Source organism: Falco biarmicus, chromosome 6 (assembly GCF_023638135.1).
Source record: "Falco biarmicus isolate bFalBia1 chromosome 6, bFalBia1.pri, whole genome shotgun sequence".
Taxonomy (NCBI): Eukaryota; Metazoa; Chordata; class Aves; order Falconiformes; family Falconidae; genus Falco; species Falco biarmicus.
The window spans coordinates 65,780,199-65,900,889 of NC_079293.1; the positions used below are offsets into that span (position 1 = coordinate 65,780,199).

General features: G+C 41.1%; 2 protein-coding genes across 11 annotated transcripts; one reads left to right on the forward strand and one right to left on the reverse strand.

The window, feature by feature from the left end:
• Window positions 1-7,528: 7,528 nt before the first annotated feature.
• Window positions 7,529-31,644, reverse strand: CEP57L1 (centrosomal protein 57 like 1). 6 transcript variants are annotated; one of them, XM_056344303.1, is made up of 12 exons: window positions 31,508-31,599; window positions 22,559-22,612; window positions 18,427-18,571; window positions 16,587-16,763; window positions 15,886-16,007; window positions 15,353-15,469; window positions 14,986-15,063; window positions 13,101-13,199; window positions 12,306-12,383; window positions 11,965-12,194; window positions 10,135-10,279; window positions 7,529-8,032 (listed from the first exon to the last, which is right to left on the reverse strand). In XM_056344303.1, exons 3-12 carry the CDS (start codon window positions 18,509-18,511, stop codon window positions 7,808-7,810), a joined length of 1,356 nt encoding a protein of 451 aa, XP_056200278.1. In that variant the 5' UTR covers window positions 18,512-18,571; window positions 22,559-22,612; window positions 31,508-31,599; the 3' UTR covers window positions 7,529-7,807. The 6 variants fall into 6 exon arrangements, with proteins under 6 accessions (XP_056200278.1, XP_056200279.1, XP_056200283.1 ...); XM_056344304.1 differs by lacking the exon at window positions 22,559-22,612 and having other exon boundaries at window positions 31,508-31,644; XM_056344308.1 differs by lacking the exon at window positions 14,986-15,063 and having other exon boundaries at window positions 31,508-31,601.
• Window positions 31,645-31,886: 242 nt separating this feature from the next.
• On the forward strand, window positions 31,887-116,996 carry SESN1 (sestrin 1). 5 transcript variants are annotated; one of them, XM_056343700.1, is made up of 10 exons: window positions 31,887-32,599; window positions 105,880-105,945; window positions 106,869-107,069; window positions 107,985-108,167; window positions 111,008-111,250; window positions 112,529-112,676; window positions 113,313-113,425; window positions 113,660-113,850; window positions 114,101-114,245; window positions 115,892-116,996. In XM_056343700.1, the coding sequence occupies exons 1-10, from the start codon at window positions 32,318-32,320 to the stop codon at window positions 115,976-115,978; spliced, it is 1,659 nt and encodes a 552-aa protein (XP_056199675.1). In that variant the 5' UTR covers window positions 31,887-32,317; the 3' UTR covers window positions 115,979-116,996. The 5 variants fall into 5 exon arrangements, with proteins under 5 accessions (XP_056199675.1, XP_056199679.1, XP_056199676.1 ...); XM_056343704.1 differs by lacking the exon at window positions 31,887-32,599 and adding an exon at window positions 71,849-71,903; XM_056343701.1 differs by lacking the exon at window positions 31,887-32,599 and adding an exon at window positions 98,384-98,516.
• The last annotated feature ends 3,695 nt before the right edge of the window (window positions 116,997-120,691 follow it).

Here is a 120,691-nt window from a genome sequence, read left to right on the forward strand (position 1 = left end):
GACATTTTTTGGCAAACTGTTTTCTTCCACCTCTATTTCTTAGTCAAAGCCCTTAAAAAGCCCATCTGGATGCTCGTCAATCCTATGGACACATATTACAACCCACACCTATGCAGTAGAGTGCCTTAACAAACACCCTTCACAATTTGGTCAGCTTCCTAATATGCCTGTATCACAGAAGGAGGGGCTGAGAAATCTTTGGAGGAAAACTATTTTTTAATCCTCATGCATCAACATTGGACATTAGGAAAAGGCTCTTCACTGAAAGGGTGGTTGGTCACTGGAATAGGCTCCCCAGGGAAGTGGTCATGGCACGAAGTCTGTCAGAGTTCAAGGAGCATCTGGACTATGCTCTTGGTCATATGGTTTCTTTTAGGTAGTCCTGTGAGGATCAGGGAGCTGGACTCAATGATTCTCATGAGTCCCTTCCAACTTGAGATATTCTATGGTTCTATGATCAATATACTTGCAGAAAGCATATATTACATATTTGTTACTGTAACTGAATAAAATGAATGCATAAAAATAAAAAACATAAGTGAAAACTGGACCATTAAAAAAAAAGGGCTCCTAAGTTTTGTCCAAAAGCAATACACAGGAAACTCCGCTGAAACACTTAGAGCCCTAAAGAGGTAGGACTGGGAGGGGTTTTGTGATCATCTACCACTTTAACTGCTCTAAGGCTGGAAAAAGTAAATCTGTTCCCTAAAGGTGTTTGCCTGTCCTGTTCTTAAAGATGGATGGTCGTCACGGATGGTCAGCAATGTCCTAGTCTAGATATCAGTGTTCAGCTTACACTGTCTTTGGAAAGCTTGAATTTTAGCCCATTACCTTCTCTCCTGTTCATAAGTGCAAACAGAAGTTTATTCCTTTCATATTTATAGCAATCTCCCACGCATCTGAAGACTTAAAATCCAGAGAAAATGGAGTGGAGACTAAGTCCAGCTCCTTTCCTTTTTGTCTCAAGTGTCCTAATCAAGTGTTCTTCACCTCTATTTTCCTTCACATATTTTCAGGTGGTCTACAGCTTTCCTGAAGCATAATGCCAAACCTGGGTCCATTGTCATAGCTTGCATCTCATCATTGCTGAGGAAAGTAAGACCGCCTCTCTTGTATGCGACCATTCTGTTTATACATCACAGCATTATGTTTGAAGCTACTTCCTCTTCACTGTAAGAGGAAAATACCCGACATGCTGAAATGATTTAAAGTTTTGCTTAAAATATACAACATGAAATCATTTTAGTTTGACATTGATAATGTTTTGACATTCTCTTCCATTTCAACTGTAATTCTGTGGTAGACACACAATGAAAAGCCTGCTGTTCCTTGCTCCCATATATGTATACAGGTCTCAGAACTGAAGTTACACAAACGCATGACTTTTGTATCACGACCAAAAAAAACCAGGAAGAGACATGATGCATTGCTGTAATATCACTCTCTCCTTCATTCCCCAGCAAATTCCTGTTACCTGTATGCCATACTCAGTATTCCCTGGAGTATCCTCTTGCCTTCTGGTTTTGCCTTCAGCTCTGCCAGCTGTGTTGCTAGTTCTTGCTCCAGCTGCTGGACCTTCTCAGTAAAAGAGATCTGGTATACTTTCATCCATTTTGCCTATGTCAGTTTGGCAGACCAAAAGACAAAGCAGTCAAGAAGCTCCTTTCTCAAGAGCAAATCACTTGTGAACCCTGCACCTGGAGAACCATCCATGCAAAAAGCACAAATTCCCACTCCTATATAGACAATATATATGTAGCAACTTCATTAAATAATTGTTTATTCAGCACCTCCTTTAACAAGAAGACTTTTCTTGTAATATCAGGAACAGAACTGGATGAATGTGATTTTTCCCATTTTGATTGCCAGCCTGAGGAAAACAGGAGAAAATTGCTTTGGGCCAAACATTTTCAAGTATCCTCCTATCCTCCATCCCACTAACAAATGCCATTTTCTCCCTCCATTGCCCAGTTTCTTAAGAACACTTCAGAAAGTTTAGGTAGTTCAACATTAAATTTGATGTTCTGAGTAAAACATTTTACTCAAGAAGACTTGAAACTTTTTGCTTTCATTTTTTCCAAAACAAAATACAGTGACATTAAGAATCTATTTTCTCCCCCTTTCTCTCAGCTGAAACTATTCTTTGAAGTTGACCAGAATAAAAGGAATGAAAGAAATGGCAAGAAATGCTTTTTGACAAATGTACTGTCTGCAAATAAGCCACTAATACCAAATTCACTCAGTTCTAATGGGAAACACTTGCTTTGTGAGAACTTCTAAAATAGCTGTGCTCTCTTCCCAACATCTGCAATTACAGTTATCCTATTCACTTGTTAGTGATCAGCATAACCAATTAGAAAGAAGAAAAAAAAAAGAAGAAAAAAAAAAAGAAATTGTCTTTTTAAGGGAAGAAGCAAGCCATTGCAGGTTTCTTTCATGGAAGCAAAGGGAAGAAAAGACTAATTTATTTGCAGTCAATCGCAGAGCAACCATCTGTAGCATCTGTTTCTCAATGGTTTGCAGAATCTCTTTGGATGCTCTGGGCACATAGTTTCTCCTTTTTTCTTTCATGAGAGACCACTGACAGATAGCAGTTCTTGGTCCAGCCACAGGTTTGACTTGACAAACATAGGAGATCATCAAGAGATTGAATAGAGCAGTACCTTTTTGGGGCTCTTCTTAGTTGATGGTATGCCAAGGTCTTGGGCAAATCCTTGTCTCTTGGTATAGGACTGGCCTCACTGATAATAAGAGCTTTAAATTAAGCAGCTGTTGGAGGGAATCAGAAAATTCAGGTCTCTGCACCTGAATTTCACAGCTGAGAGAAGAAGAAATTCAGGTTAAAAGGAGTAAAAAGAAACACTGGGGAACAGGATGACTAAAATGAGGAAGGATTACCTAAAAAATTAGAGTAAAAGATTTTACTGAACCCAGCCAGGGATCTTGGTGAAATCAGTGAGAAGCAGCCAGTATATTCATACACTATAAAGAAGTGCCTATGTGAGAGCTTGAACTAACAGCATAGGACTTGAAATCTGACACTGTAAGTGTGATATAAACAAGGTAGAATAGCAATCACACCTTGGCAGCAGGATACAAGATGCTTTGGAAAGACTGAATTTATGGTAAAGGTAATGACATAGCCTGGTATTTTAATGAATTGACATTTGTGAACCGCTAGCACCATTCAAAGGTCAAAGGCAATCTGTGTGCATTAGATTTACTTACACTGGGAAAAGAAGCATTTTTACTAGATTAGTACTAAAAAGAAAAAAAAAAAAAGTTTGCCATGCTCTATAAATACCTTCAGTTAATCACTGAAGCTAGATGATACTTCAGACAGTTTTGGTAAGTGGTGAGAACATTAGAGAAGCGATCATAACCTGGGTTAGCATGGGAGAACAAAACCAGACCTGAATGTAAAGCGTTAACATCCCTAAGGGTCTAATTTAGAGAAATTAATAAAAGTAATTAGAAAACTCAAATGCAACTAATACCTCAAGGATTTTAACACTGGAGAAGCTAGAGAATCTTTAAATCAATGGTAATAAGCTAATTGGAACTTGCCTTCAAAATAAAAGTAGCGGGAAGAGGTTGGAAGCGAGGATGGTGGAGCCAACTAAAAAGTCATCAAGAGTAGGCAGAAAACCGCAAAGGAAAAAAATTACAATAAAAAAAAATCTAAATTTTAAAAATCAGAGAGGGCCAGGAAGCCCAGAACTGAAGTAAGAAATACCAGCTAAATTAAAAAATGCTAAGGAATATAAAGAAAAGGCAGTTCTTCAGCTATGTAAATAAGAAGGAACCAAGAAAAAAGAAATGATACCACTATGCAGGCAGTGGAGTTCAGATAAAAATAATTCAGATATTGTGCAAAACTAATGGCAATTTGTGAGTTCTGCTTTTTGAGAACAGAGTAAACTTAGGGTAGCAGAGTGATGCAGTGAGGATATAAACTACCATTTGTGGTTATAAAGCAAAACCTGGCATAATACTAAAACTGCCTATAAATAAATTCAGGTTGCAAAAAGAAGTCATCTTAAGTACCAGCAAAATAAAATCCTGCAGTAGCCTGTGTCTTCCTCATCGACACGGCACTGAGATGCTGATTTCCTAATTTCAGATCAGTAAGACAACTCATCATCGGGAAATTAAGGCAAGTGTGTTCTCAGGACAGGCACCCACAATCAGACCAATGCACGAGGGGCTGACACAAAAATAGAAGAATGGTTGAACACAGGGCAATGCACAACATTCACAGGCTGCCAGTACTTACCCAGTACTTCTGAAGATTTTGAAGAGCTAAGCCAGGATCCCCAGAAATCAGAGGAAAAAGCTCCACATTTCATCAGAATTTATCTGGCCAAGCTCTTTGTATGGTATAAATATCTTCATTTAAGTTCACCAATCACCCCAAAATCCCTTTGTATTGAGTAGAGAGAAGCAAGCGTTTGGGATAAGATTCATCTGACCTGTTTCAGCCATTACTTTAGAGTAACACTGGCAGAAACACGTGCTTCTCCCCACTGATGGAAAAGAGACAACAGGACCCACACAGGAGCCCATGGAGACAGACCTTCAGGTAAGCACATGAGCTGCAAACCAAGCAACTTGCAGAAGCTTGAACAGGCCCCAGCAGGGGATACGGCGGAGACAGCCTTGCCCACTTCAGTACAGGCAAGCTGAGGAAAATAGAAAATGCTTCATCAGAAATAAGAGTATATGTTTTATCCCCACTTCCTTGTTTTTTTCCGCTATAAAAATCATTGTGGGTTTGTACAGTATTTTTATTCTGGGAATGTCTTTCAGTCCACATAAACATCTGCACGAAGTTACGTTAGCCAGTATCCAAATCCCAGTGAGATCCTGCCCTGACTATTTTGCTGGAAGTGTTTTTGCCAGCTTCTATTCCCAGAACACACTGGATTTATAGCTATGTCCAACCTCCAGCTTTGCTGGTTAGAAGATTGTAACACACATGCTCAAACTGAACGCCTTTTGTGCTAGGACAAAGTCTTTCCAGCAGGCTTAAGTAACAAGCCATTAATTTGTGCTAGCATATTTCATTAGCAGCAGGAAAGTGAACTATTGTTGGATACAATCTGCTGGTCTGTATTTTCAATTATACTGTTTGACCTACATCTTTTGTCTGATTTCCTTAATGTCTAGCTATAAAATATGACCCTGGATTCAAATACTAATAAAACCCGTTGTGGCAATTCTGCATAACTCAGTGTAAAAGAATCCAGATTTTGAGTAAATAAACCAATTAGTCTTTTTTTGGGATCACTGTGTGTTTTTGTCTGCTGCCCTGTACAGACAGATTCAAAACATTCATTAAAAAAAAAAAGAAATATACAGAATAAACATGCAGGATAAATCAAAACAAGGATCTATAAAAGAGAAGAGCAAGCACTTACTAAGCCAAAACGTATTGCTCTTGTGAAGAAGCCTGCTCTGACCACTGTACTTTCTCCAAATGTACATTTATGGAGTTCCAAGCCAGAACTTTTTTGGAGCACAAGACATGAAGCATTCAGATCCCAGCAAAACCTTCTGCGATCTGCCTGCCTAATTCTCACGGAGCTGAACCTCGCCAATGTTTGTGCACAAGCTTAGTTTCACCACTGCGGTTGTTTCTGCAGAAATATTCATTGCTGTATATTTCTTTGAAGACTTATTTTATATGATTGACAATCGCCTTGAACTGTGAATATGCTAATAACTGAATACATAAGCTGATCTCGCCCAGGAGGGGAGCTGGGGCCCTCCTTCTCCAACTCCAGCTCCAAAATGGCCCCTTCTCCCCAGTTCCTAGAGTCAAGAGAAATATCAGGTCAAGGAACAGGGAGAGCAGGTGACTGATGTGGCGGCTCCCTGCCCAGCCAGGCCCAGGCCCAGCTGCCCCTACGGCAGCCCCGAGCCACGGGAGCTGCCATGGCCTCCCAGCCCCCAGCCACAAGCCCCGGGCACCTCATGCTCTCACTCCTGCCACCACCACCATGCACACTCGTTCCACCCATTTTTGTACATTTAGGGCAAATGACTGGGAATTTTTCTCTCTCAATACAATGCCTGATGTTTCTTTTGTCTAGGGCTGGACCTCTGGATGCAATATAATGCCTTAGGGTCCTTAGAGGTCGGCATGGCCCCTCTCGCCTGCTCTCAAACACGCAGGTGCAGAGCTGCAGATTATTTAACTGCTCTCAGGAATGGCAAAGGCTTACCTCATGGCAGCAGAACACCTACAATCTGAAAATGTTAATAGCAAAAATGCTTACTTTTGTCTGTGGTATCAGTGATTCCAGTGTCTGGAAATGCACAAACCTACCTCAGAAATGCTGTCTATACCAGGAAAATACCATACTTAGAACTGTGTTTGTTTTTAAACGTACAACCTGCTTTTCTAAGCCACATATAATATGTAAGTAAGAAGGATGTCTATACAATTTAACAGAGTGGAGGAAACCCATCCCTTGACTATCAGCCGAACCACCTCGTCTTCCACATTCCTAATAAAGATGTTAAGGGCACATAAACTTCCTCCCCTTCACCCCTAAAAGCTCCTAAACACAGGTCCTGTCAAAGATAGTAACAGGGTATTCTAAATATAAAATAATTGTCTGAAATTTTTCATAATCCTTTGTCTTGAAGGGCGCCAGAGCAAAACTTACTGATCCAAAGACCCAACCTTCCATTAGGAGCACACATTACTAGTCTTTATTCAAAACTCTTGACAATACAGCATGTCTCCAATTTCAATTCCTAACTGCACAGGGGCTTAAGAAAACCACTGCATCCTCTTCATACCAGATACCTGCAGCAGAACTTCACTGATACATCCCTAGGAAGCTATTTTTTTCTGACATACGCAAACACTCAGGAAAATCAGGATCAGTCAGTAACCTCAAGCCAAGAATTTATCGCAACTAAATAACCAGTGTTGATTCAAAGTTACTGTTACATCTTCTACCATATATATGTACATAGTGGGGGATGGAAAAGAGCAGACTCCTTGTTAGCATAAAGACCCACATCGCATTTGTATGAGTATACAAATTCCACAACCCGTCCTGGTACTCGCAGATCAAGGTCTCTCTGACAGCTCAGTTATTTTATACTGTGGTAGAAGGAGGTTCTGTTCATGAGAAGCCAAGCACCCAAGCTTTTGGTAGTGGCCCATTCCATGCACTTATCAAGAACACTGTCACGTTGTCATAGTTTAATAAAGTCATGGGTTGTGCTTGCAGTCTCTAGCTGTCCCTAATACTAAGGGGGCATATTGCCAATACTCTTCATTAAAGCTTACAGAGTAATAATAATAATAATAAAATGAAAATGTATATAAATAAGAGATAATACCGCTTCTTTTGCCTCAGTTGCAATGATCTGAATCTCCACTTATTAGAGAAAAGGAAAAGCACTGTTTTTATTTGAACAGAAGCACTAGCCCAAGTAATTCTGGAAAAGCAAGCTTCAAGTATCTTCTTGGCAGCAGGGGGAACAGAACACCAAAGATTGCATACTATTTTAAATGTTAAAAAGCTATAAAATTTTATTTGACAAGTTAACAAGTAAGCATTTCATTAATCCATCAAAACACTTTATTACAAGTCATTGTAGTTGAATTACAGGTACCCTACATAAAAGTTAATTCTGAGGTGAACAAACTGACCTACTAATGAGTGGGCAGTTTAGAACGTCTATATCTATGCTATACCTATTTTATTTTTTAAAAGTATTTTGTGAAATTAAAAATGTACTAGCTGTCAGACTTCAGAAACTTCTAACACAGTAAACTTTAGAACTATTGTTCCCACATTATATCATCATTTTTCAGTGTTGACTGAAGTTTCCGCACATTTTTTAGCAACTGAAGAGAGCTTCTGCTTTTCTGTCCAGGACAAGATTTAGACATACTTTCCTTTACAGTGACTGCAATCTCCTTTGCTTCCTTTTGGTCACCACACTTTAGTCTGATATGAGCTGCCCCTTGCTTCAATTTCTGAGTTTTTCTCTTTAATTTCTGCACCTAGGAAGAAAGATTACTAATTAAGAATGTTACATACTCGGAAGACCTACAGATGTAGAGCTCACTGGACTTCTACCAAACTCCAAACTAAAGATATCTAACAGATATTAAAAAAAAAAAAAGAAGTTCAGATCTACTAATCTTGCACATAGTTGTCTTGCTGTAACTGAAAGCACTACAGAAAAGTGACCTTGTCAACACAGAAAGCATTACAGAAAACTGACCTCACCCACACTCAATAGGCCGCTGAACCCCATCACACCCTAAGGTAAAACTGTTTACTTGAGAGAGACAGAATATTATCTGTTACCAAATTATATTTACAATGGTCTTTCTCCATTTCAGCTTGTACTACCCTAACAAACAAAAAAATCCCAACAAACCTATAAGATGTATATTGTATATTATCAGCTACTCTATTCACGCAGGTTACTCTGAAGCCTCATAACAAAATTGGAAAACAGATTAAATAGGATTGACTGCTACAGAACAGTTTTTTAAATGTCAGATAATAGGACTTGACTTGCACTTGGCATGAAAAGGTCACTCCCAAAGATAAAATTAGGCTGGAAGCATTCCATATGCCAGTTTAGGCTTTAAGTCCATTTCTAAAAATAATTAACTTTAATTGCATTCTAGAACATATTATTAACTGTGAAACACAGAGATGACTACAGCATTTTTATTATGATAGGTTCTAAAAGCTGAAATATGCATCAGAAATATTAAGACTGATCTGTACAAAATGCACACAGAAATAACTGTGTGCCAGGAAAAAAAACATATAGGCCAACTGTTACAGGAGTGGCCTGTATTGATAACCAGGGCATGATGGACAGTAATCAAACAAACACAAAGAATGTGCTATTTACATCATGACCCTAAGGCGTGTGCTCTGATAAGGCTGTTCCAGAGCACACATGACTTGCCAGCAGATCTGCACCCTGATAATAGGCAAGGATGACAACAAGGTTGCACCACCCCATTGTGTTATTCCTCCTCTCATCATCCCAAAATGAAGGCAGACTGTAGCCATAAAGATATGCAAAAGGAAGGAACAAAGGTGCATTTGTTGTCCCTTGTCTCAAGTTCCTGGAGGATGAAGTCAGCAAGATTCTGAGGCAAGGAATAACATCGTAATTGTTGATGTTGCCAAGAGAGGCAGTGAGGACTCAACAGTCAATGTCCTTTGTCCATATTGCTAACATGTAACTCTGACAATTCTACTTTGACATAACCATCTTTGTGCTTGCAATTACATGGACAATAAAAGCTTTGAGTGAGTAAAATCTATCACAGAATGAACATGAATAAACTATCACCTCCCCCTTCCATAAGGTCTCACATGGAGTTTTGTTTTGTTTCCTGTATAAGCAAGGTTCTTAGGTAAGTCTGTTCATTCTGAAACGTAAGATGGAAGAACAGCAAACTATCAGACAGAACTATGGATTGCATTTTTTATCATATGTTCCAGACCAAATTGCTACAAAAGGGTTAAGCCGTTCATCTTATAAGATCACATAAGAAGAGTGATCTTATATGGGCATGTATGAAAAGCTGTTACCTATGGCTCTAAAACATACTGACACTGAATGTGTATGGGTTTGGGGTTACACAAAACTGAAAGGCTTGTCTGACTGATATTGGAGAAGCTGTGGTCAACAGACTATTTGGCTAATAAAAAGTTTTAATATTTCAGTAACACAAAAGACATTTAATCCAGTCTATACAGGATTTATAGCTTCTATTTTCTCATTCCCCAGAGGGACAGGACACAAAGGAACGAAATCCCAACAGTCTTAACACAGCTAACAGATGTGACAGACTGAGCAACCCAGCTCTGTATTGCAGAACTGCCCCGGGGCAGGAAGCTTCCCTACTAGCGTACATTTCGAGCTACCAGCTGTAAGCACTTTTTCTTGATCAAAAGAAGGAATTGGAGGCAATAACACCGAACTAGCCGCCTAATTATAATCACCTATACTGGAACATCCTGGCTTAAGCAATCCAGTGACATTCTAGTTAATGACAACAGGAGGCAGAGTTGTGGCAGCTTTTCGACTAGTGTGTTACTAGCTAGAGAGTTTTCGTTTTATTCTTACAGTAGCCTGATGCTTTTTCAGCTTGGATATTTGTTCTCCTTTAATCTCCATTTGTTTCACAAGGCAATCCAGGTCCTTTTCTAGGTCTTCACGAACTTTGGAGTCTTGAGTCTCCTCTATCTGTTTCAGAAGTCCTTGCTGCTCACTATTAAAGACAAGAATGGCACACTAAGTATTCATGATCTAGTCTAGGATTTCTTTCAGTACTTTCAGTGTATTGAAGGAGTTGCTAGCCATTTTGTCGAGAGTATAGCAATTTAGCATTATTTACCCTCTCACACAATATGCATTAATCTGTAATATAAACACCCTAGAAAAGGTATGTTTTTCTGGTGGGTCTGATCTCCAAATTTGTAGCTAATGTGCATCTTATTCCTCCCTCTTGCCACAGTCATAACAACTACATGCGTAATAGTGTGCAAAATGAGAATTTGTAAAGCGAACAGCAGCTATGCAGTATGGTATTTTCACTTCCTGCCCAGTTTAGTGCAGACTTTGAAAGCTTAGTGTAATACCGAAAAGTATTGTTTAGACTAGTACCTTTAAATTACAGTTTTTCTGACAGATTATGCAAATTAAAATATTCTACTCAAAAAGATTTGCAGCGAAGTGTGCTGGTTAATTAAATTAACCAGCTTAACCAAAATAAATTGTGTAGATATACTTGATACCTAGATATCTGAACTAGTCAAAAACAGAGACCTTGTTCTATATATATTTAAAAAATATATATACATAAATAATATTTATATGAGATATATATATATAAATAATCTCTTTACAAAGGTTGGCTTCTTTTCTGACTTCTGAGTAACTGCTGCTCCTTGACAGTTTCATTGGAGCAACTGTTTGTTGCTATTAAAAAAAAAATAAAGCCTGTCCTTGAATTGCCATGAGTAAGCCAAACATTGCTTTCTGAAGAAGGCATTGGTTGCCCGTTTAAGTTTTGCCACATCAAGGATTTCAAATCAGTGTCAAAATCCTAACTGGTTTAACCAACACATCCTCCTCTGTTCAAACCACAGCTCATGTCAACATGTCTACTATGACCAGCTACGTAGCTTTGGCCCACAGTTCTACAAGCTTGCATTAATGGGAAGATGCCTGAGAACACAAGTTGTAATTCACATTTACTTGCATGGTTAGAAAGATACATACACTCCCATCTAATGCGTTAGCTTCTTCCACACCCTGCCCCTTTTCTGGCAGGAGACTGTCCCTCTTTCACAACCCCCTTACAGGACTGGCAAGTTCTGCTGTCAACAAGGAAAGGGTATGAACACCAGGCTGTCTCAGCACAAAGACCCATCAGGCATGCATGTAGAGAGAGAACACAGAAAAAATGAGTACAAAGGAATAGGCTAGATGTTGTAACAGGACTATGCCACAGCTGTACTAATGTATTCTACCACCCAGACTGACTGCATGCTGCAGGCCTACTCAGTGCTAACAGCACCTTTGCAGTCTTCCCCAGGAGAACATTCTTGGTCTACTCTGCAGACCTCAGAATATGTTTAAAATTTCTAAAAAGCATAGGCCTAAAAGATTTTTCATTTGCTGCAGCTGTTACTTCAGTAGCAGACCAGTTAAGTAGAGGATGTGGAAGCAGAAAAACCCAGCTGAAATATGTTGCTTGCTCACAAGATCAGTTAAACACCAGGACAGAATTTTTTGAATGAGAAAAATCCTACAAGTCAGACCTGCTCAGGCCATTCTGCCAACAAGTAGTCCTACACTTAAAACAGGCTCGGTTCAACTATAGCACACCTGTAGTTCCACAGGGCTTCACTGAAGTCACTTTTACTCATAACACCAGGGATTAGTACTCACAAGCTCATTTGGCCCAGCTCATCTTGTATGGCCAACAGAACGTCCGAAAGACTTCCGGTGGCAGTAGGTGATGTGGAACAAGAGGATACAGATTTTGAAAGTGCACTGCGTCCTAAAATTCCTGGTGTAGTTCCTCCTTGTCTTCGTGATGAGATATGTGGATTCCGATGCTTCATAATATGCAATACACTTTGTACGTTTGCGCTAACAGAATGGCTGGAGCTGACAGACTTAAAGCAGGATTATTAAATAGTTTACAGAAATGATTAACAATTACAATAAAGAGACTTATTCATGCGACTGTAGATGCCAATTTAGCAAGAACATCTGGTTTCACTCACCTTCCCAGCCACAAAAGGTAGTTCACCAGCCTTTACATGTAATTGTGAAAAGTGGATTTTCTTCATTGTAGGATTTCTCTGCCATAAGACAGAAAAAGTAAGACAAGAAATTCCAATCTGCTGACCCAACAGCACAATCTTAAACTTTTTTTTTTTTTTTTAATAAGTAAAATTCAAATAAAGAAGCAGTGTAATGCATCACCTCAGTTTCCTCAGTGGTTTAAAAAAAAGTTTCTTTCCTGAATGTAGAAGAAGTAGGATTTCCAACAGTCAAGACAAGCAAATTTTATTCCAGCTGCATTTAGCAGATAGCTTGACAATTAGGTTGACATTAAAGAAACTGAACATTGCTTGCTTAAGTCTGAAAAACCACAGTTGCACAATTTTGATTGACCTGTAACATGTGTTGCAAAATGAATTCTCTTGATTTCAACAATCCCCCCAAAACACACTATCTTAAGGTGCCTAAAATTTCTTTGGAAACTAATTTTGACATATAAACTGAAAGACAGCTAAGAGAGGATATGGAGGGGGATATGACAGTAAGACTGTAACAGAGGTTATTGTCATGCTGGTAAGGTTAAGTTTTCCAGTGAGGTGTTACCAGCTCTAGCACCGTTTTAATTACCAAAAACCAAAGAGGTATTCAACACTTTTTGTCACTTTTGAAAATGGAGTAAAGCGCAGCAGACAAACCAAGTGCCTCTTAGATCACCCTTTGTCACAAATTCCAAATGCCTCTGTGCAAGGCAGATGCTATCAGCAACAATATGCTAATAAAAACTTTCATGTTACCTTCTTAGTTTTTTTCTTCTTCCCATTTTCTTTTTTAGGTTCATTTTGAGACATTACTGAAGACATCAAAATTTTGTTTATCTCAAATCCTGTTTGAAGCTGTGGGAATAAGCAAAAAACCCCCAACCATATAATGTAATATTAGAAGTATGAAATTGCATGATTTAATTAATACCCTCTTTCATGCATGGATGAGAACCAGTTAAGGGCACTATCAACTGCCCTGCTTGGAAAGCGTAAGCTACACTTAAAACCGGAACAGATTACTAGGATGCCAGGTTATCAGGCAGATCTTGCAGCTCTGTCTTAGAAGTCCTCATTTTCATATTCAGCTGCAGCAGCTGTATTTTTCCACTGTGACAACCAGCAACTGAGATAAGCCAATCCTGCCGCATGCTGGGGATCTGATCATAAAATCCAAGGAACATGAACATTTGGATCTTACAATCTGGGGCAGAGAGAACTGAGCCTGTCTGTGTAACATTGAGGTCAAACCTACTGGATAATCATCAGATTGCTCTGTAGTTCAAAGCTGATATAAAAGCTCATGATAAACAGGATAATAGCCATTCCCAATTAAACATAGGACAAGGACTTTGTTTTGGCATGCATAACAGTTTCGGCTAAACAATGCTGGAGGTCCATCGCAAAAGTGAGATTATTCTGGCTTTTCTGTCATCAAAGGGAAGTGAACCACCCCACACCCTCTATTTCCCAACCTAGATCCAATAGACCTAAACCCATCCTGCAGTGAACTGAGATGGTATTAATACTAGTTCAGGATTCAGTTTACTACATCCAAGTCCTTTCTTGAGCAACTACCTGCTTTGGGAAAGTCATTCTTACTATGTTTCTCAGAAGAAAGAAATTTTATTTTAGAATAATAATTATTATTTAAATAAATAATATTATTTATAATAATATAATAGATATTCTATTATCTCCCTGCTAGGCTTTCTGCTCTGCAGCAGCAAGCAGTTTAAGCAAGAAACCCAAAAACCTGCCATCGACTGTGTCATTCTGCTGGATTCTGGAGATGATACCTGGCCTACAATCTGCATGTTATTTCAGGCTTCCTGGAATGATGAAAATCCTCATCCTTGGATGAGGTATAAAACCTGACAGCAACGATGAATTAATTTAAGCTGTCAGCTTCACTTATGGTTAGGTTCTTTCAGTATTATTCTTCAGCTCTGCATCCCCTCACCCCACCCCAAGGGGATGCCAGCACAACTGCTCTCTTTCAAAATGACTGCTACTTCTCAGCAAAGCGAAGTTTGGAACACCATTACTCTGCCCCTTTAACAAAAAGGTTTTTTTGATTTTGCTGTCTTTGGAAAACATTCCTCTCTCAGATGGATGGTGGCCCAACAGACTGATTATGGCTTCGCAGAATAATGAATTATTCAAGTTCGCACTTAATGAACAGTGTAACAGTATCACTGATCAAAGACTTTTCCAAGTATAGTCCAATATATTAGATTTCAGTAGATCTTAACAAAAAGAGGAAAACAAACACAAAAACCAACCTTATTTGGGGTACAAGATTTCTTATATAACCACTTTCTAGTTACTGTAATTTATCTGATTTAGTTGCAGATTCTCTAGAAACTCATCTTCTACCCAGACCTCTGATAGCAGCTTTGAGGCTGATGAACTGTATCATTAATACAAAACAAAGTGGAATCTTGATTGAGATAGGCAATATGCCTGGTAAGCTTTCTACTTCTGTAATTTATAACTGGTCTAGGTAGTATTCCAGGAGTTTTCCCTAGGTAATAAACATGTGGAGTTTAAATGTAATTAAGAGAAGGGTATTTTAGACAGAGAGAGTATCTTTCTTCAGTCACAAAAAATAAGATAAAATAAAACCTTTTCAGTCTACCTGAGCAGTTTTGTCTTGCATTAGCTTACGCTGCTGCTCTTCCTTACAAAGCTTTTCTTCTAAGTGTTTGATCTTGTTCTGAATTTGAAGGCAAGAATGATTAGTCACACTTCAGTTTGCCAGGATGGATCAGAACTCTGAATTAGCTTGCAACTGTAATCTGGGATAAAACAGGACTGAAGGAATTTTTAAAGGCCAGACTGAAAAAAAGACATGCAAATGAAGCCAAGGTGACATTCAGTCAGGTATGCTTTATGATCTTAGCTTCAACAGAGGAAACTTTTGCAAAACTTAGTATTACTAACAATATGCCATACAAATAATTTCAAATGAATGACTTTCAGACTGTCATTCCATGTGTGCTTACTTCTGCAGTTCTCTGAGTAGCAGTAAGTTTAAGACACTCTTTTTCTAGCATTTCAAGCTTTTCAAGTTTTGCATGCAGTTCCAACCAGTTCTGATCTTCCCCTTTCTGAAGCTGGGTCTGGAAAAAAGTAAGCAAGAATGGAGTTGGCAGCCGACTGAAGTTATTGCAGACAGCAAAAAACCAAACACACTACAGTAAAGGTGTTTAACTAGTTTAAATTTCATACTTTTTAAATTGCAAAGTGATGAAAAATACCAGGCAGACAAAGAAGACTTAAGTTTCCAGCAGCCTTTTTGTCTACCAAATGTGCAAGTATTAGCATGGGTTTGCTCATTAGAAGTCCCACCTAGGGAGTTTTTTCATACAATTCACTGAACAGTTGTCATCAGCTAGTCAGACAGTAAATTACTTCCATTTGCTACCACCCTGAGCAAGGATGAGGAAAAATAATGGCCATTAAAAAGCTCAGATTTTACACATTTCTATGCTTTTTAACTGTATCACTACTTTGTCAGTATGCTAAAGGGCTTCACCTGTTGTTCTAAAACCATTTTCTTTTCCAGTTCCGCACTGGAAACCATTTTTCTCATGTAATCCAGCTGTTTCTCCAGCAGGGAGCAGCGGGATTGTGCTGCATTTAACTGCACACTTAAATCTACAGAGAGAAACAAAGACATTCAGTATAGCAATGACAGTTACACATTTAGTTATACAATGTCTCCTCATTGAGGAATTCTCTGTCTTCAAAACATGCAAAAAAAGTTTTCTTAGTCTGAACAAGTCATGTGGTAAAAAAATGTTTTATATATGACATGAGAATCAAAATGTTTTTCCAGAGCTAGTCCCTGATTTGAATTCCAAAGGCATGAGCACTGCAGTTGCTCTTGATTTACATCAGCAAATATCTATCCAGAATCTGGTTTCTTCCCCTCACTTTTCTCAAGCTAGTAGTGTTACACACATAAGCTGCTGCTTGCTTATTATAGGAGTTAAAACACACCACCTGAAAACTGCTTATTCTTTAAAATAACTGCATGCGTTATGCAATACTTGCTTAATGTAAGTAAAAAAGATCTCAACTTGATCCACAATTACCAAGCTCCTGCCCCTCCCCAATTCTGAAGCAAAAAAGGAAAGGGGGTGCATTAATTAGCAGTTTGTCAAAACAAACACTCCCTGGATGATGCAACTCTTGGAGTTGCTGTGGCTACACCTTAGCACTCAAGAGAAGTACCTTTCCTCTGTTGCATCAGTTCTTGAAGTGCTGTGTTCTTTTTGTAGGATTCATTCTCCAAGGCCTTATACTGAGCCGCTGCTATGGAGAGGCTGCACAGATGATCTTCAGCCTGTGACCTCTCCAACTCTAGATGGCGGATCTTTTCTTGAAGAGTTTTCAGGGCTGCCACCACAGCTAGCAAACAACGCAACAGTTACACCTTAAGTAATGAATATTCCTATTATTATTATTTTTACAAAGCACTTAAACCAGCAAAATACTACCTAAATTTTTTTCCTAGGACTATTCCCGAAATTAATTATATTCCCCAGCAGTACACAAATACATACCGAACATATCTGGGAGAAAATGAACATGTTTACTGCATAACCAAGGTATAAAGCACAGGTCCTATGAGCAAAATTATTTTCGCTCTAAATGTTAGCAAGCACGAAGATATTGTGGCAAATTGAGCATAAGAAACCCTGAGACTTCTGCTTACACAGAAGCAGGTAACACAGGTATCCGAGTGAGGTCACAAGTTTTCATTAACAAAACTGATGTGGAGAGATTGAAAATAAAAACAAACAAACCAGACTCAGGACAGGGGGGAAATCAGATACAAAGGGACATTTTAGTAGAGAGTGCATTTTAAAAACATTATTGTTTCAAAAGGTGATCACACAGTGTCTAGTTTCTTGTATTTGATGATTCTTTAACCATAGAAACAAGTCTGCAAGATTTTGCTTTTAGCCTCAAATCAGTATGTGTCAAAATTATGACAGAAGTAAAAGCTGCAATTTCAGCTACAAGGAAAAGCCTACTAGCTCTCCAAAAAGTATACACACCCATGGAAGTTTAAGACATGTTTTGTAAGAAGTCAAGCTTATATTCTGACACTTTATAGGCCTTGATAGTTTCCCTATACCAATTCTCTCAGTAAAGGAATGCCCAGCAAATATTGCTAGCTCCATAGCAACTCTCATCAGCTTATCATAGCCCCATTAGAATAAAATAAACAAACAAACAAAGTGGGACCACTTCTTCCATCTTTCTAATGGCATGTCAAACATTTCCTTACTTAAATACTTAGCTGCATAACATTAAACTGCACATTTTAATCAAAGAAGACCAAACTGTATGACAAAAGATTACTATGAAGTCACAGATTCTTCAGGTGAAGAGCAATGATCACATGCACACCCATAGGTTGTGCCTGTGCAATATTGCAAAGTTGTCCACTGTAGTAAATCCAAGTATGGAATCCTTGTGATTCACTGAGCTTTCCAGATATGCTAAGCCACCAAGCAGTTGCCCTGGGAGCTCCACATTAAGGCACACAACGACCACACCGGACCCATATTTCATACAGAGTAACTTTCATTCTGCTCTCTCCTGAGAGTCTGCATTATTCTAAAGCTTTCCCAAGGAATCCTATCACACAAAAAACCTCAGAAGTGATTTTAAGCTAGAGGGAGTTGAACAGCACTATGCAAAGCCAATTCCAACTCAGTGTACCATACCAACGATCTTTTTATACTCTGTATTTAAAGTCATGAACTGCTTCTGCTGAGTTTGAAGCATTCTCCTTTGCTTTTAGAGGAAGTTTGACGATTTTAAGTTAAACAATTTTCAAAGCCGAAGTTTATGAGGATGTTAGAAGAGTTGCAGCAGTTTCCATTCCAGACGTATGACTTCAGGGAGACTACTCCCTCAGGACACATATACATCCTGTCTCAATGTCAGTCTGATAAGCACAGCAAGTCATTGAACTGAGTAAAACAGAATAGGAGTTTGCTCAAGAGATTTCATGTGGAACAATTAAAAAGACCACTTTAAGGAGAAATTTTGGCTTTACCTTGGTTATTGGGGATAGAAGGCCTGTCACCACCAACAGCTGCCAACTTCTTTGATTCTGTATAAGCAAAGGCTGCAGGAAGCATCTTATCTGGTGGCTGAAGAAAGCTTCCTATGAAACTGTTCTTTGATTCAAAATCCACAGCCTACAAAAAAAGAGCTATTTAATGCTATTAGCTCTATAACAGACTATCTAACAGTTTTCAAAGTAAGTAACTAGGCTGTCCCTGGCTCTGTTTATATCAAAACAGATTATGTGCACCAAAATAATAATTAAAAAAACTCCACACACCCCCCAGATGAATCCTGTATTTTAATGCAATGCCAAAACAACTGAAAAGCGTTGTTTTGAAAACAACGTAGTGTTGAAACACTAAACATAGCTCTCTTTGAACACCCAAAATTTTCTAAGATTTTTCTTGGTGCTTTCTAATAATTTATGCTGATTTGTGTACTTTGAAAAGCCAAGGATTGACAATATTTTCTATTATGTAATTTATGGACTTCAGCGTCTGCCTCTCAGTGCTCCTTGCAGAGCAAGCATTCCAAATTTTACAGCCTATTTTCATTTTGCAGCCTCCTTAGTGCTCTCCTGCCTATTTTTTTTACATGTGGCTTTATTACATAATAAAGATATAGTTCTCCATATTTACTGTTGAGATAACAGAAAGTTATTTAATATGTAATAACCCTAGCATTCCTCTTATTATTAAGTATATGTATTAACTCCTGTTTCTCCACTCCCTTTCCACTCTACCCTTTCTTTATTTTACTAGAAGTACATTTGAAGATTACACCTTGTCAAATAATCATTTTCTTGTCCATGATACTCAAGACATGGACAGTGAAGCTTGCAGAAAGTGGTTTAGTCCAACGCAACCTCTAGGAAGTTAAAGCAAGTTTTACATCACACTGTTTTAAAACACATGCAAGTTTTAAATCACCAAGCATTTCACTTGATGCCATGTAAGAATTTAAAAGTATATACAGCTTCAGCTGATAGAAGAACAGCTTATTTGAAAGTTTAACCACATGATGATTATGGTATCACTGGAGTTTAAAATACAAAGCTTGCAACTGGAACAGGCTTCCTGCTTGGGCTGGGCTATTCACAGACCCTAGTTCCCAAGAAAGTCACTCAAAAGAGGTTATCTAGTATCAGGAGGAAGAAACCCAAACCAAGACTGGAACCTGCTGATGAAGCACACCCCAGGAAAAGCCATTCATACCAGGTGGGCGGGGAAGAAAGTTTTCAGTAATGGAAAAAGTTTCCAGGAACAGATCTTCCAGCACCGTTTCAGAAGCCGTATAAAATAAAAAAATCATCATCCATCCACACCTCCTCTTCAAGAGATGCAGTAAACCAAAGGTACGTGGAAATACTTCCTTCCTCCTCCAAGTTGTCATCATGGAGCATGTCAACACCAGCATTTATTCGCCAGGGCTTGCTCGATCAGGGCCTCCCGGACACCGCTGCTTTTGTGTGCTAACACCCCCAGGGCAGATCCCACAGTCCAAGGCAGACCCCCAGCACTGACACGGACCCCCTGGCAGTGGCACAGCTCCCCCAGACCTGCAAAAGGGGACCTGCCAGGCTACCCTTGCTTTTCTGGAGAGTTCCCCATGGCGCCCTGCCACCATTCTGCCTGAGTCCAGGCCACAAGGTCTTGGCACTGAGTTGGAAGCCATGGGCGGCTAGGCATACCACTGTCTCTGGCAAGAGGTTCCACCCGGTGACCGTGCCACATTTATGGCCACACAAGCTGTCTATACGCTTGCACAGCTCCATCCTGGAGCACTGGGAAACACCCTGCAGGGACACCTGACTGCCTGTAGCAGCTGGCCAGTCATATGCACCATTTCCAACAGCACAAGGGGCAGTGGCAGTGAAGGGCAGAAAGCAGGGAGCAGCAGAAAACTCAAGATACGGATGGGAAAGTCCTGTGGCTGCATGGGGGGTCAGGGCCGAGACAAGAGATGGGCCTGGCATGGCATGATGCACCAGCGCAGTATTCCACAACAGAAGAAATAAGCAAGACTTACCAATTTTCCCATTGCTTCTCAACCTCTACATGTTGGTGATGAAAAAGACTAGCAAAAAAGGTCCATAAAAACAGGCATATGCACACACAAAAAGCTTCCCACTACTGCTGTGAACAGAGGAAGGCAACTTTGGAAACTCCAGAGGAAGAAGGTGGGTTTTGCTCACATCATCTAACCTTTTGGCAGGCAGCATAAGCAGAGATTCACTTTTCCGATGTACTCCAGTGGAACATGGCTCCCTCGTATGCCTGCAGCTGCTACACATCGATTAGTTTCCTTATTACTTTCACATAAACAAGTTCTGCTGTTTCCAAGGAGACAGATCTGTGGACAGTTGTAAGGAGGGTGGGGTGATCTGAAGCAAATAATGAACAAGAGGGGGAGGGAATAAAGGTCCAGAATATATGAGAGTTTGTGGTCGAGTTCAGTAACACAAAGCAGGGGGGATGCAGGGGACACAAGTGGAAAGTAAAAGCCCTTTAGTTCTGCAAGTAAAGTCAGGGGAAGGTGAAAGAGGAGAGACCAGCTCACCAGCCCAGTGATGGTGATCCAGCTAATGCAGTGTGGGCTTCAGCATGAAAACCCACAATTTGCCAGCACAGCAGAGGGTAATACACACCCTGCAGCTGGAGGGGGAAGCTCCCCAAGCTGCTCCTAAGAGCACAGGCTCAGCAAGGGGTGTCAGGGAATACAATACCACACAACTGAGACACCTGTGTTTGCAGAACCCCTGCTGTGGACATGGTTACGGATGCCTTCCTTTGCCACAGCTTTCTCAGACGTGGAGGCTGTGTGAAGTAGGCTGAGGGAATGGTTGCTATAGCACTTGAAGGCTCTGTCAGCATAGTTATTCTCGTAGAGGTGCTCTGGTGTAGACAAGTACTTTAGTATCTTCAGAGGTAAATACAGTTTATAACAACTATCCTGTACAGAAGTAATGTCTACGACACTGCAGACCTCAGGCATGGACAAGGGCCAGGGAAAGGACTGAGTCATTCTAGACCAGCAAGACATCACCAAACATCCTGACCACTTTCAGCCCACTAGGACAAGAAACCTACCAGGAAATAATTAAGTAGCTTGACATATGTTTGGACGTCAACCGTCCTATCATCAGCTTTTTCCCCCCACAAGTATTTAAGTTTCTATAAAACCATCACAGACAGGTTCGCTTTTTAAACAGGATTAGAGAGCCCACATCCACTCTTTTATTCCACGGTACCATGGACACCGGTACACAGACCTAGAGAGGTGCTTTAAAGCAGAAATTGCTTCCCAAATGGTGATATTTGTACTAATGTAACTCCACGAGGCCTGGGGGATTTAGCACTTGAACAACACTCGTTAAAGCAGCCAAAACACTGTTGTTTAGACAAGCCTTTCGTTGAGGTTATTAATGCACTCATTTGAGTTTGGGGAACAGCCAAGGGAGAAGTATGCATATTAAACAGAGGCTGACAAAATACCCCAGTTACAGTTGAGAGGAGGGGAGGGTAAGAAGGAAGAAATGCCCCACTCCTGCCCCAGCAGTCTGCACCACTGCAGTGAGTGGGGTGAAGCACTTGCATTGTGCAGGCTGCATCTGGAGTGAGCACTAGCCCTTTGGGTTTTTTAACAAGAACTGACCCAGCCTGTGCCGGTGGACACAGTGGTGATGCTCAGGTGCCCAGTGTTATTTCACACAGAAACCCACAAAGTAGCCGGTTCATACATACCCTGCATCATGCACGAGGCAACTTAGTGCTACACATGGGCTTGCCATTAACCATCAGCCTGGCCAAGCCACCTATGTTCTCTCCAAGCCTGAGCCAAGAGGCTCCCGGAGTGCAATGCCACATGGTTGCAACGCTGTGCACATTGCATGGTGCCAGGCACAGCAAATTAGCTCTGTGACAGCACTGCACTAATGTAATTACACTGCCAGTCTCCTACCTTGCTGCAGCCAGCGTGTTCACCCCTGGGGTGCAAGCATGAGCAGAGCTTTTCCCTTTAGCAGGACCACTTTTGCCTGTTGGCTCACCATCACTTGCAGGCTGGGAGCAAGCTTTTACAGAACCTGTTGGGGAGCAATCCTGTCATCAGGTCCATACCTGTATCTGTGACTTTCATGCTCAGAGGACAGCAATCAAGCTGGAGTTTGGTACCTTAAGACAAACAGAGAATTGCCCATTTCATCATGGTCATGTAAGCACTAACGTGATTTACACTGTTTATTTTTGCTGGATGTGGCCTGCATTGAGTGCCAGAGCACTGGATTGGGTTGCTGTAAAAATCAATCGACATTTTTGTTACTGCTATCTAGCTACAAGTAAGTATGCCAACAGTGCAGATTTACCGAACAACATTGAAATCCTAAATGTTACAGAAAGACCAGTTATGACTTCCTCCTCCTCCCTTCTTTTCCATTCTTCCCCTCCTTTGCTAGCCATGTCATTAAAAAAGTTTCAGAAAATTTATTATGAAGTTAAAAGTCCAAAACTGTTTTGCCACATGCACAATTGTGTCCCATACTGTAAAGCAGCATATGGAAAAGCTTTTTCCACATGTGAACTATAGCAGATTCAGGGAATAATGCTGGCTTAACAGCTTCCTGAAAGATATACGCTAAAGGAATAATGTGATAATGTAAGGGATGCTTACACTAAATTCTCTGATGTTTGTTACCTCACAGAGATCCTGGTTCATTCAAATTACTGTACAGGCAACCTTTTAGAAGCAAAGAAAGAGGTGCTGTCAGAACATCTTCAAAGAGGAAAAAGAAAAAAGAGATCAAAGCACTTTTCAGAAAGAAATACAAAGATATCTATCTTCTGACCTGACCTACTGGGCATGCACAATTTATGGTGGTTTTTTCTTCATGAAATTGAAAACAGTCTCAGATGAATCAAAGAATGATTCACTGTTTATTTGACATAAGAGAAATTTTAAAGAGTCACCCCAACACAGGCTACATCGAGAAACTCCCAGAATGCTGGCTGCTGGCTTGTCTATTTGAGCCAAACCTTGCTGGCAAAAGGTTATGTGAGAGGCCATTTTGGTGACACAATCCAAATTGGTCTATTTTTACTCCTTTCACTTTCCTTCAAGAACCAGGGAAAAAGCTTGGTCAGCTGTACTAGTTGTGCTGCAATGCTCTTTCAGCCTTACTCCCAACAGACAAAGAACAGCCCTTCTACTGACAAGAAGAAATAAATAATGTAGGCAAACTGCATTGTTGTTTTGGGAACACCCAGTCTCTAGCATCCTGACACAACTGCTTTAATCAGCCTGAAACATATGACCTTGCTCAGGACATATCTAAGTAACGGGTACTCACGTCCTTCTTTAATCTAAGTGGGTTAGAAATTAAATGGTAACAGCTGCAAAACTAATAGGAAGTGAAACCTCACTGAATCAATATAGCATTTCAATATGGTTTTAAGTTCTGTTGAGTCCCACTTTACATGAGTTTAGAACAAATGACTAAAATTTGAATTGAATTGAATTGAATGACTGAAATTTGAATAAAATGACTAGAGAAATTAAGGAACTTGGGAGGTTTTTGAAAACTGACACAGAGAAATCCATGGGAGCTGTACAAACTGCGAGATACAAACTGACAGTCTCAGAACTGAATATACAAAGGTTAAGCACTTGGTTTCTTCGTTGATACTACTGTAGCAAAACCTATTCATTCCTGAATTTAAAGTCTTACACAGAACTTTCATACAACAATTTTTTTTTCAGTCTTGGAAGAAAAGGAAATTACATTCTGTGTTTTCCCATGACACTGCATGTACTGTGAAGTATGATGAAAACTGGTATTTTAATGAAAAAAATCCCCACTCCTAAGCTTTTTATTTCATGGTGTCAGACCTTCTGAGCATTCGTACTAATATTTCTCTAGTTCCTATTTGCTGAAGATAAGATAGAGAACAAAAAAGAAAGCAAACGGACTGAGTTACACAACCACTTTGTGAACAAGGCAAAGAAATAACCAGGAGGAGAAAAAACAGATATTTTTTAAAGACTTTTTTTAGTAATTGGTGCTAACCTAACAGCATATCAAGCAAACTTGGGTCATAATGTTAAGAGTTTTGCTGTTTTCCTCAACGAGGACAGCAGACCTAATTCCTCATTAAATTGGGCCTTCATTCGTAAGTGCATGATAAAATCATATTCAATACTTTGTGAGGAAATCAAATTGGTGCAAACTGCTTTAACATGTATGAGCAGATGATAACTGAACTTAGCATTCAAAGAAGTAAGACTGCAAATCCCTACCTACTAACAATTGCTATGTTAGCAAGAAAGCATCTGGCCTGGAATATAGCATTTTTACCTTTCTAAGTCTTTAATCAGTCCAAAGTAATTAAAGATAACCTTCTTGTAAAAAGCAACAAAAACCCCAATACTGTAAGTGGTCACTCATATACCTCCTCGCTTCCCTCGTGGTTCTGTTCCTCTTGTCATCTCCTTTCATCCATCCCCATATTATAGTTGCTTTTTCTCCCTCATCTCCTCTCTTTTCATTGTATTTACATCATCCTATAGCTTTGTTCCTTGCTCTTCTCCCTTTGGTATGCTTCTTCTTCTCCCTCTTCTAGCATAAACAGTTAGGGTTTTGTACAAAGTAAAAAGAGCTATTTCCCCCACACACAGCAACAACTGCCAAGTTTCTTCCCTTCATCCTTAGTTCCAACAGATGCTGTTTGCTCTTAGTATACTGATGTGGAAACTGAAGGTGCTCTCCTCAGTACTCTACATGAAGAATTTTAAAAGTTACTTTTTCTACCCACTTATTTTCTGCTGATGATGCCGTCACACTGTCTTCCATATGTAGTTTGCTTAGCTTCACTACTTCTCTTCACCCTCAAAAATCTGCTTTTGCTCATTAGATTGGAAGCTGCTCTCACAGCTTTCTAAAGTGCAAAGCACAGTGCATGTGTCTCAACAGATTGGAAGGCAGGAGGAAATTACTGGCTCTGGCTATTGACCCTTGATTAAAAAGAAGATGACTTTGCTGTTGTGGAAAGTGAAGGTTTTCAAGGGCAACTGTCTCCAGTATAGAAGACTGTGTATCTGTACACAGGCAGAATAATCAGGGATTAGAAGGGCAAATGCAAAACAGAAAAGACATATTAGGGTAAATGGGGCAAATATAAGAGTGGGTTGAAATGACAATCATTGTGAAGAAATACAATGAGGTAGGGGATAGTTATTGCAGGTACTGACTCATTCACAGTAAACACTTCTACCACATGATAATTTTCACCTTTTATGTCTCAAATATTTAATGGGATCATCGAAAGATGGTTCTGAACGTTGCAACTTGCCCTCTAGGCAGATGAAACACACAGATTGTGTCCCCACCATTGCCTTGGAATTTATTTTCAAAGTAAACTTCTGTTTTTACCAATACTTTCTCAGGGAAAGTGGCAGTCTCTTCATCCAACATTCTTTAACCTAGCATGGAGATGGTGTAGGAGGAGATATTTAGCCAGATAACTGGAAAAGCATGACATGGATGAGCAGAGAAACACAAAGAGGATAATTATTTGTCTCTTTTTACCTACTACCACTCCTGCTTCCCCCCCCCCCCCCCCCCCCCCCCCCCCCCCCCCGCCATTCCTGTGCTGCTGATAACTAGGCACCTGGCAAGGAGCAAGAACTCCATTCTGCATTTGTACATCAGGCAACCTAAGAACAAGAGCGAGAAAAAACCCAAACAACTAACAAGGAAAAGGTAAGTTTCACTCCTGGCAAGAAATGATTCCCAAAGTCATCTTTTGTCAGCAACAGTTGTCTTTAAAGATACAGAAAAATTGCAAGCAGATATAAGTCAGAGCAACCCTTCAATCTTACCTCAGAGACCTTTTTTTGTTGAAGAATAATTTTAAATAGGATAATCTGTTAACATGTCTCAGAATATTCATAGTAACTCTAACACATCCATATTGCATATCCCAAACAGGCACAATATCCTAAGTATTAATGCCAAATAGTTTGTAATTCATAAGGTATAATGAGTATTCAGAAATGCAAAAATGGTCTACCACTACTTATGCCCTGAGTTGTCTGGGAAAATTTACAACATTCAAAACCGTGCAACAGAATACTTGTTTCATGTAATCTGTGTATTTAAACTTGCATGACTTCAGAGATGCAGAAAAAAATCCGAGTAAGATGCTATGAAATCCTGCACAATATTGCATATATTAAACTTCAATTGATTATAAACTATTTAAGAGACATTTCTCCCCTATAAACTAGATGCACATTTTCTGACTGAAAGGTAATTTAGTGGATCTCTAGGGACTTGACTTAAATTCTTGCTATTCTGTGTGACCCTAATAAATCACAGAGGGATGGGACAGTAAGGGACTGATGTTCCAAGATATGTGGGCCTTCCAGCCTCAGGGCTGAATACCAAGTTTGGTAATGACAGGCTTAGATTCCCGGCTTGTAAAAGAAGTGCAGGTATACAGCCAAAACAAGCAGCACGCTCAGTGAGGAGCTAACAAAAGCTGTGTGCATGGGAACTATAAACATAGATGTGTGTGAAGTCCCACCCTGGTGCTTGGCACCTTTGTCCTCTTGGGACTCAGAATCTGGAGTGCTCTTCTGGCAGTGAGTGCCAAAATCTGTTCTTTAAAACAATGAATAGAGTCCCTGTAGCTTCTCTGGTCTGTGACTTCATTTCATGTGGCTGCTGGTCACAGCATTTTTCTTTGTATTATTACTGGAAAACACCAAGGTCTGTGTTAACAGACAGCCTGCCAAAGGTGTTTAAAAGGCCTATTGGTCTGTCAGCAGATAAAAAATTCCCAGTAAGCAATGTTCATTTTCTTTTAGTGTAGCTGGAGGAAATAGTGTCCATCTTCTCTATGCTGTTACCCAGTGGTTAGAGCATTGGCCAGGAAGTGGGAGTTCCTGGGGAGCATTCATGCCGCATCCCTGACCACCATGCTAGACTGGGAGGAGGAAGAGCAGGAAGGAAACAGGGAGTCACCACCTTTTCGTTTGAAGTTAGAACCCTGTTCAGAAAGCTGTGTAAGAGTCTAGGACAGGGAGAAGGCAGCTGAGGCAAAAGACAGAGTAATCCAAGGACGTGTCTGTCTCATCTAGTTTAATCATCAAAAAAGAATCTTGGGTTTTATTTATGTGTTTTTGTGATAAATAGTTCCTGGATGAAAAATAGCACTAGCTTGGGAATAGCTACCAGAAAACAGGAGTAAGCACCTACAGCTCCTTGTGTCTCCCTCCTTCTCGCTCACACCACTGTCACCGATTTGCCATCCTTTCCAATAGGGATACAACTTCAACAGATGAGGTGATGAATGTTTCCCTTCCACTTGGTAGTCCCTCTGAACACCTGGGACACTCTTCTGGGAGTTACAAGATGTTGACCTGAGGTAAAAGTCAATTCTGTCATCAGTGGGTCACTGCACTGAAGGTGAGCACTCTACCAAATGCAACTGGGCACTGAAGCCAGCTGTGGCTATAACAGAAGAACATGACTTGTGGAGCTCAGAAAGGTTCTCCTCAGCTCGACCTGTCCTGGAGCTGTGCTGCCTACCTCCTAGACTGCAAGTGAGGACAACGGGGAGAGAGGTGCCAAGATGCCCAGCTTGGGGCAATTCAGGACATTTCTATCCAGAAACAGACTAACAGAGTTCAAGTGGCTGCTCAGTGGAGTTTTTTGGATCTGAATTTTCAGTTTAACCGTAGTTTCTTTCCAGGGTCTAGCCTTTAGTCTTTCAGGCTACATTTACACAGTTAAATAGAGTATAGTCAGAGAGTTGGCAAAGTGCAGCAGGACTTTAAGTGGCCTGTGGTTCTGGTACATCACAGCCCAGCTCTTCTCAAAGCAACGCACCCTTCAGCGTAAAACTATTCCATAGTCTTTCTGTGAGAAACACTTGGTCTCCGAAGAAGCACCTCCACGGCTAATTTACCCATCCCTCCTGCATTTGTGACCTCTAAGAAGGCAGGGTGGCAGAGTTTGGTGCAAATGTACACATGCAACCCACAGTAGGCCAGAACACATGGTAGATGTACAAACATGCTCAGAAATAAACCAGCACATTTTCTCCCACACCTTACACTGCAGCTTGCTCAGTCATTGAGACCAGTCTGTTGGGACGATACATGAGTCTCGCTGTAACACCAGCCTTGTGCCTGGGTTCAAAGACCATAGAGGAGTAGCCTCTGAACTTCTAGAAGAGAGTGATCCCATCCTAGGTATTTACTAGTTGGAATGAAATAAGCTTCAACAAATCCAGATGTAAATAGAAGCAGTTGAAAGAATTGATTTAAAAAGCAGTTCGTCCCAAATTGCACAAGTTTTACTGTGTTATTACTAGTTCTCCAGTAACTAAGTGTATTCTGCAGTAAAGTGCTCTGTTGTGATATACAGAAACTGGAAAACACTTTAAAAAGTAAATATAATATAATTTAGATCTTATATCTTAGAAAGGACATGAATACAATGACGATGTATTGTATTTTCAAGAAGTAATTCTGCTGTTGGATATAATTTGCATATGGCTATAGAAGTCCTTATCTAGTTAAAAAAAGAAGGAAGTTGATAAATCATCAAGGAAGGAAATACTGAGGTTTAAAAAAGCCACAAATTTGTTTTTCTTCAGCTTATCATTTTAAAAACTCAAATGCTGTAATTCTGGATGAGTTGCCAGATTGTTTCCTTCATAATTCTGCCTTTCTCTTATCCATTCTTTAGGGATCAAAAACAAGCATATTAACTTCAGTCAGTGGACACGCAAATCAAACAAACACATTTCCCTAACTTCAGGCTCTGATTAATTCCACTGGTAGCCTTTGACCTTGATTTCCACAATGTCTTGCAGTACATACAGAAGCTTGACCTGGTATCGGAAAACTGCAGAGATTTGGTTTGGAAAAAATAAAGCCACCTTCATCTCCATTACCAAAGTACTACATTAAAATCTATTAAACACAGGGCTGAAATCTAAAGTTTAGGCCTTGGAGCCAGTTTCACAATCTGTTTCCTGTAGCCAGGGTTCATTTGCAGCCAGTGGAAAAAACAACTTCTAAAAGATAAAAGGCAGTGCTGTGACTTTCAATCAATCTTAGCATTCGGTGTGGGGAATATAGCTGTACCAAAGTCTAATACCAACACTTCAGTCCTGACTCTGGTTCACTTCATTGATCTCAGATGTATGTAGCCACTGCCAGAGACACCCAGCAAGCACAAGCCTATCATAGGAACAATGAGATCTATCCAACTTCTGAAGATCAAAATTTAGATAGAAATAAAGCAAGCATATGTGACATGCCTACTCACAGGAAAACTGGGAGATCATAATGAGTGATGACAGAATGGGATGGGAAGCTGAAGTGGTAGCTAATGTAAAAAACAACAACAACAAACCAACATAAAAGGCACTGGCAGAATTACTTTCTTTGAACCCATCAGTTATGATGGGTGGAGGCCTTGAGTGCTTAGGGAAGTCAAGACTCACATTTATTACAGGTAGTGATGGTATCAGTAGATATATTGTTCATGAGGGTGCCAAAGGCCTAGAGGAAGCAGCTGCACGAAGCAGTCCAGGCCTGTCCATGCTGCCGAACAATGGCTATGCAGACTCCTTGTAGAATGGATTTTATGGAAAAAAAAAAAAAAAACAACCAAAAAAAAAAACCAGAGAGAGATTGGTCTTCCTTAAAAGGTACAGGTAATGACAGAATGACACTTATTGTGCAAGCCTTAGATAAACAGTGCCAGAAAACAAAAGGAATGTCAGATGATGAAACCAGATTCTTTAAGAAATAAAAACTGTTGATGGCTGTTGTTGGTGAGCCAGCCCAAACTCTGTTTCTGGGCTCAGAAGCGGTTTGTGTCGTTCTGTGGTATGCAAGTAGCTTGTTCTGCATTTAATTTCAGTTTTGAGGTCTGAATTTTAGAGTGGGAAATGTGAACATAAGAAACATAAAATAATTATGCAAGACCCTATACGCAGACCCTAATTATGCAGGACCCTCTCTGTCCTGTCTCTGAGTTACTTGCAAGCGTTCTTTTGCCTTTCAGCATACTCGGAATTGTAGTTTTATGATTGCTTTAATGTGACAGCTGCAAATGGGTGGTTCTGCCCTTGTTTCCCTCTCCTCTTCTCTGCCAAGGGGTGAATTGGATCAAGGAGCTGACTTGGCTGAAAATTAACTTTCCCAAGAAGGTGCCTTTTTTTCCCCTGCAGAAAAAGCAAGAGAAACAGCATGACCAGCCCATTTGGCAGCAGATCACACTTAATCACAGAACGTTTGAGGTTGGAAGGGACCTCTGATAGTCACCTGGTCCAACCCCCCAGCTCAAGCAGGGCCACCTACAGACAGCTGCCCAGGACCATGACCATGTGGCTTTTGAGTATCCTTGAGGATGGAGACTTCGTAAGCCCCCCGGCCAGCTGTGCCAGGGCTTGGTCACCCTTACAAGTGAAGAACTGTTTCCTGATGTTTGGAGTGAACCGTCTGCGTTTTGGTCTGTGCCCACTGCCTCTGGGCACCACTGCAGAGCCTGGCTGCGTCCCCTTCGCACGCTCTCTTCAGGTTTTTATATACACGGGTAAGAATCCCCCCTGAGCCTTCCCTTCTCCAGGCTTATAGGCTCCAGCAGAATTTAGATTTAAAAAAAAAACAAACGGATTAATTTGGATAAAAAGACTGTGAAACTGTTGCCCAATTTGCATGTTCTAGGGGTTCCCCCCCGGCCTTAATTTCAAGCGTCGAGGGCTGCATTTCACTTGCATCGACTGTTTTTTCCTTTCTGCTGCTGTGTTTACTTAGGCTACATCAAAGGCTTCTGTTGAAGCGTGTATCTGACAAGCCTTTGCAGCTGCTCAAAACACACGCGTGCTTCATTTCGCGGCAATCCACATTTCTGAAGTAAACCCCCACCGGAATGGCTGCGTTCCCGGCTCTGCCCGCCACCTGCTTTTGACACAACCTGTTGGGGCGTGACACAAAGAAACCAACGTCCCGGCAAAACCCAGCGCAGAAACGGCAGCAGCGCTCTCGCTTACCCTTCCCCGGCAGCATCCCGCGGCGGGGCGGGGCGGGGCGGGGGCCCGCGGGCAGTGCCGGTGCCGGTGCCGGTGCCGGTGCCGGTGCCAGAGGCGGCCCCTGCGCGCGGGCGCACCATGGCCCGGCCCGGCCGTGCCGCGCGCTGCCTGCCGGGATACGTAGTTCTCCCCCGCGCGCGCAGCGCCGCCCTTCGGCCAGGCTACACTTCCTAACACCCCCTCCGGGCGCCGCCGCTCCCCGTCACGATTGGGCTGCTGGCGCCGAGTTCTAAGAAGCGATTGGCTCGTGGGCGCGCCCGTCATGCGGGCTCCCCGTTTTGGGCGGGTCTAGTTCCTGCCCATTCCTCCCCCTGCCTCCTCCCCCCCCCCGCCCGGCTGAGGGGATCGTCGAGGGTCTGTGGCGGCGCGGCCCGGCCCGGCCCCGGCGGGGAGGGCTGAGGGGGCCGCTCCGCGCCGTGGCGGAGAGGCAGGGCGGGGGCCGTCCCCTTCCCTCCATGCCTGGGGTGGGGAGGAGGAGCCGCTGGCGCCGTGGGGTGGTGGCTGCCCCGATCCCCGCCGGGAGAGGCGAAGCCCCAGCAGCGTTGCTCGCTCGGCAGCCCCGGCGTCGGTGGGCGGCGGTTGGCGGGGGCGCCCGCCGGGGGTGAGGGAGTTCCCGCCCGCCCTGCCCCCCATGCGGCGCAGGCAGCGGTCTCTCCGCCCGCCGCCGCGTTTGTCGTCTTTGTGGGCGGGTTGGCGGCTGCCGGGAGCCCGCCATGGGGCAGCCGCGCCGGGGCTCCTGAGGCGGCGGTGGGGAAGCAGGCGGACGGCCCCATGGAGGAGCGGGAAGGCGAGGTGCGCTGGGACGGGCTGTGCAGCCGCGACGCTGCCACCCGCGCCGCCGCCTTGGATACCATCGGGCAAGCCGTTCTGCGCCGCAGCGAGACCATCGCTCCCGTGGCGGCGGTGCCGCCTGCCCGTGCCGCCGACGGGCTCCTGGTTCCCGCCGCCCGCGACGGGCTGAGCGAGGTGCTGGCCCGCCTGCTCATGCTCTCCAAGCGCTGCCCTTTCCCCGACGTGAGGGAGAAGAGCGAGGCGATCCTCAGCGGGGTGCAGGTAAGCGGGGCAGCCCCACCTTTCGCTGCGGGACGGGGCCGAGAGCCGCAGGGCCGGTCCCACGCAGGGCACCCTCGGCGAAGAAACATTTGGGAAAGCGTTATTAAAAGGTGGGGGAAAAGCGCCAAGTTTCGGAGCGCAATCCGGCAGCGAGGTTTAGCGATGAATGGCTGGAAAAGTGGCTGATCGTCGGGGCATCCCGAAGGAAGTGCTAAAACGACAAACTGTAATGCTCTAGTTTTAGTCTGTATGACCAGTGCTGTGATACTGCCAGTCGGCTTTAATGCAGAAGCGGGAAGGATTTGGGTATTAACGTTTTCGAGGCTGTCAATTAAAAATATAAATCGGTATGGGAAGTTTTTCAGCTTTTAAAAGATATATGAGCTTCAAGGCTATTAAAGCAGAGCCTGTCAAAGTTCCCTTTTTGTTGTTTATTGGTAAACAGTTTCTCAGTTGGAATCTGAGATTCATATTATTTTCTATAGCTCATAGGCAGTCTAACCAGTAGAGGATTGCATTTGCTGACCTTTTATGCTAACAGAAATAAATGTTTCTTTGTACTCTTCCACTGTTACAGTCTAATTATAGTTATTGCGTTGCAGTTCTTTTGCTCACCTAAAGTTTTTGCACAGGTCTTGAAATTCTGATACAGGGCTTGTATCAACGGGCTGAGCAGCACTGTTAAAAATACTACTTGCTGCAGAGTAGGAAAAGGAAATTCAGATTATTCTTTTAATCACAAGTGCATACATAAAACTGCTTGGAGTTAGCTGCCTGATTGCCATTATTATGCTTTTTCTCTCTAAAGTTTAACAGGTTTAATAATTTAATATAGGGGAACCGGGGGGTGGTGGTGTAAAAATACATAAACATTTTATATGTGCACTCAATACACATATATGTATCATATATAAACATTATATTTTATAATAGATATTAAAAATACACATATGTAAGTGTTTTAAAGGAACTTGCATATCGATCTGTTTTTGCTCTGTCCTACTTTGAAGTCGCTCAGATAAATTCTGGGTTCGGATTATTGAACCTGAGAGAGGCTCTGTTTATTTTGTCTAACTCATCAATAGTGTGCAATGTGGTAAATATGGTATTTTATATTTTATACAGTTTGGGCTGTATAAGGCATTTTTCTCTAAGCAGATTTTGTCAGTAGAAGCTATCAATACAACAAATAATCTGTATCAAAGGTTTGACAGTTACTGCTTTTCATTAAAAGCCCAAACCAACAAAATGACGACAAAAAAAACCCAATTTGAATATTCGAGTTGGAAACTTAATCTGGCACCTCTGCATCGGCATCTTCCCTGTTAAAAGTGAGCCCGTTACCAGTGAGAATGATGAGTCACTGAACAGACGGCTAAGGGAAGACTTGCTTTCATCAGGCTCAAGTTATTGGGCTATTCAAAGGCCAAACAGGTGGTAATCATTCACATAAGTCTCTGGAGGACTCCCTTTTAGGTTTTTATGTATGAAGTTACTGCATGTGGAACTATGAGTCGTCTTCAGAAACTTTGTTACTTGCTTTTTTTAAATAGGCCAAAACGATCCGGTGGAAATTAAGTCTGTCTTGATAGAGTGAGTGCAGGTTCACATCCTATGGTTGTAGCTGGCTTGATTAATAAAAAAAATCTGAAAGATATAACAAATGTGAGACCAGTTGTTTACACACAAGCTGCAGTAAAGGTTTAACAACAAACTAAGCAAAATAAAATCAAATACATTAAGCAAATCTTTAAAAGCTGCTTTTGTAACTTTTCTTTTTAGGGAGTAGATCTGAGAGAAAAGTATTCTATATTCTATGACTGTAGAGTGGCAAGTCTAAGTTCTTATGGCTGTACTCATAAATGAAAATTTTTGTTGTAATCTTTGGATCAGCATTTGTGGAAGAAATAATCCAATCCAAGTTTTCGATTTTGGATGCTGCAGACTATTGTCAGGCATGAAATGGTTTTCTGTTGACTTCATGGCCAGGAGGAATTTTATTTAAATATCTGCAATGAAGATGGCAGATAAAGCATAAAGTAAACTATTAAATTAAATATAATTATCCCATAGAACTCATGGCTTTCAGCAGTGATTCTATATGTAGTTTAGTAATATCATAAGAATGTGAAATTCTGTTCAGAACAGTGTCAATACTAAAAGGCTCGTTTGTATTACTTCAGCTCCCTATCTTGGGATATGAAACAATCTTTGAGTCCACAGCAATATGTACTGTTACGCTGTCTTAAGCCTTATTCCCTGTCAAGTTATTAAATGACATAGAGCCAAGGCCAGGAGAGGCAACTGAACTCAAAAGTTCTCCTGGAAACTGGTGCTGCCCTCCTCCTCTCTCTTGTGGGACGGTCTGACTTGGACTAGTAGTCTGCGCCTGGACTGATACTTTTTTCTCCCCTTCCCATGAAATGGAGAATTGTAAAATGTGTTTTCTTCATCTTTCTGCCCTGCATACAGGATAGTCAGTGAGAAAATCAAATATTTGAATTTTCCCTGTGGCCTGATAGCTGTTTCTTTCTTGGGCTAGTGCCCTCTTGTGTGTTGGGGTGATCAACAGATACTTCGGCATGAGCCATCTATACTGCTGGTGTTTTTGCAGCTTTGTGTTTGGAGTGAATTGGTGTAATGCATTATATGGCAGTTGTAAGCTGCAGGCTTGGCAGCAGCCTGTGTGCCAGCATGGCATGCCTCTAAGCCCATTTTTTGTTGTCATCTATTTTTTTTTTTTCCTCTTTCTGGAGAAAAATTTCTCTGAAATATGGTGGAATCCTAAATATGTAACTTTCTTCTTTGCTATTAATAAATAGTATTATTAATGCTATTATTAATAAATAGTATCACCTGTATCAGGATCTATAAAAGTAAATTATTGCTCAATGTAAATTCCTGTTGATTTGACTTATATTCAGGATGAGTTTTTTATTGTAGGCTTTATATATTTCTATGTATAATAATATATATATTTTTGGCCTAAGAATATATCTAATTCTCATTTAGATTAGACAAGGTTTTTTTGGTAGGAATTATTACAAAGACAGTATCTGCAGACCAGCCCCCGTTTTTCTAATTAATACTCTCTTGATTTCGTTAATAAAAGCAAGGTCACTAAAGTAACTTTGACCAAATATATGTATTTTTAAGTATTTTAATGGTATTTCAATTGCAGTGCTTTAACAAAGTGAAAAGAGTTTGAATGTTTGCATATGAAAATATTTTGAGTGGGTTTTGAGATAAAACCCCAAATATATCATAGTTTTTTGATAACTTCTTGCATATGCAGTATTTTGCACATAAGCGTATTGCTTATGACCTAGTAGAACAGCAGGTCATTCCACCTAGTATGCTAGGTGTCTGCACACTGACACAAATATATGGGAAGTGAAAAGCAGTGGAAGGTCTTTAACACATGATTGCTGAAAGTATTCTGCCCAGCCTTAATTAGATCAATCAGATGTATGTGCCTGGACTATAAATAAAAGGTGTATGTCAGTAGCTGGAGAGGAATCATTGGAAGTATGAGATTTGCTAGTTAAAACTCATAACAGTCTAGTATCTTTTGGAAGAGACTGAGCAGAACATATTGCTTTGTATGTAATTTCACAAAAACAGTCTTTTAGATTAACAAAGAGAATACATAGATGGGAGGCAGGTTCTGTAGGAGTGGCAAGATGTTAACCTCTGTAGCATAAAGGATGACAGAACAGCAGAATAAAACCCACAAATGTCAAAAAGTTTAGAATTTGACATGTAAAGCTTGATTGGGAGGGCAAATATAAGGAAGAAAGAAACTGTTCAATCTCTTTGAGATGTAGTGGTAGGAAACACTTTCATTGAAGGGGAAAATTCATAACAAAAAAAGAGCTTTGTTCTCTGTTGATCTCTTCATTGATGTAAGCACAAGAAACATACAGAAAATGGGTATCTGTATGCTGAAGATGCACGTGAAATGCACGAAGATATGTGAACAAAACTGGGACATAATGAGAGTAGCTAAAAGGGCTATTGGAAGAAAGCAAGAAATAAAAGATTCAGAGAGTAATGGATTAAATATAATGGTGAGGTGATTGAAATGTTCTCTGAAATGGTGAATCCAGCCTGTGTAGTTATATAGTGATAAAAGTGTAAATAGTACTCTCCTAGGCCTGGGAGGAGGAGGGTGCCAAAACTGTAGGTTACTTGGATAAGCAACATATTTTCAGTCTGGTAGGGCCTGATGAAATTCAGTCTGAGGTGCTTAAAAAAACCAAATAAACAAGCTGAAGCCATCTCATATAGTGGATAGCAATCTCAAGACAGTGAAGTAGTAGATTAAAAAAGAATAATGGTGTATACCTCTTCAGTATGGGCTAAGAGGAAACCAGTGAATTTTAACTTTAGCTCAAAGAATAAATACTGGAGCAGTGACGAAACACATTTTTAGTGCCTAGAAAAGAAGTTGAGCAACAGCTAAAACAGACTTATCCAGGATAAATAGTTTAAATCCAGTACTGATTTCTGCTTCTGTGATGGAGTAACAGGCCTTGTGGTGCTGTAATGTTAGTATGTTGATGTACTGGCGTCCTCAATATTCACATAATATTTTCATTAATAAGCTAGGGAATTATGATCTAGAAACTGCTGTGCAGTGAGTAAAATTAGCTGGAAAATCATCCCCAGAAGGTAAGCAATGTCAGGTAGCAAGTGCTGGTACAGATTCTACAAGGTCCTGTACAGCATGATCTTGATTAATCAAGTTTTGCACTTTATGAATTGCAGATTACAAGCTGGGAAGGAGGGTAAGAATACTAGAGAGAAGCCATAGAATTTAAAATTATGTTAATGGTTAATGGGAGCTTGTATGATATCTTCTAGACCTCTGATTTTTTGTGAAGAAAGTTTGAAGAAATTGGTGGTGGTATGATCAGCTAAGAAGGAGGCTAAGACAGTATGTTCCCAAATAAATGGGGATGGAGGGGATGAAAAGACTGCTGCAAAAAGAAGGGAAACATGAGCTAGTATGAAACATCAGTTGATCTAAATTCCAGCAAGACTTGAGTTAGACGTTCAGGGGAAAATTTCAAGGATTAGGATAGCAAAGCAGTGGCATAGACTGTTTGGTCACGTTCATCACTAAAATCTTTTCTAAACTGTTCTTAAAGATCAGGCAGGAGTTACATGCTTATTTGATCTCACCCTGGGAAAGGCAGAACATTACTAACTGACGATTTTTCCTTCCAGCCTCTCTTTCTGTGTTTTGTGTTGGTAACTGCTTGGGGGGACACACACTCTCTTAAGTGCTTTCCCTTTGATCTCCAAGACCATATTTACCAGTTACATAGCACTGGAATTTGTGGTCTGGAAAGCAGCAGGTGGGCTTGCAAGGACTTGGAACACCTCCTTGTTTTCTTAGGTCTGTTGTTCTAGTGGATAAATCTAACAGAACCCCGTAGTTTGCAGAGGGCTCTATGGCATCTAACAAGAGGGGTCACGGCAGCAACATACTATCTATATCCTCTTGTATTATAACCTTCAGGCACTGTCTGTGACCTAGGCTTGTGCGGCAGTGGATATGGAAGGGAGTACCCTTACCTTTCCAAATCCTGGCAAAATACTTGTATGGATTTAAATTAAATGAGCATCCAGAAAGGATGGGAAGACTTCCAGTCACAGCCAGAGCAGGCATCCTGTCCTCTTCCTCCGCCACAGCGTGTGGGACAAAAAGCCTCTGCCAGGAGAGGAGGTAGTAGTTCCCCTGTGTATGTCCATAAAGGATAAAGTAAGAGTTACTTTTCTGTTTCATTGCTAAATTTTTCTCACAGTAGAGTTCACTATCTCTTTGCTTTGTGTATGTGCCACGTCTGAGTTCTGTGGTGCCTGCTTGTTAAGAGTAATAGGAGTGAAACTCAAATATGCTCCTTGCTCTCAAATGGTTTATCCTGATGACTGGTGTTACAGGAGACTGGCTAACTTTCCAAATCTTTAATCTGCGTTTGGTGTAATCTTTGATAAATGATTTCATAACTTTGTCTTCAGTCTTTAGCCTTTCTGCACAACAGAAGTAACTTTAGTGAACTTTGAAGTCTCTAGCTAGGCACGTCTGTTAGGTTGTGGGATATTTTTTTTTTTCTTGTTCAAGTTAATTTGACTGTGGCCTATTGCATGATAGTGATGTTGTCCTGTGATGCTTACTGTTGGTCAGTCACCATGGAAAGGTGTCTCAGATGAAACTTGCAGTCTGTTCAAGTCTACGAATTTAAATATAGTATCCTTACTGCTGGTGGTGAATCTAATCCTTCTGGAAGCTGACTAGTCTCCTTGTAAATGCCAGTTTCCAAATGGCTTTGTTTCCCATAGTACTCTTATGTACAGTGAATGAAAACATAGTTTTTTGTGAGTTCAGAGCAGAAGTATGTTGTGACTCTTCCAGCCATTAGGTGGAATGGGTTTAATTATGTATTGTAGGGTGCTGCCTTCAGAAGTCACGTCACTGCGAGATTGCTAGTTTAGGAAACACTTGTCTGTTAGGGTTACTTTTATGGTGTTCAGATACTCTTGCTCTTCTCAATATCGGGAGAGATACTGAAGTAATGACATGCTGTACTTAAATGATTAGGCTTATTTACAGCTTCTGCTAGCCTGCAAAAAGAACTGTACCTCTGCAGTATTTACTGTAAACATGTTCTGATGATGAGTCTGTATCATATGTATGTGGCGAGGTTGGCTGGAGAAGTTAAGGGAGAAGACTTAATCTTGACGTGCCAGGGAATGTTCTAAGCAGGAGTGTGAACATATTTTTTTAAAAACTTAAATTGTCAATAGTCCTTAGATTGCCTTATCTGACTCCTCCCTCCTTCAGCCTACTTGCCTCCTTTCTAAAGGCTTCAGTCTGTTTTAGGAGAGACAAAGGAAAATTTTCTTTTGTTGAACTTGTCAACTACAGAATTGACTGACCCTGAGAATGTCTTTGGTTGGAATAAAGAACTGCTTGAAAACAGTGGAGGTTCTCAAAGTGATGTAAAATAGGGTATCTGGGTCACTTCTAATGCTGTTTCTATGTTTGGAGCCTTTCCATAGTTTTCCATGCTAGCTGTATGCCATTCTTCTTGTATGGAAATGAGCTTTGCTTAGTCAACTTTTTCTTATAATTGTTTGGGATAACTTGATCTGTAAACTTATGGGTTTATGTGGTTCTGCTGAATTGATTTTCAGGACATTGTAACTAGACTTTTTATTTTCAAAAGAAGTCAAGAGTGAAGCACACATTTGATAATATTGGCTTGGTTGCTTTTTTTTTTTTGGCTGCTTTGACATGCTTTAAGCTGAAGAAATCAAACACTAACATTTCCTCATCTCTTATTTACTAATGTGGTAAGCAACTGTAGGGTGTGCATTGGTGGCTTATATATATATATATATATAAAGACTCATTTCCTGATTTTTTTTTTTTTCATGGAAGTTAGTATCTAGAGATCTATAGAAACCAGAAATGCTTCAACTTGAATGCATTTTGTAAATAACAGCATCTGTTGTTCTGATCTAGCAGTTGCTAAGTCATGAGCTCTGTTCTAGAATTACCTCTAGAAACAGGTAATTCTAAAAGTTGGCCATTCTTTTAACTCATAGCTGGAGACTGTTCTTTCCAGTCTACAGTCATGTATTCTAGTGTCAACTTAGTCCTTTATCTTAAATTATTTTTTTCACTCTGATACTAATGGTGTATGGGTAGCAGTGATCCTCTCTACACTGATTTTGCTAAAATTCTGCTCTACTTTCAGTTGCCAAAAATCTACTTCTGTGTTCTTTTTTAAAAAAAAAAATCTTGGTTTTCCCATTTAGTATGTAAATAACTGTCTTCGTTTTGGGATGTTGGTATGTATCTGGATGCTTTTTGCTTACATACAGAGAAATTTTATGCATCTTGATGAGGTGTTCAAATGAAGTGAAAAGCACAGAATTTGGAAGGTTTTAGAAATCAGCGTATGATATGCAAGGTATTAAGTAAAAAAATAATGTATGGACTCCTAGGTTATGTAAAATAATATATCTTCCATTAGCTTGACCAAAGTACATTGTTTAAAAGAAAATTACATTGTCTCACTGTAACAAGCGCAAAGTGAATGTTGAAGAAATGCTTGCTGTTTTGTCATCTTACACTTTTTCTTCAGGTCAGGGTTTCTCCTTTTAAAATAAACATAGTGGAAAAGTACTGAATATACCATTGTGGGACAGAAAAATTGTTTTGAAAGCTTGAGTATATTTTCCTGTGGATACTGAGTGTTTAAATTTCCAAAAATATGGTTTGCTGTCAGTATGGTTTTCTATTCTGGTAAGTTGTTTACAGTTTAAGGGGGTGGGGACGCTTAGCTCTCCCTCCAGAAATCAAGTGAAACATGGAAATCTTCACTTGGATCTACATACATGAATTAAATCCAAACAGTTAAGTGGTGGCTTTTCTCTTGTTTATGACTTTCTTGATGTTTCCAATTACTTTGACTTTTTTTTTTCTTTGTTTTCTTCCAGAAAGCTTAGGTCAGATTGCTGCCAAGAGTTGGGTTGGAAGGGTGAACTGGTTTAGTTCTATTTAAACCTAGTAAACCATTAACCATTTTCCTTACTCCAGCTTTATGTAGAAACCAAACTTGTTCTTTCAAGTCATTTTGGGTCAAAAGTGTCACCCAGGGTTGTGTACTAGTGCTGAATATTACCCCAGAATACATTGGGCTAGTATTATTTTTAAAATAGAGGTGTTGCTAGAATGCATGCTGCTACTTACGTCATGTAATCTGATATAAGCCGCCTATGCAACTACAAGAACCTACTTTCAATCAAGGCATTGTGCTAAAGGAAAGCACAGTGCTTCTGAAAACGTGGTTGTTTTTTACTGTAAATTGATTAGAAATTGTACCTTTTCTTCACTTTTCCATGCTTTCTGGTCAGTAATAAGATTTTTCTCAGTTGCAGGTCTTCTCTGGCACGTCCGTTTTCTACCTAAATATGTGACTGGCTCTGTGAGCCTGAGTTTTGAGCCTTGAGGTGTAACAACCTCTTAGTTAATTTTTTTTTCCCTTGGATATTCTTGCTTGCTATTGAATTGGTTTAAAAGTTATTATTGTGGAATAGGTATTTTAGTTAAGAATTCCTTAACTCCTAGAGAATAAACATGGAATAGTATGATAGTTGTTCAAAGGAGGAACAAACTTGAAAATGGAAACTTATTTAAAGCTCTGAAGCCTTTCCTGTGTGCTTTTTGGATTTTTTTTGAAGGAGGGAGAGTAACCTTTTTTCTGAAGATTGTTTTGTGTTACAGCTTGTTGCTGAGCCTCTTCTGTTCCTGGTGTTTTGGTGCAACAAAACTTTTAGCTTTAAAATGCAGCCTGTTTGCCAACAGTGCATTCCATTGAGATTAAACTGTTTGTTTGGATTTTCCATTTATTTAAATTTTAGTTCTAATCTACATTTGCACTGATTTCCATGTAGAAGTAAGACTGAAATGAGGAAATTTTTTTTCTCAAACTTTCTATTTCTCTGAATTTTAAGTTAATGCTGAGTGCAGATATGCCCATTTAACAGTACTAAATAATTGGCAGCTGTCATGCATGTAACTTTCTGGAGCCCATCATGTTACGAAGGTAAGTCTTTACTAGGACAAAACTGCTTTTAGTATTTGCCCTAACTTCATATGTGTCCATTCTGTCCTTCCAGCTTGTGTTGCAGAAAAGGTTTTGGAAGCATTTTAACTTCACTGAGATTACTTTTTTTTTAAAGAGGTATGTTTATAACAGCAGCATGTATTTACCTAGCAATTAATGGATAAATAGCATTCTATAAAAGAAGTTTAATTCTGACATTTTTGTTGCTACTATTCTGTTTCAGGATGTAGGAAAAGAAGCCAAATGGAAATGTTTTTGTCTGGCTTTTAGAAGACATTGTTATCTTGGCTTCTGGTGTTCTGCTTTTCTAGCTTCAGAACGTGGCAACTCTGCTTGGCTGAAATTGTGTGGAATCTGTTGGAAGAAGAGTATGTGTAAATTGGGAAGGTCAAATGTTGCTTCTCTTTCTTTCATTACTTGGTGTTAGGCCTTTCTGTTAAGGATTCAAGTTTTTGGGTAAGATTTCACTAGGAATGAAAGCTGTGTTTACTGTTTGTGTTGCACAATGTAAAATATCTTGAAATTTTAGATTCTAAAGGTTGACTCTTTATAGTTCATGCATTAAGTGAATAGCTGATACTGAAGCATAGACTATTTGTGGGTTTTCTACTTTTTCATTAACTAGTATGTTTGCTCACACTGGTGAAAGTGTTGGGGGAAATGCAGTTGTCATACACTCTGAATTCAGTGTGCAAATCATTACTCCTAAGGGCAGTGGAAAATATGGCTGCTTCATAGGGCTTTGAGTGAAAAATTATTTTTATAGTAATAGGCTGTGGTGTGCTTCCCATGTATGTGGTTTGCACCTATGTTTGTCCTCTCTGAGCCAGAGGCCTGCATTAGAGGGTTCAGCAGTGCAGTATGTCTCACAGATTTGCAGGTTTTGGGGGGAAGTACAGTTCCTATATCCTCTGGGGTAGGGTAGCCACATGGCTCAAAAGGAGTTCCTGGTAGTAATAAATCTTCATGCATGTGCTTAAAAACATGCTATGACAATTGAGATTCTTCTAAACATTTCACGTGGAAGCTGAATGACTTGCTGTTCCCTCAAAAAAATAGTTGCTAAAAAATACTTGGGAAGATGTCCTGAGGTTAAAAAAACTGAAGCACTTAACATCTGAATTTATTCTTTGTAAATATCATCTTTTAAACCTGTTCTTGATAGGGTTGAGAAACAGGATTTTTCTAGATGTACACCCACTAATTGTCTGTTTAACGATGACTTCAGAATTAAACATGTCTTCTGAGATATAATACCAGATTTTATGTAGGGGGCAGACCAGTTGGAAGAATTGTTGAGTCTTAAGAAGTAACTTACATATGAAGCAAGGCAAGAAGTCCTTTCTTCTGGTCAGTGTGTTCACTCAAGAAGGAAAGATTCTTGGACTTCAATTTTTAATATTGATAGATTTCTAAATGGATCTGTAGTGACATGTAAGTCAGTAACAGTGTTGTTTAATTAAACAGAAATGGCATTAAGGTCAAATACTGGTCAAAAATACAATTTTTTTTCCTCAGAAAACTTAAAGTAAATTTTTCATTTACAGTTAATATTAACTGTAGAGTCACATGACTATGGAGGAAAAATTGGGGACAAAATAGACCTTTGAAGTGGACTGTTCAGTCTGTATCCCAGAAAGAAGACTTGGAACTTTTTTGTGTCAGTTCAAATAGTCATTTCATCTCAGTTCAGCTAATCAGAAATTTCTGAGAGACCTTGCAAATGCTTACTATACAGCCTGAGAAGCTTTCTCTGAAGGTTCTGTCCTGTGTGATGAAGTCTGGTCTGTATGTGGAGATTCTATAGCAGTAATACTTTGCATTGCTTATTTCCTATTTGCGCACTGAAGTTGGCAGGAAGATGCCTCAGTTGGGAGATCAAGTGGGCCATATGCCAGAGTGGTAATCTGATGGTGACCTTCACTGTGTGTTTTCCCAGTCTCTTGTGCAGTAGCAGTCCAGCCAAAGCAGAAATCTGGCCATTGCTGGTACTTGGCATTGTCTGGAATGGCTTAAAATTTGTCTTGGTACAGTTGCTAAATAGCTTGTTATTGTGAAGGGATGGGCTAGAGAGAAAGATACTCTTTCTTCTGGGTTACTACAAAATATTTTCTAGATTTGCCAAGTAAATATGCTGTGAGTTAGCCCCTTGGATGTAACAGTCTCACCTTGGCTGCGCTAGTGCTGAACTGACTGGAATTATGTAGGGTTGGACATAGGATTTCATAGTGGTCTTTCTTTTACCTTTCTGTTTACAGCTGGACGAATTTGCAACAGAGACAGATCCTCTGTCACTTGCTGATGGTGAAAGTAGTTAATCTGATGCCAGTTCTGTTAGGACGCTAAATGGGTATGCTATCATTTTTCCAAAATACTATGTGCTTAAATTATATTACAAAAAACTTTTTTCTTTATACGTAGTTGATCTAGGCAGCTGTAAGGAGATACCTTCTTGATTCTGTAACAGAAAAACATATAAATCTGTATCATCTTGAGTGTTACTATAAATTCAGCAGAAAAATTAATACTAATCTTTAAATATTTGCTGTATATGATTCTTGAATATTTGTTTACAAATAACAGAGTAGACAATTCAACTAGGTAGGACTTGTAAAAAAACGCAGAGTTCCTTTGTTGTCCAATATTTCCAAGAAACGTAAATGGAAATCAAACTGGAAAGAGCATATGCTGTAAGTTGTTATTAAGTATATACAATATAGTAAGAGGCAGGCAATTTAATGAAGAACTAACTATGTTCTTAAGGCAAGCATTATTTATTTAATTTTGAAATAGCATGGAGGGATTTTTACGAGGGATAAAATCATGCAGAATAACTTCTTCTGTAAGTAACAGAAGGCATGGATAGTATCATTTAATGGCCCCATTTGAGACATGATTCCTTTATCTGGTACAACAGTAGATTCTGATGTTCACTGAAATCAAGGACTCAGTCTCTTAGAGATTAAGACAGTCTTAATGTGGGTAATAGAATTTGTAAGCTATCTTATGTTTAAAATGAGTGATTCCTCTTATGTAGTTTGTGCTTTTGAATACTGAGCTCTGTTTGGGAAGTATTGAACCCTGAGACTTTGAGATGGCAAGGGGAAGCTTGTTCCTAAGAAGTTACTGGAATTCTTAACGATTCTGAAGGTTAGAATGAATGAGGAATTGAACCAGCATGCTGTATAATATTCTGCTGCAACAATCTGATTATTTTAAGCAAACAGAGAAGAGAAATGGCTATTATGTCTGGCAGTTGGTTTCCTTCACTTAATTAGATAGGATAATGACTCTGTCTTTACAAGAGTATGGTCTGAGTTGGAAATCCAGAGCCATTTGCAGGAGAGAATCCTATATAGGATATTGAAGCAAATTATAAAGCTTTAGAAATGTCTTATAACAATCTTTTTTGTTTCTCTTGTAGTAGAAATAAGTCTAGGAAATATGTGGGACAGGTTATTTAACAAAACATGGATAAAAAATGGGTTGTGTCCGTCCCCTGTCCGTCCATTCACTCCCCCTTGGCTCTGTATTTGTATTGGTTTTCCATGGCAAGGTTTTGGTAACAGGGGGTTACAGGGGTGGCTTCTGTGAGAAGCTGCTAGAAGCTTCCCCCATGTATGACAGGGCCAATGACAGCTGGCTCTGAGATGGACCCGCTGCTGGCCGAGGCCATCAGCAGCAGTGATAGCACCTCTAGGACAGTGTATTTAATGACAGTATGTATTAAAAAGACAGTATGTAGTACTGGGCAACACTAGCAGCAGTCAGAAGAGAGGAGTGAGAATATGTGAGAGCAGCAACAGGGTCAGTGAAGGAGGAGGTGCTCCAGGCACCAGCCCATGGTGAAGCCTGAGGCAGGCAGGCTGTCCCCCTGCAGCCCATGGAGTGGAACGCTGGAGCAGATCTCCACCTGCAGCCTGTAAAGAACCCCATGATGGAGCAGGTGGATGCCCAAAGGAGGGTGTGACCCGGTGGGGGACTCATGCTGGAGCAGTCTGTACCTGAAGGACTGAATCCCCTGGAAGGGACTCATGCTGGAACAGTTTGTGAAGAACTGCAGCCCATGAGAAGGACTCACACTGGAGAAATTAATGGAGAACTGCCTCTCGATGGAGGGACCCCACACTGGAGCAGAGGAAGAGTGTGAGGAGCCTCCCCCTGAGAGGGAAATAATGGCAGAGACAGCTGTGATGAACTGACCACAGCCCCTGTTCCCCACCCCCCTGTGATGCTCTGGAGAAGGAAGAGAATTCAGGAGTGAAGTTGAGCCTGGGAAGAAGGGAGGAGTGGGGGGAAGGTGTTTTAAGATTTAGGTTTTATTTATCATTATCCTACTCTGCTTTGAATGGTAAGAAATTAAGTTCTGCAAATTGAGTCTGTTTTGCCCATGACAGTAATTGGTGAGTGGTCTCCCTGTCCTTATCTTGACCCATGAGCCTTTCATTATATTTTCTCTCCCCTGTCCTGCTGAGGAGGGGAGTGATGGAGCGGCTTTAGTGGGCATCTAGTGTCAAGCCACCACCATATTTCTACTAGTTTGGTGTGTTTTTAGAAAGTGAAGTTTAGAGTTTGCTTGGTTGTTTTGAAGATGACTGGTGTATCCAAATAAAAATTTTTTTGTGCAAGTGTACTGCTTTTGACAAAGTGCTTTCAAGAGGAAGGCTTCTTCAGTAACAAGTGAAAATCCCATGAAGAGTAGAAAGAAAAATAGGCTTAGAATAGCCAAAAACTATGTGCATGAGGGTCTCTCATCTCAGTCTGTGCTTTGCCCCTCTCAGATCAGTGACTTGAGAGGGCAGTTTGAAGAGACAAAGTAGATCTTTTCAAGCAGTAGAAATTGTGCATTTTCTTTAAAGAACTAAGTATCTTAGAACACTTGCCTTGGATGTATGAGTATCCCATTCAAGCATGAGTGGGATCTGGACTGAACTAGAATTTGAAACCTGGTCTGACTCATCTCAAATAAGAGACCTGACTTGGTCCCTGGAGGTTTTGTTTACTGACAGGATGTCAGATGGAGAAATAAGTACCCGAGGCCTTAAAACTTCCTCAAGTTAGGAAAAAATAGCAGTTGTCCAGCTGCTGTGAAATTAATTTGTCTCAGTGCAAAAGTGCTTATATTACAGCCAAAGTGGTGACGAAATTTCTAGGGCCCTCTGAGGTAGGGTGAAGGATTTTACCCAACTAAGTAGTTGTAATACAGTTTTTGGATTAATGAGGTGAGCTGAGCAAGGATTTTGATGAAGATTTGAACACGCTAAAATTAATTTTGCCAATCAAGATGTTTACTATTTATCTCCTGTGTCTTTTTAGAACACTTCTAAATATGTTAAATTCAGAAACCTAGGATGAAGTACATACAAATATGGTTTGTTTATAAAGTTCAGCTACTGGGATCTTTTTTTGGAGAGGGGAAAATAATAAATTATATTGTGCTACAGAAATAGGTCAGAATTTTTTTTATACCACAAGGGCAAAAAGATTTTTCTTTATTCAGATGAGGTTTGTATCCCTATATCCCTTATTATCCTTATTATGATTTTAAACAAATCTGTTTAATTAAAGATTGTTGTGGATGGCTTCTCCTCCCCCCCCCCCCCCCCCCAAGAACTGGAGTATTTTTTGTCTTAGCAATAGTGTTTTGGCCATTTACTGTCACATTTGCAGTGTTTATGAGGGTAGTTACGTTATTGCCATCTGATGATCAAAGAATTATGGATGAAAAATAATTGGCAGGTATTTAATCAAAAATGTGTACAACAGCCAATTTTGACATTATCCTGAAAAAAATTCACAACTGCTTAATGAATTAACAAGACTGCTCATGTGTGGTACAGTGAAGCATACATGTGTTTGCGGGACTGAAGCTGTGTGCTGATTGGTCTGTCCAAAAGCATCTTGATACCTTGCTGCAGGATTCTATTTCAAAGCAGCATTAGTACTTCCTTTTATAATGAACAATTTTGTATTTCCTCCTACAGGTTTCAGGTTTCCTGGACCTTGTGTGGCCTTAAGGTTTGTGATCACTGTGCCAAGCTGACAGTCACAGTCGTCTCTTAATCTGAGAAGTTACATCGTGAATAGAGAGGTGTAGGAAGAGATTTTGGATATGCCAGATCAAGCCCAGAAGAACACTATATTTGTGTGGTGGTGTACCTTTTAGCAGGTCCTAGGATGTTAAGTGTAATATATAAATGCAGCTGCAGTGTTTTTAGGATCAAATTGGCTCACTGATTGTGGGCTACCAGGTGTGCCAGTTACCATAGCAATAAATAGATAAAGCCTGTGCCAGTGCTTACAGTTATATTAGGTTAAGGATATTCTTGCTCACTTGAGCATGCTTCATAGCATTCTACATGGGAAGGGTTTAATAGCAGGTAGCAGTCTTGAGACGACAAGCAGTTCAGCTCTGCTAGGCTTCTTGGAGACAGGAATAGTAGTTTTTTAGATCTCTAGCTGTACTGGAGCAAACAGTCTTCTTTGGATAGTACCCATATCGTTTTGTTTCTTACACAGGTTTGTTTTAATGTGTAGGTCATCTAAATTAACTGAAGGTGATGCACCCACTGCAGAAAAGTTGTAATGAATTTGAAGGAACACTTGGGGGAGACTTCATGTCTCATGTTTTATTTCCATTTGTTGATTTGTTTGAAGTAACATCACTGCAAATTGAAATGTATAATTCTAAAACTCCTGAAAAATGAAACTTTTGTCCTTAACTTACTGTCCTGAAACTTACTATTTTTGGTTACAGAATAGTAACCTGAAAGCTTCTTGAGATGGGGCATGTTTTTAGGTATTTTTTGTTGGTGATGATATCTTACTAGTTTTCTTCAAAAATTAGTAACTGAGTGACTTTTCTACCTAGGTATGAAAGTTGTGGGGAAGGGAGAAGAGGCATATGCATGAATAAGTTTGTAGGTGGACCAGAGCACTGTAGCACTTCATGTATTAGTTATGAATGCTTACCACTATACTCAAGTTGCATGCCTATTTCTATTTTAATTACTGATTTTTCAGTATCTCAGTTTTATAAGGAATTTATCTTCAACTGAAGCTTCCCAGATTTGATCTCTGCGGTGTTAATCAAGACTTTGCACAGATATGTCTTTAAAAAACAAAAATGAAAGTATGCACATACAGCAAGAATTCATCCCTTCTAAACACTGGATTATGCATTCCCACCTATTAGGAAAAAAACCCAACAAACCAGCAACAAAAAACCCTACCAAACTATAGTGATGTTTTAACAATTGAGACAAGTGGGGTCAAAAAGCCAAGGTTTGTGAAGGAAAGTAGTCTTCTGCAGTATGTATGATGATGTCTTCTGTTGCTGACCATGGTGTAGACTTTGCCCAGTCTTATCAGAAAATACTGAAATAGGTACTAGCAGAAAATAACAGCCATAATCAGTCTGTTTTCTTTTTCTGAAGGATCTAGCAAAACAGGGAAATGAAATTGTCAGAGAACTTCGGTGAATAACTGCTAACTTTATTTATGAGCTTAACAATAAAGAATTTTAAATTAGCATATGGCAGCTAACTAATCTTCTAAGTTGAAGATCACAAAAGAGTAGATTCTAGCTGGGAGGAGAGGGCTGTGACATTTCATGTTTTGGAATTTTTTAGCTCATATTAAACAAAATCAGTGAATGTGTTTAAGCTACCTCTAGAATAAAATCAATTTTTCTGCTGAACTGTATTATCTGTAAAGCAAAATCACGTGTTGCTGTTAGCTACTTTTTTGCTTTATTACAAACAGAGTAAAACTACTGCATTTTCCAGGCTGAAAAAATCTATTTAAATACTGTTAATTGTACGCCATTACGATAGTGGAAAAGATAATTCTTTGTCACTGGCAGCCCATGCTTGCTAGAAGAAACTAGATTATTTGCTCTGTGGCTGTGACCCATGACAAAGGACTTGCTCAGGCGTGCTAAAAGGGACCCTGCATGGTGAAACTTTGTGGCTGCTGCGTTGCATTTTAGCTTCTCTCCTGCTGTATGACTTGATGGCAGGGCCTTCTCCAGCTGAAAGGGCGCTCTCCTTCCTTACCTCTGGCTGTAGCAAGGACCCAGCAGAGTGTATCCCCAAAGTTTTACTAGCAGGCTAGAATGCATCAGGACATAGGTGGTCTATCTAATTAAAGACGAAGGGGAGGGGGGCGGGCGGGGAAGTCTTGGAGCTTGTAGCCTCTTAGATGAAAATACTCATCAAATTGTTTCAATTCAGACCAGATATTAGGAATAAATTCTTTCTGTGAAGGTGGTGAGACACTGGAACAAGTTTCCCAGAGAAGCTGTGGATGCCCCATCCCTGGAAGTGTTCAAGGCCGGGCTGGATGGGGCTGTGAGCAACCTGGTCTGGTGGAGGGTGTCCTTGCCCATGGCAGGGGGGTTAGAGCCAGATGATATTTAAGGTCCCTTCCAACCCATTCTATGTTTCTAACTCACTTGTGATATGTGTGCAACTGAAAGAGTTACTCGGCTTATATCTTTTGAGACATTTTCACATGCAATACTATACTACTACTTACAGCTCTGGGTATGCATTGGATAGCCTCCTGCAGATGATTTAAATAGTAATTCTGACACTTGGTGTACATTTAGATCATGATTGTGACCAGTTGGTCCCTGCTTTCTTTGTGATACATGCCTCAGTAACAATGAAAAGAGGAGTTTCTGCAACAGGTGGCACAGTAGGAAGAGGTAACCCAAACAGAAGAAGTTTTCCCTATAATAGAAAAGTTGGAATCATCTAGGTAGACTGTCATCAGAATGCTTTGCTTTGCAAACTTGATATTTTTATAGTGCAGGGTTATGGATTTGGGTGGGGTTTTTTTGGTGTTGTGTTTTTTTTTTTAATTTAAATGCAATAAAGTATCTTAAGATTTGTGGCACTTACAGTTAGTGACATGGGGTTTGCTCTGTCCTGTATGATAATTATACAGCAAGACAAAGCTCCTGGTTTTCACTGATTCACTGAAAGGCAATTCTGCAGCCCAAAGACTTTAACTGAGTTCAGAAAGCTCGTATTTATGCCCAAACTCATGGCTTCAGAACTCGGGATCCTTCAGACACTGTAAGGTAAAGTCAGTGAACATCTAGGCAGAACCTCATCAGTGTTGCAGTTTTGAAAGTGGGCAATAGTTCCACACCTATGCTCAAGCTCACTCTGGATCCAGAGATTAAATGTTTTCTTCTCCATCTCCTCTCAGAACTTGCAGAACATGGTGTTCTCAGAGTGTGTTTATTGAAGACCTATCAGATGAGCTTTGCACAAAACAAACCAGAGCTACCCCTCCCACTCCTGAGTAATAGCTTAGTGGTTAGAGCATTCTCAAAGAGTTGAGGACTCCAGGTTCAGCACCTTTTCTGCCTGAGGTGATTCAAAGTCATGTGTCTTACATGCCTAGGCTCACGAGTTTAGAAAATTGAACTAGCTTTTGCTCTTGTTTCTGAGCCAGTGAACATCCTACAGACTGCAGGTAAAGCAGGACTAGAGCAGTTGGAGGTGCTGACAGTGTTGTGATCATTAAATAGCTTAACTTTGTTTAGGGAGGAGAAGATGAAATCACCTCAGGCTTAATAATGACTTGAACTTGGCCTGTATCTTGTTTAAGTGATCTAACCGTGGAGCCAGTCTCTGGGCTTGAGGTTGTGGTCTTGAGTAGATAGATGCAGGTGCATTTTGGTGGTGAGCAGAAAGCTCTAGCACAATGACACATGAGACTGAAGGTCTACTGTTGGCCAGTTTAGGTGGCTTCCAACTTTTGCACATTTCTGTGAATGCTAGTGAAGGTGTTACCCTCTTCAATTTTTGTATAAGTATAATAAATGTAACTTTTGTGTTCCTTGGTGATAGACTACTGTGATCTTTGCTAAGACATTCTGGTGCTGAGGAAGTGGTGTTGTCTAGAGCATCATTGGACTTGTCTCAGTGTAAAATTTGATGTTCCACTAAAGGACTTTTTCCTTTAAATGCCATTTAAAGGCTTCTACATTAGATAACAAAACTGCCTTTGTTGTGTTCCTGTGGTGAGAATGAACATGAAACTTGCAGCTCACAAGCATTTGGACAGGCAGTTGAAAGTGGAAATGTTTTGTCATTTGTTTCTTGCACCTGTTTATAGCACATAGTCTGCTCATCATGCATAAGGGCAATTTTTTTTTTTTTTACCATGGTACAAGTAAGCATGTTTTTCTTCAGTGAGGGTCCTTTCTGAAGGCTCGAGAGCTTTTCCTCTTCCCAGTAGATCTCCAGACTTCTTCCACTTCACACCCCCTCACACCTGAGGGCACTGTAGGTTCATTCTTCCTTCATACTTGAATGGCTCTACAAGCTCTTAGTCGAAGTTGACAAAGAACTGGATGTCTCTTGAATATTTTTTGTGAGTTTTCTCTTTATTTATCTCTAATTTTGGAGAAAAATGTTCAGCTCTAGAAGTTTCCATTAAAGGAAAAAAGAACAGTTCTTTAAAATATTGCTGTTATTTGCATTAAGACTTTGTAGTACAGTTTGGCACCTGGAAAGGAAATAATTGGTGTCAGGTGGACTTGCAATTTGGTTTCAAAACCTGAGTGCAACAAGATGAGTGTAACCTGCACTACTGCAGCTAAGTGGTTGAAATAGGGTTACAGAATCAGCAAGACAGTCTGGAGAAAGAGGAAAACAGTATCAACAAGTAGTGTACACTGTGCTGAGTTTAATACACGGTGAAGCTTAAATTCTTCTTGAAGAGAAATGTATACTGTTGTTGCTATTTAAGTTTTCCCATGCCAAGCTTTTTCACTTGACTGTATTATACAGGAACTAGATAATTGCCATTAAAAGAACCTGAAGTTCTTCCAAGTTTATATTCAGGCCAAATGAAGTCAGCCTTTAGCAAACATGCAACTAGATGACATAATAGCATATATTGCATGCGCAGAGGCCTTTTTGTTCCCCCATCCCCTAATTATATTAAACAATAAGAGATTAAATACATGCTTCTAGCAACACTGTGCTTCAACTCTGTTTAACAGAACTTAATGCAAACATAGATCTATGTGCAGCTGAACCTTGCTCATAGTGGATGGCGGTAAAGCATCCTGACATGCCAGAGGTTCTGTGAACAGTACTGTGAAAATCTACAACCTGAAGAGCAACTGAGTCTTTGTCTGTGGCTGAACTCACAGGGTGTGCTGCAACACTTTCCTTCAAACTCTGGCCTTCTGATTTTAGGGTAACTTCACATGACTGCATGTGAAATAAATTACTGTGAACTTCTGAGAAGCTCATCTGTAAAAACTGACTTGTCTGATTTGCCATGTAAAGCATGTCAAGCAGGGAATGTGCTGTCAGTTGCTGTGGTTGAAGTGACAAGGTTTAACTCACAAGACTGGTAAATTGATTGTTTGTGGTTGTGTGAACTCATTCTGGTAACAGCTCTTACTGATGTTTACTTTGCCTTCTGTGTTAAAGCATGCTTGCATGCTAAGGCATATTCCATCATCTTCAAAACTTTTTCTTAAAAGATTTTGGAAAGGAAGGAAGTGTAGCAAATGCAAAACATCAAGTGGTGCTGTAGACAATTATTGGTTTAATCTGTTGGCAGTAGATTAAAGATGATGGTCATCTGCCCCATTTTCCCACAAGACTGGGCTAGTAGTTTTCCCCCCACCTCCTCCAAGTGACATGAATTAGTTACACAACTGCTGGGGTGATTATTTAGTGACCTCCTAGTTGTAAAAGCCTTTATGAATGCCGAAGCCTTTTTTAAATATGGAACTTCAAAATGGTGTGGGTTGGTTGGTTGGTTTGTTTCTGGAATAGCTAGCTTAAAACTGAAGTGTGGCCCATTGTCAGGTTAGCAGGCTTCCTTCGTGGTGATTCCTTCCCTCTTCTGTGGAGTTTTAATCTTCAAAATATCAAATGGAGAAACAAGCAACAAAAAGGAAAAAAAAACCAAAACAAACCAAACCTAGACCTAGCTTTCTTTTTAAGATTGTTACCGGTGTCCTTGGAAGGAGGGAGAGACTCCTTTCAGTCCTTTACAGTGGATTATTACACCTAGCGTATGGAACCAGGGAAAGCAGCAGTGTTTGCAAAGTGGAGTCTAGTGAGACTGTGCTTGTGTAATGATCCACTGCTAGTGCTTGATTTCTCCCTGTTGGAAATCTGGGAATCTTCCCAGCCTAAAAATGTATGTTTATTAATCCATCACACAGTGATTTGCTCCATTAAAGGGCTTAAGATCTTTCTCAGCCAGACCTTCTGGGTTATTAGACCCAGTTGGCTGGGAAAGGGGGGATTTATAGAGATTTAAGTGAGTATAGTTAGACCTGTGCCGGGACCAGAGTTCAGGAATGGCAGACATATAAAGAAAAAGTAAGAAGCTCTTTGGGCTCCTACAGTACCCATTGTCCAAGTGCTGGTTTGTGCGTTCAGCTTTTAGAAAGAGTTACATTATAAGCTGACAGGGGGGAAAAAAAGACTCTGGTATTAGGCTCTCATGGAATAACAATATGGTCCAAGCTCTAACAATTTTAGTAATTTCTTTTCTTACTACTTAGGGTAGAACTGGAGATGTGGTTTTCAGTTCATGACAGTCTAGAAGTTGGCTCAATATCCAGCCTCTTGGAGGAGACACAGGCTTTTGAGCTTGCTGCTTCAGAAGGGTTTAGAGCCAGACAGAGCCTTGTCCGTTGGTTCTGGTGGAGCAGTGCTTGGAGCTGAGCAGAAGTTGTAATGTATGCTACTTGCTTTCTTCTATGAAAATTGAGCTGGAGCAAGAGATGAAGTCTACTTACTGTTCTTGTAGTGGGAAAGCAAAAGGTTTAGGTTGGTGAGGGGAATGAACACAGTAGCTTGTGAAGCTAGGAAGATTTTCTGAAGGTTGTTCAGTGTTATCTCCTTTCACTGGTACACTTGGGGAAAGGAAAATTCAATACTCCATAAAGGCTGTAGGGACAGAAAGGTTTAAGGATATGTTTAAAACTAAAGCAGTATTTTTCAGTAAGTTAGAGCTTTGTTATGGGTGTCTTTATTGGGCATTAGGGAAAGATACAAGGAAAAATTATAACTTATAGTAAATGTAATAAATACCACTTTACACTTTGGGCACCTCTGGCTGATTGCTTGGTGTTCTTGGCCTTGAAAAGCACCCTGTGGAATATGGATATTTCTGCAGAAAAAGTTTTTGAAACCTTCTTGCCTGTTTTAGCCTTTTAATAGTCTGATTACCAAATGGCAGGGAGAAAGAAGGTCATTCCAAGTTAGATTGTTGAGACAACCAAGTAGTGAATCATAACACTAATGCCTATTTTGTGTCAACTGCCAAATCAGATTGTGTTATTGGAATGAAGTAGCATATATCTTGCTAAGGCGCAGGAATATTGGCAGTTAGGATCATTTTGCGAAGCTCTACAGCCAGTGAACAGAAGGGGAAAGTGGAACCTGCAAATACTAGAGTGGCAGGTACTGGAAATGAAAGCAATATGAATGGTAAAATCCATTCAGTAAGTGTCTTTATGCCTAGATGAACTGCAGATTAACTGTAGCATTTTTGTTCGAATCCATTGTCAGTGTTAATTAAACTTGCAGGGTATTACTGTTGTAGCCTTTTTAATGCTTACTGTACACCATTGAACTCATCATTGTTTTCCCTATTAATTTTCTTTGAGATAGACAATCTCTGGTGTCTTGATTTGCAGATTCTACTGTCTCAGCTGTCTGTGCATAGATCAAATTAATGTCTACATCTGATGACAACCATAGTATATCCTAAACTGAACTCCATTCACCCTTTCTCTTCTTTAGTCTGTCATCAGGTCTTCTCATTGCTCTTGCTTACAGCTTTGCCATTATCTTACTATTTTCCTATAGTATCTTACACTGTCAACTGATGTGTCAGGAAATCAACATGTTGTTTAAACATCTGTTCAGTTCCACTGGTACTTACTACATTAAATTACTGATTTCTGCATTGACAGTACAGACAGGATCTAACTCTTTGTGCCTATAAAGCATATACCATACCGGGCCTATATCAATAGCAGTCTTTTCAGATTGTACATAGCTGCATTATGCAGGATGTGGGGCTGTAGCAATGCATCCCTCTGCACACGGCATAATAGAAGAAGGTACTGCTAAGGCAGGGCATGAAGGTGGGCGAGGGTGAGGAAATAAAGCAAACAATGTTTAACTGTCTGAAATCCCAAAAGAAAAACTGTCAGCCTGTGGGATGTCACAATGTAGTGTTGCAGTTCCTTGACAGAGTATAACAACTTAGTAGCATCTGCATAAATCTAAGATACGTCTCTAAGAGCTGAAAGCAGATAAGTGTACTAGTATGGAGGTTTTTGGCGTGTGTGTGTGTCCCAAGTTTTGATAAGTCTTTTTCAAGATGCTTGTGCAGAGGCTTTTGACACTGTTTTTCTAGTGCTTACTGGTGAAGCAAAAGAGAACACCTTGGTAGCATGAGTTAACTGTTGCCATTTCACTTCACTTTTAATTTTGCTTTAATTCAGAAGTGGCTAAACATATTCAAACTTCCAAAGAAACTGAATTTAAGACAGGGGAGAGAAATAGAAGGAGGTGAAAATAACCATATTACAGTCTTTTTCACATGTGCTTGCATTTTCCTTTCTTAGAATCCTAAAACATTTGAATTTGGGGGTAGGGTAGATGTTCTCATCAAGACACTGAGCTTTTTTTTTTTTTTTTTTTTTCTGGCCATCAAAACGTTAGCTAGCTTTCTGAAGTGAGGAAGCTGTTCAGCAGAACACAGCAGTGCTGTGCCATATGTCAGGATACAAAGAACAACATACTGAAAGTATCAGGGAAATCGGGATTTGGCCATACTAGGATCTGGCCAGAAAACATGAACTTGACTAAGTCAAGAATGACAGCAAAACAAAACAAAAAAACCCAAACAACCAAACCCATTGCTTGTCTCAGTATATTTACTAGTCTCTTCAGCTAGAAATCGATAATGGGCTTTATTGTAAAGCATTCCTTTAAAATGGTGACCTTTGGGGCCAGGCTCGATTGGCAGACATTATGCTAGCACAACGGCAAGTTAGGCCTTTTTGAAGGGCATAGTCTAATAAACATACTCTGATTACATATTACTTCTGCCATCTTACAAGTCATGTTGCAAAGTGGGGCTAGCAGGAGGAAGAAAGGTGGAGAATGCCATCATCTTGACATCTGGTATGACTGCAAAGATGACCTTCTCAAAGGTGTAAAATCAAGCTCTGTGTTTTGCGGAAGGTAGATACAAAGTAACAGTCAATTTCTGCAGCTCCTCGCTGAAGTTCCCACTGTTCAGTTTGGGAACGAAGGACAAATCTAAGCCATGTTTTCACTTACATAAATGTTTTGTCTTATGAAATTCACGTGTACTTGATGTCGGGTGCCAGGCTGATCACGGCAGCTGTTTAAAATAGCACAGCAGATGGAACAAATAGAACGATTTACCGCACGGCTCGGCCGCCTCCCCGGGAGCAGCCGTGCACCGCCGGCACCGCCGAGACCCGCGGCCGGGCCGGTTTCCCGTCGGGGCGCTGATTGGGCGCGGAGGGCGGCAGCGCTGCGCGACAGCGCTGTGATTGGCCGGCCGGGAGCGCCCCGGGGCGGTGCGCTGCCTGCGGAGGAGATGCGGGCTTTGGTGTTTCACATAGAGATCTTTTATCTCGCGTTTAATATCCAAATAAACTTGAGCAAACACAGCTAACCTCTTTGGAACAGCTTTCGTACGTGTCCCAAATGAGTGGAATGAATTCAGGTTTTTGTGGGTTTGTGTGGTTGGGGTTTTTTTGTGGTTTTGTTGTTGTGGGTTTTTTTTGTTGTTGTTCCCCAGAGCACAGCGAAGTCTGTGAGTTGTCTAGATCTGTTGTTTCTATTTTTATGGGCATTTTTCTTGGATCTTAACTGGAGCTGAACGTTGTTTTCCAGCTTTTATGATGTACCGATTTCAGCTTCTACTGAAAGCAGTTATTTTAAAGCTGGTTTTATGTCTGCTCTGTAAAATATTATTTACACTTGCAATAATGCTTTTCATTGTTTTTGTAAATATCAAGATAGTATTTCTGATCATGTTTTAGTTATGGCTTTTTTTCATTTAAATAAATTTAAATAGGTCTGGAACTTGCTTGGATTTTTTTTTTTTTTTTGAAAGTTAAGGGTTTAAAACATTCTGAAGTCCTATGTAAAATAACTTCAGGCCATAACTGAATGAGAGATTTGCTGGAGAATGTTCCAGCTGAGTAAGTGTCTGGCATAACTGAATACATCAGAACTCATTAACCTACTTCCTCTCAAAAAAAAAAAATTAAGGGAAGAAAATTATATGGAAAATACATACAACTTTTGTTGTGGTTCAGATGAGATGCATACAGAACCAGAAGGTTGTGACAAGCTAGTTTGTGAAGCAGGAACTTGTGGTTTTTATCAAGTAACAAGGGTTTGGACAAGCACTAAATACAGGAGTATTGACTATAGGAGTTATTGCCTTCAGGAAGAAGAGGCAAAGATACATAGGAGAATGAGAATGGAAATAGATCAGAGGGAGGATTAAAGGCAAGGGAAGCTGACTACCAGAAGGCTTTTTAAACTCAAGTTCAGCTTTTTCCCCACCCTGAATAATTGTTTTTGCTTCTGTTAAATTTAAATATGGCTAAAGGCAATAATTGGTAACAGTTAAATTGCCAATCAGCTTTAGAATAAGCACCTTTATTTTCTTTATATAGAATTAGCATTTCAAGATTTTCAAAAGACTAGCCTTGCTACATCATTAGTGTTGCTTAACCAATATTAAAAATTCCATTCTTAAATCTTTGCACTGTCAGTGATGGTATTATAAGCTTCCACATTATCCCATTAAAATTCCTTGCTCTTTGGAGTGAAGTGATGAGGAAATAACACCTGCACTTACAGAGGAATTACCAGCAAAGGATATTTTAAATTCTCTGATGCATTTTGTGTGTTTAAATTCTTAACCCAGAAAAGTGACTAAGAAAAAGCCTGCCTCAGAAGCTTGAAAAGTAAATACGTCATTCAACAGTTGCAGATGGAGGAATGGAATTGTTGATTTCTCACACACCCCCACACCCCCACCCCCCCAGTTATAAGCTATGTAACAAGCAGAAGTGACTTTTGCCATAAAGGAAACCTCTTTCCTGTTGGATAGGAATGGGAGAGCTAGCAACCTCATTTCTTTTATGCTCACTTTAATAACTGGTGACCGGAACATTTTAAAATTAGTGAGATGAGGGATAGCTGTGTGAAGGAGGGAAGCTTGTTCACTGATGCAGAGATTCCTGAAGACCTGCTTAAAGAAATGGGCTTCTTTGGCTGTTTTTCCCACCCCTACTTTTCTTTTGTAAGATGTAGGAAGTCCTGAGAAGAATCTTTTGTATCTATGCCTTAGGGCTGATAAAACAGTTGAGGGCTTCCTTGGTTTACCAGCATTATATTTGCATAACCTGAAATTTAGTAAGCCTAAACTGTGAATCTAGGCTTTAAAACCTGAATTTGAAAGGCAGCTATCACTGTCTTCTAAACTGTATGAAAATGTTGAACTGTGGAGGCCTTAGCACAAAGTTCTCCTCTTCATGTAAATTTTGCTGCTGTTTAGCCCCTTTTGTGGAACAAAGGATGTATCTCTTCCCTTTCTCCAGGGGGGAAAAAAAGCTAATGAGGAAATTCTGAGAGAGGTTATTTTGTTATCCTGAGTGACATTCTCTTAACTTCCTAAAATATTTGCTGAAACTAATGTGGTTAGTAAAACTGGAAGCTGGTAGCAGAGAGTTTCAAAAAGTGTGGTTGAATAGCTAGATGGTGGTCCATACTGACAACTGCAAGATGTGCATGTAAGGAGAAACAAGTTCTTGTTTTACTTGCTGTGGTGCGCTGTGCTCTGTTTACTACTCAGAAAACAGGGAAATTACAATAGATTTGTCTGTTCTATGCTTGGTCAAATAGAAGACAAAGAATGAAATAAAGAAACCTCATAACAGTTAATCTAAGTTGTATTCTAGTTTAAAAAAAAAATAGTCGAAGAATAACAAGAAGAGCAAATGGAGAAGTGAGGCAAGGGTGACCAGAAGGGTGGAAAATATTTAAATGAAACAGACTGAGAGGCAGGTTGGAATAGAATTGTGAAGGAGTGGTACGGCACAGTATTAAAGTACATAGTACTTTAGTAAGTAGTAGTGTAGAGAATGAGAAGTGTATTTCTGTGTTTCTCCCTATATGAAAGAATAAGAGCTTTCAGTATCATTATTGGGTGGTAGGTTGCAAGCAAAATGAGATGTTTTTGGGTTTTGTTTTTTGTTGTTTGTTTTTTTTTTTAAAGAAGGCACAACTAAACTTTGGAACTTTTTTTCTGTGGGCTAATATGACTGCCAGTAGCTTATACTGCTTCAGACAACTAGAGGCAGATTGGGAGAGGTTTTGGAAGGGTGTTAAGTGCACTGCACCATCTCTGGCTCAGTCTGAGTAGTGGATTGCTGGAGGCAAGCAAGGTGTGTGTTAGTAAGGCAAGTGAGCTGTGGAACTTCTACTTTATGCTCTTCTCTGGGCCTTCGGTATTGGTTGCTGTTCATCTTAGCACTATGACTGTGCCTTTGTCCCAAACACACAAGTAGCCCTCCCTCAAAAAACATTAAAAACTGTAGTGAGCCAGACTGCTGGGGCAGGGGAGGATTGCACTTGCAAGTAGAAAGAAAAATGACAAGGGTCAAAAATGTAAATGAGGGGACACAGAGTAAAAGAACCTATTAACAGGATTTACCTTGTTGAAGGTGTCCCAAGGAGGGTTGTTAGTGGCCATATGTTATTTTTCAGTGTTCTGCTTACATATGTGAACTGAGAAGTGAGGAACAAAAAGCAAACCCCATAGTTGCTGGGATACCCGTATAGCTGACTGTTCAACAGAACCTTTTCCCCAGTGTTTTGGGTCCTCAGGTGGGGAGAGATATAAGTAAAAAGAGGAGGGGACAAGTGCAACCAAAATGTCAAAATGATATTTTAAGGAGCTGATGCTTCTGGCTTGAGTGAGAGACTGTGTCCTTTCTGTAAAAGGACCCAGTGAAGAGCCATGAACCCACCTGTATCCACAGCCCCCAGGAAGAACTTCCCAGCTCATGTGCCCTGCATGCTTTATATTACCTCCCAGTAAAAGCAACCAGCACTGTTAAAGCTTTAATTCTCCTCTGTAACTTAACTTAAAATCTTTTTGAGATTTAAGACTTTTGTAGTGTTTCTTATGGAGAAATTAAACAGTCTTGTATACTTGATTAAATACTGTATGTTCATGTTAGCTGCTGTAGTGACAAGGTATATGCAAAAGGAACAGGGCAAGAAAATATTGATAGATGATGCTTTAGATTGAAACATTTATTTTAGTGGGTCTTATCATCCACTAAAAAGGAATAGTGCTTGTTGGAGAATTTGTTGACTCTTATCTCTGCACTGTTGTGGGTTTTACTGTTTGAAGGTGATGCAATTTCCTTAAATTTGGCCTAAGTGCAACATTGTCCCATAAAACTCCAGCCAGCTCCAAGTCATTACTTTGGTATCAGAGAAATTATGCCATTTTTAAAGGTAGAAGTGGAAAACTGTGTTAAATTTCTTGGCTTTGTTTACTTCTGGCAAGATTTTTAAGAAATTGAATTGCTAGGAGATTTGGTTTCTGTTCTTATCTCAACTGCAAAAAACCTGGACCAGTTTTCATCTTCAGAGCTGAATATGTTACTAAAACAATATTTTACAAGTCTGAGAAGAAGCTTTTAATAGTGGGTGATAGGTATCTAGAGATGCTGATAGGAAATAGCTTAGTGTTGGTTTGTTTGTTTGTTTCCCCAGGGAGGCTGTCACCTCACATTTGACTTGGTGTAACATCTGTGTCTCATTAACAAGTAAATGTAATATTTTTTTCTTTTTGATTTGTAGAGCAGTCCTGGATTTTATCACCTCACCAGTTATTTCCAATGCTTAAAAGGTGCGCAAGGCTTAGCATTGTAGGAGTCCTTAGACTGCAGAAAGCTCAAAACCAAAGACTGTGATTGAAAACTGTGTTCCTGAGGCATGGGGGAGGGGACTTTGGAAGCAGTTATTCTTTATGCCGGTGAGTGTTTCTAGATTAGGAATTAAATGCCCGTGAGGAGACAAGTATGTTCAAGGAGATTTCCATCTGTTCTTTTTCCCCTCTGAGTGTAAAAAAGAGCATATCAAAGTTGCTACTTCTAATTTAAAAAATAAATTAAAAGTTATATGGGAAGAAAATATTACACGTACAGTCCTCTTCCTAGGAGAAGGGTTAGAGAGGAACATGGAGTACTAGTAGCTAAATTTCATGATACTTTACATACTGCTGTAGGCACTGATGTGCTGGTAATGGTAAAAGAAGATCCTACACAAAGCAGAACTGAGTGTCTCTGTAAAAATGGTTTAATGCCCTTGTTTGAGTCAGGTCGATCTGGAATTAGCCATTGTTATGAGTTTTATAGTTCCATTTCTATACACACCATTCAAATAATAAAAAATTACTGAGAAATAAATTTCAAACTTTGGCCATGTCCATTAGATTCAAGGAAACCAGGGATTATTTAGATTTGTTTTACTATAGACTAAGAAAATTCATTTAAGCCTTACATTTGATATTGATATGATAATGTAGTAGGGTGGTTGGTTTTGAAGCTGTTGAGTCTGATGTAGGGAAAGTTCTGTTCCTCAGTCTGATCTGTTGGTCCATTCTTGGCTCCCAGTAATCTTGCAGAACAGCAAGACTTACAGAAGGAAGTTGTAGGTTTTATTTGTTGCCTTCTGGTTCTTCAGCCTGTAGGCTCCACGTACTACAGATTGGTTTTAATTTTCATTTGAGATTCATACATTTAGAAGTTTTTATAATGAGGGCAGTGTGTATATACACACAACTAAAATGTCATCACATTTACTTGATTAAATAGAATGGAAGTTGCCAGTTGGGTAACACTGCACACAGGCAAAACCAAGTAAATGTTTAACAGTGGTTACAGTGGTTTGTAGGTATGTGTTTGTGTTACTTCTGAATGGCCTTCTCCCTAGTCTGCTTTAGAGCAAATGTAATGTGTATTTATATATATATATATATATTTGGGAGTCCTTGCTCTTGGCTTGTCTTTGCAATTGTCTTATATTTTTTTTTAATACCTTAATGTTGATCTGGAAAAACTAGCATGTATGAGTTACCCAGAATGAAACAAAAGAGATTTCTCCTTTTCAGCAGAGGAGACAAGCCTCTGCTTGTTGTGTTTCATCTTATCACCTCACTTTAGTGAAGGGGAAGAGATGGAGTGATAGAAAGGTGGAAGGCATCCTCAGGAAAGCTCCAATCTATTGTCTAGTGAAAATGAAAAGGAAGTTGCAGCAATTGAGATGGTAAACTAACTCAACAATAAGACAACAGATGGGGGTTCAGCAAGTACAGATGTTTGGCTGGGAAAATGGAAAGTGGATTGGTTGGGTAGCTCAGAGAAGAACTGATTAATTTCTTATTCTCAGAGGATGCAGTAGTTTACAAAAATAAATCTAAATTTAAGAGGAAAGAAAAAGTGTGAAGTCCTCTTGTGTGTAAGTTTCTTCTTTTAAATCTTTAAGGAAATGGTGAAGTTTTTAAAAAATGTTTGGATTTCTTTTAAAAGATAGAGGCCAGAATTTTATCCTTGAATGAGGGAAATGTTTAGCTTCAATTATGCTTACTTGTCCAGGATCTTTTGTCATGCAGCCCAGGGAATAGGCAGAGCACAAACATTTAATAAATTCTGGATTTTAATTACATGTCTCCTGGAGGAAGTAGGAACATATCTGTTGAGTCGGCAACTAAAAACTAAATAAAGAATTAGATTTTTATCAAATCTGTAGTGACTTCAAAGTAAGTTAATGTGAACTTAGTACCAATTTCAAACCTCAGCCAAAGTATTAGTTTCATCAGCTGTTTCATACAATGAAGAATCTTAATCTGGAAATGGAGGTGGAAGCCATACAGAAGTTAATTGCTTCAGGCTGGTTTTTGGAACAGCGTGTACACACCTGTCAGAAAGTGAGACCTGACAGAAGAAATCCAGAGTTCTAGTAACATGGTGTGGAGTGTTTGTACATGTGCGCGTATGTGTGCATATAAAACTGTTAGTTATCTCTGTGGGGTTAGATGTAACTTGTTCATAATACTGTGAACAGTCTAATTGATGACAATGGGGAGAGGATAGTAATTCCTGAATATACTAGCAGTCTGTACAGTCTGTGGCTAAACATGCATTAACACTTCTTGCTTCGGTACAGTATTCAGAGTTGGAACCCTGTCTTGGTGGCTATTTGAATTATGTTCCACGTACTGTGGGGCATTATGTGTTCTGTGAAACCCTTTAATCTTGTGTTTCTTGTTAAAATAAATCATAAGCCTGCTGTGATAAATGGCTGAGCAGGAAACACCTTGGTACCCTCAGTGCCTTAAAATAAGAGGTGAAAGAAATCTTTGCCAAAAGGAAGCTGATAAATAATTGCCTCTTACACAGAGGGACTGGGCTGAGTTACATCGTTCTGCTTCAAGTGGAAACAGCCAAAAATATGTAAACTGTTTGTTTGATCACTGTAGAAGTGCCAGTACTGTAGCTTAAAACTCCACGTCTCTATCTTTACTTAGAGAGGTGGCTGTAACCTCTCTGTATTGAAAAACTGAAAGAAAAGTATGAACCCCCTCAAAGTAAACATACTTAAGAGTAAAGAAAGACTTGAAACAAAAGATAGATGACAAGTGACTAATCTAATGTTTGAGGTCACTAAATCAGAGCTGGAGAAAACACTGAATATGGTTTGATTTGGGGGAAGTGCATGATTCAATAATTTGGATTGGGTGTTTGGCTTATAGGTCAAATAGAGCATGGAAATCACCATGTGTCAGGATATGGTTCGGTATTTTTGCACGTTCTAGGGCTCTTCTTTTTTCTATTTTATAATGCTACTGCTCAGAAATGTTTCTGTCAGTCTAAAATTTCCACACTACAAATTCTCCTCCATTTTATCCAGACTGTAGAAGTACTTTTGTCTTGTCATTACTGTGTCTTCATTTAGGAGTTGTAGCTACACCCATATTTCTTTCTAAGTTAGTATTGCTTTGTATTACTGAGGCAATATTATGTGCCAAACCTGCATAGATATGCCCTAACTTTTCCTTCGAAAGGATTTTTATGACCTTTTCTTTGAGAGAGTCTATTGATTTTTTGCAGCAGATCTTTTGATATTTGACCGAAGCACTACACAAGGGGCCTTTTATTTTTTCCATGGCTACCACTCAGATTTGTCAGGGGCATAAATTAAAAAGAAGGATTTCCCTTTGTGCAGTTACACACCTCTGAAAAATTTGCAGCAGTTGTGGGCATTGCCTAGGAATAGGGGAGAGCTGTCAGACTGGTTGTGAGAGTAGAGAATACAAGAGGGTAAAACCGGGCTCTTTCCACAAATTGGCAGTCTAGTTACGTAGTTATGGTAGATTTTCCTTTCCCTGGAACAAACACTACCATTGGAACACAGGTATAAATGTTGCTGTTCACTAGAATTTCTGGAGTCTAAGAGTCTGTGATGTGTAAAGAAACTTCTGCTTGGGAAGTTATCCTTGTATCCCAGGGCACCAGCAGCAGCTTTGTGGCACAGTGCCAAAGTTTCCAGGATTGAAGCTTAGTGGGAGTTTATAGAGGGTGCCGTTTGTGTTTGAAATGATTCATGCAACCTAAATTCTGTCCCTTGAGTGTTGACATTCTCTTCAATTATGTAGAAAATGTGATCCTCACCACAGTCAATGTCCAATTTAAATTCTGAGAATATGTACTAAAATTTTAGTCAAGGGCAAGTTTAGCATTTCCTCATGTCCAACTTACATCTTCTAAACTTTTTGATGTAGGATATTATGTAGATCAGGGACCACCAAGAGTTGAAAAAGGGAAGTTCCTGTATTTGCGTACATTGTCTCAGATCTCTGTTTCATTGTTGTAGTCTATTTTTGCCTTCCTGCAAGTTCTGGAAATGCTGAAACTGCAGAAAACAAGAGTGTGGTTTGAGCAACTGTACAGCAAATTCTATTTTAATCACTTTGATCAGCTTTATCCTACAGTGAAAGCTGTGTACCGTATCTCTTCATCATGGGGGGAGAAGGGGGAATTTAAATTGTAATTAAGCCCTATTTAATTTATGATTTACATATGAAAATCATAAATCTAAATATGTTACAACATTTCCTAGGACTGTCAGAGCATTATGAATCAATAAATGGTTGGCTGAACAGTTTTGCACCAGCAGTTAAAATACAGGCCTATCAGTACTGCTTCTGTGTCCGTGGATTCAGAATTAGGAAAAAAGACAGGAAATGTTAGTTTGCTTCCAGAGTGACAGCATTGCAACATGAATTTGATGTTAAGTAGAAAACTCAAACCTGTTCTGGATTCTGGAGGGCTGGGTATTTGATCTCCCGGGAATTTTATTTTGGCTGGTTGAGGTAGTTTGATTAGGAAACAGCTCTGCACTGCTGGTATTGGTACAGATACTGGAGTAAAAATAAAAACAGCCTGTTTGTTTTGTGACATCTAGAGTTGTTCTTCGTAGGTAGGTTGTATATGTTGTTAGCTTCCATGTGAAAATTAAGTATTGACCAAAGCAGACAACTCCTGGCTGGCCTGTTCAACTTTCCTGTAATATGGCTATGTCTAGCTTAGTAAGGAGAAGCTGCTAATACATCACTTGGGTAATAAATTTGCAAGAATTTTTAATTTCACTTCCAACTAAAAAAAAAAGTTTACAACAATTAATTGGAGCTCAGGAAATATGAGCTAATGTTAAATATCTACTTTAAAAGCAATTCTCCAAAGTACTTCCAAAAGTGATGCTTCTGTTGTACTGTCACTCAGGTTTCTGTTTTAGTGATACCACATTGTTCTTCCCTGTAGGAAGCAATGTTTATAAGACATCTGAAGTTCAATTCAAATACCAGGAACATTTAAAATAAGGATTTTAGAAGTGTTGAGAATCTTAGCAGTTTTGAAAGATTGTAATATTAAATTGCCATTTTTTTAAGTGGCTGTAAACTAACCAAAACATTGAAAAGAGGAGCAGAACCTACCTGACAATACTGCAAAAAATCCCCCATCCCCTAAACACTTGATCTCAGTATGCTTAGTGGAGCATTTTATCTCTCAGAATGTTTCCCGTGTTCGTTAGACGGCTCAGCTCCAGCAGTGGTTTAACATAGTCAGCTTGTTCTTTTCTTGTATGCCTTGCTGATAACGTTATCTTTCTCTATATTATTCAGGTCTGTAATGTGTGCCCCATATCATAGTTTCTTCTTCCCTGCACATCCCTGAGAGATATTTCTTCACATATCTAAACTCTTCCATGCTCTGTTGTTTCCATATCACATATAGAATAAGGTTTTATCTGTCTGTCCCATGAACTCAAAATCTCATTCAGGCAGAAATGGGAATTCAGGTTTGAGGTGCTCTAGTACTATTTTTTTTAAAGGGCTCTTTTCCCTATCACCCTCTGCTCCATGGGTGCCTGGACTTGGAGCACTCTTATAGAAACATATAGTAGATATACATAAGATTACAAATCCTAATTATTTTATTACTGAGATTAATGTAAGAAAACCATAGGCCTAGCTGGTATTATGAAATCACATTTCCACTCTGAAGAAATTCAGGATCTTCTGTTATTCTTCTACATGTGACTTCAGCCTCAGATCACTGTGTTCTTTCCATAGCTGGATTCTTGTCTAACATGTACCACACTTAATTAACTCTGTGTGTAGTTGCTTTTGTTCACATGTCCCTCCTGCATTCCCCTGCACCTCTTAGCAGTCTCTGAAAGCTCGATAACCTTGTAATGTAGCATGCTTTCATTCTTCTGTTTGCGGACTTTCCAATCCCCAGGTCATCATCCCTTAGGACTCCTTTTTGAGTGTTCCTGTCCCAGCTCCAGTATGTATCTAATCTAACTGAAATTTAATCTAAGTATATATTTCTTCTAATTTCACTGATATATTTATTCAAGGCTATAAAGTATGAGTGTATTCTTTATCTCTTTTAACTTAACTTACTCATGTCTTCCAAATCAGCAAAAACGTCCTAAGGTTCTCTGTGTTATGAGTACATATGTTGTCTTGGCTACTCTGGAGTCATATATGTTTGCAGCATAATAAATCTTTTTAATTTTTAGATTTTTAGGAATCTTTTGTACAGTAATCTTAATTTAAAAAAACCCAAAACCTAGTTATATTTAAGTTCTGTTTTCCAACCACTTTATAATTTATATTGACATAGGAAATGCCATTCTTACTAATATTTTGTGACAACGTTATGACAAAAATATTGAGACCTATAGCCTGTAAGCTATAAGCTTGTCAAATATGCTATTTTGCTGTCACAGAAAAGATCCAGCTATACTAGCAATCTTAAATTTTCTCCAGCAGACAGGTAGCATGAATTGGTTACATTGCTGAAGTCCTTCTGCTGAGCATCCAGTAAGCAGCCTTGACAGTGTTTTGGAGTACGACTTGATGCATTGCTGGCCAAAGGGAGAATTTGTTCTAGCAGTAGTTATTAGGATGGACTGAAGGGTAACTCATTATGACAATAACCACACATAGAAACATAATCTATTGTTGGAAATTTTTTTCCTGGTTGTTGCTGTAGGGAAGGGAAAGATTCCTTTGGAAACAGCCCATACAGTAATTAAAATGTAAACACTGACTATATGTAATGTACAGGGTGGATTTAGACATGGATTAATCAGTACAGCAATAACAATAAAATGTATGCTTGCTTTTTGTCACATTCCTGAAAGCAAAGTGACTTTGGAACTGCTCTGTCAGGCAAGTCTGAGCCTATGGAGGGACAACAGAAAGCCTCGGGTACAATTAACATGAAACACGTCAGGCAGCCTTTAGGGAAAGTAAAATGTCATTTTTTTCTCCCCAGATGAGTTTCATTTCACTTTGCACATATTTCATGCCCAGAGCCTTTTTCAAGAGGCAACTCGCCATTTCTTCCCTGATAGATAGTTACCATCTTCTGCCTGCTATGTTCATTTTTCTCCTTGTGTTTTTACTCTCCCTATGGCCCCAAGTTTCTACTTGCCAAGTCTTAAAGCTCCTTTCTTACTTTGTGGAATTGAAGGAATGATGGCTATTGCCTTTGAGGTACCTGAAACAGTATTCTTTCTGCCTGTTTCTGCATCAGGTCACTTTTGTATTCAGTCCCTTTGTCGTCTCTCCTGCTGCAAAATGCAGAGACCAGGAAGCATCTAATACAATAGCTGAGGGAAAGAAGTGTTTAGGCTGCTAGGCAAGGTTAGAGAATTGTGATAATCTGATTCAATCTCTTGTGGATGTAGGTCATGGAGTTTTGTTTTTCTCCCTGAAAAATCTCCTAATCTTGCTTAAAAAATTGAAGCAGTGGTCTCCATTTCCTGTAGTAAGAGCTTTCAGAGTTCAATTGTTCTTGCTGCTAGGAAATAGTATCTCTGCAAGATACATATGTGTAAAGTCAAGTTTCCATTCACAGCAGTTTTCTGTGAGTTAATTTATGAATCTGAAAAATCTTGATTTTTTTCAGTCTTTCTCCTTCTCAGACATCTTAGAGATGTGTATGTGGATAAATGTATATGTGTAGGTATGTATATATGCAAAAAATCAACTCACCTCTCAACTTTCTCCTTCATAATTTGCCTAGACCAAGGTTTTTAAGCTGTTTACTGACAGGCCCCTTTATCAAGTCAAACAGGAGCCATAAAGATCCTTCCAGTATTTCCAAATAATTTTTGACACCAGGAAAGTTGTCATATTCTTAAACAGTCAGATCAGCATAAAGTATACAGGAAAGGTTGTTGTCTGTTCTACCTGACACTCCTACTTTTATACATTTTAGATCAAATTAGCCTTTCAGGCAGCTGAACCACACTATAAATGCACAGTGGAGCCTGATCCACAGTTCCCAGTGTTCTTTCTGGAGTTAGTGCTTTCCAGTGTGTACATGTTGATTATTTTCTTTGTCCTTATGTGTGGGATAGCTAGCAATATTAACATATGTTTTCATAGAACCACAGAATAGGGAAGGTAGGGAAGGACCTGAACAGATCTGTTAGATCTATCACGATGCTGCAGGGAAGAACCGATCGTTACATCTAGGCTGCGCACGAAAAGTTTATCTGTTTTAAAGACTACCAGCAGTCAAGACTGCAGAATCTCCTTTCTTTTCTCAGTCTCCTCCTCCTTAGGTCGTATGTCTTTGTAGTGTTTTGGCTTTACTCGTGTTCCCTCCCAGTCTTTTTCTCAGTCATCTTTTTTAGGCATCTGATCACTTTTGTTGGTGAGAATACAGAGGACAGCATTCAGTTCACGTCTTGGATATGCATTGACCAAAACAACGGGGTATTCCTGCAGAGTAGAACAGAGAGGTTTGCTTCCTATGTCTCTTGCAAGCTAAATTACTGTGTATGAATCACATTAAAGTCTTGGTTTTTTTTCATGTCGACCTCATGATACCATAATCCTTTATAACCTCAACTCTTTTCAAGCAGAGTGTCTCTAGTATCTTGTTTCCCTTTCCTGTCTTTGTATAGTTGGTAATTTTTATCAGAGAGTAATAATTTAAATCTCTTCCCTAAGATTTGTGTTCCCTTTAAGTGATTTCAGAACAGTTCTCCAATTTGTCAGGAACCTTTAGAAGTTCAAGTTTGTCGACTCAGGTTCCCTCTGTCCTTGCAGGCTTTGTATTATCGGTTCATTAATGTAAGCGTTCTCTCTATCCCATAATTCAGGTCACCATTCTGTGTAGAATCAGATTTAAGGGGTGCTTGCTGTGGAATCTCATGCACTGCGTCTTTTCTTGCTGGCAGTGAGCCATTTATGGCTGCTCTTTCAGCATAAGACAGTTTTATGTTCATACTGCTGTAGTCTCAAGAAAAAATTTCCTTAGGTTGAAGTCATAATTGTAACATGCACTACAGTCTTCCCTTCTTTAAATCTACTGTTCTGTTGTGGAAGGCAAGTTAGAAAGATCTGGTGAGGATCTCTCCTCAGCATGTACATCAAACTGATTTTTGGCTTTTGCTCTGTTGCATATTATCATCTAGGCACTTACAAACTTTTGCTGAATTTTTCTTTTTTTTTTTTTTTTTTTTCCTGTTCCATGTTTTTTCAGGAATTGAAATTCAGCCGGCTGAACTGGTTCCTTTTTTATTTCTTTCTTTAAATAAAAGCAGTGTTTCTTGTTTCTTTGTTTTTTGGTATTTTCCTCATCCTCCATAAATTCTTGAAAATAACACCAGCCATTTCAGTCAATTCTTTATATATTTAAGGTGAAATTAAAGAAGCCTGGCCAATTTAAAAAAATAGCTTAAATACACTCTGGCCTGACTTTCTGTCTTCTAGTCTGACAATTTGTGTTGATGTTGAGCTCTGAGGGTTAAAAAAGGAAGTTTAGATGGTTTTGTATGAGTATGTTACCTTTTTGTTATTTTTCCATTCCACTTATCTCCAAATTTCAAAATTTTTGCTTTTAATTCCAGGATAGGAGGACAGTAGCTGCTGAAATACTGGACCTTCTGCATTTCTGAGTTTTTGGCAGTCTTTTCACCTTTCAGGGCTATGTAAGTGTGTGTTCTATGATATAGCCATATGTCCATGTGTTACCTATGTCACAACATCTTGTTAGGACCTAATTGCATATGTTAGTGGAAACAGCAGCTGTACCAAATAATTCAAGTTATTTTTGACCATTAACAATATAGATCAAAATATGATAAGCAAGCAGGAATAGTGTTTGGATTATGGACGGAAGATCTAGACAAGGATTTTTATTAAGATAATATCAGGCTAGCTTAGCCTTGATACTTGAACTCTAACTGAATGATAGGTGGTTTATACCAATGTTTTACCGGAGAAGCAGCAATGTGCACTCTATTTGCCTTGACTTACTATTTAGGTCTAATAAAAGAGCAGGAAGTCAGCTATGGCTTTTGTAGCTGAAACCAGTTTCCTTGTCAGGAAAATGCTTTTATTTAAAAAATACATACTGTGTACACACATACTCATGCATTATATTATGGCTAACACAAAAAGTTTTAAACCAGATTTCTGAAAAACAAGCTTTTGATCCATTTTTGTGGAAGAAGGTCTTCTCAATTTGTGAATAGCATTTAAACAGTGCAGTAGTCCCTAGGTTTATCAAATACCAGTGAATTGTTTACCAAAGTCCCAGTAATTTACAATCAGATGAATGACAAGAATCTTTTAAAGATTTGGATTTTTTTTGTTTATGCAGGCATATTTGAAAAGATGACTTTTTTCAGAATCTGAAAAACAGCTAAGTTTTCTTAGCAGTAGACTTTGACAATGTTTGTCTGATTAAGTTGAAAATGAAATGTCTTGTGCCAAGTGAATACAGAAGTTCCCTTATAAAGGAATGGTTGCATCATGCTAATTTAAACTCTGAATAAATCTGCAAATACATTTAATTTTTTTGCAATATAACTGTATATTTTGCCTCAGAAGTTTGTAATATATTTGTATTTATTAAACAAAGTAAAAACAAAATAGCTTTTCCTAAAAGAAGATGAGTGCAGCCTACCAATGATTCTTTTCTCCTTCATTTTCTGCAAATCCCCTTTTGATCTGGAATGAAATCCTTTTGTAGCCACTCTTTATTGCCATTTCTCCTTGTGCTTACCCAGATTAGTATTATTGTCTAGCAGTCAAGTCACGGCCTAAGACCTGGGCCAGAGGACCAAAGAGTCTGGAGCAAAGTGTCTGGTCAACAAGGCTGCCACTTAAACCAGAGACACTTGCGCTTGCAAGCCTGTGTCACGGCTGGACGGAGCTGGTATTGGGAGGCAGGTTCTGTGTTACAGCTCAGGCTTCCCTATCGAAAACAAAGGCTGAAATTCTACTTGTAAACCATTAGGCAGGTGTGCAAAAAAGACAGTATTCCTGGAAACAGGCTGGTTGGCAGGGCCTTTTAGATATTAAAGCACAATGGCAAAATGAGTCATGCCAGGCTTGGTTATACACACTGTAATTTATGACCAGAGTTTTACACTGCAATTTTAAGCAAGTATCTGTACTAGTTCTCTAGTAGCTCCAGTAAACAAGACCTGAATTTCCAAATTGGCAAATAAAACTTCCTTTATTTCTCCCATTTTTTTGAAGGGGGAAGAAGAGCATATCACACAGGCTTTCTAGACCACTTTTAAAGACTGTTGCAGATCCATTTAAACTTTTGTGCTAGTCTTACTGAGTAACACAGCATATGTTTTTGGGGTAATGTAACCCATGTCTTTTTGCCAATTTGTTTAGAAAAATGATATGCATTAAAGTATTTGTATTATACAAGTGTTTATCATAGATAGCATTTCCAAAGATTAATAACAGAATATATCAAAATTTACTGTATCATTTTAAGCTGTTATCACACAGGCTATAGAGCAAGCAGATTTCTTTGTTTTGAGGTTTATGATTTGTCAGCTGTAGAACTTCTTCATTGTGCTGGAAGACACGCAGCAGAGAATGCCAGTTCCCCTTCATGCTTTGCTTGTGCATTCTTTGAAACCATATTATTACAGATCAGGTAATGTGTGGTTTTGGTTTTGAGGGTTTGAGAAATGTTTGAGAAATAGAGGAGGCAGTTTCTTCAGCATGCAAACTTTGTGGATGCCCAGGTAGTGGCTGAGTGATGCCTTGAATTTCTTTTCTGTCCTCCCCCTTTTATACTCATTGTATGAAATCAGCATTTTGACAATAAATTGACATCAGTAAACCAGCAGAATTTTTTGAGTGCAGCTACAGAGCTGATTTTGAATTACAGGTAAACAAAGTGCAGATATTTGGATTATGCATATTTAAATTTGCTGATTTGGGAGCTAAGCTTTTCATAAATAGCTTGTCTGAAGCTGAAAAGGGCCAAAATTTGGAATCTTGCTTGGCTCATCCAGTATTGATAGGCAGTGTGAAGTTCAAAAATTTAAACTTCAGACTTGCAGTTTTCATGTTTAAAGCCCAGAATTGCTTGCACGTATGTCACTCACCCAGAGCTTTTGTTATCCTAGCGAATATGAGGATGAAGAATTGAAACTGGATTTCTGTCTTTATTATAATATACTCCTACAGTGTCTCTTATCAGATCTTAAAGTGCTTACACTTTCACAAGGAAACCACAGCAGTAGCTGTTCCCAAGCTGACTTGACAGTACTGCAAGTACAGCAGCATATGTTTACATATTTTTGTCTGTAGTCTGTTTTGCAAATGTTGTTCCATACATAACCCAGCTAATCAGTAAAATACAAGCTCTTTTGAGTCCTGATGTAAATAAATGTAGGCTGGCTTATAAAAGCTTCTTATTGATTTGGCTTTCTCTTTCTTGTTTAAGCCATTTGTAAACAGAGTTTTAAAAAAGTACACACATAGTTTGTGACAGTTTAACCAAACCCATTTTAAATAATCAATAGCAGTTTAGCTACAAATACTGCATATAGCTAAGGCTATAAAAAGACTGCTTTCTCAATGGATTTCATTTCCTCTCGCAATAGTTACCTGCTGAGCATAGCAACTTGGATGAATGCTCTCTGTTTTTGACTTCTGACAGTCTGATGAATTCTCTAGAGTAAGAATGAATCTGATGGTCATCCAGGATTGAGCACCATCAGCAAAGCTATTTTAGCTGCTTGAATTCTGATACCATTTCTAGTTTTATATGGTTGTTAATGATCTGAAGAGAGTGATATTGCAAATATGTATCTGGGATGTAACTTGACCTTCGTTATGACTGGATGTCTTCCAGGAGGCATAGGGCTGTTTCTTACATTAAGAGGTGGGATTTACTAGCTCTGAAATGGTGAAAACAGTGTCACAGTTACACAGTTCCTGCACTGAAGTTGGCTTGCATTCATACGCCTTCCTGCACTGTGTTCATACGCCTTCTTGCACTGGCACAGCAAGTATAAGCTACACTCTGTAGACATGCACTTCAGACTTTTGGATCCAGATGAATTTGCAAGCCCAGCTGTGCAACTGTATGAAACCTTTTTTAAAAAGCTTTTGTTTATGGACTAAGTATATTTCATATGGAATCACTGAGATATGGTGCAAGGGCAACCAAATAATGCTGCTTGAACACAACTACATTTTAAAGCAGATGTAAAAGAACTTTTTTCAGACACAAACTGCGGAAAAAGAATTGCCTCTTGACGATAAAATGAGCTTTCAGTTTCAGATAAGTACAGTGCTTGGATAAGTAAGATTAACGTATTTAAAGAGGACAATAGTAATATAAATTATGTGAGATCTTTGTAGAATGGGATTTTGTATTGAATTTGATTACATATGTAGGCTTTTCTCCTTCATGGGTTAGTATACTAATTCATATTATAATTTGACCAAAAAACAGATTTCAGTCTTTTTTCCCTAAGTATTCATTTACTGTTACAATGTTATGGTAGTTCTGAGAAGTTAGTCATTGACTGGGTTCCCACTGTGGTAACTGCTCTAGCATGATGTTTTCTTTCTGCTGCCCTCCAGTGAGACCGTAAGCTTCTAAGTAGGTGAAAGACATGTCTTTCTAACTTTCTCTGCATGGGATATTGTTCTGTGTAGATAGAAGTGCCTGATCATTGCTGCAAACTGAGTCATAATGATGAGTAAGCAGCCAATTTAACAGAGAAGAAAATCTAGCACTGATTGAAAAATAAAGGTGGAAATAGGAGTTACATGCATGACTATGGCAGCGCAGGCACAATGTTTTTATGTAAAGAGTTCTTGAAAGGAGGCAGGGAGTCCTAAGTTACTTGTAGGAGAGGAAAGGGCTAATACCATTGGGTGTGGAGAGATCTCCAGTTTTCCAGCAATCTTCTTTCCCTGTCTTTACTGTGTCATTGTACACACATCCTGTCTCTGGCACAAATGGTCACAAATTAGTCTGAGGCTCCAGCGGAGGGAAAGATACTCATCTGAGCCATATCACTGTCTGCCAGAGCTGCACTCAGTATTGTTTCCTCCTCTTTTTGCTGTGGGATTGATTTTTGTTGTCACATACTTTCAAAGGTGAGCAACCATTAGTGTCTTCTAGCTACTGGAGGCAGATGGAGAGCATGCAAGGTGTAGCTAGCTGCTCTATGGCTGGACATGCTGAATGGTAGTCATCTTGGCTTTCCTGAGGCAGCCATGGCATTTTGGAAGATCCATGTAAATGAGCTTACCCACTGTGGTATGTATCAAGTTTCTGCCAATCTGTATTCTTTCTTTGGGAACAGACTAGAGGTACCAGCTAAATTAAATAGAACATGGGACGTTTAAATAAAGGTCTTTCCTTAACGTCACAGCAGAATGTTTTGTAGAGCCACATGGTGAAACAAATTGCAGGGAAGAGAGCTAATGGCCTTTCTGAGAACTTGATGTGCATCTGTTACTTTCCTTTGGATCAGACTGTACCCGTATTGGCTCTTTTTAAGGCAGCACTGGCTGTCTTGATTGACAAGTAGTGCTGCTTCTGTCAAGTTGAATCACCTTCAGTATCATTCCCTTAGGTGACTGTCTTGTCTCTTTCTTTTTGTGCTTACCTTGGCTTTCGTAAGTTCCAGTGCTTGGAATCTTTCACAGATGCTTACATCTAACCATCTGGCTCACCTCTGACTAGAGCCCTTTTTTTCCTTCCCCTTCTCATCCTCCTCTGTCTTTTCATCTAGAAGCTGGTTGGGATTCTCTTCACTGTCCTATTCATTCAAGTTTGATGGAAGCTCTTTCTCCTCTGCTCTGCATTTCCTCTGTAATAGTTAGAAATAACCTTTCACATTGACTAGTTATCCATTCATCACCAACATCTCACCCTAGCTGGGTTCTGTGCTTCCACGTTTCCGTTTCACCTCTACTTATAAAACTTGAACAAAGTTTCCAAGCATTACTTCCCTTAATCAAGTGTGACAAGTTTTTTGAAATCTGAATGTCAGGCACTTGGGTGAAGTCTTGCTTGGATACTCACCAGTCCTGCTTTTGTGCAGATTTTTGTGAGTATATTGAGGGTTCTCAACAAGCCTTTTATTAACAGCTGTGTGTTTTTGTTTCCCTTTGCGTGTGCATTGAGAGGCTTGCTGATAACCATCTCTGTTCTTTGATGCAATGACAGGGCTACTACTGTTGTGTGAGAAAAAAACCTAAATGGGCCTTCCAGGATGTAGGACAGGATTGCTTTCTGTTTGCAGAGTTCCTGTGAGCAGAGAAGAGGGATATAACTGTAGTTAAATTGCCAGCAAAAGAAACAATGGAAGAGTGCATGGGTGACAAGTTCCTTCTGAGCTTCAACTACTGTTAAGGAAGCACAGTTGACTGTTAAGTGTCTGTCACTAGACCTTTCTTGCTGCTGCTCTTCAGTGTGGAAAAGTCTAGTCCTGGCTTGAGAATGGGGAAAAAGATACGAAAAGTTAGGAGCTGATTCTCCAGTGGATAACCTGTGGATTTGTTGGATCAGCTAGAACTGGGCATGCCAAAAAACTACTTGAGAGAGGACTTTCAGCCTCCAGTTGTGCCAGGGTGAGGGGAATGGAATTCCTCCCTCTTTAAAGAGCATGCATCAGCAGTGCATTAGCCACTACTTGTTCTCTTCTTCAGTAGCAGAGAGTTGCACAGAGCAAGTAGAATGTTTTGCCTCCATCTTCTGAGGCAAAGATGAAGTAACGAACTTGCTGTCCAAAGCCATTACCTGTCTGTCTCTGAAGAAGTAACCTCTCCCCCTGTTAGAGTAACTAATAATGGAGCTGCTGGAGAAGAACAAGAAATACTCAAGAATTAGCAAGAGCTGTTGCTAAAGTGGGAGTGTATGGAGATGGCACCTAAGCCTTTGGAAGCACTCTTTCCAGTGGTGTACTGCAACTGATTTTATTAGGGAGAAGGAAGAGCGTGCTCTGCGCATTTTTTTTTTTTTTTTTTTTCCCCTCCTTCTTCCCCTGCCCTTATCCTCTGCAAAATGTTGTTCTCAGGAGCAGTAAGATTGCGTGCTGCTGCTTTTCCTAGTAGCCTTATTCCCCTGCTTGGAAAAAATTATCACAAAGCCATTGTTCTTTAGAAATTTTAAATCACTTGTTTTTTTATCCTTGTCCCCCTGCTTTTCAGTCACAAATCTACTGTGGACCTAAAAGAACTGAGAACAATAATGCTTTGAGCCTCACTGAAGTTGAGACACCTGCTGTCAGCTGTACTTTGTCAGGCACTATATTTGATGCTGTTTTCTCTAGATTTGCATTTGTTTCACTTTATATCTGGATGAAAATACAGTTGTAGACACACAGCAGCAGCATAATAGAAGTCTCTCTTAGTAATATATTCTGTGAGAACTGGTGGAGTGTTGAATTCTTCAGCAGTTAGAAAGAGACAATAATATTTTTTGTTTGTTTAACACTGACGAGTCATTCTGTGAACACAGAATAATTCAGATAATGATACCAGGTAAAATTTAGATTTTAATGATGAGGATATTTGAGCACTCTTTACCTTGGGAGTCATAGTGTGTCTATCATTAGAGGCCTTCAAACAGGTTGGGCAAACATCCATCAGGATGACAAAGCTGTAGCTGAATCTGCTGAAGCAGGAGGTTAGTCTTGATTAGGCTTTCAGGGGTCCCACCTGTCCTTTTTCTTTATGTGGGATAATTTTGTAATTTCCTTGTGACTGTTTCTTAAGTATTCTGCATGGTGAGCTGCACAAATTTTTCAGATGTGTTTCTCTTAGTGGTCATGGAGATTAAATAATTGAAGAATATGTACATTTTTTCTGTCACTTTCCATTAGACATTTCTGTACCCATCAGGTAAGCCAGGCAGAGTTCAATAACTATATATTGAAACTAAACAGCTGCTCACTTCACAAAGTTACCTCAAAATAACAAAGCTGTTGGCTAAACCTCTTTATCACTTGGCTAGCACAGAGTTTTTCTCCGAAATCCCACTTAATCCAGAGCATGTATCTCTAAAATAAGTTGTCTAACCAGTATTTCTTCTCCTGCTCTGGTATTTATAGCAGTGGAGCCTTTAAGAAAAGAATTAATTGCTATTGTGGTAGGGGTAAAAACCCCAACTAAAATCTTTTAGCAAATGTTCTAAGCTTGTTCTTTCTTTTTTGGATAAAAATAGTGTTGCAGCTGTGATAACAGCACATGAGATTTGTGAAGAGAGGTAGTAGCTTTTCTTAATGAGCTCATATAATTGATAAAAGTAGATAAGCTTTTAAGCCTGATCTGAAGTAGAGCTTGCCCCCTGTAGTTTTCCAACTACATTAGTTGATCTAATGAAATACATTATTTAAAAATAAACCTTATTTTTCTTACAGGATTCTTTGGTAGATATTTTGCAAACCAGAAATTTTGTATTCAGTGATCTTCCTATTTTGCTCCTGTGGGATTTCTGTTCTTCAACACTGTTCCACATGAAAGAGATTTCTGCTCTAAGTATTGTTAATGGAAGACATAGTATAGGGGAGACTAAATGCAGGTAAATAGGATTTACCCTCTTCTAATTTGGGCAGAACTGGGATTTAGTTTGTGAGAGCACTAGACAGTTGCATCTACCCATTCTTGGGTTTTTGTGATGTTCTGGTAGACCTTGTGAATAACCAAAGAATTTTCGGTCAGTTTGCCAGCAAGTAAGTAACATCTATTGGTTTAAGGAAGAAGGTACATAAATATTAATAAACTTCTTTCAAAGGGTTGGGAAGTTTTTTGTCTTTCAGAATTTAAATTCACTTTCACTGTAATGTCCAGGGAGCTTTAAATAGTACTTCTCCAAAATCCATTCATGAGGAGATTCTGTCCTGTTCCAACAGTGTACGTTTGTTCAAATAGGGCACTCTGAAGTGCTGTTAGTTCTTGCCTATAGCAGCAGAATACTTCCTAATTGAAATAGGTATTCAGAAAGGAAGATTGCTGGGTTTGGAAATACTGTTTAGAAAAATTATTCTTCAGAGTATGGTATGCTGAATTACCACAATAGCAAACCTCTTCTTTGAAGGAACCCTTGTTCTTTCCATAGATTTTCTTTATGGAAAATAGGGGGGAACCCCTAAAAGCCCTAGTTATGTGTTTCCAGGCAACACAGTAAATATTCTTCATAGAATAACCTTAAGTATGCTCAGAAGCTTGTCATATTTGTGTGGCTGTGCTGTGTTTACACAAGCTGCCTAGGTGAGGTCACTTGCTTTGCAGTGTGATTGGTACATGCCATGCTATTAGCAGCTCTGCTGCATGGAGACCTGGCTATTCATAAATGCCCAACTCACATCATGAGGTTACATTGAGGGAGCCAAACTGCACTTTTTGAGACCATAATCCTCTAGCTACGTGCACTGAAGCAGAGGACCTGTGACTAATACTCTTAAGGAGTTTCAATGAGGCAGATGCCTGGCTGCATTCAGATGCAAGGTGTTTTTTCATTTTTTTAAGGTTCGCCTCATCTTTCGTAGCTCTTAGAGAATGGCAATCCAGTCCTTTTTGTCGTCATATAAACAAGTAGCAGCACTAATAAACAGGGAGATGCAGCTATCTTATCTGTGCTGACTTTGCAGCCCAGACAGAAATAAGTACCAAGAAGCCCTCCTTTTTTAAGCAGTAGAACTGCATAAAAGTGTGATGAGCTTTAAGGAGGAATTGGTTTTGCTACATTTATTTCCATCTCCTTGATATGGATTCCCTGGGTATGACATCCAGAGTAAGGAATGGACCATGAGCAAGTTACTGCAAAATGAATAGTCACAAACGTGTTTTGAATGACAGTATCCTTCTTACCCTGTAGGATATAAAGCCATGCTTAGAAAATGCAAGGAGTAACACTCATGAATACAGAGAGTATACAGTAACCAGATAACAACTGTATGATGAAATCTGTTGGAAGGAGGCATTCGTCAAACAGTATTTGTCCTAGGGCTTTAGCTTCCTCACCTACATGAAGTTAAGGGAGAGTGAGAAGATGGCTGTTATCAAGGTAGTTTCATGCTCTGGCATACCAGTGGAAACAGGGTTGTGTTGACTTACAGTAAAACTGCATTTAAAGGATTAACTTTGCAGCCATAAGAGTAGAAAAGTGTATCACCTACAGAATGGGAGTGTTTCGTGTCGTTTGTACAAATAACAGCAAATAAGCTGATTAGCTATTTGAATTTCCCTGGGGCTATTGTATATTGATATTCTTTAGTTCTACCCGAAATTTGCGTGGAGGCAATGTACTCCCAAATATCTGTGGCTTGTTTGTTTCTTAGATATAACTCAGTTTCCCAGTGGAATAGCTCTCCTCTTCTACAAGTAATATTCTGGTTATGATTATGTAATAGCTTGTGCGATCCCTTGGAAAAAGTGTAGGCTGATAAATATTACAGGTAAGTAATCAGAATACATTCACAACGTGTTTTGTGGTGCTGTTGGACACACCTGAACTAGCTCTGACAGGCTGGTACAGTGCGGTGAAGGACTGTGCCAAGAGGTCTCAGGTCTCAGAAGCCATCCAGCTTTGCTGCCTAGCACTGTGCTACTGTTAGAGCCCTGTGCTGAAATGGCAATACTGCTTCCAGAGCTGGCTCGGTGAGCAGTTCTCTTTGGCACTGTGTGTCATGGCTAAATAGTCCTTGTTCAAATCAATGGCCCAGATTCTTGCAGAGCTTTTTCATAAAGCTCTTATTGTATCCTGGATGAGACCAAAGGAAGCAAATCACATGTTAGGCTATGTTACAGGCTAGGAACACCAAGACAAGACGTAGTATTGTACATTTTCACCTTGAATGCTCTTTAGCTTTGGCTGTCTTACAATAGGCGCATCAGAAATAGGCAACTTCAGTTACCAGAATAGGCTGGATTTTGGATGAGATGAGAAGACGAGAAAGGATAGGGGAGGGATTAATCAATGAAAAGAGCTAGTTGTGTGTTCTTGTCTGTCATCTTATTCTAAGAAGTGATGCATAAATTCAAAGCCATAATAACTTTTGTGTAAAGCAGAATGTTACAGCATACTTTGGAAGCAAGAGGAAAAAACCTTAAAGCCAAGTTCTCATCTCCCACTCACTACTCCTCCTTCCAGAAATCCCCACTTGCCCCTCCCCATTGTCAATATTTACACTAGTTATATTGGAGTTGTACAGTTATAAAAGTCTTAACAGAGAATAGCAAGATCATCAGTTACATAAAGGAGGGAAAACATGTAATCATTATAGCATGCCTGGGCAGCCTGTTGCAATTTACGGCTCTTGGTATCTGCTAGCTGTACCTGGTGGGGATGGTAATGATGATTTTTAGTATACAGCTTTAAAAGAGAGAGAGAGAGGGGCATGAGGGGACAGTATAATTTAAAGCACCATAGAAGTGTTAAATAGCTGTAACACAGACCCCCACTTCATGCATAAGGCAGCCTGTTCTATCTCTGCTGTGTGCCAAGAGACTGAAACAGAGGTAAGGTTAAACAGTATGTACAGAATGCAAGGGCACAGTTTCTTTTTGCTTTCTTATCTGTACAGACTTTTCAATTGACTTTTAATCCTTCTTACACGGGCTGATCTAAAAAATCCCATCAACACTATTTATAAATGGAGATTTTTTTAATAACTCAGCCTTACCCAAGCAGACAGTTTTCAAATTGCTGCTGAGTGCTGCTGTATTCATTAAATCTCTTAGTGTTGCCAGCTGTTTGCTGTTTCTTGCCTACTGAGAGGCTTTGAGTCCCTCTTTACTTTGGGACTTAACTATTTTTGTTAAATTGTTTTAACAGGTACATCTTTTGTCACTGGCCTGTAGTGTTAATTGCAAAGTTGATAATAGTTTGATGTCTCTGAAAAGCTCTGTGATAATTAGATGCTCTTTGTAACCGTGGTTTGTAGTGTTTGTTCTGAAGAGGAGAAATAAAGCGATCTAGATTTTCTTTCTCAGACACTATAGATTTAATAACATATAAGTTTGTCTCTAAATAATGCTGCTGATTTGACAAGGAAATTATAATGAAGTCCATAGAGTTACACTGAAGACTAGTTTTTGTATGTAACTGCTGCTGTATGAACTTCTGACGTAACCAGCTGGAATTGTCCCAAACTTGAGTGAGTGTTTGTCCAAAGAGAGAAGACAAATACAGTTGCTGCAGTGGAAGGAATAGATAGGCTACCATTTTATTTTCACATTGGATTTGGTGTTTCTGTTGGCTAGCGGCTCTGATTAATAATAAAACTTGAAAATTTGATTCCAAGAATTGAACCCATCTGCAGAGGTTATACAATGAAGTTCTCAGGCCATTGGGAAGAATTTAGTTGCAGTTCAGCCACGCTTGGGTAAACCCATGTTTTCCATGAAAATGCCTGCCCTGTCTTAAACTTTCACTGTTTGAAACTTCAGTGAAGTTGAATCACATATCAAACCTCACTCCCTGAAACTGCTTTTAGTCTGAGAGATGCGGTTTCCATTCATTGCTGATGTACTACTCAGCAATTTATGAAGCTGCTGTCCTGGCTGAGTCCCTATAGTAAGGGGTCTGTCCCTAAGCCAGACAACCAGAGGAATGCTTTTCCCTAGGAGTCCTTGGTCCCAGATGCTCTTTCTTACTCTCTGCACCTAAGCCTCTGGTTTGCCATCTTTCATTTCCAGAAACTGCCTTTTCTGGCTCTGTGCTCTCCCCTGTCCTTAATGACCAGTGGATCCAGCTGCCAGGCACAGGGAAGGACTGCAGCCTGTTTTCTTCTGCTTTTATGTGTGTATGATGTACAGGGAGAGTTTTCAACCTCTACCTTCCAAGTTCTTCCAAGGTAGAAGGAAGTTTTGGTGTAATACTAGCTGAAACTCAGCCTGGATATAGCAAACTCATGTAAAGCTTCAGGTTCATAATAACAAGCTCAAACCCAGATAAACTCTGCCAGAATTTGGGTTTCCTAGAGCAGGTCAGACATTTTCAGTCTGCAGGTGGCTTTGAGAATGAGCCATCAGCAAAGCGTTAACCTGCTCCTACAGAGCTGGAGGTCTTTTGGAAATAGCAGCAACCTGATAGTATATCAGAAATCACTCTTGCATACCTTCAAGGGAGGTCTTTGCAGGTGGAGGTTTAGAGGAGAACTGGGGGGCTGCTTTGCTTGCAGGATGTTGTCCTGAAGCTTTGGTGTATCACTCTAACGCCTTTTACAGTTCTAGTTCTCATGTCATGGAAGAGCTGAGCTGTCCTAGTCTGAAGCAGTGGGGGCAGGAGACTGAAAACAGTAAGAGCAGAAAAATGTTATCCTGATTTCTGTCTGTATTACCTGGTTTTGTATGACCCAAGTCATAGTGACTCTTCATATGTGTGCTTGCTGGAACTAGCACATGCTCTAAAGCAGGGGTCCTCAAACTACAGCCCGTGGGCTGGATACAGCCCCCCAGGGTCCTCAGTCCAGCCCCCGGTATTTACAGAACCCCCCCCACCCCCGCCGGGGGTTGCGGGGGGAACCAAGCAGTGGCAGATGACTGCCTGCCACTGCATCCGCGTGCCGGCCCCCTTGTTAAAAAGTTTGAGGATCCCTGCTCTAAAGGGAGGATATCCTCTGTTCTGCCCATGGCACCAGTAAGTAATCCCTAGTGCTCATAGTAGTAGTGTCTAGAGTCAGGTGAGCAGGCAGGGCTGCTGTACCAGAGCACAGTTCAGTTAATTATAGCCCAACCAGGCTAACAGTAAGCAATTCAAAATAGGGTAGTAAGAAAAGGAAAATCAGATTCCTGCTACAGTAATTTCTGATTCTTTGAAGTTAAGTAAAGAATTAACGGTGGGGAAGGTGGAACAATGAGAGGAATGAAGGAGGTATGATGTAGGGAGGAGGGAGCTGGGGCTGGGAAGAGGGAAGTCAGCTTGTGACTGAATTGTGATTAGCGTGCACAGATCTGAATCTGAAAGCCCTGCTGTTCTCTATACATTCTCATCTCTTTTAGGTGTCCTCCTCAGTAACTGGCTTTTGTGTTCTGAATTTTGTGGCTGTATTTGCTGAAGGGGCTTCTTACCAAGGAAGAACTTGGTGTACAAGCATTACTAGTACATGTGTATTAAGGAATACACAGATTCGTGGATATCATCCAAATGTAAAGAGTTCATGTGTCTACATTTGATTCATATTTAAGCAGATTTTCATTACATAAAATAAGTCATGAACCCAGGGTCCTGCTGAAATGTCTTTCAGTGTGTACTCTTCTGAGTCTCCTATCTGCGTTTGGCTGTCCTAGTCAGTTTGTAGTAATACTGGGCAAAGGAAAAAGCTGGAAAATAATTTCACAGTGTGGAACAGACATGCTGGTTCTTAGAAGTGTCACTTAGAAGTTAGTTGAAAACCTTGGAACCTTTCTTTCTGGGTCTTTCCCCGCCCACTTTTCACATAATTGCAACAGTGCTGCAGTAAGTTTTTGGTTTAAGGGCACCTAAGATGGGCTCCTTTGCTTACAGTTTGTAAGCAGCAAGCCATGGAGATTGTGCCCTTCCACTACAGGAACTCTATGTTTTCCAGGGTAACCTACACAATATACTTATGTAATGTTCAAGGTTGTTAACAGACTAAAAATACGTGCTGCTTCTCCAGACAGTTTGCTTAAATCTTCAAATCTAATTTGTTGATTCTAGTTCCCTTCATGTTCCTTTCACAAGGTACTGTTAGTTACAAACTTTCTGAGCAGCTGCCTACTCCCTTTGCCCCTGAGACAACTAGGGGCATGGGCTAAAGGTTGTAGATGTTCTGATCAGGAAGTTCACATTAGCAGTTGCATAGCTTCTCCAACAGTTGGTGGAAGTTTTGTGTGAGGAGAGGAGGAAAACATATTTAGGGAGAGGTTGTATAAAACATATGGGAAAAATGGATGCAGCTGTATTCCTTCAAATCTGATGGTGACCAAAATAGCAGGATGAATGCCATTAACATTTAGTCAATACTTTGCTAGTGTACAGAGAAAACATGAAATAAATTGCTTTTAGAGGTTTTACTATTTGAAAACTATAATGTAAAGTGTTGTTGTCAACAAACTGTTCAGTAAAAAAACCCAACAGTTATTATGTTCTTGCATTTTATATTAATGTTTTAACCACGCATAGCTCAGTTAATAGTTAGTAGCATACTCAAATGCAAAATTCAATTACTTTAAAATAGGCAACTTCCATCAAGAGAGTTTGTTCTAAAAAGGAGTGGAAAAGGCATTTACTTGCCAAGTTCAGACTTTTGTTTCTACTGCAGCTTTTGATGATATTCCTGACTTTTAAATAGGCTGCGGTCCTTCCCATGCTCTAGGTGCTTGGGATTAAGCATGTTTTCCACTACTGTGGACTGAGAATTTTTAGCCAGTAGCTCTCAACGTGAAGCTGATTGTTTTGAGACTGGTTTGGACACCTCTGTGTCCAATGTTCCTTAGCATTGTACTTTTAGGAAAAAGTTTTGCATAGTGACTTGTTTGTGGCTGTTCTCTCTTTTTAATAGCCATATAAATGTCAACAAGCTGGCATGCAAGGCAGCATAGCAGGGTTGTAGGATAACTGGCCTGTACCTTTCTGTCACTCTTGTATCCAGATGCCTTCTTAACTTACCCTCTCTCTTGGAGAGTGTTCTTGTGATTCCTCTATACTCAGCCCTGGATTTGTGCCATCTATCCCATACATGCTGGTTGCTTATTACCAGACAGGCCTGTCAGTGCTTGAAGGATGTAGTGCCCCTCTCTTGGGAAACTTGTGGCTGGTAAGGCTTTCTTAAAACAAAGGATCATTTGTTGATATGTAGAGCAACAATTCAGAGACAAGAATATTGAGCCAAAAATCTAAATGTATGTTATGTTTTTATGTGAATATCTGTCTTGTTATGAGGCAGAGCAGTCAGTTGTGTTGTTTTTGTTTCATCAGTGAGTACGCGTGCAGAGAGTTAGTCTGTTTTTAGGATCCCATAAATAGTGCTGTCATTACCCACACACATTCCTATTCCTGCCCAGCCCTCCCCTCCCCTCTGGAAGATTGTGTAGAGAAGTGAAAAAAGTAATTTGGTCATTTGGGGCTTCTGGTAGCTCTGTAAAATGACAGCTGCATGCATACACCCAGGCGTCTTGATATGTGTGGGGCAGGTTCAGACCTATTATATATGCAATACTTTGGAGGTAACAGGCAAGTGCCCAATGAGCCAGCTATGTTCTGGATGCACTGCCTGTTACTTTTCATGTTTTTTTAAAATGTATTCATTTAACATAATGTATGCTGGCCACCTGGACTATGCACACATTCCCATCCAGAAATGTGCAGCCCTTACCCCATGGTTTCTTTTATTGAGTCTCTCCCTGCAAACCAGCTACCCAGCTTACCTCTAGCTACTTTCTTCTTCCCTCTGCCCCTCAGAGCAGCCATGCTTGAGAAAGGTTCAGAGCTGTTAGAATTTGTTAAGTTGCTGTATCACGTGAAACAGGGCAAAGTTTTCCACTCCTAACATATTTGCTGTACAAGTTTATATGGGAGTTATCTTTCTTTCCTGTTCAGGTCAGCTTAGGCGTAGTCGGACAATGATTTTTGGTTGCTTGTACAAGACCATTTTCCTCATCCAGGGCAATGTGCTGCCAGAAACAACCTCAAGTCTCAAGTGACCCTAGTATAAAACATTCCCTTCCAGCAATGTCTTGATTGTATTTCAACAAAATAATTAATGCAGGACAGCTATTAAGAAAGTGCCAGCCTGTGCATGTAATGCTGCGTTAATCTTCTATAGCCCTGAGAATGAATTTACTGTAGAAAATGTGGTTCTTGCATGTGGAAGAAAGAATACAGATGATAATGCAATATGAATTCAAGGACACAGGGTTTTGTTTTATTTTATTTATTTTTTTCTTACAGAGCAGAGAGTTAGCCTCTTGGAAGCAACAAGAGGGGTCCAGGAACCCCTCTTATTTGCCACAGCTGAATCTCTCTTTCTGGATCCTGGTTAGTGCAAGCTCTAAACTTCACCTGCTGGCTGTGGACATGCAATCACCTTGCCTTAGGAAAACTACTCCCACGAGGCCTAAGTTTAAATCTAGATAGATGATCCTCAGGAGTCCTCTCTTTCCCTAGCCCAATGCCTGAATTCTGTCCTGCCAGTCTTTGCTGGTTGAAAACCTAATGCAGGTCCTGGCTCTGGTTTCTCTGTGAGACCCTGGTCTCAGCTCACCAACTCATCCTGGTCTTGTTTTAGTTATCGTGCAGTGATCCTTGACAACTCCAGACCTATGCTTTGCCAAGTAATTCCTGATTTGCTACAGCTCTAGGAGTTGGTCTCAGGCCCTTGTTGGCTAAAATCCAAATTTGATTTAGCCTCAGCCTTACCAGCTTCAGAAGAGTGTGATGGTCCCTGTAAGTTTCTTTTAAGTCACATTTCACATAAAGTTACAAATCAATCATTACTCTTACAAAATTTATCTTTATATTTACAAATATAATAGAATGAATTATTTTTGTGGTAGTTTCTCTCAAGAGGAGGACTTCTCAGGAAGATGGCGAACACATCCTGATAAGGAGAAATCATCCTCTCAGTTGTTGTTAGCAAAATAGCTATGTCAGCAAATGAAGCAGAGGTTTTGCTCGTAGTTTAGTTTACAGGCTTCAGTGATTATTTTTGCATCTTCATCTGTAGTGAAAATGCCCAGTTCTGCACAAGTTTTCATTTGCTGCATTATTTTGCTGACTTGGAATCCCTGCTGAGCGGTTAGAGGGCAGTTGTCATGCTGGTGAGAAACAGGCAGACAGGTATAGATTTGTAGCTTTACTGACAAAATGAGAAGGTGTTTGAATGCTATAGCTTTGTATCCAGTAAAACAGATTTATAAGCTCAAATGTCAACTATAAACAGCAAACCCATTTTTTAAGGACATTATCCCTATTATATTACTGTCTTAGTAAAACTTGTGTGTGTTTAGTATGGTATCTGTGGATTTTTATTTATTTACTTGTACTTTATTTACTTTACATTTGAAAACCAGTACAAATGAGGCTTTAATGCTAGCTTGATTGCAAAATATTGCTTCTGCTATGGAAATCTGGGAGCACTGTGTCTTCTGCAGCACATCTGCTCTATTTTGTGTGTGGTTTCAGCATGTTTGAATCTGAAGGGCTACACATACAGTACTGGCCTTTCCCAGGACTTTTGAAGTATCACATAGTATATTAAAATGCTGTATAGTATGTAGTCAGGGTGGTCCAACAACAGCAGGTAGCCTTTCCTCTCTCACAATAGCAAGTGGTTGATTTAAAATTTAAGGAACAGTGGTTATAAGGCTAAAATCCTATATTGTGGTTGACATTTTTTAAAAAACCAAACAAACAACAAAGGCACTTAACAGTATTTGAGCAGAAAGTGCTAGAGTTGGTTTCAATTCTGTTTTGACTTAGTTCTCCTAGCAAATATGCTTTTGGGAAGGTAGGTGGGGGAAGGTATTAACAGTTCTACTGTTCAGACATCATACCACTGCAGACAGGGTGTTGCAAAGCCTGGAAAAGTTTATGGGTTTACTGAGATTCCAAGCCGCACAGTTGCAGAAATCTCCCTGTGATTTTATAGTTGTTCTGCAGGGACCCAAAGCCTCTGTGGCCAGTGGAAAAGCACCAAGGTGGCAGTGTGGGTAGGAGAGTAAGAAGGTGGTCCTGCAGGCACTTTGGTGGCAGGCCAGCTTGTCCCAGGGGCCCTTGAGGGAGCTCTCCAAGCTTTGGAGAAAGCCAGGATTTATGAGGATGCAGAGATTGTGCTGTGTTAACATGTACAATGTCATTGAAGCATATGTTGGTAGTGGCATTGCAGCTTGCTGCACCTGCTCTGGAGCTTGTCAGAGCAGGTGATGGCTGTAACTGTTGCTGGTCACAGGGCAGGGTTGGCCCCCACTGGTCTGGAGGGCTTCTGGTCCCTGCTGTACCCCCTAGGCAGGTGTTGGTGTCCTTTTAACTTACAGTAAGAGAAAGAAACTGAATATTAATGCAAGGGTCATAATAGTAAAACCCACTGTAGGAAATGGTCTTGATTGCCGAGTAGGAGGCAAGATCAGATCTTTTAGGATTTGTATCTAGCAGGAAAGCAGTGCTTTTTTCAGTTCTTCTGTTTTAGAAAGCAAGGGCCAATAAACATATTTGGGTCAAAATGTCTTAGCTGCATCCTCTCAAATAGGGAAGAATATTCTTCTGTATGAAGAATAGTGTGTTGTCTGCATTTAAACAAAACACCAATAATAATTGACAAAACTGACAAGAAATACCTGATTCATCTGTTGGTCATGGTGGTGCCCCTGCCATAATTCTCCTCAAGCAGAGGTCTTCATGGGTTTGTCTTTGAGTATAAAAGTCAAAGAAACAGATCTGATATGAAAATGGCATATCTGGTATTATCTCCTTAACTTATAACAGGTGTTGAATAGTACCTAGAGGATGATCTGTTTTCCTAACTGCTGTCATGAGATCAGTGATGCAGGTTACTCTTCTAGGATGATGTTACCTACTTTTGTACTTAACTTTTTGCCAGGATAATGTTCTAAAGGAGTTGATAAATCCTATAATATCGTTGTACTCTCGGCTCTATATATTTGTTGTGGTTTAACCTCAGCTGGTAACTAAGTACCACGCAGCTGCTTCGCTCACTCTCCCTCACCAAGAGGGATGGGAAAGGAATGTAAAACTTCAGGGTTGAGAAAAGAATGATCTAATAGGTAAACCAAAAGCCATACATGCAGGCAAAGTACAACAAGGAATTCATTCACTACTTCCCATTGGCAGGCAGGTGTTCAGCCATCTCCAGGAAAGCAGCACTCCATCATGCATAACAGTTACTTGGGAAGACAAACGCCATAATGCTGAATGTCGTCGTCCCCTTCTTCCCCCAGCTTATATATACTCATCATGACATCATATGTTATGGAATATCCCTTTGGCTAGTTCAGGTCAGCTGTCCTGGCTGTGTCCCCTCCTAATTTCTTGTGCCCCTCCAGCCCTCTCGCTGGCAGGGCCCAAGAAACTGAAAGGTCCTTGACTTAGTATAAACATCACCCAGCAACAAGCAAAACCATCAGCATTCTGTCAACACTGTTTTCATGCCAAATCCAAAACACAGCACTGCACTAGCTACTGAGAAAAAAATCATCTCTATTTCAGCTGAAACCAGGACAATATTAAACAAATATGGAGAGATATTCAGTCTCGAGGAACTTGCAACCTTATCATCAAGATAGGTCATTACAGAAAATGCAAGGGGAATACAGCTTTATAGGTATTTGGGTTTTTTTCCCTAATAAAAAAATTTTGATGGTTTTTCGAAGCTCACAAACTTGGATAAATAGCATATATTATTTGGGTCACAGCTAGACATTGAAAACTGAAAACAAAAGAACTGATTTTTCATTCTTTCCTGTCTGCTGCTTTGAGGCACATTAAGCATGTGCCCGAAAATGGCAGGTATAAGAAGCAAGCCACAAAACAGTTCGCCAAACTGCAGTTACTGATACAAGGGTTCCTGAATCTCTAGTGGTACTTCCCATATTAATTTAGTACTATTTCACTTGATTTTATCTTACTGTAACTATCAAGCTATAGAAAAATAGTTGAGACTCTTCTTGAAGTACACTAAATGACATGGCATGCTTTTGTTGCATTTCATTCTTGCCTTTTCATGGGGAAACATTGAATTAAAAAAAAATTATTTAGGTTTTGGCTGTAGTGAGGATTTACGTGGGATTAAGGTTTGACTTGAAGTCTAACAAAGCATTTTACAAATCGCTAGTTTGTTCCTTGGTGAAGGCTCTGCAGAAATAATTTTTTTATTTGTTATACCTGCAAAATCAAGTCAAGCGTGAGCCTCTAGTCAGTTTCAAGCAATTTTCTAGAAATGCACTGGAGCTCCTAAGGGTAAAGATGACAAAATGCTTCTGGTGAGAAGAGCTTCTGGCTTGCGTGTCTGTATGTACCAGAGTGTGAAAGTAGGTTTCAGTTGCAACTTCTTCACGGGACACTTGCACAGTGTTTCCTGCATACTTACTGTAACCTCACAGCAATGCAGCTCTGGGTCACTGGCTGTCATGGTCTCACCCAAGTCCAGTCAGCCAGTTGTAACACTGCAGTACTCCAAAAGGCATTTTTTTCCCCTATGTGTTTGCAGTTGTGTCCAATTTCTGTTAGAAGCTAGTAATGAGATGCATTTCATTGCTTTTTCTTCTCTTTCCATATAAAGACTAGTTCTGAGGTCCAGTGCAGTTTAAAAAACCCCAGAAGCCTTAAACTCACACAGAGATGATTGTTGGCCTTCCCTTGCATTGAAGGCACACATTTGCATTGTGTAAAAGGTTTTGTTTGCAGTGGGTTGCCCAGACTGATAAGGTAACCTCCATCCCTGTAGGACAGGTCTTCCAACAGCATCTTTTTGCACGATAGTGGTGAAGCGTGGTCAGACAACATTCCAGGTAGCATAGCAAGTAAGGTACTGCATTGTCTCATTGCTCTTAACTGAATCTATGAGGACTAAAAGTTGCAGGAAGTTCCCAAGAGTGGATTTTCACTCAACTGAGAAAGGATATTCATCCCTTTACAGTATTCATCTTGGGGAGAGAGAGCCTGAGAAAAAGATAGTAACATGGATCCCAGCTCCAGGGAACCGTGTGAAATGTCTTAGGCATTGTTATGACCTGGCAGTTTGCTAATTGAAGGGAAGAGGGGGGACTTCTTTAGGCTAAACGAGTTCTAGACAGCTATGAACTATGTTAGATTTTATTTTTCTTGATTGAACTCCAAATACACTCTTTTATTAAGGTTAAACTAGTTTTGTTTAACCTTAATGTTTATTTAGTACTGAGAAAGAATGCAGAGTGGCTGGCAGACTGCAGATTTTCCATTCCCCAAACAGTGGCAATTCACAGCTAGACAATGTATCTCCTCTCCGTACACCCTCTAGCCACTGAAAGATTAGAAGTTACCTGTGAGTTATCAAAGTCAGTTTTGAAACTAGTTAACATGAACTTTCATTTTGGGAGATATGGGTCTGGGGGAGTTGTGAACTAGGGTGTTTCTGTGTAGTGCATGAGCCTGGAGCTACCTTGGAACAGTATCAGAAGAACCTACTTCTCTAATGCTGGATATCTACAGCCAGCCAGCCAAACAACTTTTGTAGTTCAGCTGCTGTTTATCAGCCTAGGAGGAGCTGTGTACCCTCATAAAAAGGGGGAAGAATAAACTGGTAAGACATTCTTTCAATCTACTAAGCTTTAGATATGCATCTTTAATCTACTATTTGTAGCAGTTTTAGAAACCATAAGTCTGTTTTCATGTCCTTGCCAAAGAATGAATAATCTCAAGGTCTCAACTTTGTATAGCTCCTTGAATTAAACTTTGTATTTCTGCTACCTAATAACTGCAGAAGGGAATGTTAAATTTGGACAATCTTTGGGGAGAGAAAAAAACCCAAAACAGCTTGTATGGTTTAGAGGTGGTCGAGCTGTAGAAATCCTACAGGCAGAAATTGCTAGAATGGCTGTTTTGGGGGAATAAGAGACCTGAGCGATGAACCAAAATAGTCCAGGGAACAGATAAAGACACTGGAGTTCTTGGAGCTTGGTGAGTTAAAGTCAATCAACTGTGAGGACAGCTCAGGTGTAACAACTGAGCCTCACAACCTCTTGCAGCTCTGAGATGCTGTGTCTTTTAGTGGGGATACAGTGGGCTAAGAATGGCCTGATCTGTAATTACTCACAAACCCCCTTGAGTACTTGCAAGTCAGTTGCCCATTAAAGCTGAAGATGTGGCCACAAAGAAAGCAGCATGTAAAAAATCTAGAAATAGAAAAAATAGGATTTCAAGGATGGATAAGGTTTGAGGAACAGACAATAAGTATAATCTCTGAATATTGTAAAATGTTCAGTCTTAGCTAGCCTTGCAATCTTAAAGACTACAAAAGGAAAGCTTCTCTGTATTGATCTAAACTAATTTCCTGATGTGACTGATTGTCAGCCCTCCATTCTTCTAAACAACTTGTTGCTGTTACTGTTTTAAAGGTATCGGGTGCAGTGCCATTCCTAAAGGCTGATCCTGTTTGACACATACAGCAAGAATTTAGATTGTAGAAAGAATACAGTTTATTCTCCTCACTAGAATGATGTACTAATTCTAATATGAGAGTATTTTGAAGACTGACAAATCAGATTGTTAAGGTTAAATCAAGAAGAATGCTTTGAAATACTGACCATTTTTTCTTGACTTGCATGGTAGAATAATATATTCTTCTATTTAATTTAAATTCTTTCATCACTGTAATGATTGGTTTGCTGTGCCTCCCTTGTTGTTATAATGATAAAGATTTTTGCTATTTTAAAAATAACAAATATGTAATAAGGGATAGAAGAGATTAGGAGATAGATTTGAAGTTTGTTATGAAATGGGTAGTGGCTGTGGACAGCAAGGAACGAGGAATCCACAGGGCAGTGTTCAGAGCGATTGGTGTGGGGCTGCTTAGTCATTGCTGGAACAAACACCTGGTGACTTCATTAAGGTGCTAGTTTAGGTGGAGCTGCTTGAGCTGTTCTGGTTGAAGAGATTCTTGCCCCCATGCTTTTATTGCTGCTGCTTCACTAGGAGTGATGTCCCCTGAGGACTGATCATTGTTAGTAATGCCTGACCTCTGTCTGTCAAAATGAGCTAAAACAATAAAAAAAATAAAAATCATAAACCCCCCAACCTGAAGTAGTCCTCCCATTGATTGCTTTGCATGCAGTACTGAGTGCTGTTCGAAGCAGCTGGGTGGGCAGGTCTTAGGAGAGAGACCCGTCCCTCCCAGGGGCAGTGACACCCGGGTTAGTGCAGTAACCTCTTCAGCTGGCTTAGCTGCAGATGGGAGACACCCTGTGTCAGCAGCCATCTCAGGGGGTTCAAAGACACTCGGATGTCAATGCTGGTATTTACATCCATTCTGCTAAGCTTGCTACATCTTGCCACAGCTGGCACTACCTTATGAAACCATGAAAGAGAGAAATCCAGTCCTAAGGACTAATACAAACCGGGTAGCTCAAAGCCCCAAAGAAGTACCTGGTTTTACTTGTAAATATTCCTGGGAAAGAATAATCTGATCGGCCTCTGACATACGAATTTGATGTCCAGGGCATTGCAGTAACCAGGCATTTTGAGTGCTTCTGCTTGGATAGCTTTTCTATGGAAAGAATTTAAGATCTGGGTTTGCCAGTTCTTTGGAGTCATCTGTTTGTGCTGAACTTGACTCAAAAAAATCGCCCTATTGGACTGAAACCAAACTGTTCCAAGTTACAGCACCTTAAGTGCAGGCATATGTGTTTGCAGGATCAGGCTTTTCACATTGTAACTGGTTGGCCTCCCTTTTAGCTTCAGCAGGATATTTCTTGTAACAGTAGCAATAAGGAAAAATCATATTTCTGATGACTTAGGGTGCACAGATGTTAAATGCCATCCTTTTATACAAGCAGCTTTTATGGAAATGCTTGCTATGAAAGAGTATCTTTCCATGCTTCAGGTGGTGGTTGTTTCAGGTTTTAGATGGCTTGGTGTGTATTGATCATACACTCTTTCTGGGTGAAAGGAACTTGTTATCTATCAGTATTTCCACGTTAAACATTTGTTGCTGTTTTTCCCTTCCCAGTGTTTCACTAGATCTCTTTTTATTTGCATTGATACGTGGTCAAGCATACGGTTGTGTTTCCGCAGGGGAATGCTGAAGTTATACAAACTGTACCATAGATCTGTCCCTGTGTCCCCCAGCTGCACTGGGTTCTGCGCTCATTAGTACCCAAATGTAATTTGTGCTGGTGTCAAACCATATTCCCTCATGAAATTGCTCATGTAGCTAGTCTTACTAGCCCCCCAAATGGAAATAATTTGATTCTGTAATTATGTACTGATTTATAGATGAGCATGTGGCTCAATTTTGTGTATTCTTTGATTTGGAAGAGTTGCATTTTGGAAATACTTGTGTGAGGGCTGGGGTGGAGAAAGCGTTTGCAGCAGACTGTGGTGATGAGATTCTGCTAAGGCAGGGACGTACTTGGGGCCAGAGCAGAGCTTGTGTACTCAAGCCATATGGGAGAGCTTTTAAGACCATTATTATTTGTTTGCTACGGCTGTGCAACTTCCTCTTCCCCTTTGTACATGCTTTTTCTGACACGCTGTCACTGCCTTCATCTATGCTGATGCAGAAGTGAAGAACACGGTATAATTTCCTACCTTCTGCTGTTGAGTTGGTTGTTTAATGAGAAAGAATTTCCCTTGGACAATGTCAAGAGAAAAATCTGCATCTGCCAAGGCTCTTTGTATAGGAACAAATGTTAACATAAACAGGCTTCCTCACAAATACCCAGGCAGGGCAATCGACTGCAGGGGGGGGAAACACACTCCCCAGGGGACTGAGGGACTGCTGCCCTTCCCTGGCCCACCCCCACCTCCCCCCAGCTTATTCCTTAAACGGTGTTAACAAATTGATTGAAGGGGGTGACCTTTCATCTGACATCCAGGAAAACTTCTTATAGTGCGAGGCATCTTCTTGCATTTCAGCTTTCAGGTAATTTCTCCTTTTTTCAGCATTTTTTCTGAAGCATAAGCCAGTTCCTTGCCTGTGATGCAAGAGGAGCCCATTCCTTCTCTTTTTGTTATGTTTTGGCCTGAAGTAAGGAAGTAGCCAGTGGGAATTAAACAGTGTTCTTCATTAGTTTGTTTTATTAGCTCACAAAATGCAACCTTCCTTGCCAGTATTGCATTCTTCTTTTTCCATGCTTCTGTCGAGCATTTTATGAAGTGCAAGTAGGTACAAAGCACACTTCATTTCTTCTGGAGAAACTTACCGGCTTGAAGCCAAGGCCCCAGGTGAGGAGCTGTGGTACCTGGGCATCTCTGGGTGATTTAACCTTGTAACTGCGACTAAGCTTAGAGTGTCCCTTGGCTCTCCAAAGTTAATTGCATAGCCTAGAGAGGTAGGGGTGTTTGGAAAGTGGAAAGGAAGCCTTTAAAACTTCAGCATTAGAGATGTGCAGAACTGCTGCCTCAAGTCATTCTGCTGTATTCCTCTGACAGTGCTGTCCTCAGTGTTTTCTGTATTTTGCTGCATGATTCATATGTCCATAACAGGAACAGCCTGTGAACAACTTTTCAGGTTCAGTTTCACATTTAACAGAAGCGTGAAGTTCAGTGTCATGGAATTTCCCTGCTTGGTTGTTAGGTAGCTTGGACAGGACTCAAAACCAGCAGCCCAAATTGTAGGCAGAAGCCTTCCTCCCCCAAATGAGTGTGACCAAGGGTTCAGAGCCATCCTGGCCTCCTCCCATCAAAACTGAAATAGTAGATCTCCCCTTAGGGTCATCATATTTTGTTTTAATTCAAAATATTTGAAGGAAAATTGTCTAACAGAATTCAGCTTTCTAAATCTTAGATTGCTGTGGAGGCAAAAAACAAAACAACAATAAAAAGTGGGCCAGCTTAGGGACTTCTTTTCTTTTGAAATAATTGATGTCATAAAATCCCAAAGCAAAAGAGGTGGGAGATGTAAGGCATCTGGCAGAGTTTACAGCCCTGGGGGGTCGACAGAGAAGTACAGGCTGCTGCAAACAAAGGCTGAGTGTTTTGCTGATGTGATTGCAAAACATATGTTTGCCCAGGACTGTTATGATCTTGGGAATAGGCAGGAGGCCAAATTTCTGCAGCAGCATACTCAGTCACACAAATATCTACAAAATGTTAGCCTCCTGTGATTTCTCAGTTTAAAGGCCATAATTACTTTGTTGCTTCAAAAGAAGGTAGAAACTCTTGCATAAGGAACAGGGGAGAGGAGAAAAAAAAAAAGAAAAAGAAAAAAAGGCAAAAGAGCTGCTCGGTGCTGGGGAGGGGAGGGAAGCAGGGGGGCGAGGGGCCCTTGTGCCCCAGCCGTGCCTTCCCCGGGGCGGCGGGGCGGGCGGCTCTGCGCTGCGCGGGGGCACTTGCTCCCGGGCCGGGGCCTCCCCCGCGGCAGCGGCTGCTGCCCCTTTTTCCCCCGTCCGGGACACTTGTTGGCATTCCCGGGGGCTGGCAAGCCCCGGGCAGCGGGAGCAACCGGGGGGCCGCGGAGCGCAGCTGTCCCCCGGCCGCCGCGTCGCTCCGCCCGCGGGGCGGGAGGGGGCGGGGCGGCGGGAGGGCCCGCCCCGGCGGCGCGGGCTCTGCGGCATTGCTGCGGCGGGGCTGCGAGGGGAGCGCGCCGGCCCGGCCCCGCGGCGCTGGCATGAGGGTGGCGAGGCCGGGCCCCCAGCACCAGGTACCCCGCGGGTGGCGAGGGGCTGGGCCGCGGGGCGGTGGGCCTGCTCCCCGGGAGAAGCCCCTGCTGGAAGGCGGCCCCCCTGCAGCCAGCGAGTCCCGGCGCAGCGGCGGGGCCGGCGCAGCGCTTCCTTGGGGGCTTCTCGCTCGACCCGCGAAGGCGTTCGGAGCTACCGGGGGATGACTGCTGGGGGTCTGCGGGTCCTTCCTAGCGCCCTGCAACGGGATAGCCACCTGCTGCCTACGGCGGCAGTGCAGGTGCTGTCGTTAGCCTCCCCGTTGCCACCTGGTCCCGGCAGGGCTGCGTACCGCTTGTGTGTGTGGTGGTGGGGTTTAGGCTCATCCAGGTAGTTTTTACTTCTGAATTGCCTGGTATTTACTTCGTTCTTGCACAGACTCGGATTATCCTTTTGAAACAGTGAGGCTGGTCTCGTGTTTCTGGTAGAGAAAGCTTGCTGTAATTGTTAACAAATGCAAGTCAATAGCATTATTTTGGACAGGAATTAAAATGCTGGTTTGGATCTTTTTAAGTTTCTTAGTTGTCACCACGTTAAGATTCTCCTTTTAAAGGAATTTTTTTAAATCCTCAAGTTGCTGTGGGTTGCCACAGAAAGGATTTTGTATTTTTCTGAGTTGCACAGATCTAGTACCTCTTGGGTACAAATCGCTTTGTTTTGACGTAGTCCAGCAGTACAGTCTGTGTAATGCAGACAGTAACTGTCATGTTTAAACTTGTTTCCCTCTGTGTTACTGATTTATTGGTATTTAAATAGTGTTTAGAGCATGGAATTTGCAGATGTTCCTTCCGAATCCTTTGCCCCTTTAATACTTTTTGTTTCATTGTACAGATAACAGAACTGGCATATTGAAAAGCTAGGCACTAATCACTGAAATTCCGCTTCTTGGTTTCAGTGAGCTCATATCAAAAGTAAATTGGGTTGTGGTCTCTAGACAGTTGTGTCACAAAACCACTTCAGGAAGAGCTGTCACTGCTGAGGAAGAATAGGTGGTAGCACTTGAGTGCCTTGAGAGTGTTCCAGCTGGACCTGCTGTTACTGCTTGATCCTAGAAGATGATCAGAAAAGTGGTGTTAGAGCTTGAGACTGAGGAGCCTGGGCTTTGCTTTTATTCCTGCCATTGTGAACAGGGTGTGTGACCTTGGGCACACACTCATTTGCCTTGATTTCTGTCTTGGATCAAGTCACATAAACTGGTTGGGGATGTTTTTAAAAACTGGTATTTCAAAGGACTTCTAGACATTCAGAGAAAGTAGACTTACTGATATTTACATTAAAATAAAGTAATTTAAGTATTTCAAGTATATATCAAGTATTGAAGTATATAAGAATAACGTATTGTCTGTGAAATAGAAACAGTTCAACATTTGCTGTGCTGTAAGTCCAGTGAAAAGCGGTAGGTCTGTGGAGCAAAGTGCTTTGTAGCAGAGGGGGGTATTTGTGCTCAGTTCTCTAAGTCCATGCAAGTGCAGACATGTCTAGTGCTTCAGTTGAATGACAGTCTCAGATACCCAGAAAATGGAACCAGTGCAAAAATTCAGAGTACGTGAGCATATTTGGGATCATTTTTCTGTCATTTTAACGTGAGTCATAGTTTGCTTGAGAAAGCCACAACAATTGCAGCTCCTTCTGGATTAGGTAAATGAATAAAATAGGAAAAACTGCTAGTTCTATCTGCTTAGCCCTACATTTAGAAAAGGTGTAGGATTTCTGGGATTTTTTTTTCCTTTTCCTTTTTGTCAGTGTTTGTAGGAAAAGAATAGTATTTAATCACTACTCTTTGTTTCTTAATCCCTTCATTTCCAAAAGCTACCCATCTGGTAAGGAAACTACAGCATCTACGGCATTTAGCAGAACTGAAAATAGGACTTTTAAGCTGAGTATGTATCAGCTTGGTGACAACAAATAACTTGTCTGGTGAGGGCAGTTGTGCCAGTTGTTGTCGTTAAGATCCTAAACAAGGAAACTCCAAATGTGTAGCCTGTCGGTGTCTGCACCAGTGAGGTTTTGCTGTCAGTGACCTTTAAAGGGGAAGTAGGAACCACACAGTGAGTGCAGCAGCAGCAGCAGGAGGCCTCTTAGACTGGTAAGCACCAAAGGCTCCCTTCGAAATGCAGTGCTAGCTTCTTGGGCAGGGATGCTTTGGGGCATTTTATCCTGTAAGAATATAAAGCTCTAAGTGGGTATTTTTAATGACAGCTTTAAATGCTTACCATAGCTGAAAATTCAGTGCTGTCATGTTGTGGGGGTTAATTCTACGAGGGGATGTGTTGAAGAGGTTTTAACCCCCCAGCTCCTTGTCTTTCTTAACCCTAAGGTTGGGTAGGAATACACTTAGATTGTGTAAAATGATCGCTGGTTGTCTAGAAAGATGTTAACCTCAAACTCATTTCCCTTCTCTGGTTCCTTCCTTTAGATTGGTTTATATTGCATTACAGTGTGTGACTTTGATATAATTTTGTTTGAATCTAGCAGTATTTAGTGCTTAATCGGGACACAGATGATTCAGATGAAGATGTTAATGCACGTGTGGTTTAGTGAAGTAAATTGATAATTATATTTTAGCTTTGCCTGTGGCTTGTCTGTGTAAAAATGTTCTTTTTGCCATTTAGAGGAAGCTTAAGTAAGTATGTAAATAAGTCTGTCTGGGAGATACAACATTTGATATTGGTACTGACTGTACTTGAGGGGAGCAAAATGACTCACTGTGCTAACACCAGCAGTCTGAAGGTCGTGGTTCACAGCTAGTGCTCAGCTCATGAATCCCGAGTGACCGAAAATGAAGAGTTTGGTAACAGTCCCCATACTCATCTGACAAACCTATAGTTGAGTTTTGGGAGAGGATTTGTGGTAAGAGGCAGAGCTCTAGCTGCCGGGAGCCAGTAGTGGGGGAGGAACAGGGATCTGAAAAAGCATTTTAGGCACACTGTGGGGCAGAGCTGTAGCTAAGGTTGGGTCGCTATTCCTGCTCTAGAGGCCCTGTGTCTCGGCTTGTAACTTAAGTCTACTCCAGTATTTCTAGGTGGGATTTCTGATACTGAGTGTCTGTTTAGAATGACATTTTTGTTTTCTTCTCTTATATGTTAGAGGTTCAGAACCAAAGCAGATGTTCTATTACTAGCAGAACTGACTTGTGTTGTACTTTTAAGTATTTAAAAACTTACTGTAAGCATTTGCAGTTCCAATTTTCCATCTCAAGCTTTTGCTTAAATAAGCTACCTGAAAGCGGGCTTGATTGACAGAGTCTGAAGATACAGAAAAGCTGTAAGTAAAGTGAGTTTATACATGTTTGTGGTTTTGGAGTGGTCTTTGAGAATATATGTGAATGCAGTACAGATTTTTGCTCTGGTTGTCATTGTGGAATTATATGTGTTAAGTGGGCCAGACTGGTGAGAGGGCATGGTAACTGAGAAGTATATCATTCAGTTTGCAGACTTGTTTCATTAACTCTTTTGTCTAAGTTCTGAAGAGCTGTTTCTTGGTGTAAATTTGCATAAAACATATTTCCTGGCTGAGAAGTCTCTGAAAAGGCACAGTCTGGTGGTTGGGGCGTTAGCCTGTGACTTGAGAGATCCCAGCTCAAGCCGCCAGTCTTCTGTAGCAGCCTCTGTTAGACATGTAATTTTTCTGTTTCTCAGCGTTTTTTTTCTAAATGGAAGATATACTTGCCCAACCTCACAGGAAAGTTGCGCGAGTTAAATACATGAGATGCGCAGTGATGAGGGACATGTAGATTCAGAAATGGTAGGTATCTGGTGAACATAGTTCCCATGGAAATAATAGTGGCCGTACAGAAATACAAGTTCTGTTACGTAAGGGGAAAGAGAGGGCGTTTCTGTGTTTTCTGAGGTCATCTCTGCCAGCATAGCGATGCAGCGTTTATATGGCTCCAGTCTTGCTTCTCTGTCAAGGTACTTTTGAAAGGTGAGCAGAGTGGATTGCCACCTGGTGTGGCACACCTCTCTGTGAGCTGTGAGCTTCTGTATGCTGAAGGTAAAATTGATTCCACCCTTGGTGCTCAGCTTTGCAGCCATCTTGAGTTCTACGTTCCGGCTTTGAAGACAGGGTGCCTCTGATGCATTGTTATGATTGCATATTATTTGCACCTAAAGCCTCAGTTGTGGTTGGCTTTCTGCTGAGCTTGGAGCTGTATTCAGCTGCAGAATTTCTAGGCTGAATGGAAGTGGTGTGGCAAGGTTTACAGGAGGAAAGAAGCCAGGAGAAGTTTGATGCAGAAAACATGGCACAAAATAAGTCAGTTTGGTGTGCAGCTCCGGTGGTCTGGAATCACATGAAAGCTGCGTATACTTTTGTGATAACCAAAATACTGGTTGCTTGCAACTGCTGCTCATCCTATAGTCCCTGCTGCTTTGCTGAGTGCTTGTCAGTCAGTGTTCCAGGTGAGGTGTTGCTTTAAGAGAAAGGTGAGGGAGAGGGACATGGTGGTGTGGCTCATCAGGAGAGTGGTGGTCCTTGAGTGTGTTTGGAAGATGGAGGCTTAGCAAAAGCCATCGTGGAGCATAGAAGTACGTTCGCTGTTTTGAGAATTATTACTGTGTTGTCTATATAGTATTTGAAATGTTGAGATACTGGGAGACACCCAGAGATGCCTGGTTATTTCTGAAGTAGTAGGATGACTTAAATGCTGCTTCTGAAAAAAGGAGGAAAGTATGCCATAGCTTGTAACTGAAGAATAACAATTTTCAGACAATTTCTAATGGGTCAGAATTTATGCAATTCTCATGACTGTTGTAACTGCGCACCCTATGACAGCAAGCTTATTTCTGTTTTCATCACCCTCTGGGAGAATTGTATTTACCCCCATTTTGCAGATGGAAAACTGAGGCTCATCTTCACAAATCCTTTGTAGCATCTCTGTCAGAACACAGACTTGAACCCAGGCTTCTCAAATACTAGGCTGGTGCCTGCCATGATTTCAGGGGGATGCTTTCTCTCTTGAGGGAAAACAAAGCAACTTACTCAATCCTCAAAACAACTCAAGTCACTTTGCAGAGAGGGTTTGGTTACTTCAGTTCTCTAACCTGTTATATGCAGTGTAGCCATAGTAGTTTGACTTCTGCATGCTTAAAAAAAAAAAAGTGTGAGGTGTATGGATACTGATGTGTTTTATATTGTGAACCAAAATATGTTAGCAGCCTGCTGATCTCAGGTTCCTGAATCTTGGTGGCTTGTTCCCCACCCTGCCCCCCATAACTGTCCTGGGAAAAGGGGAAGACTGAAACACAGTTGTTCAAGAACCAAATTTCAGGATATTTCTATTGGAGTGCTTGGCAGACAACTGCAGACATCTACTAAGTTAAATGATGCATACAGACTCTTTTTCCTTGCCGTCATTTGGATGTAAGATGTTTCTCTAATTTGCTAGTGTAGTTGTAGCCGAGATAAGAAGCTGCACTAGAGCTTTGAGGAAAGAGGGTGTTTTTAAGATACAAATTCCACCCTATGAGTGGCATTGCTTAGGGACTTGGCTGACAGGCAAAAATCGTGAATGTTGGGACCCTCAGCAGGGAAAAGCTACATTGCAAACTTTACTGCCCCAGGGAAAATGTGCAAGTAGTAAGAGCTGCCCTTTGATCTCACTTTAACCAAATAAGACTGGAGAAATGCAGGCATCTGACTTAGGATTTAAGGAGACTGCCATAGTCTGATGGGCTTTGGTAGTTCTGACTTAGGCCTGCACTGATTGCTTCTGGCTTTCTGAAGCTGGTTTTTAATCTTAGGGGAAAGTTCAGGGAACGGTAACTGATTAATAAAATTGCTTCTCGTGCAAATAGAAACCTCAGCTAAAGATGGGAAAAGTGCAACCAGTGTCGCTTGTTTATAACAGCCTGTATCTGTTGTGTGTGGGAAGCGTAGCAAAGTTAAGAACTCATTTGCAGGCAGATTTTAGGGGCTTCATTTGCTCTTGCAGCCTAAAACAGCTGAAGGTGCCCCTGTGCTGCTCTGTGTGGCCTGAACTGGCTCAGTACATGGTATTTATAAATCTAAACTCAGTGGAGAACCTGGTTGGAGTTGGTATCATCAGAAAATGAGTGGTTTGGGCTATGGAACAGAGGCAATGGATGTGCTTTAAAAGATGACTGAGGAAGAGGGAACAGATAAGGAGCCCAAACTGTTAGCTTATATATATATATAGCCTAGTCTTTAGCACTCAGCTCCATCCCCAGCTTTAATCCCAGGTCTCCCTCCGTCTGTAAGAGCACAATGCCATCAGCTGCCCCACTGGGAGCTCCTTCAGGTGGCATCTTTCCTGGGGAAACCATGCTGCTGGCTGGGGAGTAATCCCCTCAGGAGAGCTAGCTTGCAGTGTGATGCGCACATGGAGGAGTGAGCCTCCTTAGTGCTGTGTGACTGCGAGCTGAGGCCATGTCCTGCTTTGGTACCTGCCCTCTGGACCCTGCTGTGCCTTCTCTGAGGGCTGCTCCATGCCAAATGCAGGAGCTGCCCTGGAAGCCGTGGCTCCCACCTTCCAAAGGGAATGGCTTAACAGCCAGGACACAGATGCACTGAAAGCTTTCATGCAATTTGCTCCTTGGCTGCACAAAGGGTCCAGGGTGCTGTAGGCCTGGCAGAAAGCTTCATCGAGCTGAGGGAGTGGGCAAGTGGCGAGCTGCTGGAGGGGTAGCCAGCCTCCTCCTTACCTGCAGTGTGTCCACAGCTGTGTGTGCAGGGACATGGCTGCTGCTGTTCTGATTAAGCAAAATCCCCTCCCTCCTTAGCTTTTTATCCTATCTTGAAAAGAAAGCAGATGCAAATGTAGATCAGGTACTTTCAGCAGTTTAAGAGCTCTTTGAGGTTGGGGAAAAAGAAATCTGATTAGGGTTACAGCTGTTTCATTTCCTGACAGATGCACAGAGTGTTATGTGCTGGCGTACTGCGGATGTACACACACACATCAGTCTGGTTTTGTATCAGTGGCATAACCAGACAGCAGCCGGCTATGTACTGAACTCCTTGTCCTGGACAGCCTGCCAAAATATGCTTTATGCAGAATTTTCTGTGAACCAGGCTGTAGTGTGTGTGTGTGTGCATATAAATTTGTTGGTGTTTTCTTTGGTTGGCAGGGCCTTTGTTGTTGATTTTTTTTTGTTTGTTTGTTTCTGGAGTAGGGCAGTACACTGTAAACAAGCATGGCTAATTATAAAGCACTTGTATAAGAAATGATTTGCATTTGTACAAATGGTACTAGTAAAAGTACCTATGTAAGAGTACCATGAGTACCCAAATAAGCCCAGCTGTGAATGGAGAACTCTTTTTCTTTCTTGCAACCACAGCTAAAAAGCTGTTTATAGCTAAATGCTGAGATGGTGTAATCTTCTTTTCTAGGAACTTGGAATAAGAATTCCTAGACCACTGGGACACGGACCAAGCAGATTCATCCCCGAGAAGGAGGTGTGGTAGTGTTTTCAAGTACACAGTGAACTTTATGCTTTTAAGGAACACCCTTTTAGTAGTAACCCACATTTGGTTTCACGACAGCTGTTGAGCTGCAAAATATTTTCAGTTGTGATCACATTCAGTCCTGGTGAGACTTTGGCCACATTTCTAGTGTACAGAAGCAGTGGGAGCCCTGGGGAGCTTTGGAATTAGTTATGACCCCTCCTGTACTGCTGTCTAGCATAAAAGAAACCCAATACTGTCTTTTGTAAGGGTGTCTGTTTCCTTGTGAACACCCAGATGTACTTTCCTACTGGTCCACAAGGCACCTGCCCCCCTGCTCTGGGATTGCTTTTTCTTGAGCTGCCTCTACCATTCTGAATAATCTGAGAAGCTTCAGAGTGCTGTGGCTGAGCATTTCTGGTGCTTCTCTCCAGATCATCTGGTAAGAGAATTGGGAGCAGAGGAAAAGTTAGTCATATGCCTGTGGTTTTCTAGGAATTTTAGAGCTTGAAGTTTCAATTTCCTTGTATTTCTTTCTATTGTCATCTTAGCTAGCCTTTTACTACTTTCCCTCTTTTTTCCCTTATTAGAAACGATTACCCAATTAGCTTTTTGTTGTTACAATAAACCAAGATTGATTTGGAGTATTCAAGAAAGTGAAGGTGAGACTGCTAAAATGAGAAATTAATGTTGTAGAAGAGAAAGTATAAAGCCAAAAATCCCCTTTAGCAGATATAACTACTTGTGATCTCCTAAATGAGAGGTGTTAAAGGGGGTTTATGTGCTTTGCCTTATGTGCACTATTTTAATACCATTAATAGATTTATAACATAATTCCTTTCACTGGGCCTCTGGGTGCTGTGGTAATGTATTTATTTACTATTTTAATGGTGGTACTTAGACAACATTGTTAATTGCTCTTTCTGTTCAATCAGACAATTCAAGTGGGAAACGAAGACACCATGATGCACACGCTGTTTGCAGATTCTTTTGCTGCACTGGGCCGACTGGACAACGTTACCTTGGTGATGGTTTTCCACCCACAGTATCTTGAAAGCTTTCTAAAAACTCAGCACTATCTACTGCAAATGGATGGCCCGCTCCCGCTGCATTACCGACACTACATCGGGATAATGGTATGCTGGAACATAAAGCAGAAACAGCCACTTTGGCAACAATCTCTGGTCTTGTTTAACAGCAGTTATTACAGTGTTTTGCAGTTTCTAGTTGGAAAGGAATTCCATCAAGAGCTAAGGGGAAAAGCAGAGTAGGTTTGTTTGTCTGGTTTATGAAGTGTTTTGTAAGACCAGTACTTTATGTCCATAGTTTCGGTAGGACTGTGAGAAAGAGGGGGGAAAATCTGTTATAAAAATAAGAAGATTGTTTATTTTTGGTTTCCTTAGTATCTCAGAAACTGTTTTTTTGGGAAGGCTTGTTTGCATGTGTCCTGTCAAATACATCTCTCTCTAACTCAGTAGTCCATCCTACCATGTTTCTGAATATCAAAATTCAAAGCAAGTTTTCTGCCAAAAGTGGTTGATTTCATTATTTTGAATCTGCCAGTTCAATGATCTTTGCTTGCTAAAGTTGAACTCAAGTTTTGGGCCGTGTCTTAAATTGATGGGGAAAGCATTACTGTTTGAATAAATGATATTGGGTCTGTTCTTTGCTGAAAAGCTGCCCTTCGAACCTGCTTTTAGTTTTGCTGGTAAAGGTTCACCTCGAGGCAGCCTTGCTTCTTCTCCACTGGGTAGTACTATGCAGTATGGATCGCTTGCCACAGGACATACAATAAATCTGTGTCTGTACTTCTCCCTGGATGTAGGCACATTGTACCTGTAGCCAGCATAGTTACAATGTATATGAGTGAGGAATATTTATGTTGTGAGAACAATAATCAAAACAGGTTGATGTGTTAATCTCTATTTTTTTTACTTCAGCCTTTGATCATTGCAAGTCTTGTTCGTGAATATTTTGAGATGATGACTGACGGTATTTGTCATAAAGCACTGTAATTGTTTTCTGTATCACATCTCTGTTTTCCTTTCTAGGCTGCAGCACGACATCAGTGCTCTTACCTTGTTAATCTTCATGTGAATGACTTCCTTCATGTCGGTGGAGACCCTAAGTGGTTGAACGGTCTAGAAAATGCACCTCAAAAACTGCAGAATTTAGGAGAACTGAACAAAATGTTAGCTCACCGACCCTGGCTTATCACCAAGGAACATATTGAGGTAAATCTTTCATGGAGTAATGTGAATGTACCCTTATTTTTCAGTAATGCAATCACACATTCTTAGGGTTAAAAGCCAGACAGAGTGAAAGATGTTCTGTGTTACTTTTACTTCAGTGTTACATCACTGTGATACTGCATGATATATCACTTGTGCCCTTTAAAACTAAGATGATCATAACAAGTCTTAAATGGCGAACAAATTTACTTGACAACACAGTGACATTTCAGAGTTGTCCTGTGAGAATTCTGTTGGTGCGATGACAATGTGCTCAGACGTGCGCTTCCTTACGTCATGTGCTTTCGGTAGCCAGAGCTCCCTGAGCGTTTCTGAGATGCTGCCAGGGGTTAGGCAGAACACCAGTCACCGTACTTTTGTCTCAATTACTGCTGGTTCAAATGCATAGTTTTCGGGCTGGGCTGGAAGGAGCAGGCTGGCAGAACAGCCCAGGGGAGCAGCGGTGGTACAAACCAGCCAGGACTGCAGCACAAACAAGCCGTCAAGTCGCTGCTCCTGCTGCCCCCTTCTCTGAGGGGTACCTGCATCAGCCAGCTTCAAGAGCACGTGCAGCGATGGCAGCTCTCAGCAGGAGCATGCCTGCCCTGGGCCTGGCTGTGGTTACTGGAGCAACTCCTCTGCTCTGCCCTTTACCCTTAGCAAGGAGGAAGTGGGTGCTGGGACTTTCTCGGCAGTGTCTGCCAGGTGGAGAGGCAGAAGCAGGTCCTGCTGGGAGGCAGGACACTGGGCTGTGGGGGAGGGTGTGTGCTCTGCCAGAAGGCCCCAGACCTCCCACACTTTCCTGCTTGAAGGGGAAGTTGGGGTTTGAAGCTGCTTGTCAAATGTAGAGCATTCCACCCACAGGGCAAGATGGAGGGAGCCTGGCCCTGATGCCAGGCTTTTTACACAGATAATCTGCAAGGAGTTGTCAGGGTTTCCTGAGACTGTAAAGTCTGGTTGAAGAAACAAACGTGAGTGTTGTGGTTCTATCTTCATCAGAGGTGTGAAATTTCAACGCAAGTCAGTCTGGCCTCAATAAAACCATATGGTGCAAAATAGAAACCCAAACTGATGCAGTTTGCAGGAGGAGAGGGTTAGTGACCAGCTGCTCCACTTAGACATGCACAAGTCTATGGGGCCAGATAGGATCCACCTGAAGGTACTGAGGGAGCTGGTGGAGGAGCTCGCCAAGCCACTCGCCATCGTTTATCAGCAGTCCCGGCACACTGGAGAGGTCCCAGCAGGCTGGAGGTCAGCCAGTGTGACACCCATCTACAAGGGCTGGAAGGAGGATCTGGGGAGCTACAGGCCTGTCAGCCTGGCCTCGGTGCCAGGGAAGGTGGTGGAGCAGGTTATCCTGAGTGCCACCACGTGGCACGTGCGGGACAACTGGGGGGTCAGGCCCAGCCAGCCTGGGTGTATGAAAGGCAGGTCCTGTCTGACAAACCTGATCATCTACAAAAAGATGACCTGCCGAGTGGATGAGGGAAAGGCTGTGGATATTTTCTACCCGAACCTTAGTAAAGCCTTTGACACCATCTCCCACAGCGTTCTCCTGGAGACACTGGCTGCTCATGCTTGGACGGGTGTACTCTACACTGGGTTAAAAGCTGGACAGCCGAGCTCAGAGTGGTAGTAAATGGAGTTACATCCAGCTGGTGGCTGGTCACACATGGTGATCCCCAGGGCTTGGGGCGAGGGCCAGTCCTGTTTAATACCTTTAGCAATGATCTGGATCCCCTGATTGAGTGCATTCTCAGGTTGCGGACAGCACCAAGTTGAGCGGGATGCTGATCTGCTGAGGGCAGGAAGGCTCTGCAGAGGGAGCTGGGCAGGCTGGACCAATGGGCCCAGGCCAGTTGCATGAGGTTCAACCAGGCTCAGTGCCGGGTCCTGCCCTTGGGTCACACCAGCCCCACGCAGCGCTACAGGCTGGGGGAAGGGTGGCTGGAAAGGGCCTGGGGGAAAGGGCCTGGGGGTGCTGGTCAGCAGCCAGCTGAACGTGAGCCAGCAGTGTGCCCAGGTGGCCAAGGAGGCCACCAGCATCCCGGCTGGTATCTGAGACAGCGTGGCCAGCAGGACTGGGGCAGTGACCGTCCCCTGTACTGGGCACTGGTGAGGCTGCACCTCGAATCCTGTGTTCGGTTTGGGCCCCTCGCTGCAAGAGGGACGTGGAGGTGCTGGAGCGTGTCCAGAGACGGGCAACGGGGCTGGGGAAGGGTCTAGAGAGAAAGTCTTATGAGGAGCAGCTGAGGGAACTGGGGTTGTTTAGCCGGGAGAAAAGGAGGCTCAGGGGGATCTTACTGCCCTCTACAACTGCCTGAGAGGAGGCTGTAGTGAGCTGGGTGTTGGTCTCTTCTCCCAGAGCACTAGCAACAGGGTAAGAGTAAATGGCCTGAAGTTACGCCAGGGGAGGTTTAGATTGGATATTAGGAAAAATTTCTTCACTGAAAGGGTGGTCAAGCATTGGAGCAGGCTGCCCAGGGAGGCGTTTAAAAAAATGTGTAGATGTGGTGCTTAGGGACGTGGTTTAGTGATGGGCTTGGCGGTGCTGGGTTAACAGTTGGACTCGATGATCTTAAAGGTCTTTTCCAACATAAATGATTCTGTGATTCAATAGCTCAGGGGCAGGGAGGGGAGGGAAGTCATGTCCTTTGTGGCTGGCAGGTCACCGTGGCAGTGTGTGACAGAAGACTGAGCATGCTAATGGCAGCAGAGAGTCAGGAATCAAGTGTGGACATTGGAAAAATAATTTTATCTGGTAAAGAAATGTGCCAATAAGCTGCATTAAGGTGGGATCATCTGAATGACTTTAATTCTTTTGTCTTGCATTATTTTTAAAGCAACTTTTGAAGACTGAAGAGAACAGCTGGTCCCTGGCAGAGCTGATCCATGCGGTGGTTCTCCTTACACACTACCACTCCCTTGCTTCTTTCACGTTTGGTTGTGGAATCAGCCCCGAGATCGACTGTGAAGGGGGTCACACCTTTAGGCCCCCTTCCGTCAGTAACTATTGCATCTGCGATATTACAAATGGTTACCATGGGGTGGACGAAATCCATGCCAGCCCAACTGGAAGTATTCCAGTAAGTAACTGTCTGAACAGTCTCTTTCAACAGTAGTAGTTTCTTTGTAAACTTAATTCATGGAGAGTGCCTGTCACTTTTTGTTCAGGGAGAGTGGGATTGATTAGCCTAATCCAGATGAGGGCTAACAAATAGAAAAGATACATTTAGGAGAAGGTGAAACCACACTGGTAAACTGAGGGAAGCTACAAAGGGAGAGACACGGATACGATGTCTCAGTTGTCTATTTTTCTGGTCTCTTGTCATTCATATAGGCAAACCGAGGCAACTGCTGGTCTCAGCTAGTTCATGATACGTGTCCTGAGCATCAGCAGCCAGGAACGCTTTTTTCGTGGGTGCTGTGGAAAGGTGGCTTTTCCTTTGGTTCCAGTCTTTGACTTTGTTGCCTTGAGGTGTTTGTGATGCAGCACACAACAGACCATTCACAATTTTCTGACTCTGTCTCTAAAACAGTATTTGCTGCCTGCAGCAGTTGAGCTCACTGATGTGTGCTTGCTTCCACTTACTGAAAAGCATGATGTGAACTAAGTGTCGGTTTAAGAACAGTGATAACGGGGTATTTTCAGTGCAGGTTCCCTGCCTGTGAGACTTTACTGCAATGTTGTAGGTGGCATTTAAATTTTGTTTGATGGAGTTTGCTGGTTCTCCAAAGGAGCAAACTGCAAGAGGCAGAGAGGAAAGGGGCAGAAATGTGTACATTAAGATAATGTTATTTTGCTTTATGCTGATGGATTTTTACAAGACCAGATACTGAATTAATATTGTGTTGCGGTGTTAAAACAGTTCTTGTGAAATAAGGTTATCTTGCGCTAGCATTCCTTTGAGGCTTCGTTAAATCTGCACTAACACTCACTCTTCCTTTTTCCTTCAATATGTTTCTTCTCTCTGAGCAGAGAAGTAGAAAAATACAGTTGGGTAGTTAATTGTGGTTACTTCCTGTATCAGAATTTCTGTTACAACTCCTTGTTTTTCAGTTGTTAAACATTTAGATTAAGTAAGAGAAATTACTTTTAATGTGAGAACTACTTGTTCCAAAAAGCTGTGATTCCCAAGATATGCTAAAAATACTAGGGATCAAACTGAGAAAAGATGATGTCTAAATGTGAACCATTGGGTCAGTACAGATTTCTTTCAAGTACTGTTCTTCTCAAAAAAATCAGTATTTAAAGATGTAAATGAAGAACATAAGTTGTGTTTAAATTTTCTGGCTTAACAATTTCTGCCATCATTGTCAGTTCTTGTTACATGGAAATGAAATGTTTTTCTCTCCTTTTCAAGTCTACAGAGTCCGTCTGTGAAGTTGAAGCTCTTATGGAGAAAATGAAGCAGCTGCAGGAGTGTAGAGATGAAGAGGAAGCCAGCCAAGAAGAGATGGCTACACGTTTTGAAAGAGAGAAGAGAGAAAGCATGTTCGTGTGTTCTTCAGGTAACAGATGTAGTGTGTATATATATTTATTTAGACTTTTCCAAATCACTTGAAGAAATTCTACCACAAAAGCAAAAAAAAAGTGTTATCAGCTGTCTCAAAAACATTACCATTTCTTTGAAGGGATCAAGAATTAGGGGTGCCTTGTTTTCTTCCAGGAACACTTAAAAGCAAAGCAGTGCCGAGATTGTCAGCCTCTCTCAAACACACCCTAACACTCACTGACCAATATTATGTTTAATAGAAATTTCCCACAGAAGTGGAATCATTGATAATCTAATCTAATAAGCTCTGTTCCAAAACAGATTTTCCCTTGACATTTTTTTACAGATCCCTTGAGTTAGGATCAAAGTGTCCCCTAGACTTAGGGGGTGGGATGAAGACTGGTACACAAAAGAAGGGAGAAAAAGATGTTTGTCTCTAAGAAAGAATCTGGGTGTTTTTCATGGAGTTGCCTCTAAAAAACCATAGTTGTAGGCACACTGAGCTGTATCAAAGAATTTTAATACAGGTAGTCCAGTGAAACTGTATGTTTATTTAAAAAGCACAGACTCCCATTCTTCTGCAATAGTTCTGCTAGTACACTTCCAGTTCGTTCTAACTGAAATAATGTGAAATTCTGTTTGAAATTGACAGAAGATGAAGAATCGGCAGCAACGAGAGATGTGTCTCGTCACTTTGAGGATACCAGCTATGGCTACAAAGACTTCTCCAGACACGGAATGCACGTGCCCACCTTTCGTGTTCAGGTAAAAGGAAGGGCTCTGCTGTCAGGAGGCCTAGTGCGCAATCTGTTTGTTGTGCCAGGCACCAAACCTGGAAGTGGCAGTGCCGTACCTTCCTGCCCCACGGGTGAGAAGGCTTACAGCAAGCAAATGAACCCCTCCCCCGGATTACCTGCCCTGAGAGAAATTACACTGAGCGCTAGGTCTTCACAAGCTCTTTTCTGAAATGCTCCTTTCTGGATTTTTCTTTATTCTAAGGATTATTCCTGGGAAGACCATGGCTATTCCTTGGTTAATCGTCTTTACCCAGATGTGGGACAACTACTTGATGAGAAGTTTCATATTGCTTATAATCTGACTTACAACACAATGGCCACGCACAAAGATGTGGATACCTCAATGCTAAGACGAGCTATTTGGAACTATATTCATTGTATGTTTGGAATAAGGTCAGTTTTACTGCTTCTGTTCTAAACGTGTCAGACTTGTAGCGCCAGCTTTTGTTTTTCTGTCTTGAGGTGAAGCAAAGGTATTTATTAAGCAAACGTGCATGTATTTTTAAACATATTTTTGTTAATGGGGGAGGGCCAGTAGTGGTACAAATTACACAATAATTTATTTTGCCATAGGAACTTAGAAACAATGCAAGTGAAATAACTGGTTCATGAAAATGACTGTTTTCCTTTCCGTTCCAAACAGATACGATGATTATGACTATGGTGAAATTAATCAGTTGTTGGATCGTAGCTTTAAAGTTTATATCAAGACTGTGGTTTGCACTCCTGAAAAGACCACAAAAAGAATGTATGATAGCTTCTGGAGGCAGTTTGAACACTCTGAGAAGGTACAGTTTGCATGTGTGCTGAGGGATACGTTTGCCACGCTAACAGCCACAGCTACCAAGCCAGCCATTGAAGCTTTAGCTGATGTTACTGGGGTTCTGCTCGTGTTCAGATAATTCATTAGGAGGTGTCGTGCCTCCTAGGCTGAAACAATTTTTCATTTCCTACCACATGTTGCTACTAACAGCTGACATGGGCCAAGCTCGGAACGGTGTGGGGAAGTTAAGCCTGTCAATGGTAGAGCTTCAGCTCAACTGCAGCTTTCTCCTCTGCTGTCGGCTGGTGCTGCCTGTGTCCCAGGGAGCAGGGGAGTGGTGGGGTCCACCCGCTGGCCTCAGAGCTAGAGCAGCTTGCTTGCTGGCCCAAGGTCTTTGCAGTCCTGTGGTCATCTTTAGTGCAACGGCCCCGAAATACTTGCTTCGTGTTAAAGCCTGAATTCCTGCTGCTGGATTATAGTCTGAATTGCACCTCCCAGTAGTATTTCTTGCTGTTAACTCAGATGTCTACTCCATCAAGTTCACGTCCTCCACTTTTTCTCTGGAAAAACAGTTCTAGGCCTCCGTTAGAACGAATGCTGATACAGTGCTGAAACAAAGGTGCTTTAATCACTGTTTTTATCTCAGAGGCTCTATTTCTTGCTAAACTCCTTGTGAAAATAGAGACACCCAGTTATAACAGGGGTACTATAGCTACAGCCATTTAAGGTTGTTCAAGTAAAATACTGCCTATGTTTATTTTGGTTGGACTAACCGATAGAGACAAGCTTTCCAAGCACACAGATCTTTCTTTAAAGCCCAAAACTTTGCATCTCCATAGCCATCAGACCCCAAGGACTGTACGTGTGTGCGTCACTGAATGCCGTCACCACCCGTCCTCATGGAAATCATGTGAATTAATCCACACAGCTACTACATGGCAGAACAAATTCAGAGCCAGGCTGCTGTCAGTGAGAGGGTACTTGTTACTTCCTCCCCCACATGGTTTCTGATCTAGTCCTCAAAGAAATACAGTAAAGACGTTGAGGAGGTGAGCTGGGGAACTAAAATTCTTACCTCCGGTAGCTACTGAACACCTCTGGCTCAATGAAGATAATAGTTTATGGCATGTTAGGATTTTTCTTGCACTTCACCTCGGCTAACTGCACCGTGGTGTTCAGGTGGTAATTACCGCTGTGTTTCTCTGTCCCACAGGGGCAAACACCCTTATCACGTCTTCCTTTGCTAACAGCCCCCTCTGCTCCGCAGGTACCAACCACCCTTTTGGCTTTAATTGATTTGCTTAATTAAGCAAAATTTGAACAATTATGTTTAAGCTGCATATAGTCTGCTGCTGAAGAAGGGCTTCTGTGCTTGAAAGTTTGTGTTCCCCAGCTAAACCGGATGGGCTCCTAAAGGATGAGTTGCCTCTTCCTCTGAAGCCGGCCCTGCTTCAGCATCCCTCTGCCCTAGCGCTGCGCTGTGCCGCCGCGCTGCGCACAGCATTTGTTCGCTCTCTCCGCCCTCCGCAAGTTTTAGAGAGAGAACTAATTCCCTGGGTAGCTGAAACACAAAGTGTTCCCCCACTGCTACTGCACAGACAAACCACAGCCCCACAGACTTCCTTTCACTGGGGCACGCTGTTAAAGCGTAACTTCTTTTCTTTCTCAAAGGTCCATGTAAATTTGCTTCTGGTAGAAGCTCGGATGCAAGCCGAACTACTTTATGCTCTGAGAGCTATTACTCGCTATATGACCTGATGTCTCTGGCTGCCTGTCGACGTTGGAATGTTCTGCAGCTGCAGTATGGCAGAGGAAGATATGAAGCCTCAGGACCAACGGTAGCTATCAGTTAAGATGCCCATTGTGCCATAACTCCTTTAGTTTCAGCTATTTCCGTGTTTGGAATATCGCTGCTGCCACTTGGCAGTTGAAAAGACAGGGTTGTGCAGAAGTGCTGCCTGCTCATGGTATTTTGGCTTTAGACAGCACGGGACACTCTATGAACTTGTGGCAATATAGCAAACGATAGATATATAGATCTTGTGTTAAGGCAAATACTACGGGAGTTGGAGCGTGAAAAGAAGTGGGACTTGATGACATTTGCTTTCCCTACGAGAATAATTTTAGAAAATCTTGATGCTGCTATTTGTGCTGGTGGAGTGAACAGACACAGGCTGTTCCAGTTAAGCTAAAACTGAAAGTGAGCACTGCTATTGTCTGAGCCTTTACTGTGTGTGGTTTCAGAAAAGCCTTGTTATTTAGATTTCCTTCTTTAATCAGAACTAAACCTCTTTTGTCCACACTGATCATTTGAAAGATAGCAGTCGATTTTCTCACATAGTTTAGCCTTAAAATGCTACAGGACATCTGTTCAGCATTATTTGGTGAGCTCCAAAGTGCAATGGTCTTCCTACCGAAAGAAGAGGACTCGAGTCCTCAGAGCTTTTGAGAGATCTAATGATGTGAAGCGTGGAGTAGCTTCTTGTCCTGTTTTTCAAGGAGGAGCTAGGACAAGGGGTGGGAGTGTTGTTCCAGACTGCCAAACAGTCCTACTGTATTACACGCCCAACGCTGGTCTTACTGATTTTTGCAGTTGCTTAAATAACTAGGCTAAAACCCAACTATTTTTAGTAAATCGAAACGTGATCAAAATGCTGACGTTTAATATACAGAGGTTTTGGAGAACACATGAATACTTTTGTATGAGTGTGAATTGCTTTTTAAATTTGTCAGTATTACTGGTATTTTTTAAATAAAGGTAACAACTTTTTCTCTTCGTGTTCTTGTGTCATTTAACTTTACGCTTCTGTTCTTACTGGTTTACTTCCTGGTTCAAAGACCATTTTAAAATGTTTGAAACAGTAACTGAGCAGACAAACAACAAGCCACGAATTTTTCAGCTGAGTCTAAAATGATGGGAGAAAACTGAAGTTTAAAAAAATTGATGTAGATCTTCATTAAATCTACAGCAGGAGCACCTATTTTCCCATAGTCCTCCACCCTCGGGTGTCAGGTTTTCTCTTTCCTCACAGGCCTGATATGATCAGAGATTCCAACTGCATGTTTATGTAATCACTTACTCTCAATATTGTTTTAAGAATTAAACTGATTTTAAAATCCTCCAGTAGTGAACTTAGTTCTAGATTGTGCTGCTAATTTTCATAGGCTAGTGCCAAAAGGATATCTGGCATCAGAGGCACAGCCCGGTCTGTGCAGTCAGGCTGAGGAATTTACGGCAGGAGGTAAACGGCAGCAGGAGTTGCTGCAAGGGGCTGACAAACCCTCCTGGCCATGCTCCTGCAGCTGGCTGCAACAGTTTGTAGTGCAAGTGTAGGAACTCCCACCTCCTTACAGGAAGGTCGGAACCTTATTTGCAAGCCCACAGGTAGAATTAAATTAAGATTTCTGGCCTGGTTCTCAGTTGGCTCGGACTGGTTTCTCTTACTACGAAACATTGTGAGAACAGTTTTAAGTTTACAGTCCAAGAAGCTAAAATATCTAAAAAGATCTAGGGGAGAAAGATTAATAAACTGTCAAAAACTGTGACTAACAGGAAGCATCTGCTGTTTCCTCTTAACTAAAAATACAGGATTTTTAATGTTCCAAAACCAGAGCAAAACTTTCCTGTCAAAGGGCATATCACAAAGCTGCGCCGTGCCTAAGCACGCAGAAGTGTCTTTCCAGTCTGTAAATGGAGATTCTGCAGCCCCTCATTCTTCTGCTGCTTTCTGGGGGTCAAAGGTACACATCAGATCTTCCGAGAAGCCTGAACTGGCCGGTCCCATCAGGCACGGTACCTGCGGGCACTCTCCCTTTGCAAGCGGTGACCAGCGCGGTGTGCGTGGCAGTGGTCTGGCGCGGTCACATTTCCAAACGGAGCACTAACCCCAACGCAGGCACTCCTAAATACACACCAAGCTGCTTACTGTGGAGAAAGGGCCTGAAAATGTGGGGGGATTTTCCATGAAAAGTGCAGAGATGTTTGTGGCCCCAAGTAGAAGAGAACAAGCAAGGCGCTAACCAAAGATAACCCTTTTTTTGTCTTTAAAGACAAACCCCGCTAAGTCCCCAGATGCTCCGTGGAGGTGGTGACTGCAGCACAGAGCAGCAGCTGTGTACGATGCCAGGGCAGGGGGGACAAGCCCCAGCACTGCCTCGGGCACTGGCAGCCGTGAGCCGCCCCCTGTGCCGTGGGCCGTAAGCCCCGTCAGCTCCCAGGCAGCTCCTGCAGAGCCGCAGCCCGTGGCTGTGAAGTGCAGCAGCAACATCTTGTGCACCTCGGTTGTTGCAGGTGCTGGCAGTGCTGGCAGCTCACCCCAAAAGAATGTGGCGATGGGGGATCCAGTCCAAAAAGCGATACGTGACAGGAGGGTGTGCGCCAGCACGAGCGATGGGAACTGAATGGTTGGCTGCTGTGTGGGCCCAGGTGGGACACTATTAAGAAAAAAATCAAACAAAAAAACCACATGGGAATTTGAGTCTGTGCTTCAAGGAGCGTGGCAGAGCTGTCTGCCCCAGGAGCAGCAACTAACAGCCCTCTCCAGCAGCTCTTACCTTTCTGTCCTCCTCAGAGGTTCAGTTCAAAACCGTGTGCACGTGTGTGTGCACACGCTCCCCACCACAGAGAAAAATGAACAGCGTGACAGAGACCAAGGATGTGGCTGCTGAACAGGAATGGGCACCTGAAGTCGCAGCAGAGCTGCTTCACGGAGGTTTGTGGCAAAGGCCACAACAATCTTCCTGCTCTCATGGGAGGAGAAGCCATACGAATACACAGAAATTCAGCATCTTGGGGCTGTTACTCACAAGTTGTTTTTTCAGAGACACGCAGGCCCGTGCAGCTCCGTGGGAGCCCCTGCTGGGTTTTGCTGTCAGATGCTCCAGGGCTTCTGCTGCCCTTTCTGCTCGACCCAGCAGGTCTGGTCTGAACGCGCCTCTTCCTGAAGCAGCTCAGGCCAACTGCTGAACGCGAGCTCAGCTGACGCACAGTGGCTGCCCCAGCTTTGTGGGATACCCAAACCTGCCCTGTGCTACGGGACACACTACGCAGCGCTCTGGGCCCTAGCGTCTTCTTGGAACAAATCTTAATTGCCTGCATACCCACCTTGGGCATCCTTGCAAAACTTGGGCAGTCCCAAGCAGATACAGGCGGGGTGGAGAATGGATTGAGAGCAGCCCTGGGGAGAAGGACTTCGGGGTGTTGGTTAAAGAGAAGCTCAACGTGACCCAGCAGTGTGCACTCGCAGCCCAGAAAGCCAACCGTATCCTGGGCTGTGCCAAAAGAAGTGTGGCCACCAGGTCGAGGGAGGTGATTCTTCCCCTCTACTCGGGTCTCCTGAGACCCCACCTGGGGTACTGCATCCAGCCCTGGGGCCCCCAACGGAAGAAGGACAGGGACACGGACCAAGGAGGGCCAGGAAGATGGTCAGAGGGCTGGAGCACCTCTCCTGTGAAGACAGGCTGAGAGTTGGGGTTTGGCCTGGAGAAGAGAAGGTTCTGGGGACACCTCATAGCAGCCTGCCAGTACATAAAGGGGGCCCACAAGAAAGCTGGCGAGGGACTTTGTACAAAGGCGTGTAGTGACAGGACAAAGGGGAATGGCTTTAAACCGAAAGAGGACAGATTTAATTAGCTATTGGGAAGAAATTCTTCACTGGCACAGGTTGCCCAGAGAGGTTGTGGATCCCTGTCCCTCAAGGGTTCAGGGCCAGGCCGGAAGGAGCTTTGAGCAGCCTGGTCTGGTGGAAGGTGTCCCTGCCCATGGGACATGGCAGGGGTTAGAGCTAGATGATCTTTAAGGTCCCTTCCAACCCAAACCATTCTATGAAAACATCAGCTTCAAGCTCCCTTCTGACAGATACTCAGCACGTGTCAATTCTGGTCAGACCTGCTGACAGGACTCGGCCCCAAGGCCTCTTCCACTGCGTCCCACCCCGCACTACGCAGCCTGGTGCCCGCCTGCCTTTTGCCTTGATGCAAATGCCAGGAACAAATGCCTGTAGCTCCCTCCCCACAGGGGAGTACCAACCCCTTATCCTTTAACACCCCCAAAAATCAAATCCATTCTTTTTCTCAAGAAACAAATGGGGCATTGAAGCCATTTATCTTCTCAACTTCAGCTAAAATTAAAATAGCAAAAGAAGGAATGATAACTGAGATCCTTCTGAGCTCAGCAGAGCTGTTACGGGAGCCAAACCGTACTGAATCCTGCGGATTGCAGCGATGGAGGCTGCCACACGTCCTCCCTAAGTGACCGCTGTGGGGCTGAGCCTTGCTGGTCACAAGAAATACTGGAGCTACCAGGACAAAAGAGATGTTGCAAATTTCATTATCTTCACTGAAGTTTCCTCCTCACCGCTCCCAAAACATGGACTGTGAAATCCCCGCTCCCCTGCCCTACCGACAGTAAAGAAGTAGAAGAGGGGACCTAACCTAGGGAAAATGTTTCCCTGCCCTTCTACTCCTGCTCTA

Coding starts and splice junctions, on each gene's coding strand:
- CEP57L1 (XM_056344304.1), bottom strand. CDS start 18,511: ATGCTTCCTGCAGCCTTTGCTTATACAGAATCAAAGAAGTTGGCAGCT. Junction 16,764..18,426: donor TTCTATCCCCAATAACCAAG/GTAAAGCCAAAA, acceptor GTTGTTTGCTAG/CTGTGGTGGCAGCCCTGAAA. Junction 16,008..16,586: donor ACTGATGCAACAGAGGAAAG/GTACTTCTCTTG, acceptor TTCTCTCTGTAG/ATTTAAGTGTGCAGTTAAAT.
- SESN1 (XM_056343700.1), top strand. CDS start 32,318: ATGGAGGAGCGGGAAGGCGAGGTGCGCTGGGACGGGCTGTGCAGCCGC. Junction 32,600..105,879: donor CGATCCTCAGCGGGGTGCAG/GTAAGCGGGGCA, acceptor CTTCTTTTCTAG/GAACTTGGAATAAGAATTCC. Junction 108,168..111,007: donor TCACCAAGGAACATATTGAG/GTAAATCTTTCA, acceptor TTATTTTTAAAG/CAACTTTTGAAGACTGAAGA.